At 42.6% G+C, this 144,179-nt stretch overlaps 2 protein-coding genes across 3 annotated transcripts in view; one reads left to right on the forward strand and one right to left on the reverse strand.

Annotated features, from left to right (window-relative positions):
* The first annotated feature begins 423 nt into the window (after window positions 1–423).
* DNAAF9 (dynein axonemal assembly factor 9) lies at window positions 424–109,848 on the forward strand. Of its 2 annotated transcripts, none has more exons than XM_075931016.2 (37): window positions 424–768; window positions 10,330–10,409; window positions 21,140–21,259; window positions 22,778–22,902; window positions 28,095–28,191; window positions 30,948–31,054; window positions 34,151–34,228; window positions 36,104–36,202; window positions 37,150–37,205; window positions 39,113–39,248; window positions 40,911–40,992; window positions 48,459–48,495; window positions 50,708–50,795; window positions 51,281–51,357; window positions 52,396–52,440; window positions 52,960–53,005; window positions 54,840–54,951; window positions 56,556–56,626; window positions 57,362–57,412; window positions 58,520–58,607; window positions 63,243–63,346; window positions 68,042–68,188; window positions 74,629–74,714; window positions 75,173–75,268; window positions 75,561–75,678; window positions 76,296–76,384; window positions 78,868–79,026; window positions 83,040–83,165; window positions 85,262–85,299; window positions 96,311–96,446; window positions 96,881–96,967; window positions 98,131–98,237; window positions 98,966–99,040; window positions 99,250–99,452; window positions 102,167–102,232; window positions 107,066–107,159; window positions 109,592–109,848. In XM_075931016.2, exons 1-37 carry the CDS (start codon window positions 680–682, stop codon window positions 109,702–109,704), a joined length of 3,528 nt encoding a protein of 1,175 aa, XP_075787131.2. In that variant the 5' UTR covers window positions 424–679; the 3' UTR covers window positions 109,705–109,848. The 2 variants fall into 2 exon arrangements, with proteins under 2 accessions (XP_075787131.2, XP_075787132.2); XM_075931017.2 differs by having other exon boundaries at window positions 50,711–50,795.
* A 34,076-nt stretch (window positions 109,849–143,924) lies between these two features.
* LOC149524479 (kyphoscoliosis peptidase-like) overlaps window positions 143,925–144,179 on the reverse strand; it is a 22,362-nt gene continuing 22,107 nt past the window's right edge. The window contains exon 6 of the mRNA XM_089777743.1: window positions 143,925–144,179. This exon is cut by the window's right edge and continues 1,330 nt beyond it. The gene's annotated coding sequence lies outside the window, so the exon portion shown is untranslated.

The following is a 144,179-nucleotide window of genomic DNA, read 5'->3' on the forward strand; positions in this document are numbered from 1 at the left end:
GGGCGGGGCTATGATGAGGGAGACGCGGGGGCGGGGCTGGAGGAGGTTGGGGGGCCAGGCTGGGGAGCTATGAGGGAGACGCGGGGGCGGGGCTGGAGGAGGTTGGGGGCGGGGCTATGATGAGGGAGACGCAGGGGCGGGGCTGGAGGAGGTTGGGGGCGGGGCTATGAGGAGGGAGACGCGGGGGCGGGGCTGGAGGAGGTTGGGGGCGGGGCTATGAGGAGGGAGACGCGGGGGCGGGGCTGGAGGAGGTTGGGGGGGCGGGCTGGGGGAGCTATGAGGGAGACGCGGGAGCGGGGCTGGAGGAGGTTGGGGGGCGGGGCTATGATGAGAGAGACGCGGGGGCGGGGCTGCCAGGCCCGTGTGGGTCCCTACCCCAGCTGATGCCGGGCGGTACCATTGTCAGTGGCAGCGGGAGGGGAGTTGCTGGTTACTCCGCGGGCCGGGGCCGGCGAAGAGGCGCTGAGGGTTATCTGGGGAGGGGACGGGGGTCGTTGCCCCGGCGCCGGGGGTCTCCTCCACCCGGGCGGAGCGCAGGCGACACCCCTCCCCCCCGCCAGCGGGCGGGGTGGTGCGGCCCGGCTCTCGCCCCGCCCCCAGCCCGAGTCCCGGGGCGAAGCGGCCCCAGCCCGGCTCCGCGCGGCGGCCCCTCGCGCTCGCAGCCTGCCCCGCGCGCACAATGGCGCTGTCGGCCCGGCCCGCGCTGCTGCTGCCCCCGCCCGCCTCCGCCCTGCGCAGGGCCCGCGGCCGCGCCGAGCCCTTCGTGAGGTAACGGCCGAGCCGGGGGGCGGGGCGTCCGCAGCTGGGGAGTGGGGCGAGGGGGGCGGGGCAGCGACAATGAGGGGCATTATGGTGGGCGGGGCAGGAACAATGGGGGACGCGAGGGGGCGGGGCGGTGGGAGACATGGGGGGGGTTCTGGGGGGTGTATGCAGCAAGTGGGGTCATTATGGGCTGGGGGGGATTGGGGGTGTGGGGCAGTGCAGAGGGGGTGGAAATGGGGTGGGGAGAGCTGGGGGGGCGTCTGGGGGGTGCTCCCCCCCCCTTTGCATTGCAGGGTTGAGGTCAGGGGGTTGCTGTTGTCGGGTTGCCAGGGCTCTGCCCGGGCTTCCTACCTGGCTCCAGTAGCCTGGCTGAGAAGGGAGCACGTGGGGGAGTTAAAACCCCCCTGTTTTTTGTCAAGCGTCTGACTGTGAAGCACCAGCCGCAGGATGAGGTGCTTGCGGCCCTGAATAATTAACATGCCACATCGGGCAGCAGTTAATTGCATCATGTAGAGAATAGCGTAACCGGGATCTGGCACTGGCAGCGAGATAGGCATATGATCCAAAAGACGCAACGTTGTGCAGCGCTACCCACATTTAAAATGGCTCTGTGTGTGTGTGTGTGTTGTGATAGGTCGACCTCTTTTTTTCAAAATAAATGCTTAAAGCAGCCAAAAATGGGGCTGGTGTTCTTTAAGGGGACAAGACTGAGTTAACTTCCCAAGGACAGCTCCAAGAATGATGGCGTTCCTATGGCGTTCCTATTTGCAGTGTATTATGGAAACTGTTGTGTGAAGGTTAAATTTTTCTTCCTTCTTTAGTGGGGAAACTGAATTGATCACGAGCTATGGGGAGGAAAAAGGGGAATCTTATTCTTTGAAATGGCTTGTCCTTCAACTGTTGGTGTTAAAATCTGATGGCTTGTAAAATAGCATGGCTTCATTTTTGTTTAAAAATGGAAAGTATGTATTGTAAAATCTAAAATAACATGGTGGCCTTTTGGGTCTACATGGTATAAGTTTTATTTTCTAAAAAGAGAAAATGGTTTCCCTTCGAGCCTCACGGCTTCTGGGAACAAGTGACCTTGGAATCTGAGATCCTGTTTCAGAGCTGCCTGGAGAATTTCTCCTTCCTTAGAAACATCTGTGAGTCTTGAGCTCCCTTAGGGTATCCAGCTAGCCTCTGTAACTCCTCCCAGTAACATGCCAAATGTCATCCACTAATTTTTTTCTGCCTTGGCATTTCATTTCACTTAATACACTGTAACTGTTAGGATTCAAATGGGGATTTAAAAAGTCTGTTTCATAGACTGCCAATAAGAATCTGGGTAGGTAACAGAAGTAACTTAAAAATAAAGCAAAACAGTCCCCCTCTCCCAAACACAAATGGTATATGAGTAGCATGGAGACACATCCCAAGATAACTTTTCTTGGATCGCTTCCATGTGCTTCAGAATTTTTGGACTTCTGTAGGGTGCTTGGGAAATTGGCATTTGTAGCTGAAATCCTGGGCACTGTATCAGGAAAAGAGAATAAAGAGTCTTAAATGGTCTTAAATAAAATGTACTGAATCTTTAACTGCTTAAAAAAGTCTTTCAAGAAGCATGCATCTTTTCAAAAAATGATGTTTAAATGGTTCTTAATGTGATTTTTTTTTTGGGAGGGGGTGAAGGATGGAACCAGATTTAATTAAAAATGCATATATTTTTAGGCAAAATTAAAGAAAATATATGGGTTAAAGTATCGGTGAACAATACAAATTAAAATGTATCTGTTGGTATATAGCATCTCACCTTTGTGTGACCTTTATAGAGCTGCCTATTCTACAAACAAGGATAACACTGGTGATTTGTACTTGATAATACTACTTCAGTAAATGGTATTATAAAATATAAAGTCACTGTCAATTAAAGTGCTGCCAGTTTGATCTTCAGTAACCTTATCATGGTATTTATTATATTGAAAGGTGAAATAGTTAGACTAGGGACAGAGGTGCAATAAAAGCAACATTGAAAAGTAGGTCTTGTAGCTTTATTAAATGTGAATCCTAAATAGGCATTCAGTGGAAAATCCTCCGGTTTAGTGTTGTTCACAGTACTTTTAAATATGTGTCCAGATACATTATACTGTGTCTTTGCATTTCACCATAAAGTGTGTTTATATAAATAAATATATAAATAAAACAATTGTCAATCATTCTACAAATTTGGGTAGTATGGCGAGAAATTTTTCTGAGGCTGTGTGTTGTGAATTTTCTAAAAATTTGTTTATATAGGCAGTCCCCGACTTATGCGGATCCGACTTATGTCGGATCCGCACTTACGAACGGGGCTTTCTCGCCCCGGAGGTCGAGGTGGCGGATTGCTACCTGCGAGCTCCGGGGCGAGAGAGCCCCGTTCGTAAGCTGCTCCGGTGCCCCTGGTCTGCTGGAGACCGTCTCCAGCAGACCAGGGGCACCGGGCGGGTTCCCGCGCTTCTGAGACTTTGCCAGAGCAAAGCCTCAGAGGCGTGGCACCCCGCTGCCGCTGCGGCTCTGCTCCCTGTGTCCCTGGTCTGCTGGGGGGGGGGGGGCGCAGCTAGTGTGCCCCCCCCCCCAGCAGACCAGGCTTTTGTTTTGGACCCTGGGGCAGAGCAGCTGGGGTGCTGCTGGGTTGGTCCAATAGCGCTGAGGAGCGGCGCTACTGGAGCAACCCAGCAGCACCCCAGCTGCTCTGCCCCAGACGTCCACAAGTCAGCCGCTGCTGAAACTGACCAGTGCTGACTACAGGAAGCCCGAGGCAGAGTTGCTCTGCCCCAGGCTTCCTGGAATCAGCCACTGATCAGTTTCAGCAGCAGCTGACTTGGGGAAACTTGGGGTTCTTAAGTTGAATCTGTATGTAAGTCAGAACTGGCGGTCAGTTTCAGCAGCGGCTGAATCTGGACGCCAGTTCCGACTTAAATACAGATTCAACTTAAGAACAAACCTACAGTCCCTATCTTGTACGTAACCCGGGGACTGCCTGTACTGAGGGCCTAATCCTGCTGAAGGTTTACAGTGTGAAGGGGTATACTTGTGCTGTTCTTGATATATACTGTATGATGGAGGACTATATCTATGCTCCGTATGAGTTTTGAAACACAGTGAAAGGTGTGTGTTTGACTATGAAGAGTTTTATTTTTTTAAGGAGGTTGTCACTCCAAAATCATTGAAACTACTGCTCAGTGGACTGGAGATGCTTACTATTGGCTAACAAAATTAGTTGAAAAGTCTCAGAGGAGTAGCTGCAAATAGGAGGAGTCCTATGGTGCCTTATAGATGAACAGATTTATTAGGGCATACGCTTTTGTGGGTAACACAAGGAATGTAAAATCCTGTTTAATCAGTTAACCAGTTAAACATTACATTTAACCAGTTAACCACTTATATGCCCCCCCCCATGGGGTTAAACATGATATTTTAACAGTTAACTGATTAAAGGGGAAGCTACTGGGGTCTGCTTAAGCCCAGCTGGGCTGGAGCGGCCACCTGCCACAGGCATGGGCTGCTTCGGATGGATGGAGCAGACCCTGCTTGAGATGTGCCTTGGCCTGTTGCGGACAGGGGCTGCTTTGGATGGGCTGGAGCTGTGGTTCCCAATCTTGTTTGGTATCACCAACTGGCAAACTTTCGATGACTGGTTACATTTTATTTGCATATTCATTATGCAAATAATGAATATGCAAATATGGAAAGAAAATGTTACTGGGTCTGCTAAAAGCCCCAACCCCTAGAGCCTTCTAGTGCCAGCCCTAAGTCCTAGAGCCTCCCTACCCCTTCACTACTCCCCAGCCACTGACCCCAGAGTTCCCTGCACCCAACCCTCCCCCCCATGCCAGCTGCCAGCCCTCAGAGCCTCCTAGTGCCAGCCCCCAGGTGCCAATATTAGCCCCATCCCCAGAGCCCCCCTGTGCCAGCCCTGCCCCCATAACCCTTCCACTACTAGCCTCTCCCCTAAAATCCCCCAGTATTAGCTTTGCCCCCAGAGCCCACCCTGTGCCAGTCCTCCACCTCTTAGAGCCTCTCATCTCCAAAGTCCCCTCTGCTAGCCCCCACCCCCCTCACCTTGCCCTGTGCTGCCTCCCAGCCACCAGCTTAGTGCTGCTACCTCAGTCACAGCTGCTCTAAGGCTGCTGTGCCAGGCTCCGCTTGGCCCTCTCCGCCATGCACCAAGCCACTCCTCCGCATTTGGGAGGAGGCCCCGCCCCACCCTGTGCTGGTTGGCTGAGAGGCAGGGCAGCACACACCTCTCTCAACAGCTGTGGCAGGAATGGAGGCGCTGAGCCGTGTACCTTGGCAGCCAGCAGTTCGGGCCGCACCCAGCAGTTGGGACCAGCTGGGTAGCCCCATATCTGTGATGGGCCCCATGGGGATGAAGCAGCCCCCTGCCCACAGTGTGCAGGGAGCTGGTTTAGCCCCCATGGGTTAACCAGTTACCTTTTCACATCCCTAATTCAGACCACGACTGCTTGCTATTCTGCCTGAAAAGGAGTTCGTTTCTCATGTTTTATTCCCGAGTGAATATTTTGTCAGTAATTGCAGAACTGCCAGAAGAGTCAACATAATTGGCTGTTTATATCTGAGTCAGGCCTATGGCTACAATGGCCTTAACAGCAGGCCAGGATTCGTCTTGTTGGCAACTGCTGAGGAGTGGTGTTTGTTTTAAAAACAATTGGATAGCCTTTTGGATTCAGTTTTTTTTAGTAAGGGGGGTAGTGCAGTGGTGAGTAGGAAACACTTCATGTGACAAACCTCTTATTCCCAGACAGAAAACAAATTGCTTTTCAAGCCACCACGTCTTTTAGTTGCTTGCAGATTTTGCATAATTATGCTTTGGATCTTTGTTTCTTTAGTTCACTGCCATTTATGAAAGATTCACCATTTGTTAGGCAGTCTTAGACATTTCTGTGGGAGTAGTGTAATGTTTGCCATTGTGAAACAAAACATACGCAAAAGAACACTGCAGTACAGCAATGGAGCTATATCCCTTACATCTGTTGAATTATATCGTTTCCTCTGTTACTGCAGCTGTGAGTTATGGCTCAGACATATGGCAGACTAGCCCACAGCCCTCAATAGGGAATCCATTTTTAATGGCACTTTATTTCTGCCCTTTTCATCAGTAATGTCATGCTGGGAAACAACAGGAAAAGGAAGACTGTGTGTAGTGCACTGAATAAATCTGATGTAGAAATACAGGATGCAATCCAGAGTAATGAGGATGGCTGTTTTTTTCCCCACCATCTTGGGTATGTGGGGAAAGTAGGGGGCATTAGGACTTGATTAAAATGAAGCAAAATTCTGTGGCATTAACTTTGTAGGCATACTCAGTCCTTGTACGTAGAACCACACACATTTGTCCAATATTAAAATTTTGCTTTCTGTAAGAAACTGTAAACACAGTACAGGTTTCACCTCTAAAATCCAGGATTCTCTGGTTCTGCAACATCCAGCGTGACCATGGTTGTTCCAGGGTCAGTGTGTCCCAGCGCACTGCAGGATGGAGAGGTCTGGGAACCACTGTATGGCTCAGTTGGGCTGTGAGGAAGGAGCCAGGAACCAGCACAGGGTTCACCTGGGCTGGGGAGGGGCCGTGAGCTAGCATGTGTCTCAGCTGGGCTGTGGGGGCTTCCAGGAAGCGGGCAAGGGGTGGGGCTGAACTGACTTCCCTTGGTCCAGAAAAATCCCTTATCTGGGACCAGTCAGGTCCCAAGGGTGCCGGCCCAGGGAGGTTCAATCCCTTCCTGCACCCAGACCCCCCTCCTGGATCCTGCAGCCAAATCCCCTGCCTCAGGTCACAACCCCCTCCTTCACCCAAACTCCCTCTTAGATCTCACACTGTATCCTGCACCGCAGTCCCTTAACCCACTCTTCTGCACCCAACCTCCATCCTACTGCCCACATCCCCTCCACAGAAAAGTGCGGCCCTTGACCACTTTCCAAAATCTTGGAGTGCCCCTCCCAACAAAAATTGTTGCCCTCCCAACCCCCCCTCCCCGCCCTGCTCTAGTTGGTTCCTGAATAGTTAGGTTGCCATAAACTGCCTTAGGTTGACCTGACTGTGTAGTGTAGACCAGCCTTCAGTCATGATCTCCCTTGTCTGTGCTATTCATTTCAGTGTGGATAAAAATCAATGATAAAAAAAAATCAGATAAAAAAATACAATACTAAATTTCTCATTTAAAAACAACTTACCATTAAATCTCATCACAACTATGCACACAGTTACAGTCTGATACAAATTAATGAATGGTTTTAGCCTGTCCAGCCTAACTGCCACATCTTTCTTCTTGAAAGTTTTGGGCTTTCAGTTTCTGTTTCTCAGCAGACTAAAGTCACATGTGCAAAGGATGCAGGGGATATAAGATTGTTTTTCTGTGCATATGTGGTGGTGTACCTGGGCCAAGCATGACTGACATTGGTCAGTCAGGACAATTGTCTTAGAGCGGGAGACAATATATGGGGAAGAATGGAGAAGAAATAGTAAGGAGCAGTGGAGTGGACTGGAAAGAAAAAGGGAAGATAGGATTCAGTGCACACACAGCTTCCTATATTTCCCTGCACTTTTGTCATAGACAAACTGTCATGGCCCTATCTGGGAATATTTTGAAGAAATCCATTTTCTGGGTGAAAAAGGGAAACAGCGTTAGCGATGAAAGAAGATGATATAGGGCCTAGTTGCAAGAAGCATCATAGCGAAAACTGCATATTGAGAGAAAATGATGTGGATATGAACATGTGTGAAGATCAACTGGTTAGTAACTTGAATAATTCACATTGGCATGCATCATTCTTCAAGATTCTTTGCCTTCCTGTATAAGTGTTGTTTATAAATAAACTTCTCAAGTTGTTTGCTATGATGGATGTCGCTAGAAAAAAAAGTTTAGCTTAGCTAATCCTTATGGCTTGTTAGATTCTAAACCTAGTTAAAGAGTTAATCACCCAAGTATACAGAAAGCTACAGTAAGAGAAATCTAGAGTTGCCACTGTGTCATTTTATTCTTTTATACTATGTAATACAATGCCTCTTATTTTGGAAAATCATGGCCAGACCATAATGGTGATGCCATGAGTTTATTACCTATTTTACTTAAGCATAACTCAGTTTTCCCAAGGGAACCTCATGCTACATTTATTTTCTCAGAAGACACAAGGGCCAGTGAAGTAAAATGAGACTGACTCTACTATTAAGTGTATTCTAAGCACAGTTTATCTTAGCTTCTTTGGTAATTTGGAATCAGATCTGTATCTTTGCTGAAAAATTGTAAATGATTAACTGAAAAATGCAGTGAAAAGAATGACCATTCAAAATCATTTTTTACTTTTGTTTCAGGGTCCAATTTAAACATGAGACTCTATCTGCAGCAGTCCGTTGGTACTTTTAGCAGCAGTACTATAAATAACATACTTCAGACAAGGAAGTATCATTAGCAAGCAAAATACTTCAATCCATGGGGGAAAAAAAACAAAAACAAAATACTGTAACGGAGATGCCTATCTCCTGCCTTAACAGCAGGACCAAGTACCATCCTTGACACATTTTTGCCCCAAATGGTTTCCTCAAGGATTGAACTCACAACCCTGAGTTTAGCAGGCCAATGCGCAAACCACTGAACTATCCCTTCCCCACCACCATGAATGGGTTTGTAGTAAGGAGTAGGAAATACCATAAGTGATAAGATTGCTTGGTTAATTTAAGCCAGCAGTTCCCACTCACCAGTCTGAAAATCCGTCTCTGACAGGCTGTGGCATGTTGCCAAGTCATGCCCCCAGCTTTTATTTAGCCCTTCTGCTGGGGTTCCCCGGGGAACCCCATGCAGCAGCAGGGTGAGTAGGGCAGCGGGCAGCCCAATGTGCTGCAGCTGGAACCGGGACCATGGTAAGGCTGACCCTACTGGGGCAGCCTCACTGTGACCTCAGTTATAGCTCCGGCTGCTACTACATGGCCTGCCAACGAGGCCGTGTGGAGCATGGCTGCCCCGTGACCCTGTTCTCCCTCCCTGCTAAGCAGGCGCCTCCCCCTGGCTTCTAGTTGCTCCCAGCCACCAGGTACACACATGAATATTATGCATTATTAAGAGCATAGGAAAATGTGAATGTGCAGAATGTGTTAGCACTGTTACCTACTGCCTATTAAATTCTGGTGCAATTGAGGCACAAGGTTTGGACTGGACAATACTCTTTAACAAGCATTAGCAACTACTTTATTGTTTTTTAAAAATGAGTGTGCAGCACTTTTTAAAATTCTTGTTAACCATCATGTTCCTCTTCCTTTTGATTTGCCTGATATACCATGGTTAAAATGACTGTAATGATATGCAAATATTTCAGTGCCAGCCCACCAACAGTTTTTGAATCAGTTCGTCGGTCTGCGGTATAAAGAACGTTGGGAACATGGACTAATGCTGCTTAGAGCAGGTCTAGGTGACGTGATTGAAAAATGCTGCTAGCTATGATAACCCCCCTGTGGTTGCCAGTACAGGTGAAACTGCGCTGATTCTAGGTAAACAGGAAGAAAATAAATTGCCTGATGTTGCAGTGTTGCCAAGGCAGGGCAATTCCAGTGTTGCAGACTGCAGTTTTGGGGACAGGGGGGAAGGAAGTAATTGGGATCACTGTTGTTCTTGACGCTTGCTTAGTTATTAGGATAAATATTTTTCTCCACATGCAGCTGTGTAAGCAGATGCTTGCTTGCAGTATACTCTGAACACTTTTTTTTAAATGAAAGGTATGCCTTAGGAGAAAAAGCTTGATTTAATATGATTGTGGCCCGTCCACTTGAGTTACTAAGCATGTGAAATGTACTAATAGTTTTGTATTTTTTGGTTAGTGAAAGCAATCACATTTGTCCTTAAATGTTGTTTTAAACTGATTTGTCAGAATCTGGCTGCTCACCTCAGCTGAGGGAAACCTTTAATGAGTAGCTGCTACCTGAATGATACTGCTATAGAAGTAAATAAGAGGAGGCGGGTATTGCTTTTTGTTTAATACTAAGTTTTTCTTTTACTGAAGGCATTTATTGTCACTTGAACATGGAGAAATGAACTGGTTTTTTGTACATGTGACTGTGTCCTCGACTTCTGATGGTATATTTGTCTATAATCCTTTTGACTCTAAAATTTTATATTGCAGCTCATATTTCATTTCAGTTCATTGTTGTATTGTTGCCAGCTCTCTTTAACAGGAAGATCATACTAAAAGTTAAATGTTAAGGACTGAAATAACTTTTGCATTGAGGATGTAAACTTACAACGATCAGAAGACCTTGTCAGTGATGTCAAGAGCTTTTATATTCTCCTTTTCACATTGCCTTCCTTAGTAATCACCTTGTTAAAGCCTATAACAATACATATATGAACAAAACAGAAATAAAATCATAGGTACTGATGTTCACTTTTTTGTTTTGTTTGATATAATAGAGCTTTAAACTTACTTAAGAGAAGAGAGGGGATCCAGGTAGAATTTCATGTCCGCACCAAATATTCTTTTTGACCTGACCAATCTTATGTCCTTTTAAGTATTGTCTCTGATGACTGGCTTTTTCTTTTGTAGTTGCAGCCGTCTTCGACAAATCCAGAGCATCCTGATGCAGAGCAGCAAATCTCAACCTGATGGAATTCTCTGCATTTTAGGTTAGTTCTCTTAACTGTTCAAGTTTGTCAACAGCATGTTCAAGAAATGCATAGAGTAAACTGTTAAGAGTTATAAAATAATTGCAGATGTAGAAATATGGAAGAATGTAGTATTGTTATGCTTACAAGAAGCACACAGGATCTTTATGGGGGAAAGGCAATATGCTGTATTTATTTAGACTACAATGGCAAAACAGTTAGCATATGCTTATATAGTCAGACAGACAGACATCCTCCTGCCACTGATGGTCTAGTTTGCTCATGTTAGCCTGGTGGCCAAGTAGGCCAAATGAGAGGGAGGAACCAGGTTTGCTTCGGCCCGGACCAAGGTTACATTCTAATAATGGAAGGACAAACCCAGTTCTTAAGGGAAAACAGTCCTCCTTTTATAATGGTCCTTCTCCCTCAGGATCAGTGAGTTTGACATGGTCATTCTGTTTTTTCTGACCGATGTCTGTTACTCTGGTTGTTCTTGTTCCTTATCATCTTTGTTCTGCCATGCTAAGCTGGCTTGGATCATGAATAACTTGTCCCAATTAATAATGCTTGCCCTTTCCCTCAGTGTTCGGGTTCACCAATCTGCCCTCTCTTGTTATGCCTTCTAGATCATTGTTGTCTGGTTCAGTGGTGGCCTTCATCCATATCTTTCGCACATAACAAAAACAAGAATTTAGGTTTGCAAGCGAAATTTCAAGAAAAAGCAAGTCATTACATTCCTCCATTACCTTGCATTACATTATAATATCTACTTTAAAACTAAAAACAAAATAGCCATAAAAATCCACATCTATTTCTACTTCAATGATTAAAAAATATTGAAACTTGGTGCATTACATTTTAAATGCTTGAAAAAGCTCTAAAATAAGAATTTTTCAACTACCGTATTTAGAGCTGTGGCCACCAACCAGTCGAACACAATTGACTGGTTGATTGTGGGGGCTCTGGCAGTCGATCGTGAGGCAGTGCTCCCAGACCGCTTTGGTCCCTCCCACCCCCAACGAAGAGCCTGTGCTGGTGCTACAGCCTCCCGCAAAAATAGAGCTAGCTCCGGCTTCCTAAGGACATAGTATTTTATGTATTTATTTTTTGCCGGACATGGTATTTTATTTAAAAATGAAGCCTGGCCAATAAACCCCCGATTTGGTCCAAACCCCCATCTGGCTGCACCCTCATAACACTCCTGCACCTCGACCACCTCACCTGACCCTGAGCCCATCATACACCTTCTCAGGAAGCAGCCTCAAGACTTTGTCCCCACGCTGCAGGAAGGAAGGGAAGACAAGAAATCACGCATTCCTCCCCTGCCCACAACAGCGCATCTGCTTTCTTGTCTTCCCTTCCTTCACGGTGCTCTGGGAAGGCAGGGGGTGGGGTTTAAGATGGCAGCGCAGAATCCGGAGTGGGTGGATTTCTTGAAGCTGTATGTGCGCTTCTTCCTGCAGATTCTGCCCCAGAGATCCTTGTCCCTGGAGAGCCCCGGTATCGGCCAACCTGCTCCTGCCCCCTCCCTCTGGCCAGACTGCCACCAGCACTCTGCCCCCTCTCCCTTTGCCAGAGACCCACCAGCACACTACCTCCTGGCCAAACAACCACCAGCACCCTGCTCCTGTCGCCTCCTTCCTGGCTAGACATCTACCCCCCAGCTTGCTCCTGTACCCTACTTCTCACCCAGATGCTGTACCCCCATCCCTATCCCACTCACTAGCAGCCCTGTCCCGCACACTGGATCCCTTGTTTTTGGCCTCACCTCAGAGCATAGAGGGGCCCACAAAATCCACTAACCCTGGAATCCCAGAAGAGTTAATCTGGGCCGAGGACTTGAAGACTACTAATGAGATTCATTATAGATGGGAAAATGTGAACTATTATTTCTCTTTTGGTATTTCTTCTAAATTCCTTACTGTGCTGACAGATTTAGACAGAAAAAGATATCTGCTACCTTCCCCAAGTTGGTGCACATTTTTCTGTAGGGGTAAATGGTTTAAACACACATTCAGTGAGAAGCAACCTCTGAGGAACAGGGAAACGATGATTTAGTGGTGGCAGTGGATATGAGTTTGCAATGTCTTGTGGCATCAAAAAAAGTAAATACAAAACAGAGCTGTGTACACAAAGGTATCATTTTACAGAAGGATAGTAGCCCCATTCTATATATCTGGGGCATGATGCTTCTTGTTGCAGTTAGTTGTAAATGCCTAATTATTAGCAAGATACTGACAAATTGGAGGGTGTTCCATCAACAGTGATTACAGTAGCTGGCTGGAGGGTATGACTGAGGTTAAAAGGGGCTTTTAGAAGCCCCTCCCATGGTTTTCCAAATAGGACTGAGGTTAAAAAGATAATGTAAAACTAGAAGATTTACCTGTCGTTGCCTGGGTCCAGCCTGAGGGTGGGGTAGGCCTGGGCCATGCAGGCTTCCTGCTGGTGCTCCCTGGGCCGGAGCTGGAGGGGAGGGTACAGCCTAGGGGTGGAGTGTCATGGCCCCCGGTCAAGGGGGTAGGCCGTGCAGGCATGGCGCTGGTATTCCCTTGGCCTGGCCTGAGGGTGCGGGGGCGTGGGCAGGCTGTAGTTCCTGTGGCATGAGGCACTGCTGCACTGCCTGGCCCCAGCAGTGCCCCTGCTTGGAGGTCCTGTGGCGGTGGGGCTTCTGGGTTAGTACGGAGTCATTAAACTTCATTTGCAGATCATAGTCTGTCAGATGAAGAGATTTTCTTGCTGATTGGCAGCACTGTTACTGCTGCTAACAATTGACAAAATGAATGGGTTTCTTACCCTGTCAAGTTTAGCTGAGTTGTGTTGAATGATGGGGAAATAAGACTTAAAGTCAGATGTCAGGAGGGTCAAATGATCTTCAGGTGCTTTTGCAGAAAAAGTTGAATCTTCTTGAGGTTGAGTTGGCAAGTGTGGAACAAAAAAAAAAATGTTCTTTGGGAAAAAATACTTCTGCTGGCTTACCCACATGTACGGGGGTGGTTGTCTTTAAATGTCATTGCAAGTGTACTGGCTTCATCCTGTTGTTTTGAGTTTCTTAGAAAAACTTGAAATGGACAGCTATTTCTAAACATGACTTCAAATACAATATAATCCTTGTAGAACTGAGGGTTTTTTTTTTTTAGTATTTTTTAATGTATTTCTATTTTTGTTGTGACTGCTGCATCTTGAGCTCATTTTAAAAATCAAGACATTGTTATTGCGCCTATGTGATGTACTAATTTCAACATCGTTAACATTCTTGCCGACATCAATAAATGACACAAAATGCATGTCTAATACAGTGCATCTATGCACTTGAAGTTATTGTTTTATAAGCAGCAGTATAAACAAGTCATTGTATGAAATTTTAGTATGTTTTGACTAGGGATGTTGGTTTAACCAAGAAGATGATGCTGATCTGTTCATGTTAGCAGTTCAACTCTGCCCACTGGGGGGTTGGCTGTGCCCTCCCCTCTGCTGCGGGCTGTACTGTTTGCTGCAGAACCTGCAGCGAAGCCCTACTCTCGGAGTCTAACAGCCCCTGCCAGCTTGGCTTCCAGGGAGGAGGATCTGCCACCCCTTCTCCCCTGGAGGCTTCGCTACATGCGCTGCAGCATAACGCTTATTTAGGATCATACTGCGGAGTCTACAGCATGTGTAACAGCTAAGATTTTTAGCAGTTATACGATTACCTGTTGAACTGACTTGTTACATACCTAGATTTGACTTGGCTAGTGATTTTCCTAGCTTGTTGTAAAATGAGGCAAACGTCTAGATTATACTCTTGGAAGACCTGTTGTGTATCCTTCTGGAGTATGAATACCTCTGGTTGAGAACTGCTGATGGAATTTGTATGAACATTTTTAAAAGTTATTTTCTCAAGTCATCCCAAGGAAAGAGATGACAGTCTTTCATGTTACAATGCCCTGCGCTAGAAGCATTTCTGCTTTATACCTTAAAAACTCATTGAGTATATTGCACAGGGTTCCTATGAAGAGAAACTTGGGATAAAACTTTTAGGCTGTGTCTACATTGGCAAGATTTTGTGCAAATACTCTTTAACGCAAGAGTTTTTGCATTAGAGTATTTGCGCAAGAGAGAGTCTACACTGGCATGTGCTTTTGCGCAAAAGATGTGCATCCGTGCCAGTGTAGACGCTCTCTTGCGCAAAAAAGCTCCAATGGCCATTTTAACTATCAGGCTTTCTTGCGCAAGAAATTCATGTTGCCTGTCTACACTGGCCTCTTGCACAAGAGGGCTTATTCCCAAGCGGGAGCGTCATAGTTCTTGCGCAAGAAGCACTGATTTCTTACATTAGAACATCAATGTTCTTGCGCAAGAACTCGCAGCCAGTGTAGACAGGCAGCAAGTTTTTGCTCAAAAGCAGTAGCTTCTGTGCAAAATCTTGCCAATGTAGACACAGCTTTAATGAAAACGTTTCCCATAAGCTTTTCGGAAATTTCTCTGTCACAAGTAATTCAGCAATACTTAACTCCAAGCTGTTAATATTAGCCAGTGACTCGTGGGGACTTCATGCAGCACCGCACTGATTTAGATGCATAGTTCTTGTTAGCAGTAACAGTCTTATTTTCTGATGGTGCTCTGAAATGAGCCTCACGGGGACCAATTGGAATAACAGCAGTAATAAACAAGATATTATTTATATGTAACAGTAATGTACAGAGGCCCTAGTTAAGACCCTTGGGCTAGGTCATGTATTAAAACTTGATCCTTAGTTCCTCCCTCCCAGGTAACAATTTGAAGCCCCCAGTAGAATCATAGAACACTAGAACAGGAAGGGACTTGAGAGGTCATTGAGTCCAGTCCCCTACCCTCGTGGCAGACAAAGCACAGTCTATATCATCTGTCCAACCTGCTCTTAAATATCTCCAGTGATGGAAATTCCATAGCTTTCCTCTGCAGTTTATTCCAGTGTTTAACCACCCTGACAGTTAGGAAGTTTTTCCTGATGTCCAACCTAAACCTCCCTTGTTGCAGTTTAAGCCTATTGCTTTTTGTCTTGTCCTCAAAGGCCAAGGAGAATAATTCTCCCCTCCCCCGCGCCTTGTGACACACTTTTAGATACCTGAAAATCACTATCATGCCCCCTCTGTCTTCTCTTTTCCAAACTAAACAAGCCCAATTCCTTCAATTCCTTCAACTCACGTTTTCTAGACCTTTCATTGTTTTTGTTGCTCTTCTCTGGACTCTCTCCAATTTTTCCACATGTTTCTTGAAATGTGGTGCCCAGAACTGGACACAATACTCCAGTTGAGGCCTAATCAGTGCAAAGTAGAGCAGAAGAATGACTTCTCGTGTCTTGCTCACAAAACTCGTGGTGTTGTATCCCAGAATCATGTTTGCTATTTTTTGCAGCAGTCATCACACTGCAGACTCATATTTAGCTTGTGGTCCACTATGACCTCTAGTTCCATTTCTGCACTACTCCTTTCTAGACAGTCACTTCCCATTCTGTATGTGTGACGCTGATATTTCCTTCCAAAGTGGAGCACTTTGCATTTGTTCTTATTAAACTTCATCCTCTTTACCTCAGACCATTTCTCTAGTTTGTCCAGTTCATTTTGAATTATGACTGTATTCTCCAAAGCAGTTGCAACCCCTCCCAGCTTGGTATCCTCTGCAAACTTAAGAAGCATCCTCTCTATGCCATCATCTAAATCGTTGATGAAGATATTGAACAGAACTGGTCCCACAACAGACCCCTGTGGAATCCCACTTTTTATGCCCTTCCAGCTTGACTGCGAACCATTAATAACTGCTCTCTGAGAACGGTTATCTGACCAGTTATGCACTCACCTTATAGCCCCATCTAAGTTGTATGTGCCTAGTTTATTGATAAGAAGGTCATGTGAGATCATATTAAATGTCTTATTAAAGACTAGGTATACCATGTCCACTGCTTCTCCCTTATCCACAAGGCTTGTTATCCTTTTGAAGAAAGTGATCAGCCTGGTTTGACATGATTTGTTCTTTACAAATCCATGCTGGATGTTACCTGTCATCTTATTTTCTTCCAGATGTCTGTCGTACAGTGTGTGCATAATCGTATGATTAATGGAATATATGTCTATTTTAGCCCTCAGTTTTGGAAATAAGTGTTTTATGAAGAGTTGTGATAAAGTGATTGCGTGCGGTGCGGATCGTTGCTCTGGTCCTTAACTCAATTTTTGTGTTTTGGTAAATAAAATGAAAATGTATGAGCTTCATTGAAATCATTGCTTTAGGGTGGGGCTGGGGATGTGGGGTTCATTATGCAGGCTGTCCCAGGGAGACAGGACTATCCCAGCCCTCTCTCGCCATAGCAGCTAAGGAGGAGTGTTTTTTTGTTTTGTTTTTTTAAAGAGCTCAAGCATATAGGGATAAAATGAGAGGGTCTATAGTGAAAAATAGGTTAAACTGTAGTGGTTGTGCAGAGCACTTGTGGCTATTGGATCCGTTACATATTTATATTTACTTATTTTTGCTCTCTTCATTCTGCTCACCCGCCACTTGCCTTTTAAAATGAATGTCCTCCGGTCTTGTTTCTTAGATCCCATCCTAGGTCTTGGACTTAATGTGGAGGGTTATATCATAAGGGGATAAAGACCTTTGATAACTTGAAGAATCTAGCATTTCTAATGTAATCTAGCTTTGAGATATTGGAGCAGGATCCTCATGGCCTTTTCTTCCAGCTCTCTGGCATTGGCTGGGGAGAACAGGAGCGAAGTATTGTATGAGAAAAAGGTAACGCAATAAGAGTTTGAGGTTTTAATCTTGGGAAAGTCAGTACATTTGAGAACGCTCTTGCACGTGGGAAGGACAATGTGGCTTGTGTTATGTGACTACACAATGTTATATTGTGTGTAGTGATACAGAATCTTTCAGGCATCTCTGGGTATGAAAAGTGCAGTTGTTTAATATTGCAAGTGTAGAATGATCTAGTATGAGACCTTACTGTGAATGCGTACAAGAACTGTAAAAATTCTCCATGGTCATGTTAACTTTGGAATGACTTTCACATGACTTTACTGTGGTGAAATTGTCACTATAGGTGTTGCCTCCCTAAACTGGGAGATTCTGATCTGGCCAGAAAGCCCAGTTGGCTGGGAGTCATGCAGCAGGAGGGCTGGTTGCAGGGAGCTCCGGGGAGCCTGATGGGGCTTAGAAGCAGCCCAGCAGGGGAGCCGGGGCTGGGGTTGAGTGGCAGCCTGGCATAGGAGATGGGGTCATGTGGCAGCCTGGCAGGGGGGTGGGGCACGTGAACTGGGAAGCCAGGGCCATGCGGCAGCCTGGCAGGGGGCTGGAGCCATGGATGCTGGGGTACTGGGGCCTCGTGGGAACTCAGTAGGAGAGCTGGATCCAGGGCCACAGCGGGCAGGGGAGAATGGGGATGGCAGCCTGGCAGAGAAGCTGGGCCACTGAGCTAGGACCATTGGCAGGCAACCCGGCTGGGGCCATTAGCAGGGTAACCAGCCAGAGCTGAAAGCGGAGCCAGTGGCAGATTAGAAAGCCGGGAACATGAGACCTCCCCAGTCTAGCAAATTCCCCGATTCGGGCTGGGTCTACTGGAACAGGGAGGTCCAGCCTGTACCATCTAAGCGTAGATTTTATTTTTGCTTAAAATTCCGTTAAAAAAATATTAGCTTTCTATCAGAGGTATAGGGGAAACTCACTTTGTTCTTCTCCAGTAACAGAAGGCGGATACTCAGAAGTCATGTAGTACAGGACAGACCCAACAAAGAGAGCAACAGAGCACCACTAGCCATTACCTACAGACCCCAGCTAAAACCTCTCCTACACATCATCAGGATCTTACAACCTGTCCTAGATGACTCTCTGGCCTTTGGAGGCAGGCCACTCCTCGCTTACAGACAGGCCTCCCAATCTGAGACGAATAATCACTATCAAATTCACGCCCTACAACAGAAACACTAATCCAGGAATGGTTGGTTCCCTGCAAGAAACCCCACTGCCAACTCTACCCTAGTGACACCATCGCAGCACCTAACCATCTCACAGGGATAGCCATGTTGGTGTGTAACTAAAAAAACTTAAACAACGAATGGTCCTGTACCACCTTGGAGACTAACCAAAATATATAGATAGTATCATGAGCTTTCGTGGGCACACAGCACAGGCAGGGCAGGTGTGTATTGGCTCGAGGGGAGCTGACCGCTGCCCTGTGTGTAACCACTGAAAATTTCAGCAGATACACGGTTACTTAATTACATCACAAAAAGTAATTTCCCCTTCTTGTACTCGCACCACCATTGGATATGAGCAATATCCACTCAGATGTAATTAGCACTGATGTCACACTCCCATCTCTGTATCCCCTTTTTTCTTTTCCTTTCCTTTTCTTTTTTCTTTCCCTTTCCCTTTCCTTCAAGCATCTGAAAGAGTGAATTGTATCTCACAAGTTTATGCCCTAATAAATTTTAGTCTTTAAAGTGCCACTGGACTCCTTGGTTTTTAACCTTAATTTTGTTAAGGTTTGTCTGGTTTTGGTTGGTTACTTTGAATGTTTTCTTAACTTAAACTTGTGTATATGTTCGTAAATAAATATATGCTACAGGGGCAGGTGTATGAACAGACAAATGATAGGAATAAACCAAGTGTTGCTACTAGTGTTCATGACATAATTTTGAACCATTTAACACTACCTTGACCAAATAAATCCCTCTGAGTTAGTCTGTAAGTTCAAAAATGAGTATTCCCGTGGCACCTTAGAGACTAACAAATATATGTACTATCGTGAGCTTAATAACCAAAGCTCATGATACGATTTATATTTTTGTTAGTCTCTAAGGTGCCACAGGACTACTCGTTTTTCACCAAACCAGGATCCTCCACTGGAGAAGCATATTGCATCATGGAATGGCACACCCTAACACTCAAAGGAAACCTGCTTCAGTATAGGGAAGAAGGTCTGACTACACATCCTTACTTACCACCTGTCCCCCCCTTCCTCCTCGCTGGAACTCATACAGGACAGCATCAAACAATTACAATCCTTACTTGATGGGGACAGCATCCTGAGAGAAATTTTTCCTGAATCGCCTCTTCTGGCCTTGCCTCTCCAAGCTTCTCATCAGAAGCTAGCTCCCCACACACCAACTCGAAGTAGCACCAGGTGCTCCCATGATGCTAGATGCAGATCAGTATCTCTGCTGTTACAGTGATCAGTATTTCCCACAATGCACTTTTCAGGATCCCTGGGTCCTACATGTGCCTCACAACATGTGGTGTACCTCATCCAGTGCATCAAATGCTTCAACGATGTGGGTGAAATAAGGGAATGGCTACGATTCTGAGTAAACGTGCAAAAAATTGATACAAGTCAAAAGCTCCCTAATCGCTGCGGGCAAACACTTTTCTCATTCGCATATGTGACACATTGGTCGTCTTTGTCAGAGGAAGCCTGAACAACACCTGCTGAAAGTGAGCCTGGGAGCTTAATTGCATATCGCTGCCAAACTCTAAAAATGATGGACTCAACAGAGATGCTGGCTTTATGAATTACTACAACAATCTATAATCCACTAACCCACTTTCTTTTTATGACTATAGAGGTATTAATTGCTCCCTTCATTGTCTTCTCACAACATATGTTTACCTCCGCATAGTCAATAGACAGACTGCAGCCCAAATCCAGAGTGCCAGATGCTTTTGAATGGACCCCAAAATCTTTTTTTACTTAGTCATTATTATTTTTTAAATTGTTTTCTCTGGAGCCTGGACTATATCTTGACCAAGAAACTTAGACCTTAACAAAAAAAAAAAAAAAAAATGACTACCTCTGGTTTCTCTGTCTCGCTAAAAATGTGACACTTAGCATTTTTTAAACATGATGCTGAGTTTGATGTAGCTCTCAAACTTGTCTTTCACCAAAGATATAACATCCCTTCCACCTTGTATGTATCATGTGTTTTAAAGTGTCCAATCATACCCTGCTGCATTTGCAACTTTGAGAGTCCCATACTTTATTAATTTCAGAAACTGGTGACATTCTGCCTCTGCTGCTATGTCATTTGATACAGTCCTTTGGCTTTTACATCTAATAAACAGCTGTGCAGCATCTAATTTTAACATTACAGCTTTCACTTACTCTGTTTGTCTGCCCCAGAAGTTTCAAGTTCTGCAAAAGGCATTTGGGCTTCATACAATACTTTATATTTTATAGGTAGCTAGTGCATCCTGATCAAGAGCAGATGCTCAGAAAGATTCGTAATTAATTTCTGAAAAACAGAATAAGATGGTGTTTTAGACATACTACATTTTTCATATGAAATAATATATTAACTACAGTGCCAATAAAAATGTTGTCCAGGCGTGCTGTGGCTATTATAGACTTAAGTTGTAGTCAGGTTTCTTTGATGGTAGCCAGCAAAATTCCTTGACTCCTTCATTATACAGGATTGTTCTTAATTGTATAGTATTTGGCTATGATTCCCAAATGAGAATGTGGTAGAGTGTAAAGTCTGTAATACCTTGGAAATATTCTTTCTTAGTCTGCTGTATGGTTGCAATCTCTTCTCTTTCCCTCACTACATGTTCGATAAGTGTGGTTCTAATGCTAGTTAGTGTCTATGCCTAGCTTTTACTATTTAGACTTAAAACTAACAAGTCACAAAAACAATTGTAGTGCTGTTGACATTTATGGTATCACATGCCCAAGAATATCACCAGTCAAAGTTAGTCATCCAGAGAGCTCTGATTTTCAGAGTGTAGTTGCTTACACATATGTTCTCTTTCAGGAATTGATAGCCGGTACAATGAAGGCTGTAGAGAGCTGGCCAATTACCTTCTCTTTGGTTTGTATAATCAGAATAACAGTGACTTTGAGAGAACTGGATTTCCTGAAGAAGTTCTTGATGGTGAGTAATACAATGTTAAGCATTGAATTTGCACACTTGCTTCTTAATGTCCATTTCCTGGGGCGGGGGGAGGAAGGTACATAGTTACACTTGGAGTGTTATGTACGGTGTAAAAAAATTCCTGGGAAACCATTATAAATTCTCATCATACGAAAATTGTAGTCTTAACAGAATTGAAAGGTTATTGACTGAACTGGGAGTTCTGTTACATCAGCGTATTCAGGGTGCCAAAATTAACATGAAATGTAGGGTGTTGAAAAGTTTTAAAAAATATTCTTTGTACTGCTATGTCATGTTTGGTTGAGAGTGGAAGAGAGAAGTGAATAGAAGTAGGTGGCATTATGTGAAGTATCTAATGTCTACGCTTAGGTGGTAAGATGGCTTTGCATATTGGCATACTGTTTCCATATCGAGGAAAAAAATATTTTATGCTGAAAGGGTACATCTGGTTTCTGCCCTCTCTGCCCTTTGAGTGATCTTGATAATGCAGTATGAGTGAGTAATTTCATACTGGAACAAATACAGCTGTTTGTACAGTGTTATGTAAGTGCTCACCATTATCACAGTTTTTTTTTAAGGGACATGGTGAGGTAAGCTTCAGGATAACAGGTTAGAATGTTCATAACCGTGTTCCTGAGAGAGCAATATGCTTTTTTTTTTTTTTCCCCCCTTCCTGAAATGGGTAGCTGTGTTCAGTGAAAGTGGGATTGATCTAGTAGCAAATGAAAATAACAGACTGGAGATTTAAAACAATCAAAAGGAAGTATTGTTTCGCAAAAACTACAGTCAACCTATGGAACTCCTTAGGATGTTGTGACGGCTAAGGCTAGGTAGGCAAATCAGGCAACCGGAGTTGCAAATGAAGCCTGGGATTTAAATATCCCGGGCTTTATTTGCATGTTCCCGTCTGGCCACCATTTTTAAATCCCCCTTTGTTCGAACAAACTGCCCACAGCTACACACGGCAGTTTACAGTTAATCCGAACTAAGTCCTTAGTTCGGATTGACTGTTACATCTCATTCCACGAGGTTGCCTGATTTGCCTACCTAGCTCGAATTAACGAGCTAGTGTAGACATACCCTAACAGGGTTCAAAAAAGAACTAGATGGGTGCATCAATGGCTTTTAGCCAGGATGGGCCAGGGTGGTGTCCCTAGCCTCTGTTTGTCAGAAACTGGGAATGGGCAACAGGAAGTTATCATCAAGTGATCATTCCCTATTCTATTAGTTCCCTCTGGAGCACCTGGCATTGGCCACTGTTGGAAGACAGTACACTGGCTAGATGGACTTTTGGTCTGACCTGGGATGGTCATTCTTAAGTAGCATTTTCCATCGTGCATTTGAATTACTCTTGCCGATTTTTTTTTTTTTTCTTTAATTGGGTACTTGGTCAGACAACATTTCCGATTCAGTTCCGTAGGTTTCTGTATACATATAATTTAGACTTCTGGTTAACAATTTGTGGCAATGAAGTTAAAGTAGTAATGTGTGATTTGACTCTTGTTTTGATTATTGCAGATGTAATCATATTAATCAAACCTGACAGTGTCCATCTGTATTGTAACCCTGTCAACTACAGTTATCTTTTGCCATATGTGGCATACTGGAGAAACTTGCATTTCCATTGCCTGACTGAAAACGAGGTGAGTGAAGGCAGAAGGAGTACATGAAACTAGTAACTGATACTCAAAGGTTTCCACATGTATTTTTGCAAAGTTGTCTTTTTGATAGACTGCAGACTGTCTTTTTATGTTAATGGGAAGCACTACATTTTATGTTAATTTGCTAAGTTTTGAAGAATTAACCTATTATTGAATGCTGTGTGCTAGCAGAGAAATAGATAAAACAAGGCTGAGGAAAGGGTTCACTTCCTGGTTCTCGTTCCCTGGACAGGGTCATTGATTTGACAGAAATTGATGGTCATGTCACAAGAAAGGATTATTTGTGGCATAAGCAAAATACGGAATCTGAACTAAGTACTGCAGTGAACACAGAAATACCTAACAGTAGCTTTTTTCATTATTAAAGTCTCTTCAATGTCAGTCCAAGTATTTGCAAGTGCAAGTCATTTAGTAAAGTAGGGAAAATATAAATCGGAATCTGCGAAAAGCTTGGATTAGTTTAACCATTTAAAGAAAAATAATCTTTTTCTTTGTTTATTTTAAGAGACTGCTACTGTCCCTACAAAAGTGAATGGGAGATTTTTCCATTAAGTGTAATAGAAACCACTTGGGGCTATGTCTTATGATTGTAGTAAATTAAACGTCCCTTTAAACTGTCCCTTTTAAATTCTGGTACATTGATCAAGAAGTTGATTTTTAGAGCAACTAATCTGGCCCTTTGAATATCACAGGCCACCTGTATGGTACAGGAGCTAGTTTTTGACCAAACACACATTCAGTCTTCATTAAAAGACATCAAGAGATGGAGAATCTACCTTGGGAGCTGCTTATGGGGAATCCTCCTGGCTGGTGACTATTTGTATGTTATTTCTAGTATGAGTTCACTTTCCAGTACCCAGCCAGGGGGATTACCCACAGGAAGAATCTGATCTAGATTCTCAGAGAAGTAAGGGTGTCCCTCACCTCCCCCAAATAAATTAATCAAGAAGGGGAAAAACTTGGCCAACACTGGGTGCAGAGTCTCCTCGCCCCAAAGAATGTTATCCCTCTCTCCTGTATTACTTTGCTGAAATCCACTGGTGGTAAGAGGGTTGACATGGGAAGCTGGGAGTAAGTTGGGGAAGAATGAACGGAAAATGATGGGTATCAGCTTCTGGATGCAGCCCTTGGTAAGATTTCTAGGAGAGAGCTTTGGCTCTTTCCTCTCCTCCCTTTGGTGCCTGTGTGTGTAAAGGGAAGGGAGATGCAGTGAGTGGGTGGATGGATCAATAGAGACTGTGGAAAGGACAAATTGAAGGACATGAACAAGATGATAGAGGGAAAAGGAAGATTTGAAACTGTTGTGGAGGAAGCACTTAAAATTTTGAAAAGTAGTATTTTTATGTTGATAGTCTAATTGCCGTAAATTCAACCTTATTTTTCTCTTCTGTAGATGAGGACATTATGTCCTTCTGTTTGTAACTCCTACTTAATATGTATACAGGTTGGACCTCCCTGGTCCAGCACCCCCAGGGCCTGATTGCTCCTGAATGAGAGAGTTTGCTGGACCAGGAGAGGTCAACGCTGGCCCCCCTGCCACCGGCTTCGCTGGGCTACTGGCCCCAACAGGGCTGTTGGTCCAGCTTCCGCCATACTGCTGGCCAGACTCTCAGTCCCAGCAGGGTTCTTGGCCGCTAGTCCCACTGTGGCTGGCCTGACTGGGCTCCCGGTCCCCCTGTTCCTGAGCTGCTGGTTGCTGGCCCTGCTGCTGGCAGCTTGACTGGGCTCTTGGCTCCAGCGGGGCTCCTGTCTGCCAGCCCTCCTGCCACCAGATTCCTGGTTGCTGGGGTTCTTTGGTCCAGGAAGGGTACCATGGATGTTGCTAGACCAGTGTGTCACCGTTTTGAGAGGGTCAGATTATACTTAGATTTATAACAAAAGAAATACAAAATATACTTCACAACTTTTATATACCTCTCTAGCTGCCTATGACAGAAACTCGAGATTTAAGCATCCAACTAAAATAAGCAGCTTACCCATAATCAGAAAACTTCAGTAACAAATGTAAAGGTAGACTCTCAACAGACTTTTTCCGTAACAGTCCTACTGAGGAGAGAGGCCTTTTGATGTGCTTAGGTCAACATACCCAGGCTACCCCCCAACCAAAGGTAGCAGTAGATTCCAAAGTGAGGGCCCCATGCTAATTAATAATAATAATCATTAATCATGCATAGCATCATAAATGTGCTGTGCAATTAGAAATATTTTAATCTCTTTAAGAAGATAAAGTAGGTTTGAAAAATCTGGTTATGTTGCTGTTCTCTGATTAGCTTCGTTGTGTGTGGTCTGCTCTAGTTAAGTAGGAATGAAATGTCATGCTGCTTCAAATTGCAAATTATGAACAGAAAGATGAGCCAAATACACTATTTGGATAGTAGATAGTGAAATAAACTGACAATTCTGAGGTTCATTGTGCTGTAAATATGCTGATTTCTGGGTTACTGCATATGAACATCCTCATCACAGTGTGATGGACTTTTCTAATGTATATGGGACTGCCAGTTTCCTAGAGAGCTTTTGGCTGTTCATAGCTGTTATGAAATCTTGTCAGCCTTCAGACACCATTTTAGATTTATTCTTTCTGACAAATCATTGCCTCTGGCTTTTTTTTTTTTTTTTTAGTTTTGTTTGTTTTCCGTTATAGTGGCCTACCAAGTGTTGCTTATTTTTAGCTATGCTTTTATAACAATGGCAAAGCTTTAAAATAACAATAACAATAGCAAAGCTTTAAAAAGGAACAAGTCACATGGGTCTTGTGCAGCTCTTATACAACATTGCAAAATTTAGTGTTCTCCTATCTTTCTACTTGGTCACAATGTGTTTTCGGTGACTGTGCTGAAAAGTAATGGGGAAAATGCATTGAAAACATCTCTTATAAATAGCAATGTAGCACAATAAAGAGGTAATTTCAAATTCTTATATATCACATTTCAGAAGTATGCTGTCTGTATACTACATATTGGATGGAATGTATTTACAATTGTACTGAAAAGCCACGAGCCATCTCTGAGTGTCCCCCTGGAAACAAAGAAAGCTAGTTCTGAAGGCATATTCAAATCTAATTGGAGTTACTGACACAGTCAGTTGAGCACAGGTTGAATTAGGGATTGTTAAAGATATAAATGGCTTTGTTTGGCTTGCCTTTTATGAGAAAAGGTAGTTCCATTTCCTGTTTCACATGAATCTGAGTATCACTCACTCTTGGCTCTAAAGCAGGGGTTCTCTTAACACATTTCTTGATGTGAAAAAATTACTTAGAAAACTTAGAAGTGTGCAAGTCACCAGAGCCTGATGAAATGCATCCTGGAATACTCAAGAATCTGATAGAGGAGGTATCTGAGCCTTTAGTTATCATCTCTGAAAAATCATGGAAGTCGTGAGAGATTCCAGAAGACTGGCAAAGGGCAAATATAGTACCCATCTATAAAAAGGGAAATAACAACAACCCAAGAAACTGCAGACCAGGCAGTTGAACTTCTGTGCTAGGGAAAATAATGGAGCATATAATTAAGGAATTTATCTATGAACAGCTGGAAGGTAATAAGGTGATAGGTAACAGCCAGCATGGATTTGTAAAGAACAAGCCATGTCAAACCAATCTGATAGCTTTCTTGGACAGGATAATAAGTCTTGTGGATAAGGGAGAAGCGATGGACATGGTATACCTACACTTGACTAAAGCATTTGATAAGGTCTTATGACCACCTTATCAATAAATTGGGGAATTACAACCTAGATGGAGCTACTTTAAGGTGGGTGCATAACTGGCTGGATAACCTTTCTCAGAGTAGTTATTAATGGCTCAGAGTCATGCTGGAAGGGCATAACAGGTGGGGTTCCACGGGGGTCTGTTTTGGGATTGGTTCTGGTCAGTATCTTCATCAACAATTTAGATATTGGTTTAGAGAGTATGCTGATTAAGTTGGCAGAGGATACCAAGCTGGGAGGGGTTGCAAGTGCTTTGGAGAATAGGGTCATAATTCAAAATGATTGGGGCAAACTGAAGAAATGGTCTGAGGTAAATAGGATGAAGTTTAATAAGGATAAATGCAAAGTACTCCACTTAGGAAGGAACAATCCATTTCACACATACAGAATAGGAAGCTATAGTCTAGAAAGGAGTTGTGCAGAAAGGGCTCTAGGGGTCATAGTTGACCACAAGCTAAATATGAGTCATCAGTGTGATGCTGTTGCAAAAAAAGCAGACGTGATTCTGGGATGCATTAACAGGTGTGTTGTGAGCAAGACATGACAAGTCATTCTTCCGCTCTACTCTGCGCTGGTTAGGTCTCATTTGGAGTATTGTGTCCAGTTTTGGGCACCGCATTTCAAGAAAGATGTGGAGAAATTGGAGAAGGTCCAGAGAAGAGCAACAAGAATAATGAAAGGTCTAGAGAACATGATCTGTGAAGGAAGACTGAAAGAATTGGGCTTGTTTAGTTTAGAAAGGAGAAGACTGAGAGGGGATATGATAGCGATTTTTAGATATCTAAAAGGGTGTCACCAGGAGGGGGGAGAAAAATTGTTCTCCTTGGCCTCTGAGGATAGGACAAGAATCAATGGATTTAAACTGCAGCAAGAGAGGTTTAAAGGTTGGACATTAGGAAAAACTTCGTAACTGTCAGGGTGGTTAAACACTGGAATAAGTTGCCCAGGGAGGTTGTGGAATCTCTGTCTGGAGATATTGAAGAGCAGGTTAGATGTCTAGTACTGGGTCCTGCCACGAGGGCAGGGGACTGGACTTGATGACCTCTCGAGATCTTTTCCAGTTCTAGTGTTTTATAGTTCCAAGCTCTTTCATTATTATGTGCACATTTTCCATGCAAAAATCCCTGTTGGTCCTAACCATGTTGTAGTTGGTGATGGAAAGAGAGAGAGGCTTTCTTGGAAATTGAGGGTCAAGTATTTGTGGTTGTTCACATGTTCACTTTTGTATTTCAGTTTTGAAAACAGTGTCCTTTGGTCTTCATATGTTTATACTATGATGTCTCAAACCTCCAGATTATAGGGGTTAGTTAAATAGCTTTAGAGAGAGCCTTTGTTACTGTGCAGAATAGTGTAATGTATGATCAGCATTGGTTAAAATATATTTATTAAAAATATATTTTAATAATAAAAATCTCCAGTCAGAAAATGTTGTTTAATAAAATGATTTTTAAAATTACTCCTGTCAGTATGAAGATGAAGAAGCTGCAGAGGAGTTTAAAATTGCCAGCTTCGTAGATATGGTTCGAGATTGTAGTCGAATCGGAATTCCTTACAGCTCCCAAGGTGTGTAATACTGTATTACTTCATTGTTTTGGTGAATTGTTGGTTTGTCAGAATAGAAGTATGACACTGTAACAACTATGAATTAAAATACAGGTTGAATCTCTCTCTAGTCTGGTACTCTTGGGACCTGACTGGTGCCGAACCAGAGAATTTGCCAAAATATGGGAGATCAATACTGTATAGCAGTATCACTAACACTTGTGCTTAGTTGGCTCTTACAAGACTTTTTGGGGTAAATTAGAGCTACATAACAGCACAGTACACTGAGAGCCAGGACTGGTGGCTGTAAACAAACTTTATGGGACTGTGGGAAACTTGGCTGCCCCAATGATAAGCGAACATGTGGCTAATGAAAATCATGCCGGACCATGGATGTTGCTGGACCAGAGAAGTTCAGCCTGTATGTCTAGAAGGTTGTCTATATTGTAAGTGAGCCTAGTGATTTTATCCATCTTGTTTTAATGTATTTTTTTTATATCAGGTTTTGAATTTCTTAGCATCTGAAACTTAAGTTATTGAGGTTTTTTTATTGTCTTTTCAGAGAAAATAGTGTACGTGCACTCTAAATAGTGAATGCTTACAGCCTGAGGCAATGAAGTAATTTGCATGCTGGGAAAAGTGTTGGCTAAATACAGAAGTTCTCTGTTCTGATGGGGGCTTCAGATAAATACACTTTTGTATAGAGAAAGAATAAACTTTTTTATTCAAGCTTCCTTTTTTAGAACAGAAAAAACTGGCCTGCATGATTTCCTGTATAATCCGTTGCCAGGCTTCCAAGCTGAGCATTTCAATTTTATATTCCTGCACAAATGTGTTCAGAAATGCTAACCACATAGAGTAGTGGTGCAGAAATACTGCAGCACACTTACTCTGTAATCGTTGACAACTTTTTATTTTTTATTTTTAAAAGAGAACAATATACTATTGCAGAGATTCTTTTTGAGCTATGCATGTACTAGTAAGTCTGGCTCTCTGTTGATGGCTGGTAACCACTGCTGATGATTATGGTTGCATTCCATATTCAGCTCTAACTCTCCTTTATTTTAGTGCTCAGAACTTAAATTTCTTTTGTGTGAACACTTCTTGCTTGGTCTTGACAAAAGGTGACACACATTTACAAATATATGCAAAGACAGTTAGGGCAGTTCTGTGTTACGTGATTATAGAAAATGTACCTCTTTTCTGTAGTTTCTGTAAGAGAATTTGCATTCATAACTGAAATAACAGAAGCTAGTAAGTGTTTTTTAAATTTGTTTTTAAATAATAATCCATCCTTAGAAATGGAAGATGCACTAGTTTTCAAGTAATAAATATATGAAAAACCATTAGAACCTGTTTTTGTCTCAATTAAGGATGCACTTTTTCTTCTGCAGTTCCTAAACTCTGGTGACAATAGTCACACTCTAATTCAAGCAGTTTATATGCTCTGCTAATAAACTTACGCACTCATCAAGTTCAATAGCTTTAATTTTTTTAACTTATGAAAACATAGGGAATTTAGATGAGAAAAATTTGCATGAAGCAGCATTTAGCATAAGTGACTGCTTGAGAGGAAATTCAGAAAGCTAAGTTTACTTCCTCTGGGGTATTCTGGGCATTTTACGATGCATTGTGCATTTGGTTCCTGATTTCCTTTGCTTATTTACAATTGGCATCATAGGCCCAGAACTCTACAAAAAAACATTTCAGTGGTGATAGTCTCATTAGGTTGAACAGGACTGCTCATGAGTGTAGTTACCTGTGTGCTGAAGTGTTTTGTGGGACTTGAACCTCCATCTTCATAAAACACTGTAAAAGACATACAGTGCGATCTAACTAGTGTTGTGAGAAACTATGGAAATTCTGTAACACTGAAATTTGTTTCTCTGCTTTACCAGGTTAACTTTTTCATGCAATTATTTTTAGTTTACCTTCCCTCCAACCTTCTCTCCAAATATATTGGAATATTTTCCAAAAGTAAAATACTGGTGTTTTTTTTGCTTAACAAAAAAGAGAAAAAGCCGTGGCGTTCCTCATTTAAAAAAAAAATAGTTTGATATTCTTCGGTCTTAAAAAGATTAAGAAACACTGACATGTAGGCTATGTCTAGACTGGCATGATTTTCCGGAAATGCTTTTAACGGAAAAGTTTTCCGTTAAAAGCATTTTCGGAACAGAGTGTCTAGATTGGCATGGACGCTTTTCCGCAAAAGCACTTTTTGCGGAAAAGCATCTGTGCCAATCTAGATGCGCTGTTCCGCAAAAAAGCCCCAATCGCCATTTTCGCGATCGGGGCTTTTTTTGCGCAAAACAAATCTGGGCTGTCTACACTGGCCCTTTTGCACAAAAAGTTTTACTCAAAAGGACTTTTGCCCGAATGGGAGCAGCATAGTATTTCCGCAAGAACACTGACAATCTTACATGAGATCGTCAGTGCTTTTGCGGAAATTCAAGCGGCCAGTGTAGACAGCTGGCAAGTTTTTCCGGAAAAACTGGCCAGTCTAGACACAGCCCTAGAATCTATATTTTAAATCTTCCAGCTTGTTCTGTATTCTTTCTTTTGTATTAACAATCAATAAGTTGTTTTCTTTAGATTTCATTTGAACTCTTGTGACAATCAATATGAAATATTTACATTAGAGAGAGTGAAAAGACTATTTAGTGTCCTTTTTAGAACCCTTAGAATAACTTTGGCACATTATAGAAAGGTGAGATATTGTAAAGCTTCATTTTAATATGTCATTTAATATTATTTTATGAAATATTCAATTCCTATAGGTCATCTACAGATATTTGACATGTTCATTGTAGAAAAGTGGCCAGTAGTACAGGCATTTGCACTGGAGGGGATTGGCGGTGATGGCTTCTTTACTATGAAATACGAGGTATGTATGAAGTGTGTACTTTTGGTTATGGTTACCTATGTATAGAATCCACTCCTCCAGCCCCTTCCCCTCTAAAACAAAATTATCCTGACGTGAAGTTGGCAGCACTCGTGGAGTAATGACGTGTTCATAGTCTATCTTATAAACTAAGGGCGTGTCTAAAGTACATGGCTCCGTCGATGGAGCCATGTAGATTAGGCTGTTCAGCAGAGGGAAATGAGCCGCAAATTAAATAATCGCGGCTTCATTTAAATTTAAATGGCTGCCACGCTGAGCCGACAAACAGCTGATCAGCTGTTTGTCGGCTCAGTGTGCTAGTCTGGACACTCCCGTGCCGACCTGAAAGCCCTTTATCGACCTCCCCATTATGCCTCGTAGGATGAGGTTTACCAGGGAGGTTGATAAAGGGCTTTCATGTCGACAGGGGAGTGTCCAGACTGCCCCGATCTGCTGACAAACAGCTGATCGGCAGAGCGGGGCAGCCATTTAAATTTAAATGAAGCTGCGATTATTTAAATCGCGGCATCATTTCCCTTTGCCGAACAAACAAATCTACATGGCTCCGTTGATGGAGCCATGTAGTCTAGACGTACCCTAAGTGTACTAGAAACTGGTGCCTTACTCCGCTGGAGAGCTATCACACTCCCTTTCTGGTGGTGGAGAGCACTTGTTTTGAGCCCTGCTATGTGGTAAGGCATAGATCTGAAAACAATAAAACATTTTAGATGACTGTTATGAGTACTTATGGCCATCACCTGAAGAAAGGAGGAATGACTGTAATCCCTTATTTGGATGATTTGTTGGTTCAGCTGTTCTGACAGTTGTTATTATGGCAGATCCCCTATCTTAAGTCAGGGTTTTGTGGGGCAACCTGAAATCACTGGACTGGGTTATCATTCCCAGTTCTGTCACTGACTTGCTGTTTCACTTTGGGTAAATGTAATGGCCTCAGTTTCCTGGTTTGTAAAATGGAGATGATAAAAGTTACCCATTCTATCTACAGAAGTATATTTTAATTTTAATTTTTTCACCTTCTTGGTCCATCTCCTTGCCTATGAAGATATCTGGAGTTCTCTGTTATCCGGTTCTCTCTAAATATTCTTGCCTCTAGACATGTGTGCTCTTCATCTAGGCTCCGCTTTTGGGCACCCTTGGTACATGTACCTTTTTTTTTTTTTTTTTTTTTGTTACTCATCTGTTTGTCTTTTGACAGCTTAAATAATGCTCACTTTATCGTTAAAACTTTGGCCTAGCTGTGCTGCTGATCTGCCATTCTTTTCCTCTGCTGTGTTCATGTACTTGACTGCTTTGACTCTTCTGCTGAAATCCTTTCATCCATGCTTTCGTTTCCTTGTACCATCTTGAGCAGTGAACCTGTCAGCTCTTCAAAGGTGTGAGCAGGGTATCAATAGATTTGTGCTCTAATGGAGGTTTGACTAGTGCAGTGATACTCAAGACCACGGCTCCTGAATCTCAATTAGCTCTTAAATGTATTTTCTTTGGGTCTTTGTAGTATATGGCTTGAAACACTGTATGATTTTAATTATTAACCAATCAAGATGCTGTTATGTTGTTAACCAGTTGTAGCTGATGATAAAATAATACTTGGCAAGTCAATTTGCTGTGAGAATAATATCTAAAAACTCAAGATTTCCTGTCATTACAGTTTAAATATGAGCATATACTACTTTAATAAAAGAAACCATGAATTCACATGACTGTCTCTTTTGGGTAATTTTGATTGCTAATTTGGCTCATGAACCACTGAGGACTGAGTATCACTGGACCTGATGATGATGATGATGATGATGCTTTTTGGCTTTAAAATCTGTGGGTGAGACCTTGGCTCCATTGATGTCAATGGGAATTTTGCCACTGACTTCTTTGGGACTATAATATTACTTCATGAATTTGAGACCCCTCTAAGGATATGTCTACACTGCAATACAAAACTTCTTGCTGGACTGGGTCAGCTGGTTTGGCCTTGTACTGTAGAACTCTAAGATTGCAGTGTAGAAGCACTTGGCTGAAACCTGGAATCCCAAAGATAAATCAGAACAATAAGTGCTACATACATGTGAAGTTATTGCCTATTCCCTTTCTGTATTTTGTTTGAGTTCTAGCTCTTCCAACTCTAGTGGTATGTTGATGCTTTTAACACTATCATACAGCTATCCATTCCCATTCTTGTGAATTCAAAATTATCCTTGTTAGAATATTTAAAAATGTTTTAAGACTTCTAAGTAGTTCTGTTCTTTTTTTCAAAAGCAGATAAGATTATTTTAATCAATATTTCAGAAAATATTTAAATCTCTTAATATTTTTTACAATATAAATGTGGCACGTGTTCATATTGTGTTATGCAGATAACTCCCTGTTAATGCATTTGGGTGTAAATGACAGATGAATGGAAACCATGTCTTGTAAGGTAGTCAGTTTCCAGATGGAATGAAGAGAGCAGTTGAAATGATGATGTAAAACAGTCATATAAAGAAACTTTCTATCATGGTTGCATCTTTAAAAACTGCTTGAAATATTTAAAAACCTAGAAAGCATTTAAACCATCATTGTCTCTGAATATTTGTGAAAGGTTATAGCTCCGTATGTGTTTACTTACATGGAAAATTGCTTTAAATTAGTATTAGTACTAGTTGTATGTTTCCTTAGCTTAGTACGGTCTGTCTTTCTGACCATTCATTCAGAACAAGGAATTGCCTCTTTTGGAATCCTAGCCATTTGACCTGTTTTCTTGCATTACTCTACAAGATTGATGCTCAGTCTCTTTTTAAATTTTAACTGCAAATTTGTCTTTCCCTTCTGGCTATATTTGCTGATGTCTTTTTTCTCTATTATAGTTTAACTCTGATAAGCCTTTTAAGATACAGTTTGTATAAAAAGAAGCACACGACTTAAATATATGCTACCTTCTATTAATGTGAAGGAGGTGATTCTTACAGGCTGGGATAGCCAAAGTTTTTAAATTTCATCCACTCTTGAATCTATCCAGTACCTAGAAGTTAAGGACTTGAGTTCCAAGAAAATCTGTGCTTAAAGTATTTTCACAGTAAAAAGATATATATTAAAACTTTTTTCCAGTTAATGGATGTCAGTGTGGATCTGTGGAAAACATACAGCAAAATGGATCCAGTTTCCCTGGAGGATTTGATTTTTGAGGTAATTCAATTGTAACTTTTTGAACTAACTCGTGATAAGTCTTAAATGAATTGTCAATTTATGCCACAGTCTAACAAAACACCTGGTTTGATTATCAGCCAAAGTCTGTAGGCTCTCCATATTGTGAATCCTGTAGTGATTTCTTTGGAAGTTTGTATATCTTTTTGTGAAATTAAAGACATAGTATTCCATGCCTTATCAAGTCTATAGTGATAATTCCTACAATTACATGAATTGGCTGTATTTTGTGCTAGTCATAGCACTATGTTTTATGTTTTTTTTCTTGACACCAGTCCTTCCGTGTATATTAAAAGAATAGTTTGGCAGCAGAAACATTCTGATAAAAGAACAATTATTTTACCTTAAACCTAATTGGGCCATATTAATTCATGCTTGCTTAACAGTTCAAAAGCAGATCAACAGTGACACACAGTGGCCACAGACACTTTACTAAAATACATTAGTTTGCATTTCCCAACTTATTTGTTCATTTTTTTTAATTGTATCCTTTGGTATATATGGTTGTGACTACTTTCTTCCACTATTTGATCTGAGGAAGTGGGTCTGGCCCACGAAAGCTCATCATCTAATAAACCATCTTGTTAGTCTTTAAAGTGCTACATTGTCCTGCATTTTGCTTCAACTACCCCAGACTAACAAGGCTACATTTCTATCACATTTCCCAACTGTTTTTTAATGAGGTAGTTTGGTTTTAAATGCCTCAAACAGTTTGAAGGTGGAGAAAAATATGCTGGTAGAAGAGTAGTGTCTTTGGTAGTTAACGTTTAGTTGACATAAACATCCAATTGCAAAGCTGCTTATTGTCTTAGCTAAGTCCACTTGTTTTGTTCATCTAAAACTTCAGTGAGTCTCAGGCAGTTAAAACACTTATTTGCCTTGATGGTTGTATTGTATTGTAGGCTGTATTGTCTTGTGCAGAGCTGCTTGTTGCTAAATTTATCAAGTAAACATAAATATAGTTTTGGCTTTTTATACCATTTTGAAAAGGAGTGCACAGTCTGAAACCCTTTTTTTAATCCTTCCCCATATTTTCTAGGACGTGCTTAGGAAAGCTATAGATGCCATTCCACATATTACATAATTGTGCAGTAATTTTAGATCCCTCACTAAACTTGGTTACAATTCTGATGCACTGTATTCCCGTCCTAAATATTCATCAGCATGATATATTTTGTTTTTCTCTATTCTTTTTCTGATGTTCGAATTTGATTCCGACCTTTCACTGCATTCACTTGTAAAAAGGTCTGCTCCTTTGTGTGGTCGTTCATTTCTGTTACACATCTGACATTCCGCATACTTGGTATACACACTTGCCATCTTTAGATGCATTGTTTAGTGGTAGAGGGGTAAATACACATGTGGCAGACCTCATTCTAATTATTCAAGATAATTTCCAGTAGTAAGTCACTTTTTCTCTCCTCTTAGTAGCTCTTTGCTGTTAAAAGTATAAATCTGTATTGAAACCATGTACAGATTCCTTGCTTGTAAAAAGCATTAGGCAGCACTTCATTTTTTATCTTGTTTATATTTTACACATTTGTCTCCTATATTTTTGAGTGTTTCTGATAGCTTCTACCCAGAAATCTAAAAACTCAATTTGACAGTCTCAAAATAAATGGCTTACTTTTTAGAATTGCTAATAGGGCAGAAGATGATTTTTCTAATCAAGGTTGAATTTTCCAATTTATATTAAACTTTGAGTGACAAAATTAAACTTTAGCGTCATAAAACTAGATTTTACATAACCGACCTGCGAACAAGAGTGTTCTAACACAGTTGATTTAACATCTGTGATATACTGTTCTGCTGACACGACACTAGCTGAACAATGTGTATTGCTCTTTCCCCACTCAGGATTTAATGATTTTCGAACATCAGTGGACCAGCTTTTTTGCTAATTTTGACACTGAAATTCCTTTCATCCTGGAACTGTCAGAATCTCAAGCAGGGGAGGTATGTTTACTTGTGAAACTGTTAGAAATGCCTCAGAGGGACAGTTGTGTAAGTCTGTAATTTGAAGAGTCATGCAACATTGAAATGCAAATGTCATGAATGCTGATTCATTATTACCAATTTGCAATTATATTTTATAGTGTTTTTTTTCCTGTTCTTCTCTTTCTTTTTCATTGTTGTGATTTATAAGCAAACTTCCCAATTCCAGTGTGGAAGCTTATGAATACTTCTCTTTTTCCTAAATTGTACAGTTCACGCTGTGACTCCTCTTTTGTTTAGCATGAGAGTACAGTGTAATAAAAATGTTGCCTCTGTGTAGATAGGCAATTTAACTTTTCAGCTAAACTCTAAGTTCAGCTTAGTACTGATAATGGACCTTCTTTGCATGGCATATCTGTTTGATAGATTCAAATATATGTGTGCATTTCATTTCACTTTGATGGTAAGAATTCAATCTACAAAAGCAATAAAAAAGAAAACAGATGGCAAATTTCAGATCAGTTTTAACATATTATGAGCTATTACTGGTTCCAGTTGCATTTAATATAATTTAATGATGTAATCAAGATCTGCGAGTTCTTTTTTTTTTTTTTTAAATGTACAATCATTTCTTAGTGCCTGTCTACACTGTGGGTGCTATAGGCACAGTAGTATTGACATAGTGCCATAGTACTTTCTACAGATACTTCCTACAGCAACTGAACTGGTTTTTCCATCACTGTATGTAATCCTCCTTCCCAGGAAGTGATAGCTAGACCTGTGGAAGTACTATGTCAACCTGATTTTGCTCACTGGGAAATAGATCATCATAGTTACAGTGCTCAGAGGTGTGAAGTTTTCATACCCTCAGGGATAGCATTAGCACCTCTGATTTACACTATGCAATCTTTTTCCATGTTGCTTTTTACTGTTGGAGTAGCAAAGTTGTGTTTTTGTTCTTTTTGTAGCCATTCAGAAGTTACTTCAGTCATGGAATGATTTCAAGCCATATAACAGACAACAGGTAATGTCATTTATCGTATTCCTGTGAAGATGAGTGTCATGTATCAATCAGTGTACTATATTTATGTTATGTTACTCTCTAGATGCAATAAGACCTATTTTCATGTCATTAGGGATCATGAAAAGGTCTGCATATATCATATCCTATTTAGGATTGAAATGGAGTTATTTTTGTAAGGCCATTTATATACAGCCTCTTCTGAAACATCCCCAAAGCCTTTGTAAATTGCCTTCCATATGGCTGTATTGTGTACAGGGCAAGCATTTAGGCGTCCAATTACCCACTTTGCCTATTCTGTGTCTTGTAGGGTCTTGTCCGTGATTCATTACTGCACTGTCTGAGCATCATGTGTGCATAATGGCAAAGTTAGAACATTTGGCCTACGTTTTCAGAACAGTCTTAAGAAAAAGTGGAGTGATTTTTGCCTGTTGATCATTTACGGAACCCAAATTCTGAAAAGCAAGGAAATAAGTAGATAATACCCAAATCTTACATTAGCCACATTAGAATAATTTAAGGTTAAATAATGCTTATTTCATACCAGTATGGAAGTATTAATTCTGACAGAATTAGGTCACAGCAATCAGTCTGTCTATAACACAAGTCTTGAGAAAAAGCAATATTATGCAAGTAGAAACTTATAAATGTTCAAATTAATGGCACATACTGACCCTTGGTTTAAATGAAAAATCTAGATACATGACTAATAATAGTGTGTGCTCCAGTTACTGAGCTGGTTAAGAACCAAGCACACACAGTATAGATGCTCCCTCAGAGTTGGTTTCTTGCAACAAGTGAACTTGAGCAATTTTCTAGGCTAGGGGTCATTTTGGTGGGATATGCAGGAGGAGATGTCATTTGTTTTAATCAGTTCCCAAATCTGCCTTACCTTTCCAAACTGAAATATTGGCCAACTTGGGTTTGAAGTTGAAAATAGTCTGTCACCTCTTACCCTCTGCTTTCCTGATTACATGTCAAGTTTTCCAATAACATCAATAGCTGATTTTATCATTCCTCCCCTTGAACATTTCTTGCACAAATTTATGCTAAAATTTTGAAAAGTCTTACGTACCATGGTTTGGATGTTAAATTGAGATACAAAGAAACATTATATACCTGAACGTATAAAAGTGCTGTTTCTTTCTTTTTTTTAAATCAAGTGCTCAATTCACATAATTTTTAGAAAATATTTTAGTTAATGAGGTGTAACGTCTAGAATAAAAAAAAAGGAAAGTTTTTTTTTTTTTGTATTGGTGGATGAGTTAAGAGATTTGATTATGTTCATAATGGAACTGTGCTTGCCACGTCACTTACTTAACATGTACTTCCTGATTTGAGGAGACCTCTTGTTATCCTTCTGTTTCAAAAGCAGAGCATTTTACTGCTTGAAACAAGAAAAGATCTCCGTTGTCACCTAAATAACTACGGTTAGTTTCTTCCTTAGCTGCTGCTAACCAATCAAGTTTAGAGTACCTGCTTGCATAGTGTTAGGGCTTTCCATAACTGTAAATCTCCTGGAAAAGTTTGGAGACGGTTGTCAAGATTTTTTGAATTACACGTATCCAAAGAAACATTAGACAGCAGTCAAGATTGCAAATAGGAAATATTTAGACTCCAAGTTGAACATTCTTGAGGTAGTTTTGGAAAGATATTTTCATAAATATTTTGTTACCTAATGTTTTCTTTGGTTAATTCAGGGTCTCTTTTTGTTTAGTTCTTTCTCTCTAACAATAGAGGATTTCCATGGATTATTAATGTAGACTTTGTGCAGCTAATTATAGTTTCATTACTATACTCTTGTTTTAATGGGATAATTTCAATACATAACTGAGAAAAATTCTTGAAATATAATCAAGGGCTGAAGTGTTCTATGAGTGCAGCAATAATAATTGTATTTTTCCTTTTAGTCCTAGCAGACAGCCTTTTGTGCTATTTGGTAACCACTCAAGTAAAGAGAACCTGAACTCGGGTAACTTTAATTTTCCATCTGAGGGACACCTGGTTCGAAACACAGGCCTCGGTGGAAGTACTGCTAAGCACATGGTGAGCTTTTAAGTAACTTATTTGTTTGTTTTCCCAAGCACTGTGCTTTGGCTTTGCTAAATTTTTTCTTTTTTTGTATTACAAAAATGCTTATATTGGTAATCAGTCAAACATCAAATGTGTGAGCAGTACAAATATATATTATGGAAGGTTGAAGTAAAGCAGTTAGACTTTTAATGAAAAAGGAAGAAATAAACCCCTCTTGGAAGCCAAATTTAAACTCGTATTAGATGAAGCCTCTATTTATGCGTTGGGGCCTTATAGGGGCTAATGTGAAAGAAAACAGCTCTCTGAGAACTGTGCATAGTTGAAAATATAGGGTTTAATATTCTGACTGACTCTAGGCTGCAAATATAAATACTTTCTAAAGGTGCATATTTTAACTTCTTTTTCCAGTAATGGAAGTCTGAGTTACAATAGAATCATAAAACTCTTGGTTAATCGTTCTAAAAACATGCAGTATTAAAACTTGTAAGTTTTGAAATAACTTAATTAATTGTGCGCTTGATGTATACAAAATCATTATTTCCAAACTTGATTATTTTTAAAACAACCCGACAGATCAAACAGATCCCTGAAAAACTTTCAACTGTTAAAGATTGTTATTAAGATGAACTTTTAAAAAGTTAATTTGTTTCCATTTTCAAGTAAAAGTTGAGTTAAAAACCTATCATGAGCTCGATGGCTTGTTGCATTACCACGCAAGGGATGCATTTTGGGAAGCGACCTCAGGGATTACAGATCCTCAGGCTGGCTGGGCTGGGTGCATCAAGAAGGTAACTCGAAGCACAAGAGGAGAGGTAGTGTGCGGATTGTATTGTTTAGTTCTCTCTAGTAGCCTGTTAGGAAGATTTTGAGAGGGTCTCTGAGTCAGCTGGGTGTTGTGTTGCACAGATGCTATTGCAAAAGATGTAGAATGTAGTTTATTAAGTACAGGTAATTATGGAGCAATGGCCTGGTAATGATTTTATGACTCCATGTTGGTTAGAGCAATATTTAATGAGCCACTACTTTATGGATAAGAAAAGGATTTTCTTGGCCCGTTACACTGGTTAGGTAAAGAAGGAAAGATCATTTAATGTTTGAATGTAGGTAAACTTTGTTTTCTGTTTTCTACCCTCTCATCCTATTTCCACATGGATCATACTATTTTTCTTTCCATTTACATGGTTGGGATTCTCTTAAGATCATCTCTTGTCTTTGAGCCAGGTGTGATAGACACCACAATCTCCTGTGTCAATGAGTCTGTGGACTAAAGAAGGTGGTACACCTAATATGACATTTACTCTGCCTTGTTAAGTAATAGGATGCACTGAAAAAAGAGGTAAAAGGCATGGCTGCTTGGCAGAACTTGGGGCATATTAATGAAAAAATAATTTATATATAAACCTAAAAACACATTCTTAATTCACATGTGGATTCCAGAGCTCATCTTGTTTAAGGCCTTTATGAACCCCACCTATTAAGTCAAATATTGAAATACATTTTAGAAGGCTAAGATAACTATTTAAATACAGCTGATCCTAGCTCATGCACTTTCCGTAACATTTCAGTAGCTAGACAATTAAGTCAAATTTTAATTGACCATCTATTTATAGTTAATGTTTATACCATTTCTTATTGACTAAGACCCACTTGTATCTTATTAATACTCACAACTAGGCAGTGCAGTGTGTATCTCCAAAGGGACCTCTGGCTTGTTCAAGGACCTATTTTTTTGGAACAACTCACATTCCTTACTTGGGTAAGTCTTTCAACATTATCTCAGAGTATTTAAGGAACATGTCCTTTTGATCATTTGTAATTATTAGCAGCGGGTGTATTGCTTGTGGAGAGATGGAAAGCATATACTTCTTGATTCTCACAGCTGTAGGTACTCTGTAGTGCAGCAGCCCCTACAGGGAATCCTACCTGAGCATGACTGCCTTGACCCTCCCACTTGGACTAAAATAAGTCCAAAGTTTGGAGTTATCCAGAAGTAGGAGTTGGGACACATAGAGAAAAATAGAGTTTAACCTAAATACTTGTGGTTTGAAAATATCTTGGAAAAAGTCACTAAAGGTAGGGGAGAGGAATTCTTTTGAAGACCTGAAGATGCATGATGAAAACAGAACTGAGTGAGTCTGGTGGAGGTGTTCTGTTTCTCAAGTGCGATGCATCCCTTTGAAGTCAGTCTTAATTACTGCATTTCCAAGTCAGTATTAAATTTGGTTCATGTTGAGTGGGAGTTTAAACCCACCAAAGAAAAGCACATTTCAGCTTCAACTTAATATTACTATCTGACTCCCACCACTGCGGGGTCAAAAAATTGCTTGCCATATCCGAGGAACAAGCCATTCCTTGTTTAAATACAGGAGCATAACTGCAGTATCTCAGCGTTTAATCAGCTTATCAACTAGTTGATGGAATTTCTGGCAACTAGTTGATTAGTTCATAAGAGGGGAAACTGCAGAGCCACAGTGGGGTTCGGGTCTGATTGAGCTTCCTTTTGAAGTAGGCAAAACTACCATTGGTTTCAAGGGGCAAGATTCAAGTTCCCCAATGTTACAGTTTTCATGGAGCCTGGATATTTTGGTAATAACGGCCAAATGAATTTTTTAAATATCTTCTGGCAGCTGAAGCGTGATTTATAAAACACAATAAGCATAAAAATGATGCTTTGGGAGAGGACAAATCTTAATAAATTGTGAGTGCAGTTGTCTCAAATAAATGTTGCAAGCTACAGCAAAAGCCCTTTGATTTGGCATTCTGGGTAAATGGAGGGTGCCAGTAAATTAAAAATGCCAGTTAACTAAGAGGGAGGGATTTGGAGTGGAGGGCAGGTTCTAGGAGGACTTGGGGTCCAGGAAGGGCTCCAGATGCTGAATGGTGGCTTCTCAAATCTAGAAGCCCCCACAAGCAGCTCCCTGACCTTGAGGCTTCTGTTGGAGGTGTGGCCAGGTAACTCTGTTGCAAGCAGAGACACTGCCTCCATCTGCAGGTGCTTCCCCCTGCAGCACCCATTGGCCGCAGTTCTGGATCAAAGGGCTAGGAGCAGTGGAATCCACCTGGCCACAGCTCTGCTAGCAACAGCAGGGACAGGAAGCTGCATGCATGCACTTCTGGAGGCGAGTGCCCTCCCCATCTGGCACCGTGACACCTTATAGTACCTCAGCCCCTGCCCAACCCCCTCCTGGACCGAAACTCTCTCCAGAGTGTGCCCCGCAGCCCCTCCCATGCCCCAACCCCCTGCTGGCCCTGCATCATCTGCACTATGAAACAGACTTTCTGTGCAGACCAGAAATGTCAATTAATTGAGCTTGCTGGCTAGTGAAGTGCCAGTTACAGAGACTTTTATTGTGTTAGCAAATATTAGAAACAGTTTCATACCTATTATTATATTTCAAAATATAATGTGACATGCTTGATTTACTTCCTGGAAGAAGTTTATAATATCACTTGGACTGCATTCGTGTGTTACAAGTTAAAAGCAAATATTAAACTTTTTATTATAGACAAGTTGATAGGAAATCAAAAGCCAACAATTCAGGTTGGTAATTACCTAGCAAATTGCATCTGTTTTTTTCTTCAGAAGATGATTTTAGAGGAGAGATGAGAGAAAAGACTTTATACTGTTCTTTTGAGTCCTTTGTCTTGTGTTGTCTGAATAGTCATAACCTTTGATTGGGTAAAGAATATTATTGTAATAAAAGATTGTGTACTTGATTCCTAGCTACAAGATTCTTTTAAATAGATTTCACTAAATGCCAGTTCATTATATACCGTTACGTTTTTATCTAATTTCATCAGTTAAAAATAGCCTAGTAAAATTTTGTGAAAATGCTCTAACACCCCCCCCAACCTTCAACACAGAAATTCTAGTACTTGTGCTTAAAAAGATGATTTTAATCAAACACTTATAGCCACATGATAAATAAGTTTTCTGAGATGTATATATTAAATGTTACACAAGTATGTAACTTTCAACCAGATTAATATACCATATAGCCAGTCTTCCCTACAGAAACTTTGCCTGAAGTAGTCCAAAATCATTCAACCAACGTTATTCCAATGAGAAACAAAAGAATTAGTATTAAAACTAGTAGTCTTCATCATACAAACAATATAATTGTTGCATATACATTGCCTGTAGACTAAAAGTGTTATTAGGTGTGTTTCCTATGCTATCACAATAGAAAGGGGACACTTCACGTATCATAGGTACAGCAGCGTGGGGTGGGAGTTGGGGCTTGGAGCTAGAATGTATGTAATCATGGTAACCGATGACCTCCATACTTATCGGTTAAATGTTTAAATGATTACACTATTACATCCCTACTCTCAACTACAGGCAGTCCCCGACTTACGCGGATCCGACTTATGTCGGATCCGCACATACGAACGGGGCTTTCTCGCCCCGGAGCTCACAGGCAGCGGTCAGCCACCTCGACCTCCGGGGCGAGAAAAGCTGCTCCCGGTGCCCCTGGTCTGCTGGGGACCGTCTCCAGCAAACCAGGGGCACCGGGAGCAAAGCGGTCCCGCGCCAGAGCAAAGCCTCAGAGGCGAGGCACCCCCCTCTGCCGCTTTGCTCCCTGTGTCCCTGGTCTGCTGGGGGGGGGGCGCAGCTAGTGTGCCCCCCCCAGCAGACCAGGCTTTTCTTGTGGACCCTGGGGCAGAGCAGCTGGGGCGCTGCCGGTTGGTCCCGCAGCGCCGCTCTGGGCACTACTGGACCAACCCGGCAGCACCCCAGCTGCTCTGCCCCAGGCTTCCTGATTCAGCCGCTGCTGGTCAGTTTCAGCAGCGGCTGAATCAGGACTCCTGGGGCAGAGCAGCTGGGGTGCTGCTGGGTTGGTCCAGTAGAGCCGAGGAGCGGTGCTACTGGAGCAACCCAGCAGCACCCCAGCTGCTCTGCCCCAGACCTCCCCAAGTCAGCCGTTGCTGAAACTGACCAGCGCTGACTACAGGAAGCCCGAGGCACAGTTGCTCTGCCCCAGGCTTCCTGGAATCAGCTGCTGATCAGTTTCAGCAGCAGCTGACTTGGGGTTCTTAAGTTGAATCTGTATGTAAGTCAGAACTGGCGGTCAGTTTCAGCAGCGGCTGAATCTGGACGCCAGTTCCGACTTACATAGGGTACGTCTACACTACAGCGCTAGTTCGAACTAACTTAGTTCGAATTAGTTAATTCGAACTAAGCTAGTTCGAACTAACGCATCTAGAACTAAAAACTAGTTCGAACTAGCGTTTTGCTAGTTCGAACTAGTAAGTCCACATTGAGTGGACTCTGAACAGGGCTTAAGGATAGCCGGAAGCAGTGCCGGCAGGGCATCAGAGGAGGACTTAGAGCATGGAGATACTGTCTCAGGCTAGCCGAGGGCTGCGCTTAAAGGGTCCCGACCCCCACCCCGAACACACAGTTCTAAGGGGTGCCCCGCTTGCAAAGAAGTTCTGGCTTGGAGTGCCCTGAGTGCCCACACTGGGCACATCACAGCACTCGGCCATCAGCCCGGCTGCACTTGCCGCAGGCTGCCATCTGGGGAGAGGGAGTAATTGGGGGGCTGCAGGAGAGCTTCCACCCCCAGAAGCCCGCAGAGCCAGCCCAGTCCTCCCCATCGGGGGCTCGTACCCCATTCCTCCCTCACCTCCTTCCACTTGCCCTTCCCTATCCCCCCTTCTTATTGATGTACAAAATAAAGATAACGTTTCTTCCAACATTGACTCTGTCTTTATTGAAAAAAACTGGGGGAGACTGGGAAAAGGAGGTGGGAGAGGGGAAGAGAAAGGCTGGGAGAGGGGAGGGCAACTAACATGATCAGGGGTTGGGAACAGGTCCCAGATGAAGAGAGGCTACAGAGACTGGGACTGTTCAGCTTAGAAAAGAGGAGACGGAGGGGGGACAGGATAGAGGTCTCTCAAAGCAGGGGTTGGGTGGAGAGGGTGCATTCAGAAAAGTTCTTCCTGAGTTCCCATAAAGAAGGACTAGAGGACACCAAAGGAAAGGAATGGGTAGCAGGCTTGAAACTAGTAAGAGAAAGTTGTTGTTGACAAAGCAAATAGTTAACCTGTGGAACTCCTTGCTGCAGGAGGCTGTGAAGGCTACAACTAGAACAGAGTTTAAAGAGAAGTGAGATAAAGTGATGGAGGTTGGGTCCATGGAGTCCTATTAGCCAGAGGGTAGGAGTGGTGTCCCTGCCCAAAGTTTGTGGAAGGCTGGAGAGGGATGGCACGAGACAAATGGCTTGGTCATTGTCTTCGGTCCATCCCCTCCAGGGTCCCTAGGGTTGGCCTCTGTCGGCAGACAGGCTACTGGGCTAGATGGACCTTTGGTCTGACCCAGTACAGCCATTGTAAGCTCAGGGCTCAGTGTCGGGGGTCTCAGTGGACCCCCTTGATTTTCATGCACACCTGGTCCTGGGTGGCCAGGCTGGCAGCTCTCCTGCCCTAGACGGCCACTTTCCTGTGCCTAGTGCGGAGATCGTGGACGAGGTCCACGATGTCCGCACTAGCCCAGGAAGGTGCCCGCCTCTTGCGGTCCAGGGCAAGCTCCCGGGAGCCGCCAGCCTGGTCCCGGCAAGAGGGGGTGGGCTGGGGGGCATCGGGTGGGTGGCTCTGTGCCGTGCCAGGTGCAGGGTCTGCTAGCTGGGTGCTGGCAGGCTTGCACCTGGCACGGGCACCGTAGCCAGCCCGTGCCCCTTTAAGGGGTCCGGGGCCGGGAGGGGGGCATAGAGTTTCCCTGGTGTTGGCCAGAGTGGCCACCAGGGAAACCTGGGGAGGGCAGCCTCCCACTAGTTCGAACTAAAGGGCTACACAGCCCTTAGTTCGAACTAGCTAGTTCGAACTAGGCTTAGTCCTCGTAAAATGAGGTTTACCTAGTTCGAACTAAGCGCTCCGCTAGTTCGATTCAAATTCGAACTAGCGGAGCGCTAGTGTAGCGCATAGGAAAGTTAGTTCGAACTAACGTCCGTTAGTTCGAACTAACTTTCTAGTGTAGACATACCCCTACAGATTCAACTTAAGAACAAACCTGTCCCTATCTTGTACGTAACCCGGGGACTGCCTGTATGATTGAGACTGTTTTCATCGTTTCATACCGACTCAACAGACAATCTTAGGTAGATAAGCTTAATAAGACGCGCTATTCCTCAAAAAAGCCCTGATTGCCATTTTTGTGATCGGGTTTTTTTTGGGGAAAACAAATCCAAGCTGTCTACACTGGCCCTTTTGCGCAAAACTTTTGCGCAAAAGGAGTTTTGCCCGAACAAGAGCAGCATAGTATTTCCGCAAGAAGCACTGGTTTCTTACAGTAGGAAGTCAGTGCTTTTGCAGAAATTCAAGCGGCTAGTGTGGACAGCTGGCATGTTTTTCTGGAAAAGTGGCTGATTTAGAGAAATTGGAGAAGATCCAGAGAAGAGGAACAAAAATTATGAAAGGTCTAGAAATGAGTTTGAGGCAAGGCTGAAGGAATTGGGCTTGTTTAGTTGGGAAAAGAGAAGACTGAGAGGGGACATGATAGCGGTTTTCAAGTATCTGAAAGGAAGTTATAGGGAGTAGGGTGAAAAGTTTTTTTCCTTGGCCTCTGAGGATAGGACAAGAATCAACTGGAATAAGTTGCCTAGGGAGGTTGTGGAATCCCCATGTCTGGAGATATTGAAGAGCAGGTTAGATGGGTATCTGTCAGGGACGATCTAAGAGGTGTTTGGTCTTGCCGTTAGGGCAGGGGACTGGACTCCATGGCCTCTTGACATTCCTTCCAATTCTAGTATTCTATGATTCTATGGCGTAAGAGCATTTGTGTAGTTTAACATTTAAATGTGTTAATGATTAGCATGCATCTGTAATTAAAATGACATATATTAAATAATGTTCAAGGATCTCTTAAATCACGCATGCTTGAGACCATTAATGAAATAATGTTTTATGTGTCTTTTTTTTTATAATCCGAAATAACAGTGCTGCCATAAACGTTCGGCTTTGACCTAGTATTGATTTCATTATAGTTCAGACTTAGAAAGTAATTTCAGAGCACTTTTTTCTTGTGCAATGTTCATAGAAAGTGTGAACTGAGGATACTACTACACTGTCCTCCTTTCTTCTCTCTCCTCTAACATCCTATTTTAAAATTAGTGAAGCGCTTCAGTTCCTAACCTTCTTTGTGAGCATCGTCTAGCGCACACTCTTGCACATAGAAATAAAATGAAAGCCATTGATACGTTTGTCATGCTGCCTTTTTGCTTTCAGTACGTGTACATTGCCAGTAAAGTTAAACTTTGTGACTGAAACATTACAACTGACATTCTTGACAAACTTTCTAGTATTTTGCCAAGTCTCAGGTATACAATTGTGTATTTAATACTTTCCATGATTGATAAAAGGAAACGGCATCCCTTGGTCTTTGACCAAAGGAAGTCTTAAAAGTAATCACTGTTCACACGGATTTGGCTCTGCTCCAGTGAAGACCATATGTGTTCTGCTTTTTATTTTAATGGGAGCCAAACTGAACATGTAATCCCCAGTTCCGCAAACACTTAAGAATTAGAATAGTTCCTTTGATGTTAATAGGACTACCTATATGTGAAAAGCCAAGAATGTTTGTGTGCAGAGTTGGTTCCTTCTGACCAAGATTTTCAAACCTTGCTGCCCAATGTTAAACTCCTAATTTGCTACACACAAAGTGTCACATAATTATGTTTAGGGATTGGCCTAATATTTAAAAGTATTGATCACCTGCTGCTCCCACTGACAGCAGCGAGGCTTGTGGATCCTCGGCATGTTTGCAAAATAGGCTTCTTGTATTGAGGTTCTTCAGTATAGTCCTGTTTTTTATTCTAGCAACACCAAACTAACACGGCTACATTTCTATCTCTGTTCAGTATAGTAGTTTCTGGTAAATCAGGAGTTTAACTGTAGGCTCCCAGGTTTGAAACTTTTGCCTTTTACAGTGGTACTGCACGAACTGGTATAAGTTGTAGCTGAACATTTGTCCTGTGTGTGTGCATGTTTTAACAAAACCTGCCTATCAGAGCGAGATTCTGAACAAAATTACCAGCCAAAGTTTGTAGATCAGTTTATATATAGCAAGAGGATGGTTCTGCAAGTAAAATGTAAATACTAATTGTTTAGGGGGTTGAATTCTTTATCCTGCTTTTTAAAGTAGATAATCTTTGTATGAAATACGTTACATAACCTAATATAAGAGGATTTAAAACTAACTTGAAATATTTTATTTTCATGCAGGAAATGACAATGAGATGCATGAGAAAACTAAACAAATGTAAGCTATTGGTTTTTACTTTTCCTGCTTCCTTCCTCCTAATGATAATAGGTTCCAAACACCCATTTAGATGGGGTTTCCTGTTGACAATTACCATGCCGTTCTGTTTTGTTTAACACAGATCTGTGTACATGTAGGAGAGGCTTTGCTAACCAGGTGCTTAAATAATGACAGATCTGGATACTGATTGGTTATGGTCTCTTGCCCTAATTGTGGTTCTTCCTGGATGTGTCTTGTGTCAGTGTCTTCTGTCAGTTCTTCCTTGGTCTTCCTTTCCTTCTGTTTCCCCCTTCAAGTGTCTTAAGTGCTTGTTAATAGTATCTCCTATTCAAGTGTGGGTAAAAAAACAGATGTAGCTAGATCACATGGTAACCGTCTTTCCATTACACGAGCATCTTAACGGGTGAGGCTTACCTGTTCCGGTTAACTGCTAGGGGCTGGGGCAGCTCCCTGCCCACCCAGGGCAGGACAGATAAACAGCTCTTTTGCTTCTTCTCCCACTTGTTAACTGTAAGGCATTCTGAAGGCTGGGAATTCCTGGATAGGCCTGCACATTTTCCCATGTATGATACAGAGCTGTTAAGATACAATTGATTTAAATCTGATCTGTCAGTTATGTCAATGCGACTCTTACTATTCCCCTTCTTGGAAGGAAATTAGATCAAGCCTTTATATGGGCAGAATCTTTTATTGCAGAACCAAAATACTGGGTGGATGATAAATGTGTGCTGTAGTTGATAACTTTTTGTTCATTTTTCTTAGCTAGGCCGGTCCAATATGTTTCCAGAATCTTTGGGCATCTAGAGCTTGCTTGCATGATGGGCTGCCTAACCATGGATATTTTCTTTATTGGAGCTCTCAGGGTGAGATCACTTAAAGTTCCTCCCCCTGATCCAGTGGTAAACATCAGTTGACTCCAGTGACAATAGGGTTAAGCTAGTCTTGTGGGCTTTTAAAAGTATTTCCTTCAGGGTAAATGGGGATGGGTTTCTGTAAATCACCAAGAGGAAAGAAAACTTTGTCATCAATTGTAATCCACCTTTTCATTTCAGCTACAGTTATGTTCTAAAGCAAAGTGCATTCTCATTGGTTGTTAAAACATGCTGATTTACAAGTGTATACAGCCTTTACACACTCCTTTTTGTACAGGAGGTACATGATCGTTATATGCATTTATTTAGGCAGTTGTGTGTGTTAATATTATCAGCAGCAGGGCCAGCAGTTAAAGCGGGCCCTAGGGCAAGGTGTGTGGGCAAGTTTGCTCTGTGCCCCAGAAGGGACAGAGCCTCAGGCAGACGGGGAGGGCTGGGAGCAGCCAGCCCTTGACGCCTTCCGGATCTAGGTGCTGGGGGCCTCCCCACTTCAGAGCTCTCTGGCATGAGAGCGGCAATTCAAAGGGGGCGCGGGGCTCTAGATGCTGCCGCAGTAGCCGCAGCTAGGAGCCCTGGGCCTCTTTGAACTGCTAGGTACTGGGCAACTACCCAATTTGCTTCCCCTACCCACTACTGTTCTCTCCCATCAGTGGTCCTGGTTATCAGGTTGTTCTTCACAGGTTATTATTAGTATATTAGAAAATGGAGAGTGGTCGGTGGAGTCGTAGATGTGTATAATTTTGAGAATTGGGACCATCAGCGTTCAGATAAACTATGAAGGTGCATCCGAGTGGGCTTAGTGGCAATCCCACTGAGATGCATGCTGGTGTCTCTTGGAATCAAGTTCCATCCTGGTGCAGAGCTTTCATGACTTTGCCAGTTTCTTGCACCCAGCAGCATAGTAACTGGGTCCCCTTTATGACGGAGCCCTTACTACAGTACATGTCCCTTTGTGCCATATTTATAATGCTTGACCTCAACAGGGACGTTTATCTTCTGGTGTGTTCTCTATGCAGAAAAGCAGTGTTTAACTCCGTTTTTGATAGAGGCTCATGGATTGACCACATTTATTTTAAGTCTGATTTAAAAATCCACTTTTATAACTTAAAAAAAAATGAATTTTTATATACCTCAGTGCAAATAAAATGTCACAAAAATAAATCATTAGGCACAATATTAGAGGTTTTAAGAGGCACCCACTCTCAACAATCCAGAAATCACTTAGATGGCAAGATGTACACAATGCGTCACTTTAAAGAGAGAAGGAACGCTCTTCCTGATTTCCCATTATTTCAAGTAGAGTTTGGCTGTAGCGAGTCATGTTACATTTTGTTTTTCAGTAGGCTGTTATCGCAAATCTATGGTGCTGTGGTCGAGGCTGTTCTCGCTGGTATAGCAGGCTATACCAAAACTTCAAGTGTTACCAAGGTAATAGAAAATGCCTGTCCTGCATGTTGTAGTGGAAACTAAATTATTGGCATTGCCTTCAGAATGTTACACACATCTGGCTTTAAGGAATGCCTTCTGAATACAATTCCACCACTTCTTGTTTTCTTTTTTGGCTTGCATATAAACATCACAGTAAAGTTTATATAATATTTAATTTTGTCAAAGATGGGTTATTAGACTTCCATAGCATAAATGGTGGCTGATGCAAAGTAAAGTACTTTTAATTGGTCTGGTGGCCTCCAGCAGGATTTTCTGCAATGTCCCTTTTAATCAGTGCTGTTTCAAAGTTTTATACATCCTGAGGCAAGATGTGTGTGTTAGTAATCCTGGGCACTCTGTTGTCTGTCTCCTCTGTGGTATTGTGCCTCTGCTGCCTGGGGTATGCTTTGTGTTCAACATCTGAATACTCCTCTAGTTAATGGAAATTCTGTAAGCATAATATAATTTTCTGGGTTATTTTGTAGGCAAAAGAAACAGCCGAAGAAATTCTTTTGTCTATGCTTGATTCCTTTCATCTAACACAATTTAAAACTGCATTACGGTATGTGATTTCAGATATTAACTTTTCTGCTCATCCTGTCTTAAGTCACTTGTTTTCTTTGGGGAAAAGTCGCACTTAAAACACACTTCTCGTTCTTAGTGTTGACTACTAACTTGCAGATTTAAATCAAATGGGTAGCATAATAATTGCGTTTTTCTTCGTTTCGACATCTGCTAGCTACTGGGAAAGTTACGTTGACCTAAAAACTGAGATGAGTTTCTTTGCATGTAGTTTAGCATGTGTAAATGATGTGATTGACGCATTATCTATATTGACAGCAGCATACAGAGTACAGACACTGCATGCCCAGCTATGATGGGTTTTAAAGCCGTATAACTGGTGAGGCACAGATTAGACAAAGTAGAGCAGAGCACTCTCCCCATCTAAAGCCTAGAGCAGGGATGGGGAACCTAAGGCTCTGGGGCTGGATGCGGCCCCCGGCTTGCTTGGATCTGGCCCCCGAGGCTCAGGGCTCCTTCCCCAGCATTGGGAAGCCTATGCTGGCACTCCAGCCCTCCCCCCCCGCCAAGAGGCTGAAGTGCACAAAATCTACGAGGCTGGCCCCCCACAGGCTCTGGTGTGCGAGAGGAATGCAAGGAGTGCCTTTCTCTTTCTCAGTCGGGGACCACGTCAATAAGGGTTTGGAGTTCTTGGGATTTCCCCCTCCAACTGATTTTTCTGTGTGTCAGCAGCTCCTGACCCAAAAAAGGTTCCCCGTCCCTGGCCTAGGATGTATACAAGGCTCTCTACATGCCCAAACAGTGCCTCTCATGTCTTTGCCATTTTTAACAGCATAATGTCCTGCAATTTCTGCTGTGCTGGAGTCATTCTTCCTGACAGTGGAAAAACTCTGGGAGCAGGGAAAGTCTGACGGAGCTTTTCCCCAGTGCCTTCCCCCTGCCAGAGCCTTTCACTGCCTTGTGTAGCTACAGGTACCCTACACACCACAGCATTTATATACAAGCTTAGTCATTAGCAGATTTCTAAGAAGAAAAACATCATTTTAACTGGATGCTCTTGCTTGATTTTTATACACAGTTCCAAAATAGCTTTTCAGATTCAAGCTGTGAACAGTCATGGAAGGTCAGTATTTGTTTCTGTTCCTTATGGGGAAATAAGTAATTTTAATGCTACTCAGGAGCAAACCATGCATTTTTAGTCTTTACAAAATGCGTTATAGAAGACATTACCATCTTGAAGTTTGTAGCAGATGAGGGCAAGCACTAAATGCCTTAGCTTTTGTATATGGAAGCAACTTAATGGTTTGTTATCCTTCTGTGTGCACTTATAGTTTTATGGCATCTGAGTAGCACTTTAAAAATGAAACAGCTGTGCTGAACATCTTTATTAGCTCTGTTAATATATAGGAGCAGCAGGAGTACATTCAAAGATTTCATTTAAACTACATTTGAAGGAAGTTTTTTTTTTTTCTCAGACTTATGGCATTTTATGTTTTGCCACACTATCTAAAACCAAATTATAACGGCATTTTATACTAAAAATCCCATTGAGGGATAGAACACTTTCAGTAGACATAGTTATTTTGGGTGGGTATTGTAAAATTATCTAGTCTTTAAATATTGAATTATTATTCTGTTCTAGAATTATTCCACTGGATAATGAGGATAGCCTGTACTTAGTTAAAACTGTGAGTAGAGCTGTCCAGTTCTGTGTGATAATTTCCAACAGTGTGCATTTCTAAATGTAATTATAATCTGCCAAGGTGAACGACTATATTTAAATGTAAAGGTCTGTCTAAAAACATCACTTAAGATCTCAAAATGTACAGCAAGGGATTAGATAGACTTGTTTTGTAAGATTTTTGACTTCTAGCAAATTAACAAATCTGTGTTGTCTTGGCTAGATGGATTTTTGATGCAAGAATTGGTAGTGAGATGATTCAATTGCTTTTTGTTAGCTCCTGATGGAGTTTGGGAACCTGACCCAGTCGGGCAGGGAACCTGGGCTTGAGACCAGAGTTCTTGTCCTTGATATATTTGTGAGGTCTTGAATGACACACTTAAATTCCTTGTTGTCCTTTCCCCATATGTAAATAGTAATGACATTTATCTCTTCGAAGAGCTTTAAGGTCTGTGCATGGAACTTGTTTTATTTCGTGCTAAATATTTTAAATACTGAAGGACTCTTTAAAGGCAAGAACCAAAGGCTAGAAATAAAAGACAGACTAATGAAAATTAGAAGTGAGGCATACATTTTTAACAGTGGAAGTGACTGACCATTGAACAAATGACCAATGGAAATTGTGGCTTCTTTATCTTCAGTCTCTTCAAACTACAAAGGAATGCCTCTGGAAGATACACATTGGCTACGTCTAGACTGGCATGATTTTCTGCAAATGCTTTTAACGGAAAAGTTTTTCAGTTAAAAGCATTTTCGGAAAAGAGCGTCTAGATTGGCACGGATGCTTTTGCGCAAAAGCATTTTTTGCGGAAAAGCATCCGTGCCAATCTAGGTGTGGTTTTGCTCAAGAAAGCCCCGATGGCCATTTTCGCCATCGGGGCTTTTTTGCGCAAAACAGTTTTTAGCTGCCTACACTGGCCCTCTTGCGCAAAAGCATTTCCAGAAAAGGGCTTTTGCCCAAACGGGAACATCAAAGCATTTGTGCAAGAAGCACTGATTTCAGATAGTATAACGTCAGTGCTTTTGCGCAAAATCAGCGGCCAGTGTAGACAGCTGGCAAGTTTTTCCGCAAAAGCAGTTGCTTTTGCGGAGAAACTTGCCAGTCTAAATGCAGCCTGTGAGATGAGACTGATACAATGGTAGAAATAAACAGCTTCCTATCATATCAGTCGAAGTATTTCTATCACGTTGCAGCTCTTTAATTGATTTAGTCCTTGCTTATCTCTTGGTCCTGAAGTCTCTTCTCTGTCAGCTCTTATGGCTGTTTTTCCATATCTGCATAAATAGACCTCATGTACTAAGAGATGGGATAATATTTTACTGCATGAAACATTTAATTGTTCCTTTGCAGGTGCTGTATTTGAGAAATTGGTTATTAGAGTTAAAAGTTTGAGCTAAAGCAAGATGTTTTCTCTTGAGCCGTGATCTCATTAATTTGTTCCAGGAGAACTTATGTGAACTCTGTAAATAGAACTGAACAGTTCTTGTTAATTCCCACTGTAAACTAGCCTAGTTTCTATATTAGTGCTGGTTAGTTTATACCTGTGATTACAAATCAAGTGGCATATTTAGAAATAAGGATGGTGGGGTACCAAGACTACATTTTCAGATTAATGCTGAGTGAGAGACAATTGAGTTGTGAGGTTTGAGAGATTTGTGGCAACACTGTAGTTAGGTTTGTTAAAATCCCGGGGCTCTCTGTTCCCATTTGTTTGTGGAAAAGTAATATCTTAAGAAGCTCAAATTTAAACTGTTGTTGCTTTTACACTAACAGCATTTTTAGATAATTTATAAAAGACTCTTCTTCCCCCACCCACCCTATTCCTCTCAATTTGCTACAGGCGAATATGACAATATATGACATTCCAGATTTGCTAGGAGGAAGGGGATGCTTGGGATCTGTAGTCTTCTCGGAATCCTTTCTGACATCACAGATATTTATAAAAGAAAAAGGTAACTCTTTCAGCTGTTTCAAGCTTTTGCATGCACATTATGTGTATCGATGGGAGTTTTTTAATCAATTCATAGTCTGAAATAGGTAAAGAAAATAACTTGTTACCACTGCTATTTTGACGATTTTAGTAAGTAAAGACCTAACTATACAATTTTTGAATTGGCAAATAATCTAAGTAATCCGGTTGTATAAGGGACAAAATAACATTTGTGTCTTCTCTAAACTAATCGGAAGGATTTGTTCGCTTCTACTATAAGCTTAATAGGATTGTTAGACAAAAGAATCTCGTGCAAAATTGCCTTCTCAGTCTTTGTTCTATTGACTATTCATTTGTTTTTGTATTAAAAAATAAGACAAATAGGAGCAGCCGATTTACCTTCCTTATCCCTTTTGTTGTTGCAAATATAGTTTTTTTTTCCTACCCTGTAGTATTTACCTTGAAGTTAGAAACAAGTACATGAAAATTAAAATGAAAAGGATGCAACATTTGTTTGCTTTGTAGACAGACTTGTTTTAAAATAGGGGATAGTAGGTAACCTTCAGCCAACTTGAAACCCCACTAGATATTGTTTACAATGCCAGAGTGGAAAAACCCAAAGGTTTTGGTAATACTGTAGTCATTTGTGTTAAGAATTCCTTTTGCATAAGATAGAAAATTTGGTCAAAACATGGAGTTCTATCCAGGTAGAACTCCTTTTTTGCCGGTTCAGGAGTGTTTTTGTGTGTGTTTTGTTTCATTTTTGTTTTCTGATTCTTGGTGCATTGCTAACTCTTAAACTAATACCAATATATATTTGGAAGTGTTTGGTTTAATTTTGGTCAGGAATGCTTTTTCCTTTCCCAAAGCTGGGCTCCATTTCCTCCTGCTTCCCCCAGCCCACAAGAGGAGAGAGAAAATAAAAGCAGCATTTTTAGACCAGGAAATAATGGGAGTTAGGGAGAAAATTAATAGAAGGGTTGAGGGTGTTTGCAAAAAGGAAAAAGCAAATGAGAATACTAGAGAGAAACCAGGACGGTTAAATGTGCTTTGATGGATGTGTGATGGTACAGGTTGACACTCCCTAATCTGGATTTCCCTAGTCCGGTAACTCTCCTGGTCCGGTATTGTTGGGGTGACCCTGTGGGACCAGGAGCATTGCCCCGATTAGAACAGGTGGAGCGCGGGAGTCCCAGGCGGCAGCGGATGTGCTGGGGAGAGTCCTTCGAGGCAGCAGGGCTGCCGGGCAGAGCGCATAACTCCAGGCACTGAGCTGTTGGGGAGAGCAGCGGCAGCAGAGCTATGGGGGGGAAAAGTGGAGCCCTGGGCAGCAGCGGATGGCCAAGAGGAAATGTGGAGACCCGAGTGCATTGACCTCCCCTGGTCTGGCAAATTCCCTGGTCTGGACCATGCAGGTCTCCAGGATTCTGTACTAAAAAGGGTGGAGATTCTGTCATGTAGGGAACGTGAGTTGTGGGAATTGATATTTTATAGGTAAACTGATAGCAGCTTGAAGTTCTAGTTGTTGGAACTGAAGACCAATAGGGCAGTTCAGGTGGTTTGATGAGCTATTTAAATAGATAGCATAGCACTTATGTTTTATGGTTTATGTTGGCTTTCCTACAGATGGCAGTATTAATACAGAAACCAGCTACATCATTCTGACTGCAGCTATCCCAAGATACGTTTCTTGGCTGGTTAGTATAAAGCAACTCAAATACTTCATACCTTAAAAGTTTTGTAAATGCATTCCACCCAGAAGAAAAAATAGGTAAATGTATAAAGTATATGTGAATACTTCTTAAACTACATCTGAAAATGAGCTTATTCTGAAGGTATCTAGTCCGGCCATCATTCATACACACAAGTAACTGCTGTAAAGTTTATCCAAGCTGAGAGGTCTGTTTTTTGAGATGTGTTCTGTAACTTCCAACAGTGAATTCATTGTGTGGCATTTTATAGCACATGGCTATGTAACATGACTTATCAGTGTAGAACCTCTTCTGAAAATTGAGGGTTTGAGGCCAGATTCTGAGTGTGTGTAGCTCCTCTGAAAAGAGTGGTGCTGTGCTGATTTACATCATCGGAGTATCTGATCCCTTATCTGAGGAAGGATTTTTCTTTTATGCCACTTTGGTCTTGAAAGGCGACTACGACTGGAGCAATCCCTTGAATATCAGAATTTTTCTGAGAGCCCTTTTGTCCCTCACAGCAGCACAGAATTGGAAAGGAGCAAAGGAGGCTTTGCAAAGTACAGAATCTAGTCCTCCCTCCCCCGCCTTTAAATTTCATTAGTCACCCAGTGCTGCCACTAAAGGGAATTTGTTTCCTATGAATGTTGAGCAGCATTTTTATTATTAAAGCAAGTTTAAAATCAGATCATTAATCCACAGTGACTATAAATGGAAAATGCAATTTGGTCTTGCCTGCAGGTTGAAGATAATGAAGTGAAACTGTCTGAAAAGGCGCAGCAAATAGTGAAGGTGTGTAATGATATAGTGTTTAAACTAACTGATAATCCAAGGTAAGCTTATTTAGGCAAAGCGTAAAGGTGATGTTTTGAAGATGTCATAGTCACAGATAATATGTACTAATATAATATTTTTTCCTGTAGATAAGGAAGTTCTTTTTCTCCTATTTCTCCCTCCCCTACCTTCAAACTGCATTATATAAAATAACAGTGAATATGACAAACTCAGTTCTGGGTTTTCTTTATTACAAATAAGCAGCTAAAAACCAACACCAAAAAGAGTTCTGTTACTCAGACTGCTTGGCAATTTAAATAACATTACCCCTTGAGTTCAGTTATCAAAAATATGCACTGAAAAGACCACTACTATTATATGTATTTTTAAAAAATTTATAGCAGGCTAGATGCCTGAAATAAATAAAAATATTTAGAACATATAAAAAGTATGCATCTGGAAGCATCTACAGTACCTCGATTTTGCATCTGCGACTTAATTTGCAGATGCCAGAACCCTTCAATGGAAGTATATTCTTGTAATTTATGTTCCTATTAAACTGTATAACATGTTTTTAGTTCAATAGACTGGCCATATAACAATTAAAAGCTATTCTCTATGAATATGAAAAATAATTGAATAGGTTTCATTTTACAAAACCGTGCTGGGGAGAATTACTTTTTAAAATGATATTCCAGATCTTTGAGGTGCCATTAAATCAGGAGCAAGCAGGATGCAGCCTGCAAGCCGGATCCGACTCTCCAAGTCTTTCAGTCCAGCCTGTAGCTGCTCCGCCAAGACACTGAGGCTGGGAGCAACCTCAGAGCAATTGATCCATATACCTTTCTGCACAAGGGGGAGGGTGAAACTTTGGGCCCTGCCCACGCCTCCAAAACAATCTTGCATCTACCATTGGTGGTTCCTTCTGGCTGCCCCATACCACTTCTCAGACCCTGTAAGCCAATCCTTTCTCTTGTAGGAGGATGGTATATTTTAATGCAAAACCATCCTCTTACTGTGTAACATAAATCTAGCATGTGAAGCAGGATAAAACTTGCTCAGGTTAAGAATGAATAGTCACCATCACATTATAAAATTACTGTAAAACATTCTTTTCCTTTTTAGGAAGATGAATCCTTCCTGGGCGCTTTCCTCACAGGAGGTGATGGAGCATATATTTATTCTAGCAGTTTGCAGGCTATGCCTGAGGAAGGTGAGTGTTTTTGTTGTTTAAATATTCAAGAACTGTTCAGCCTTCTTAGTATTTACACAAAACTAGGAGGTGTGAATCATGTAGTGAACTAGGTCCTTCCTTAGAGGGGCAAGCTACACACAAGACAAATTATTGTTCTTCTACTCCATTCTTGCCTTAAGGAAATGGAGCACTTTGCCACGTGGCTTTGGAGTTTGCAAATAAGGTCTTCATCCTACAAAGTATAAAACTAAATCTAGTGCTTGTTACTCATGAGTCACTGAAGTACTCAGAAGAGCCAAAACTGCATTAGATAACCAAGATCTGGCCTTAATGGTTTTCAGTATTTGTCCCCAAACAAATTCTAGAACATAATGGAAATCGCTTATCTGGTATCCAAGTGATTTCCATTAAATTTTAGAATTCTGGGAGGAAGAGCCATCCCTCCTGGCCAGGACAACTATAGCCCCTGAACTGAGCTCAGACATGATAGATTAAAAATACAAGAGTTTAGATTCCTTTTCAAAAACAAGCCACAGTTATTGGAGTTACTCTCCAGCCAGAAGGTCTCTCTCCTCCCCGTTCCCACAGCCCAGCTGGGGCTCAAAGGGAATCCCACCCCACTCTGCCTTCTGTCCCAAAGCATCTGGAGCTTGGGGAAGTGTTTCCCATCCCCCAGGCAGCGCAGCTGGAGCTAAAACTGAAACAAACTCTCTGTCTGCTCCCCAGTGCAGCTGGAGCTGGGAGTTTGAGTTTCTCCCAGCCCAACTGGAACTGAAACAGAGGTGGAGTCTCTTCTACCTGCTTCCCCTTAAGACACCTGGCAGAGCTGAGACTTTCAGTGTCTCCCAGATCCTCCAGGCAGTTCAGCTTGGGCTAAAATAGCTTTGGATGCTCCTTTGCCTGCTGGTTGCTTCTGTAACAGGGTCTTATCCGGGCTGCCTGTGACAGCCAGGCGGGGAGTAGGATGCCCCAGACTTAGTCCCCAACCCTACCTGATCCTCATCCACTCCTGTATTCTTCCTGTCCCCCACTTTCCCCCTGCTCCCAGCACACTTCAAACATGTTCTTCTGGGTTCCAGAGTCACCTAATTAGTGGAACCACTACCATACCTATGGTTTTGCTAACTAGATGCCTGGATCTTCATTTCCTTCTGCGTGGGCACACCCTACAGAGAACTATGTGGAAAGCTTCTGTAGTACTGGTTACTGTGTGTTTGGCTCATTTCAATGCTATGAGTCTCTTGCTTAAATGAAGACTCAATTCACTCAAACTGAAATCTCAAATACTTTTTTCCAGAATTCTCTCCGTATACGAATGACTTGAATTCCAATATGTTCAGAAGTTTTTCCTACTGTTTCAGGGTTATATTTGTGGTGCTTAAAAATTCTTGGATTTTGAACTAATTGATAGGACCATGCCAATTAAAAAGACATTCTTTGCCATATTAAGAATTGGATAAAAGTGAAATTAGGGTGCTATCAAAATGGTGGTGTGAGGTAATTGGGTGACATGGATGTTTTTCTGACCCACTGAGTTTGGGTAAGGGCTAAGTCCTACTTCTTTCTGGGCTTACTTTTTTTGGTTCTAGAAGCTCTAATAGCAGATTCATAGATTCCAAGGCCAGAAGGCACCATTGTCATTATCTAGTCTGATTCTGTATAACACAGGCTATAGATTTTCCCCAAAACTAATTCCGAGGGCAGACGTTTTAGGAAAAAAAATATCCAATGGCGATTTACAATTTTGACATTGATGGAGAATCCACTGCAATCGTTGATAATTCATTCCCTTCAACCAGTGCCTTATTTTGACTTGCTTGTAGTTTTGTTGCTTGCCTTCTGGGACATGCAAGATCCTTTGAGGTTTCTGTGACTAAGAATATCATAAATGAAATATACCTTGCTTTCTTTTCTCAAACACCCAAGAAAAGACACATGTGCTTGGTTTTGTTAGCCTCAAGAGTAATGAAACTGTTCCTAAATATCCACAGTCAGACATCTGAGTAATTTACGTGCATCCGGCCACTGTATTGAACAGTGAATGCCATTGTCCCAAGGCATGAATAACTAATACTCATTTGAAGGCTAGACTGCGTGTCTCTCTTCATTGTGCTCTGCCTTTTGGCCTTAGACTTGTAATTTTTTTAGTCTCCCTATTGTATTCATCAGAGGTACTCCATATTATTGATCTTTCTGCATTGGAGTCACAAGCATAAGAGGAATGAGAGGGTATTCATAGAAAATATAAATACAAACTTCAAAGCTAGTATGATTACCTATGTAATTTAAAATATTACAAATCAAAAGGCTGTGATGTTCGAGGCAGTTCCAAGAATGTTACTTTAGCTGGCTAGTTCTACTATGAATTTACTACTTGTACTTTGATGCTTTTTTTTTTTTTTAACAATAGAATGTTGTTGATTTTGTGACTGTAAATTTGTGGTTGGTTCTCTTTCAAGATAGAAGGTATTAAGACACTGATTGTTGCATTTTACCATATTTTGGTAAATTATATGGGTCATGTATGTCATAATTAATCCTTCATCTCAATTCTCTTCCTTACCTTTGGCTGAATTTAGTCTTCCCCATACATTTTTCCCTACTCCTCTTAAACATTCTTTTACTTTCTTCCTCATTTGTGCTTTCCTGTCTAGACTGCTCTCTTCTCCCCCAGGATGAAAGGGCTAGCAGAAGTGCTGAGGGGCGCATTAGTACTTCCTGTTGTATGTTGGCTTCTGTTGTGGCTAGCAGGAGCAGTTTTGCTACTGTCAGCTGGTAGTTCTATTCCTTTTCCTTTTATTTAATAGCAGAGCTCCTTTAGGATTGTTTTTATCTAGCTGTTGTGCTTTATAAGCTGTCTCCTCTTTTTCCTTCTGCTTTCACAGGCCATCCAGGTCTTTTCTTAAGACCTTTGGTGCCTGTAGAATCAGTTGGAAAGTAGGAGGTGGAGACAGTATTGGGTGACCCATCGAGTCTTGCTGGAAAACCAGCAAGTTTAAAAAGTGCTGACCAAAATGCTAAGTTTTATGCTGCACATGAAGATGAATGAGTCTGTGAATAAAGCAAAGGAGCTGTATTTTGTAATGTTTGATAATTAATATCTACTAACAGCCAAGGTGGTGTTAAGGTTTGGTGAAAGAAAAAATAGAACCTGTTTCCTGCCTTTTATTATGCTGAAATATTAATTCTATATAGTGACACTGTCATGTCCCAAGAATATTGGGACTATTTTAAAATTTTTCCTTGAGGTATCAGATGTTGGCTCTTTTATGGAAAATAGCATGTTAATACATATTTTATTTATATTTTTCATATATATTGTGACAAACCCAAACTAGCTGGCTGTCACACGCTACTAAAGGGCAAATACACAGGGTGCTGGATAAACCGTTTCTATTCCCTGAATAAACTGTCTGCTGCCACATAACTAAGGCAGGCGGACCCGAGGCTAGTTAATAGCTGGCCTGAAGGAGCAGGCTAATCAGACACCAGCAGCCAATTAAAGCCAGGGGAACTGCTATAAAAGGTTTCCCTCAGGTAAGGCAGGGGCAAGGAGAAGAGGGACAGACTGAGGAGGAAGTGTGTTTGCGGGGAAGCTGAGAAGGAACGATTCAGTCAGATACCAGAGGAAAGGTATTAGGGGAGCATTTGGGGAAGTGGCCCAAGAAGAAGGCTGCTGTTTTAGGTCTAGAGGGAAAAACCCGAGCAGTTTCCACAGCCTAGGGTCCCTGGGCTAGAACCCAGAGCAGTCGGTGGACCCGGGTTCCTCCCCACACGACAGAGAGAACTAATTCAGGGAGGATGTGGTCCAGGAATTATGGAGGCATCTCCTCCTCCTCGTTCATTGACTTGACCAATGGTGAAAATGGCGCAATAAGCTGTACCCTGACCTCTAGAAAAACATAAGAGGCAGCGTAGAGGGTTGCAGCGAGCTCTGAGGCATATAACCACCACCTAAGGAGCGTAGGACCCTTGGGGCACCGCCAGAAATTTGCCACTATATATAATATATAAAAATCTCATGAAATGTGAAACACAGAAATCATGCCCATCTTGGTTTTTCTCTCTCTCCTATTCTTTGTTCACTGTTTTCCCTCAGTTTTGCAGTTAATTATTAATGGATTTTTTTTCTTAAAGCCTCCAAAAATGGTTTTTAAAAATTCCTTTGAGTAGAACTTACACAATATGGCAGCAGTGTTCCTTGTAAGCAGTATGCTTATGCAGGAGAGATTCAGCTGCCACCTAACCAATTAGAAGAACACTTACAGCTAAGTTTTTGTTTATAATGGTGGTGCACATTGACACATGCCTTGGTGCACAGAAAAATGTATTCCATGCATGAATGGAAAAAATATGTACATGGATGAACTAGATTAGCAGAGACATTGTATGGCTGTTTTCTTGAAGGGTTTCCTTCCCTGACCAAATCTAAAATAGCTGGTAAAAATGAATTCTGGGGACAGATTATCTGGAGTATCTTCCTCTATAGTGCGTTATTTCTCCTTTTGTTGCATAAGATAGTATTTTGGACTGAAACACCAATTGCATCATATTGTAAAACCCGAACATGATTTTCTTGAAAAAGAGTCATTAGATACTGCCATGTGGTGGTGTGTTGCATACCTTAATAATCTTTCCTTTTTTCAATTATAGGCAAAGTATACTTCTTTTCAGGTGGCATTCTGTTTTCCCATCCCCATCACGGAAGCATTACTGTGTCAAAGAATCATATGAATTCCATTAAGTTCTACGATGGGGTAAGTGCATAAGTTGTTTGCAGTTATTATCCTAGATAGTCTTTAATCCATTTTACAAAGGTATTTATGAAGGAACTAGCAAAACCATGTTTGAATCTGATGTCGTTTGCAAGACCGTGCAGAACATTATTGACCTTGAGCAGAAAGCTGTCTGGATGCTTTCTGAACAAATTCCTACTCTTTTTGTATTAGTTTTATGGTACTTTCATCATTGTTGAAATGTACGGAGGACAGGATTGTAGCACAGGAACGTCATTCTGGATCTTTGTAGTTGGGACTGCTAGCTTTACTTTATGCACTCCATTTATTAAGACTAGCGAGAAATTATTTAAAGTAACAACAGCAAATGAGAACAAAATTTATTTTACAGCTTTATACTTCTGACCAGCTTATTTCAACAAGATTTTTCGTTTCTGTCATAGCTCCAGTCACATAATTTATTTGTAGCTGAAGTGCTACAAATGTTTTTATACCAAACGTTTTTAATCTTGAGTCAGATGTTCTTAGTAGTGTACCGCTTATCATTTAAAAGGTCATGAGGCATGTCTTTATCTGCTGCTGGAGAGTATCATGTAACTGGCAATGTGAAAGGCGTGATTGGTTCACCTTTCCCGGGCTGTGAAGAGTGAGGAAGAAAGGCATGCTTCATTGTTACGTGTATTTCAGTAAAATACATGAGCCATTATTTTAGCAGACAGTGGCTCCTGCCTCTTTCTGACCGAATTGTTGGTCCATTACATGATGACTGGCCATGTTTAATATATGATGTTTCTGATGTGCTGCTGTGGGGTGACTTCTGGAAATTAAGAATTGGGTTAGTGTGGACAATGCCACTTCAAGTTAGGCAGATCTGTTTTAACTACAGTACTGTCTTGTTTTCATAACTTACCACTGAGAAGGGTAATGGAAGATGACTTTGGATGAGCACAAAGTTTCATATGTGCTCTATAGAGAAAAGCACCTGTTTCTTCAGTCTCAAGTTCTTTAAATAACTGTACAGGAAGCTCTAGAGAGCGTTGTGTAGATAGGATTTTGTGAAGTTTTTAAAAAAAAGTAAAATATAAGAAAGGTGTGTACTTTAAGTTGAAAAGCACTACAGTAAAGAGACCCTTACCTTAGCTGCCTTTTCTTTAATACCATCTTGACTGCCTTTTCTTTAATACCATCTTGACTGACTCTCTGTAGTTATATAAGCAATTTTAACACTGACCTTCCTTCTATTGTGCAATTCAAGATGCTCACTTTTATAGAAGTTGGGCTATTTATGGAGTCTGGCTATCGTTTTTGAACTATGGCCAAGTTTGAGTGCAAAGCAAAACCTTGAAGGAGAATTTTATTGTTTAACTGACTTGGCATGAAGCGAGGGTGGAGAGCTAAAAATATTAAAACGTGACAAGGATGAGGGGATTGTTAGTGCACTGTTTTTAAAAGGTGAAGTGTAACAATAATGTAGATGGAAAGAATAATCTTTTGTGCTTCCATGTGAGACACTATAGTAAACGAGCACATTACCCTCAAAGTAATGCACACCTCTTATAAAATTCTGAATATAGATTTTTTTTATTTGAATTTCTAATTTTAACTAATTCTTAAAAAAATTGTCAACTGAACAGTCACGGGACTGGAAGTAGGGATGTAAGCGACCAGTCGACTACTCGATAACCATATGCTTATTGAGTAGTGACTCGACTAGTCGCTTTCCCCATCCCTTGCTGCCTCTGTCAGAGAGGCAGCAAGGCAGCGGGGAGCAGGAGCTGATGCTGGGGGGAGCTAGCTTAAAAATCGGTTCCCCCCAGCACCATCTCAGGCGGGACAAAGGAAGTGGAGGCGTAGCGGGGGACCTGGCACAAGCTGGGAATCAGCTGAATCCCGGCTCACACCTGGTCCCAGATGCTGCACCTCTGCTTTTTTAAATGTATTAAGAGCTACCTGGCTCTTAATACTATTTAAAAAGCAGAGGCGCATTGCAGAGTTGGGGGGAACTGGGAGTGAGCTGGGACAGTTGATTCCCGGCTTTGCCTGGTTCCCCAGCTGCTCCTCTGCCTTTTATATGTATTAAGAGCTTGACGGCTCTTAATACATTTAAAAAGCAGAAGCGCAGAGTCTGGGACCAGGCGGCTCTTAATACATGTAAAGGCACAGCCGCAGTGAAATTCCATCAACTAGTCGATTCGCTTATTACCCACAATTTAACATCCCTAATTGGAAGTTGATTTGAAACGCCCACTCCTATGACATGTCACTTAATTTCCAGTGAGTGAACATGGTCTTGGCCACCTTCTTTTAAAATGTTGATGGTCTTCTCTGAAGATAGCCATCTGTTTTCCATTCTAGTTAGAGGAGGATTATTGCTATGACTTCAGACTAAAAGTATGGGAAGGTAGTAGTAAACTATAAACTGCAAAAAATGCATGGCAGAAAGGGTAATATAAAAGAAACATGACAGCACACATTAATGTTTGAGCTGTGGCTCTCATAATTGAAACTTCAGGTATGCACTAGAAACATTTCTCAAACTTCATTCACATTTCAAAAAGTGAACAAAAGCAATACATAAATACAGAAACATCATATTGCAGTGCAGGCTTTAGGTATCTCTTGAATCATCTGGCATTTACTTGTAAGATTATTTCTTAAATTTGAGTTCAGAATTGAAGTTCAAATATGGCTAATCTCTAATGGTACTACATCTAGAATTTTTGTCTAGCTTCATTTCATCAACATAAATAATGCATGTGTAGGACTGACCCCTCACCAATTGTGAGAATTCATTGCTTTAGTAGTTTTTGAAGGAACTGTGAAGGTAAACTTGAAGGCTTTTTGTCATTATTAACCTTTTGAATAGCACTTAGCGGGGCTATCAAGCTTTATTCTCTTTATTTCAGAAAAGACATCTTCCTGGTATACTGCTATATGTTTTGGAAGCTTCTGTAAACCTTGATTAAGTTTATCACATTTTAAAGCAAAGATAGTCACATGACACACAACTGGCTTCGGAAATTTGTCATGGTCAATAAACATGAAACTTCAATCTTCTCTGGTTAAAATAATTTGCCTCTTGATATGGTGTTCCAAACTGTTGCTGCTGACTTGTCACTCTCTTAAGCCATGTGTATGGTCCCATTTCCACAATTGGATTGTTCCACATTCACTGATGTGGTGGTGCTGCTATCGGTAGTGGTGCAGCTCAACAGAAGCAATGGACACCACAACTCAGTTGAGATGGGGACGTGACCCACAAATTCACTTCTAGGTCATACTTCATGGGTTGTGAAGCTCCGGTCTTACATAAGAGAGGTGGGGAGAATGGAGTACTTCTGAGCCTTGTTGCACTATACTATGTGAAATAATTGCATCTTGAAAGAAAAAAAGTAATGTGGTAGTTTTTGACATCCAGGAAGATTATGTAAAAATCATCACAAACTTTCTCTCTTGAGTAATCTGTGTTCAGCAGCTCAGGTAGAAATTCTTCTTGCTGACAGCTATGAAGACTTCCCCAGACTGAAGGAGTTCATATTTAAATATTGGACAGTCTAAAACTTGTTTCCTTCTCAGTTATCATTAGTAGGATACTGCAAAATAAAACTGGGATTTTTTTTTTTTTTTTTTTTTGTCTACTAGCTGTCAGAGGCGAGACCTACAGTACTAGACTTCCATCTCTAGGCTGAACACCAGCAATTCTCCTGGGATGCAGTGTTTTTGATGATGAATACACAGACACAAAACTTCATTAGGCTGTACCTATTTTATTGTGTTGAGCAAGGTGGCTGGGTGCCACATTATTTGAAAAGGACCATCACTAATATCCTGCATGACGAGTGAATTAACCTTACTTTCTACTTCTGTAAAGTAGAGCTAAAATTATCTTCATTGCAGGATTCTGAGGCCTAATGAATGTTTGTAGAAGCATTTTGAGATTTGTTGGATGCAAATACAACATAAATCTTATTAAAACAAAATGAGATGGAAAATTGACAAGAATCCTGTTTTAATGAGCCCTAGGGAACAGGAATCTCATTAGCTACAATTTCCTGTTCGCATACCGGAATAGAATTTTGGCAGTAGTGATGCTAGACTTTATTTATTTGAACTTCAGGTCTGTAGGGGGCTTTATGAGATAAACATGGCTCTTGGAATACACTTAGATGCTGCATGTCTGCTGGCAAACCTTGTAGCCTTGTAGTACTTCACTGCTGGCATAGTTCCTCTCATAGTAATAATTGTGAAATCTGTTGTGTAAGGGAAGCTTGCCTGACTTAGCACCATGGTAGTCATTTAACCTTCAGTAGTACACATTTTGCCATTGATACTATCAAAGGAGCTGTGCCGGCAGAGAACTATGGGGAACCACTAGTGAAGGGCAAAACAGGAAAAGGATGATGGTGGGTTGCCTGAACCTCAAAGCCACAGCTGAATGCTTCAAAATGGAGATTTAACTCTTAGACAGTGCTTACGCCTCACCTGTGATTGAGCCTCTAAAAGTCCAACTGCTGATTATGGTGGGTCTTTCTGCTATGTATCTATACTGAAACTCTTTTGGCATAGCTTTTGCAGACTTGAAAGGACGCACAGTAAATGCGACTATAAAATACTATAGCTTGGCAAGGCAATACTGGGTATGCTTAAAAATGATGCAATTTTTCAGTTTGAATGATCAATGATTTATTGTAAAACTTCCTTTTATTTCCTTTCCAGGACTCTACTACTGTTGTGGCTGCTCTTTTTATAGATTTCAAAAGTTCTTTGCTTCCTCATCTGCCAGTTCAGTTCCATACCCCAAGCAACTGCCTGATGATTGGACTTTTCCCAAAATCAAGGATCTATAAAGCTTTCTATTCCCAGGTAAAGTAATTAAACACCATCCTGCTCTAAGTGTAGCACATAATGTTCTATGTGATGAAGAGTAAAGGAAGATGTTTTAGGAAGCTAGGCAGTCAGATGGCTACAGCCAAGCTTCTAATGTGGGATGAGCCACTGAGATTCACCCTGGGATCTTAGAAGGCCCAGTTGACTTTCTTATTCATCAGTCAGTATAGACATTAAGTAAAATCAGCGCCTCACTAAAAGAAAATCAGATTCTGGATTTAAGATAAGCTCTCAAAGCTCAACTTCTCATAGTCTCAATATGAAAAGTTAGAAGGCAGCAGTTTTCTGAAGGTAAGCATCTACTGTAATTATCTCATTCTATTGAAGACGGTGACCTAGAGCAACTTGTCCACCCTTCCCCCTCATCTCAAGCTTCTGGAATTTAATTTGTAGGTATGAGAGCTGAAGAGACTCCTGAAGTCATCTAGTCCAGGTTTCCAGGGCGTGGGCCATGGGGTGTTTATTGAGCTCAGGGGTGGGCAAGATACAGCCTGGGGCTTGGATCTGGCCCCCCAACCCATTCAGTCTGGCCCAGGGCCCACCCAACTGGACCTAGGGGTAGGGAGCAGCTCCAGGGCTCGGAGTAGCTGGCTGCTCCATCTGTGTCTCTGCACTGCAAGTTGGAGGAAGCTTTGTGCACTGTGAACCTCATCCTTAACCCAAACTCCCTCTCAGACCCAACACCCTCTCTTGTACCCCTATCCCCTACTCCCAGCTCCTTTCTGCAACCTCCATCCCAGACCCTGCATCTCCTCCATAGAAAAGTGCAGCCCTTAGCCACTGAGCAAAATTTGAGTAGCCCCCCACAAAAAATTATTGCCCACCCCTGATCTTAGCTGCAAATCACCAGTGCCTTTGCTCCCAACAGTATATGAGATGTGATTTTTTTAAGAGCCTGTGATTCCTCAAAATGTGGGTGTGAGAAAATCTTCACTTTTGTAAATGTTACTAATGTTAACATCATAATTACTGTTGCTACTAGTGTATTACTCCATAGTCTCTCTTAGTGTATTCTCATCTAGGCAATGAATTTGAGTTGTAAAATATAAAAGCTGTAATAGCCTCATTTCATGTGTGGCACTTGGTGTATATTTGGCTATGTTAATTATACCTAGCTTTTGCACTGTCTAAATCAGTCAGGATGTCAAATCTGTCTACTGAATTAGAGATCGTTTTAAGGGCGCACACAAGATATTTTTATGAATATTTGAGACCAGTGGACTGTTGTCTTTGTAGATGTAATATTTGGCTTTTTGACAGTGTTCTGTCTTCCTAATGTCCCCTCTCACTGCCTCCTGTCTCTTACACTGGAACACTGTTTAATTTCTGATAGTCCCAATCCCTGGCAAGCCAGAAATTAAGTCCTCTTGTTGTAGATTAGAACTTTACCTAATTATTAGACAAATCATAGCCAGCTTTATTCTTAAAGTAATCATGAGCAAATAGTGAAACAGAGAAATCACAAGTCCTGGGAGAAGTTTTGAAGATCATTTTAAATCTGATCATAAGAATTTTTAGAAAAGTGTAACTTCCTAGATAATCCTGGTTGGGCGAAATGTACATGTTTGAATGGCTTGTCCTTATCATGCTCTGATAGCATCCTCTGGAAGTATATTGTACCCAGTGAGTTCTTCCACTGTTATCATTTACATTAAGAGGACCTGATGCTTGAAATTGGAGTGTTTTGTTGCATATTTCTAGTTATACACCTTGGGATCATGATCCTAGAAGATATTAGTAAATCAGATAAAGGTATCTCACTTGATTAGATTGAGTACTGTCAAGTACCCTTTAATTGATAGCGTCACTCACAGAGTAGATAGTACTGGCAAGTGTGGATTAGGCTGCATTTCATAAGGGACATTGTATAATCTTTACGTATGGAGGTGCTGAGTCTGGCAGAACAGTCTGAATATATTAAGTAGGCCATTCAAATTCTCCAGGAGGACATTCATCTTGATGGATCATAATAGATGGGAAGATGTGTGGTGATCAATGTATTCTTGTCATATCTTCTTCCTTCTTCTAGTGCGGCCATGCCTTTTCATGATAAAATCCTCCCATCTCTTTGGAGCTCAGCCAAGTGGTGGTTTCAGTTCCGTTGATTGTCAGTGGATCTCGCTGTAAGCCCAGCCTGTTGCATTTCACTGTACCTGCTTTCAGCAACTTCTTGAATTTCATTCTTGCTGTTGGTTTACTTCATTGCGAACTCGGTCACGAGTAGAATATGAACACTACCAAAACAGTGAATATAGTTTATATATAGAATATAGTGAATATTTTGACTGTAGGTGTTGCCTTTACTTACGAAGAGGAAGGAAAGATCTTAAAATCATCAACAACATCTATTCTTGATTGCTCTGAATCAGAGTTGTGGGCTTGTAGTGCCCTTCATAGGAATATGGCTTCGATGAATAGGATTTAAGCCATTGTCTCAAAGTTAAATCAGCTCCTCGCTAAAAATAAAATAAGGACAACGTCACAAAACACTTCACTTTGAAGGCAGTTGTATATAAATTGAATTGATTTTTTACATTCGCCTTGGGATTGAAGAAACTTGTGCAAAGTGTTGAAAAAAATTGAAGTCTCTTGTGTCCTCTCATCATCTGCTGTGACTTAAAGATGAAAGTTGTTATTCCTTTTTGCACTCTTGTCCGTTTGAACCAAACCTGCCCGAAGTGTTGGGTACTATATTTTTGATGTTATGGGACATGGAGGAAATGTGGAGTTTCCTCCTCCTGTTTCAGGAGGTTAATCTGCTTCTTCTGTCGTAGCATATGTGTCAGCCAACGGTCAGGGCTCCCTATATCGGTACCTTAAGACCGGCTGAAGTTCTTTTAAATTGTGCTTGGTTCTATTACAGCAACTGAAGGCGTCAGGTTAAAACTTAAACAGTTACAGGTTTATTAAAGAAGCTTATAAATCATATGGTTGCAATGGCTATTGTTCTATTTCTTAACTACTAGCAAAATATAGATCTTAAAATGGTTACAAAGAAGATAAAGATAGAAAAATAGAAATAATGGTACCAAGTAACAGCTTACTCTTTCTATGTGTACACTTAAGACAGAGGACCACATCCAGGTACAATTTTTACCCCCTTCTGTGCCTCTCGACTCCAGCATGTCAGGCCAGGGCCGGTCCCTCAATTCCTAGGAAAGACAAAAATATGAGGTGGGCGTCCCCATAGAACCTCGGGAGGTCAAACACCTAACCCGACCAGCAGGTAGAGAGGGTAGAATGACACTCCAAGTGAGTGTGTGCTGGACCTATCTTTTATACTCATGGGGTCACGTATTTCTCTTTCTTATCTGTAATGCCAATTGATGCTGGTCTGTCTGCTGTGAGACCAGTTCTTACAAGGGAGTTGTGAACTTAATTTACACTTGTAAGAGAGAATTGAGATGATTAAATTGGAAGTACGGGACATTGTTTTCTCAGTGGGAAATTCCTCTCCCAGGGACTGTGTGTGTTCGAATCAACATAGGTGCCAGCCTGACACTTCTTGCAGCCTTGAGCTTAGCTTATTTCCTTAATCGTTACTCAGAGTCAGAAACTTGCATATCCTGGTCAAAGCAGATCAAAGCTTAATGGCTATGCTGATCTTCTTATTGTTCCTTCTCTGCTCTGTATACAGACATCTCAGAGGGCAAGCAAGATTGTTTGAGATGGGGGGGGGCTGCCTGGCTACAATATGTTTGGAGGATTTGCATTGATCCAAAACAAGCTAAGAGTTCTGCAACTGTTTGAGTATCCCCTTTCATAGAATCATAGAATACTAGGACTGGAAGGGACCAGATACTGTCTAGACCATCCCTGATAGACATTTATCTAACCTGCTCTTAAATATCTTCACAGATGGGGATTCCACAACCTCCTTGGGCAATTTATTTCAGTGTTTAACTACCGTGACAATTAGGAACTTTTTCCTAATGTCCAACCTAAACCTCCCTTGCTGCAGTTTAAGCCCATTGCTTCTTGTTCTATCTCCAGAGGCCAAGATGAACAAGTTTTCTCCCTCCTCCTTATGACACCCTTTTAGATACCTGAAAACGGCTATCATGTCCCCCCCCCCCCCCACTCTTCTCTTTTCTAAACTAAATAAACCCAATTCTTTCAGCCTTCCTTCATAGCTCATCTTCTCTAGACCTTTAATCATTCTTGTTGCTCTTCTCTGGACCCTCTCCAATTTCTCCACATCTTTCTTGAAATGTGGTGCCCGGAACTGGACACAATACTCCAACTGAGGCCTAACTAGCGCAGAGTAGAACTGAAGAATGACTTCTCTTGTCTTGCTCGCAATACACCTGTTAATGCAGCCCAGAATCATGTTTGGTTTTTTTTTTTTTTTTTTGCAACAGCATCACACCGCTGACTCATATTGAGCTTGTGGTCCACTATAGCCCCTAGATGCCTTTCAGCTGTACTCCTTCCTAGACAGTCGCTTCCCATTCTGTATGTGTGAAACTGATTGTTCTTTCCTAAGTGGAGCACTTTACATTTGTCTTCATTAAACTTCATCCTGTTTACCTCAGACCATTTCTCCAATTTGTCCAGAACATTTTGGATTATGACCCTATCCTCCAGAGCAGTCGCAACCCCTCCCAGCTTGGTATCATCTGCTTTTGCTCATTGCAATTCAGTGGTATTCAGGCAATAGGCCATTGAGTCCTTTGTCTTTATCAGTGCAAAAGCCATTAAAGTGAGCTCTTCTGGCTTCTCATCGTCCATTTTAGTTTCCTTGTCCCTTCTAGTTAAAGGAAGCAGGAGAAACCTATATTCTCCAAGAGGTACTTGATAGAATGGTATGGATGCCTTACAGCTGCACATATCGCGCAGTGCTGTAGATTCATAGGGTTCCCTTCTTTTGTGTTAAGAACTGAGTTCTTAGAATACTTGGGCACTTGTATTCTTAAGGAAGGTGCAAGATTTCTGCATTCGTGAAGGAATCATGTACATATCCAATTGCAGTCTTGCTACAAGAAGTTGGATTGTAAATATGTGGCACTTGTTAGTGGTGAAAGTAGAATTATGGCATGACTTGCATGATTACATTATGTTGCAAGTGAGAATGGTGCTGCAGTAGATAAGAGTTGAAAAGGAGTTTGCAGCTGATACTTCATTATGCCTTTTCATCTTAAGAACGGCCATACTGGGTCAGACCAAATGTCCATCTAGCCCAGTAACCTGTCTGCCAACAGTGGCCAATACCCCAGAGGGAGGGGACTCAACAGGTAATCCTCACGTGATCCCTCCCCTATTACCCACCTCCAGAGAAACACAGGCTAGGAACACCATTCCTCCCCATCATGGCTAATAGCCATAGATGGACCTAACCACCATGAATGTATCTAGCTCTTTTTTGAACCCTGTATAAGTCCTGTCTTCACAACATCCTTTGGCAAGGAGTTCCACAGGTTGACTCTGCTCTGTGTGAAGAAAAATTTCCTTTTGTTTGTTTTAAATCTGCTGCCTGTTAATTTCATTTGTTGATCCCTCGTTCTTACATTATGGGAGCAAGTAAATAACTTTACCTTATTCACTTTTTCCACACCAGTCATGACTTTATCGACCTCTATCATATCTCCCCCTCTCCCTCCGCCCCCCCTGCAACTGGCTTAAAAACTTGAAATTGGGGGTTGCAGGTCATATTCATTCCTCTTAGTAATTTGAATAATTGAAGATGTAACACTCAGAATTTCTGTTTCAGATGCACTTTTTTGGTTTGTCCATTTTATATTTCACATCCACAAGCAATGTCGCAGCCCAGTTTGCTGTTGAGTACGCACTTGATCCTTTCTTTTTGTCTTGTCTCAGCCCCACAGTAGTAGTCAGTGCTTTTTGTGGGGGGGGGAGGAGGGGAGAGAAAGGAGGTCCTGGTACTCCAGGGGAAAAGTTGAGCCAAAAAAAAAGGGGGGTGGGGTGGGGCCAGCATTACCCTTTTAAAAGACGCGGCCCAGCTAACTGTCAGACATTTGCGTACAGAGGTGCCGGTAGGCTCCATTTTCTCCAGGTAAGCTCTGACTGAAGTTGCCAGTACTGCATCTGGAGGGGCCAGTACTGCGTACCAGGCAGTACCGTCACAAAAAAGTACTGGTAGTAGTAATGGGATACTTCTTGGAAATATCAACTCTGCATCAAGAAGCTACCTGAAATCTATATTTGTCGAACATGTATGGTTGTGACTTCCTTTCCACTCAGCTTTTCCAGGCATGGAATGGATGGTGGTGGTTGCTGCTCTAGGAGGCTTTCCTGTTTGAAACAAAAAAAGCCTTGTGAGTTGGTGTTGTGAATAAAAGACTTAATTTGCTCTACAAAATAAAAAATACCTTTAAAACTCTGTACACTAACATTTCAGATGTGTGAAATCTAAACGAGTCCAGTGTTGTGAGGCTTGCTTTTTTGTTTTGTTTCAGGTTTTCTCTTCATGGCAACAGACAAACTCAGGAATATCTTTAAAGGTGCTCCAGGCAGATTTCCTGTCTGCAGAACAAAATAGATTGTAAGTTGATGTTGCTCATCTTCATGCATTTACATGTCATTACAGATCGAAAGCAGTCGTTCACAACCTTTTTGAGTGTATGGACCTCTTTTCAATCTATTAAAAATTTTACATAGCCCGTTCCCTGAGGGAGGCAAAGAGAAGAAAAGGATCAGACCACTGTTGTGGGCCTGATCCTTATTTTTAAACTTCCCACTGACCCCTGCAATACTGTTGCGGACCACAGGTTGGAAACCACTGATTTAGAGTAATGTTTTCTGTTTAACACACAGCCAAGATCTTGTGACCTCTCAAACACTGTAGAAAGTTTTACAGCCGATTCACTTGAAAAATCAGAATGATGAAATTGTTCTTATAACTTCCACCATTTTATCAGAATTTATCAGCTTTGTGGATTAAAAGCGAAGGAAGTTGGTCATGTTCGTTTTGAGCTAAACAAATGGGTGTGCTTATTTCAGACACTCCAACATACAGAAGCTGTGTAATGCCTTGTCCTATCCTGCAGAAAGATGGAGCCACCTAAAAATATCTGCTAGCCTCCCTGAATTAGAGAGGTGAGGAGTTGGTGGTGGTTTTTTTTGTAACTTCAAAAGATTACGTACTTCCAAGATGGTGCCCCATTTTAAGATCTATTGCTTCTCTAACTTCGTACTAAATTCTTATAGTGGGATGCAAATACTAATACAAAGTTGGAATATTTTCCTTCACTGGGAGGTCTCTATTAAAGTTTACATCCAGTAACATGTTTTACTGTAGTCAAGTTACAGCTGTTCAGGGGGGAGCGGGAATGGCCGCAGGAGAAATCCACATGTTGCTTAAAAGATAATGCAACTTAACTTTTCAAAGGTTTCTGCAACACTTTGCGGTCAGCAGCATGAGTCGTGAGCCAGTAATGAGAGCACACCTTCCTGTTTTGTTACAACAGTCGGAAAGCATTCCTGTTAGTAAACCAGAAAACGATAAGGTAAGAGAGTGCAAAAACAAGCAAACAAAAAACACTATCCTCAAAACGACTTTTAAAAAATGGATAGGAAGAAAGTTTATAAAATGCTTACACCTTCACTCTTCTTCTATGCAAAATTAAATACTTGTTTATGCTCTGCAAATCTATTTTGCCCTGCATTTAGTGAACTCCAGTCATCTGAAGAAGTGGGCTGTGCCCACAAAAGCTCATGATACACGTCTACATGTTTTGTTAGTCTATAAAGTGCTATCAGACGATTTTTTTTCCTGTACAGATTAACTAGGTCGGCTACCCCAGAAACTGCATTTATTCAGTTAGCTTTGCAGCTCTTTAAAGTTTGGTTGTAGTCACATTAGTTAAACTGTAAAAATATTGAAAAGACGTCTGTGATGTTTCTCAATAACTACATAAATAAAGTTAAATTTATAGCTGTTATGCTCCTTTCTCTCTGTCTTCCCACTTTTTCTTGCTCTCTCTGGTATTGTTTTGTATTGAGAGCTTTCTAGGAGCAGAGACATTGTTACATTGGTTTGTGAGGTCTCTAGCATACTTCTGAGCACTCCCAAGAAAAATAATTACAGTAATAGTACTAAATATAACTTTTCCTTTTCTTTTAGGTGGTTATCACTATTATAACAGGGCTTCCAGGCTGTCACGCCAGTGATCTGTGCACTTTTCTGGTCACCTTTAACAAGGAGTATGGAAGGTTAGTTGTGTTGTTTTGGTTCTACTTTGTGCAGCAGTCATGCAAAACCGTTTTGCAGTCAGCAGCATAAGTCATGAGCCAGTAATGAGAGCACATCTTAATGAGAGCACATCTTCCTATATTTGCATATAGACTGTCTCTATGCAACAGAGTAAACGGACACTAATCAGCCATTGAGAATGGTAAACTACATAAAACAGTGGGAGAACATTTTAACCTCCCTGGACACATGGTTACAGACTTGAAAGTTGCCATCCTCAAACTTAAAAAACAGTGGCAACATGAAACTGCTGAGCTGGAATTCATATGCAAATTTGACACCATCAGAATGGGTCTGAATAGGGACTGGGAATAGCTCTTGTTACAGTAAGTAGTTTTCCATCTTAGATATTCTGATCGTATCCACATCCACCATGATGGAATTAGCTCTGATGTAACATCTCTGTATCCCTACTATGTTTCTTCTTCTCTTACTTCATACGTCTGATGAAGTGAGCGGCAACTCACGAAAGCTTATGCCATAAAAACTAGCAATTTTATTAAGATGCCACCAGACTCCTTGTTGTTTTTGCTGAAACAGACTACACTTAAACCTTCACTTCTCCTGCAATTTGCATCAACTATTCAGTTGATAAGGGTGCCTCCGCCCCATGGCTGTTGCTACACTTTAAAGGTGAAAGTGCTGTGGGGAGCATGGGGCCAGTAGGGGACTCAAGCAGTTCCCAAAGCCCATGCAGCGTTTCAAAGCGCTGGATCTGTTGCTACACTTCAAAGGCGGAGGCGCCCTTATCGACTAGTTGAATAGTCAATGCAAATTACATCGGCTATTCGATTAGCCAGTTAATCTAAATTTAACATTCCTAGGTGTGAGGACTTGTGCAGTAAACATCGTGAGGCACTTGGATTTCCTAGTGATGGCAGGTGGGAACAGGAGAATATCACATAAGTATCTTAGGTAGGGAGATGATATTCTGCCTTTAAGAATGGGAATAGCACAAATATCAAAAAGTTAATTCAGATGGCCATTGTCACTGCTGTATGTCCATTTGTTTATTCTCTGAGACAGTTCAATGCATCTGTAGGATTAGCAGGATCTCCAGAAGGGTCAGATGAAACATTAGAAGTTGGGCTAAAGTGACAGGTTACCGTGTGATTTTCTCCATAAGCGCTTTACAAGATCAAACAGACCAATCCTTTTTTCTTACCCCAAAAAGCTTATGCTCCAAATATCTGGAATGTAATCTCTGTAGTAAGGCAGTTCTAATTCATATTATAAAAACCTGGCTGAATGGGAACTTAGCATTTGTAAATATTTAAGTAATTCTCTGTTCTGGGCTAAATGTAAATCGAATGGTGGCAGTTTTGTGTGTGGCTTGTTCCAAACCTTTTTATTTAAAATTTGCAAACTGAGGGTTTGTGTGTGTTTTATTATAAACATATAAAATTCATTTGAAATGATTGGTGCATAAAACCATATTTCATTTCTTAAGTGCCAAAATTGGCAAAAAGATCATCTTATCAATAGAACTGAAATGTATCCTGTCCAAGGTAGCTCATGCACTGTCTCTTGATCAGGGATCCTCATTTGCTGTGCTTAAAAAAAAAAAAAATCTTGAATAAACCACAAAAATCTGTTTGTGATTAAAATGCAACACTGAACTTTAGTTTCCCTAGCTACTTTATAATATGGTAAAATATAGGTATCAGTTGAACACAAGATTTTATTGATATATGTATAATTTTAAGCCATTAATCATTATAACAACATTTATAGAAATGTTTTGCATTTCGTATTCATATCAAATGCTTTTATCTCTGTATTGCATATTTTCAGAAAATGTATAGTTTTTTTTTTTTTTTTTTTAAATGCACAAAAAATGAAGTGCCCACTATCAGTCTTGGGTGGTTGGACTCTTGCTGTCAATTGAAAACTTATTTAAAAAAACTGTTCAGTCTGCTCAAGGTACTACTTAGATTTATGTGTACTTACTCAAATGATGCCCAACACATTTATGCAGGAAGTGACACTGGTACTTTCTGTGAGATTTAGTTAGAAATTAATGCGTGTATTGATTTTTAACAAAATGTAAAAACTGATGGTTCTCTGTAAAAGTGCAAATGCTGCATTTTTTCATGGCAGACAGATTTCTAGGATCCCTGAGCTCATGATTGTTCAGCTTTATTACCAACACACAAATCAAAATTACTCTGGCACATTGCTTTGAAGAAGCTATTTGACCTTGTTCCATGTCAAAGAAGCCATTAGCAGCAATTTAAAAACAGTAGGCTGATGCTTAAAAGACATCATCCTAAGCGAGTTCCTCCTTTGTTTCTGTATGGGACCAGAAATGGGGAATGTCTTTGTACTGGTGAGAAATGTATTTTGGATGGTCAAAGGTCAAAAATGAAAAGAACAATTAATAAGATATAAAGAGAAAACAGAACTGAATTGCTATCTCACTCACTTAATTGGATTATTTCAGGTGGGTTGTTTATCGGCAAACTATGGATAGCCCTGAATGCTTCAGTGCAGCTCACTTCCAGCGTTACCTTTCAAGTGTTCTTGAGTCCCAACAGAACCGCAGTGCTCGTCAGTCCACTTACACCAGAAAGAAAATGAGGCTGTTGGTGGTCTTGCAAGGGTAAGTCTTTCAAATGTTAGACAAACAGTTTGTACAATAGAGTTCTCTCAACTATTCTCATTTATAAATATTTCATGGTTCCCCATCATTATTTAGTAGTGTCAAACTCAACAAGATTGATCTTCAAGAAGGTATGCCGTTCTCAGTTCTGCTCTCATATCTCCTACGGTAAACTGTTTTGTAATTTATTGTAATCTTTGCCTATCTTCATTGGAAGAAGGTTTCGGTGAGTGTTAGTTCATGTGCTGAAAACAGTCAAGCTTAGCTCTGGTTTTACCCCCTCCATTGATATGTTCAAGTGTCAGTGGTCCTCAGGAGAGAATAGTTTACGTATGGCTCTCTGTGTGCATCTACACTGCACCATAACTTGAAATAAGTTACACAATTTGAGCCGCGCAAATTGCGTATCTTATTTCGATGCTATTTTGCAATAGCTTATTTAGTTATTTTGGTGCTGTCTACATAGCACCGGACATCGGAATAGCGAGCCTGAAATAATGGGCTTGCTATGAAGACTCAGGATAGCTATTTTGAGATACTCCGGTATCCTGAAATAGTGTTGCAGTATAGACGTAGCCTCAGAAATCATCCTGAGTACAGATGATAGTATAGTTCTAGTACAGCACCACACTTTTAGTGCGGCATGATAGTGGGGCACTCATCCTCCAGAAACTGATGAGACCACGTTATAGTGATATCCAACACCTTCCCCTTCATGTGTGGTGGCCAACTAAAGATACTGATCTAAATTTTGAAATCCTTTTTTTGTTTGTTTGTTTCTTTGGTGGTTTTTTTGGAAGACCTGAGGTAAATAGTGTGATGTACTTTAAGAGCTGCGGGTAGAATTTACTTCAACCACTAAAGCATTGTTTAATTTCTGGAGACACAACTGTCTGTTGTGCTCCATGAATGCATGCAAGTGCCACAAAATACTTCTCTGTGTTTCCCAGTAGATATAATTTATTGTAGAGAAGAAAACAATACAGTTCAGCAAAAATGTACAACAGCTTGCTACACTATGCAGAAAAGCTTGTTAGCTGAGCTCACATCCTACTTTTCACTATTTTATATTTGAAGGTTGAGATACTGGACTTGTTTTGAAAAATACCAATAGGGTGGAGTACCATCCCATTTCTCTCCAAGGGAAAACCTATTGTGTTGAAAATTACTGAAATATCCTTACAGGTTTTTGCTACACTTGAATGTGGAGTATCTTGAAAATATTATTTCAGGAAGTAAGAATTGATGTAATTAATTCTTTGAATACCACAATTAGGCCTTTCTTTGGAAAAGCATTGTATAGCTATTCTGAACAAGCAGTGCAGAAGGATTTTTAATAATTTCAGGGTTTTCAGATGTAAAGGAGCCATTGATTCTTTTTTCTCAATGTAAACATGAAGCCTAAATTTGTTATGGAGATTTTAAAAACAAAAATATTAACTGCAAGAACTGTAAATTCTCTCCTTTGTACATGTAGAAGCTGATATTACTGCATATACTTTGTTACTTGTTATACAGCCAGTCCCCGATGTACAAACGCATCGACGTACGACCAGCTGCACTTACAACCAGCCTCGCATTACGCACAGCCCCGACTTACGTATGGCGATCCGCGCTTACGAATAGTGTGGTCCCATTGAAATGAATGGGGTCCGATTTACGAACACATCGAGTTACGACCAAGTGCTTGGAATTTAACTCGTTCCTAAGTCGGGGGAACGGCTGTAGTATCTTAATATACCAAAAGAAGCTAAGGGCTTGTCTACACAAACATTTTGTTCTCTGCAAGCAGATGTGTGAATCAACCCTATAGTATCTGCTACATAGTAATTGTCCACGTGCACCATGCTGAAGCACACCGACTGTGCTTTGATCTATCCTGCTTTGAAACACAAGTAGATTAAAGTATGCTAATGAGCACACCAACGGGGTCTATAGTGGAACAGATTCACACGGTAGCTTGCAGCAAACTGAATGTTCATGTAGGGCAAGGTCTGAGTTGAATTTCCGATGAGAACCATAGTTTAGGATTTCATGTCTCTTGCATTTAAAAAAAAATCTCAACCTCAAAGTTAATTTTGTATAGATCAAGCAGAAGGTCTATGCATGTTTGCTTTTTATGTCATGAATCCTTATTCAGGTAAGTTCACATTTGAACATGCAACAGGTTTTTTTGTTGAATGTTCTGATATTCTTTCTGATTGAGAGGATTGTGCCCATCAGAGCACGTGAACTCTGGTTTAAGACTGGCAGAGAGGACCAAACCACATTCAGTTAAAAGTACGGGGGGATTTTAAGTAGGTCTTAATTAAACTCTGTTTCAGGTAAACATGCTTACTTATGAAGGAGGAAGCTATTAGGTCTTTAATGGACATGAGTGGATAGGATGTCTGTCTTTTTTTAAAATATATGCATATATATTCTATATCTAGTAAAATAAAACCTAAAAGATGACTGCTTCAGCAGCACATACTAGCACCATGGTGGGAGTTGGTCTGTCTTGAATGAGAAGGAAGGGCTGCTGTTTGCACTGTCATTAGCACCGCACTTGGCAGTGTACTCAGGTATTTGCTCCCAGCGTAACACAGCCTTGACCTCCTTCTGTGTGCCAGGAGTGAAAGTTTCAGCTAGCGAAACACACAGATGGTCCTCTCTAACAAATGTTCTCACCCTTTAAAGATATGTGCACTTGATTTTGATTTAATATCTATTAGCATTTACATCAGATAACTTAAAAGTAAGATTACATTGAAACAATTTTTTCCATCTTGGTTTAGAAATAAATACTCATTTCTGTCAGGCAGTACAGTACTGTAGTGGGTACTAGTTAAAGAGTCTAGGTCATAACATTTTGGCTTTTGAAGTGTACAGTATTCGAAAAGGATATTATTAGCTAAACTCATATACAATGGTCAACTCTCTTTACTATTTTGTTTTGTCTAGTTTCCATTATTGGGAATATTAGAATAATGTTAATTGTAAAGACATTCACGCCGCTTGTTTTGTCGTTTAAAAAAAAAACTATTTTTTTCTTAATATATTTCCATAGATAGCCCTGGTAGCTTGGTTCCAGAGTCTTAACTATTGCTAATATATTTAAAACTGTTTTGGCTAGTCAGTTTTCTTTTCATACCAGACAGTAAAAATAGAGTAGTTAAATGAATGTTGATAGTTCAGTAAAATCTTTGATTTTAGGTTTAAGTTTCTAAAACCTCACATCTCAGCAAAAGTCTGAAGCTGAATCTATGCTGGAGAATTCTTCTAGCTCCCTCCACAACCTTTCTTAATTTTTCCACATTTTGTGGGGAGCTGAACTCTCTAGGTGTTGATTGTTACAGAAAAGCCCAGTTATTAATATAATTTCAGGACTTTTTTAATGCCAGTGCAAAAAGGATAAGATAATCCTTTGCCTCAAAGTAAATATGAGATGTGGAACAGAGCTGATTTTAAGTCGTGGCTATCAAGTAAATACAATTCAGTCAATTTCATATTAATGTTCTCATCCACTAGTATTATGTGACAGAGTTTTGAGTTACAAACACAGGAGAAGAATACTTCAATTCAAGCAGAATGTTTAAACTAGAATTCTTCTTAAAGCAACACCAAGTTTGATTGAAGTCCAAATTATAAGGTCTTGTAAAGAAAGGAAGTATAAAACCCAAGGCCAACAGAAATGTTTCTATAGCATTTTCTTTAGGTCTTCAGTTAACCTGCATGTGCTACATCACTTGCAGAACCATAATGTGAATTTCTTCCTACCTTATTTCTGTGCCTCTTGAAAGCATACTTATTCAGTGTTGAGTTTATAATAGCGCAAGGTTTAGCTGTCAGTAATTTCTGTTGTCACTTCTGTTTTCTTTGTGTAAGTAAATGTCTGAATTCTTAAATCTCTTGCATGCTGAATCGTGGAACAAGCATTTTTCTTAGAACACTAGTAATTTCTTTTTATTAGTTGTTGACATGGTTCTTGTATTTCTGTCACTTCACACATCTTCACTTTGTTCTCTTGGTAGATATACAGATGTTATTGATGTTGTACAGGCACTGCAAACTCACCCTGACCCTGCTGTGAAGTCCTCTTTCATCATTGGAACAATTTCTACTTGCGTAGAACCTCTTAGCTGCTATATGGAACATAGGTACACTTGAAAATCTGAATTGTTTTGTGTATTCGTGTGTGTGTGTATATGTAGTTTGTGGTTTCCTTTGTCATCTTGTGGGAATTATGCAACCATGTGTGAGCTGGGTTATCATGTTGGAGCTTCACTAAATGGTCTCATCTTTGATTTTATATCTTTTTAACAGAGCTTTTAAATGCAGTTTGACTTATACATTTAATGTGGGATTGTTATCCACTGGAAACTAAGTTTTGCTTTCAAAAAGTTTAACTTAGAAAAAGAAATTAATGTTCACATCTGTAGATTATGTAGGAACAAACAAAAAAATGTGTTTTTTGAATTTTACAAAGCAATGAATTATTGCAATGATTCTTCAGTGAATCTTCCTTATTCTTTCATATTGCCAGACATTATGAAACTTTTATTTTAGTTTGGGTACCTGATTAAAAAACATGAATTCTGTCTCTTTCAGTAAATACCAAGTGTCTTTAAAGTGCTGCATAGTCCTGTCTTTTGTTTCAGCAAGACCAGACTAACACTGGCTACATCTCTGTTACTATTCTAAGTGTCTCCACTGTAATCTTTCAATTTGATGTAGATAATGTTAACTACAAATGAAGGTTATTTCTATAAATATTTCATTGGGACTATGATGAAAGAATTGCAGGTTATCTCCTGAAGTGAAGTAGCTGTTGATGGCAAAGACATAGTCCATGTAGTGTCTATTTCTGTCTCACTTTGAAGCTTCCTTCTGTAAGAGCTTGTAAAAGTACAGATCTGGCAGACTTAAAATGGCTTTATACTGCAGTCGGCCATTCTGAGTATTCCATTCTTGATGGAATGCCAGAGGTTACTATGGGTACTGTGCAAAGAGTGAAATGCACTAAATATTAATCCTGCCCTAAAACGCTTTTCATGTATTCTAAAGGTACGACCCAGTTGTGTAACAATAGCTCATGTTTAACAATACCTTGATATTCCAGTCTTTTACTAATTAACTCGGTGTAATACCAGACAGAGTAGAAAATAGTCCTTGACACAAGAAAAGCTTCATAAAATAGATTAGTTTTCCAAAAGTGCTTTTTGGCAGGGAAAACACATAGTAAACATGACTTGGAAAGCTGTTCAGGCCATATGATAGCATAAAAAAAGGCTTGAAGATTGGACAGGGTGGTGATGCCGGGTTAAGGCAAATACACTGTAACTTCTGTATTCCAGGTGTCCCTAATCCGGGAACACCCATGGTATGGAACCTGGCAGGGAGAGGAGGAAGCCGCTCTGCATGCTGCCGCTTCCCCGGGCCCCAAGCTGCGGGAATGGCAGTACAGCAATGGGCTTTTCCAGAGGCACTTTTCCAGAGGCTTTTCCCTGCCACTCGCATAGCGGTGGGCAGTGCCTGGGTGCAGTGGGGGATGCAGACCACCAGATGAGCGCTCCACCTCCCTCTCCCTGATGCCCTCTCTGTCCCAGCAAAATCTTGAATCTATTTCCCAGAGTTGCCAGATGAAAGAAGTTCAGTCTTCAAACTTAAACTCAAGGATTATGCTTGTGTTAGGGCTTGATTTAGATCTCAGGTAACCAGGCGCAATCAGTTTATTAATGAAAGATAGATCAGTCCTGTGCTGAAAAGGTTAATGCTTCATTCAATCCTCAGAGCAGGTTTGCAATTTACACTTGTTGTTCCAAAGTGATTAGAAAACTATGTGCTTTTATATAATAGCTATTTGTCACACATGGAAGGAAGCCCCTGATTATTACACCTTTCTTATCTAACCTCATTTCTTCTTCCTGCTTTTCAGGTAACAGAAAGCAGCCCCAGTTACTTTTAGGTCCTTACCTAAAGACACCTGTATTGATTTATCCCACTTATCCTAGCACATTTTTTGTATTTCTGAAGGGGTCTGCATGCCAAACAAGACTTGAATGCGGTTCAGTTGCTAATAAGCTTCCACTGCGAAGCTTCTGGTAAATGAAAAGCATGCTGGAATTCGGTTCATAGATAGTATACGTGGAAACAATAGAAAGCCATCTAGAAGCTTGTAGTATTGGCTAAGTGTTTGTATAGAGCATCCATTTTTAACATTATTTTTAACATGAAAGTTTATTTTGTTTTCTAGATTGCTTTTTCCTAAATTCCTGGATCAGTGTTCACAAGGTAAATAAACTTTCCTGTTTCTTAGGAAAACCATACAGAATAAAACCTGTCATACTTCGACTTTAAACATTGCCTAGATCAGTGACTTCTGACCAAACGTGTATTGTACTATATTTAAGAGGCCAAAATCTATACTTGGAGGGACGTTCTTTGTACTGCATAGCTGCCTTCAATGGCCCTTTATCCACAACATGTGGTTTGAGAGGAATGGCTGGAACACAATGCATTTCAGCTATCCACAGATGGGGTGTGGTCATAGGGGATTGTTAGTTGGTTAGCTGGCACACTGTTGAGCAGCCCCTTGGCTGCTGTAACCTGGGCTGTGAGAGAGAATCTGCAAGCTAAACTAATTAGTTCTCAGTTTCGTTTAATGTCTTTCTCTCTTGGACATCTGTGTAGGAGAGGGGAGCCATCCTTTCGTGGGCACCTATTAGGCTCAGGCAGAGCCAATCATGTTCTTATAGCCTGGTGCAACTGAGAACTAGTCTCTTTCTCCTCCTTTTGTGGTACAGTACGTGGGATGGGGCAGGATGCAGGCAGATCAGAGCTCTCATGTGAGCTATGCAGGGGAATTTATCCTCCCCTCATCTGCCTTCTTCTCACCCTGAGCCCCTTCTCTACTTCTCCGGCAACTTCCTGTAGCAGAGAGGAATAGTTGCTTTGGTTTAAAAAAGCAGAGCATGGCTGAAGAATCACCATTTTATTAATAATCAAATACATATTTTCTCCCTGATACCCATGGGAGCAACTGGTTGGGGGGAACTGCTACTCCAGACATCACAGAAAATCTATAATAATTTTCAGTCAGTCCTTGTGCATTGGACTCAAAGATCTGATTAAAAATATGTGCGATATGAATATTGCCTTGTGAAAGTTGCCTGTGCATAAAGCTAAGTATTGAAATTTCATTGAAACCTCCAACAGTTTTTCTTAAACTTGCATAGGTATCTTTATGCTTTCTCCCTTGTGGCCTCTTGTGCTTGAGCCATTCTCTGTAAACATCTCCAGAGCTACTCCAGAATTTACTTTCACGTCCCTCCCCAAAGCTCTCTCTTGCCATGATGCCTTTATAAATTTGACAGTGGTTAGGCTGTGACTAATGCCTATCGGCCATATCGTCTTACTATTTTCTTGTACTCCACAGTCTCTACCAAGTGCAGGCAAGTGACATTAAGCAGTAAAACATTATATGTTCTGCACATTCTTAGGGTGTGTAGGTGACACCTGTGTGTCAGAAAGTTGAGGAAACAACTAGGACAGGGCTACTCAACGTGCGGCCTGTTGGTTTGCAGCCCACGATGCGGTTTGGGTTTACGCGGGGCTCAGCACATGGTCCGCGGGTGGGATCCTTTGAACATGGCCTCCACTGGGAGCATGCTCCACAACGGCGAGGCAGGGTGAGCACTGAAAGACATAAGCTGAAAGGCTGGCTGGAACGGACTGGTACAGGGTGTCAGCATTTCTAGCCCCAAGGGAGGAGGCACCAGGGCATTGTGGGAAGTGTTGGCTGCTTAGCCTTGTGAGCAGAGCCTAAGAGGTACTGACTGGCTCACAGTGGCCACATTTGGGTCCAGCGCCGTGGCTTAGGCATGAATACGAAGTTTAAGCCTTATCTGTGTGAAACAAGCTATTGGCATGTATATGCAACCACACTTAAGTTGCAGCCCTCGACACGTGCTGTGAGTATAATTGTGGCCCCCGGGGCTTCCAAGATTGAGTAGCCCTCTCTTTTGCATCTGTTTTTGAGTAACAGGGATGAATTAGTTGTCAAAGTAAAGGTGTTCCGGAATTGGGAGGAAGTGATCATGCTCTGATAGGATTTAAAATTCTATGCAAAATGAGGACAGCAGAAACAAGAATACTAGACTTCAGAAAGGCAGATTTCAGCCAACTCAGAGAAATAATAGGCAAGGTCCTATGGAAAGGCCAATTCGGAAGAAAAGAAGCTGAAGGGAGCTGGGATTACACAAAATGTCTAATACTAGAGGTTCAATATCAAACTGCTCTGATGCAGAGGAAGGATAAGAGCCACAGGCAGCCCATATGGCAGCAGAAGTTGCATTTCCGCTATCTAAAAACCAAAAGGGTTATGTACAGGAAATGGAAGGAGGGGCATGTCACCAAGGAAGCATGCATAGGAGTAACATGAGCATGTAGGGATCCATCAGGAAAGGCAAGACAAAGAATGAGTTATAGCTGGAAAGAGGTGTTAGAGACAACAGGAAAATGTTCTTCAAATGTCAGACAAAAAAAAAGATAAGGACATGGGGTAGGTTCACTGCTCAGTGGAGAAGGTCAACTGATCGCTGAAGTCTTCAGATACATGAAAGGCTCTCTTAAAAAGGATGGAGAAAAACTTGTTCTCTGGTCATTGAAGGCAGGATGAGAGGCAATGGATTTGGACTATAACAGCAAATTTAGGTTAAACCTTCAAAAAAACTTCTAACTGTAGAGCAGTAGGAGGATGAAACAGACTGCCTCAGGAGGTTGTGGAAGTTTCTTCACTGGAGATTTTCAAAAGGAGGCTGGAGAGCCGTCTGTCTTGGATGGATTAAACAACAAATCCTACATCTTGATGGGCAGCGGGTTAGACCAGGTGACCTTTGCGGTTTCTTTTAACCTTATGATCCACAACATCCCCTGGGTGGACTACATGTTGTGTGCAGAAGTACTTAAATTTATTTAAACCTGCTGTTTGTTAGCCTCATGAATGACCCCTGGTTCTTAGGTTTATGTGAAGAAGTAAATAATACTTCCATATTCAGTTTTTCCATTACGTTCATGATTTTATACACCTGTATCATATCCCCCCTTTTAGTTGTCTCTCTTCCAAGCTGAAGGGTCCCCATCTTTTTTCTCTCTCCTTACATGAAAGCTGTTTCATACACTGTATTTGTTTTTGTTGCCCTTTTGTCTATCTTTTCAAATTCTATTTTTTTTAGATGAGGTGATGAGAACTGCATGCACTATTCATGGTGTGGGTGTACCATGGATTTATATGGTGGCATTATATTTTCTGTCTTACCTGTCACTTTCTTAGTGGTTCATCACATTGTTGACTTCCTTTGAACATTGAATGGAAGTTTTCAGAGAACTATCCATGGTGACTCCAAGATCTTTCTTCAGTGGTAACACTAATTTCAATAATTTTGTATGTATAGCTGGGATTGTATTTTCCAATGTGTGTATTACTTTGCATCTATCAGTATTGAAATTCATTTGCCATTTTTTTTTCCATTTTGTGAGATTCCTTTGTAATTCTTCACTGTCAGCTTCAGACTTAACTATTTTAAGTAATTCTGTATCCTCTATACATTTTGCCACCTCATTGTTGACCACTTTTCCCAGACCCTTTATGAATATTTTTGAACAGCACTGGTCCTAATATGGATCCCTGCAAACACCACTATTTTCCTCTCTCCATTCTGCAAACAGACTACTCATTTGCACCATCTGTTTCCTGTCATTTAACCATGAACGGGCTTTCCCTCTTCTCCCATGACTTCTTAGTTTGCTTCAAAGCCTTGGGTGAGGAGCCTCGTCAAAGGCTTTCTGAAAGTGCAAGTACACCGTATCCACTGGGTCGTCCTTGTCAGCATGCTTGTCCCCCCCCTTACTCCCTCTCCCACAATGATTTCTAATGTATTGGGGGTATGACTTCCATTTACAAAAGCTATGTTGACTCTCCTTCCAACAAATCATTCATCTATGTCGGCATTTCTCAAAGGGGTCTATGAAGGTACTCCAGGGAGTGTCCCGGCTCTGGTGATCAGTTCCTTTCCCTGAACTCTTCCACTCCTTCCCAGTGCCTCCTGCATGCTGCAGAACAGCTGTTAGCAGTGTGCAGGGGGGCAGCGAGGAGGAGTGGGGACAGAATGCACTTGGAGAAGTGGCATGAAGAGATGAGACAGGCATGGAGTGGGGAGCAGGAAGAGCTGGCATGGGGGTGAGGCCTTGGGAGAATGAGTAGAGTAGGGTACAGGGCCAGTGTCTGAGCGAGTGAATTGAAGTCCGTGAAAAATTTTAAATCAAAATGGGAGCCCACAGTTTGCTATCATTTGAGAACCGCTGATCTATATGTCCAACAATTCTGTCCTTCACTATAGTTTAAACCAATTTGCCTGGTACTGAAATTAGGCTTACTGGCTTGTAATGGCCAGGATTACCTCGAGAGCTTTTTTAAAAACATAGCGTTATGTTAGCTGTTCTCCAGTCATCTGGTACAAAAAGTGATTTAAGGGATAGGTTATATACCACAGTTCTTCAGTTTCACATTTGAGTTCTTTCAGGATATCATCTGCTCCTGGTGACATTTTGCTGTTTAATTTATCAGTTTGTTCCAAAACCATCTCTAATGACACCTCATTCTGAGACAGTTTCTCAAATGTATTACCTAAAAAGAAGGGCTCAAGTATGGGAATCTTCCCTAATATCCCGTGTGGTGAAGACTTCTGCCTCCCCTGTGGCCATATTTTCCCTGAGTGGTTCTTTAGTGCCTTCATCGTCCAGTGGCCCCTGGATTGTTTGGCAGGCTTTCTGCTTCTGATATACTTAAACTTTTTTACTGTTAATTTGAGTCTTTTGCTGTCCTTCATCCATTCCTTCCATACACTTCCACAGTGCCTTTGCTTCCAATTTGCTCTCTGCAGCTGTTCAGTCTCTTATCTCACTTCTGCATGGACAAGGAGTGCACCAGTATGTGTTCTGATACCCTAGATATCAGTTTTGTTTCAAGTTTGCCATTTTTTTTGCCAAGGACCAACAAGGAATTATTGTGAAGCATCCCTTTCTCCTGCAGTTTTTGAACTTAATTATCTAATTCCCAGATAATTAATGCTGTTCCCAGAACTGTGCCTATTGCTGCTCAACCTTACCCTTTAGGCTGATGTGTAAATAAAGGTAGTAAACAAACCCAAGCCCTTTTGGAGTGGGAGGGGACGATTAAAATACTAAAATGTCAAAATCATTGTTAGAAATTGTGTATTTAAGCATCTTCTAGTTTTCATTTCATATCCCCCCGCACCCCTCCCTGACCCTTTTTAACCTGATTCCTGGCTCTCTCTCTGATCTCAAACTTGTGGTATGGCTGTTTAATATGTGAGTAATTGTGCAAATACCTACTGAAGATACTGGTGTATATGTCTGGGTGATTACACCTTCAGTTGTAAGCTCCATGGAGCAGAAACAATTTTTTTGCAGCTTCCTAGGTTGGCAGGGAACTCTATAGACAAATGCAAGACAGTCACCGCCATAAAAATAATTCTAAATAGGTAAATGTGAGGAGGTTGGAAAAAACCTGGAGACTTCTTTTCTCATCTTCTGTGTTGTAGCATAATGTCTTTACTTTCTGTTTCTCATTTAGCTGATTCCATTATAATCTTTGCCTCCTTGCTATTGCTTTTTCATGTTTTGTTTTTTAAACCTTGCCTATTTTATCAATCTCTTCAATCCTGAGGGTAGTTTTGTCTGATGCGGGTTTAATGTGCACACCTACTGTTTGCGATATAGCAAAATAGTAAGTTAAACATATATGGTTGATTTTTCTTTTCCTCAGAATTAGGAACTATCAGTGTAAAGCAGGAATATGCAAGCTATCCATTTGGTGGCGCCAAATAAATGGAGATTTTTTTTTTAAAAATCCAACCCGGGCCCTTACAAACAAAGCTGTTGCATTTGGTGGGCCTGCTGTTAACTTTATCAGGTCATTTTTGTGATCCTCATATTAACTTGTATGTGTATCTCGGAATTGGTTTCAAGTTCTCTGTGCTTGCTGTTCTATCCCTTACCCTATCCAAACTTTATTATCCGTCAATGTAGCTGCTTCTAAAGTTAGTCTTAGAACTTCTTAAGATAAAGCTATTTTAGAAGGTCCCAACTCAGACTTTTACAAATACCTCTTACCATAAAACTTTCCCTCTTAAATGGTTTGATTTTGCTAGAACCCTCTATTTTGTCTCATGTTAGTGTCCAGAAATTAGGGGAAATGCCTGAAATAGATTATAAATTGGCTCAGGACATGAGGAAATTTTTAAGTTCAATTACTAACAGCCTGGATCTTGCCCTCTGTGCTTCGCTGTTCCTTGGGTGAAGTATTAGAAATTCCTTCAGGTGTAATTCCTTATCAGTGTAATTCTGTTTGGAAATTAATGGCTCCCATGGTACTTTCAGAAAACAATAAGGGGATAACTCCAGTATGCCAACCAGCATTCTTTGGCTTAATAAAATTAGTTCTGGTGCCCAAGGATATTGGCAGTAGAAACTAGTATTTTATTTCTGGTGCTCTTCAGAAGGCATTTGCATCAGCCGCAGCTGGTTCCCATTTAAAGTGTAAATTTGTCTCCCATTTTGTATTTTTTTTTAGTCAGGTGTAAAAGGGCATCTTCTGTGTTCAAATCCAGGAAGGTTCCTCAGTTGAAAATAGTAACTGTTGTTTAGGCCTAAGTGTGGGTGAACAGCGAGCCACTTGATTTTAAAGAGGGAATATCTATTTTTGGAAGCACTCGCTGAAGTCTGTTATTTTTCTCTGAGATTCAATTCAAGGTATTTTTCTAGTTATTCAGCTGTTTACCTCTTTTATGGCACTCTGTGGAATTCTCGGGGAGTGGAATGCAAACTTGGTGTCTAAAAGAACCATTTGGAAATAAAAAGGAAAGATCATTTTTATTGTTCTGTAAAAGTGACTCTTATGTGTTTGCCTGAAGTCTCAGCTCTAAAATGGTATGGCCCAACATATATGCATACAGCTTGCCACAAGGCTTGCATATTTGTTTTTCTTTTAAGTCCAGTTTTATTAAATTGGCTTTTTCCTTCCCTTTTATTTTTCTTTTAAATCCGTTCTTGTGCTAATTGATCAAACTTGGTGTCTATATAGTGATACCACCTGAACTTAAAAAAATATGAAGGAATCTTTTGCCAGGGGAGGAGGAGTGTAGTAAAATCTCCCCCTGCAACTGCAAAGAACTGCACCACACCAGTAACTTGTCTGTTTTAAGAGTTGCTAAGTTACCAGAGTCTAAAGATTCAGATTCCTACCCTTAGATCATCTTCCCCACACCCACCCACCCACCCACACATTGTCTGAGGCCCTAGGTAGTCTGGCAGTAAAGATGTAGTAATTTTTAACTATTGTTTTAAAAAATCATACCTAGGAACTACAATGTAATGGGTCTTTGAAAGAAGCAAGTGGGTTAATTCCACTGGACAAAACCTTGTCCAGCTGAATTCTGGATTACATAAAAAGCTACATTTTTACACTCAGGTAGAATATGATTAAGTGAACTCTGTTTTCTATTGTCATAGTGCCTATTAGGACCATCAGGTGTTAGGTGCTGCACAGACATGGAACAAAAAGCCTACTTCAAGAAGTTTACAGTTAAAGTATGGTCATGCAATAACAGATGGATACTAATATACAGATGGGAGAATACAATGAGACAATTTTGGTCAGCATGAGAAGCTGCTGGGTCTTAGCACACCAGCAGCCTAATGATTGCCAAGTTTATGTTTACAGTGGAAATGAAGATTTAGGATCTAAAGATCCTTTTATTTTTCCTACTTTAATCTCCTCCTGAAATTAAGTCGCACTATGAGTATTTTATCTGAAGATGACTTACTGCAGAGTAGGAATGAAAGCTTGTAGTTGAGTACGTGATTAACCGATAAGCCTGGGCTTCTCAGTTAATATTATTGACTACATGCACTCCCCCGCCCTCTTTCTCCTTCCCTCCCCGGCGCTGTCTGTGTATGGGAGGCAGCATGGGGTGGGTGGACTGGGAGCCGGTGCTGGGGGCTCCCAATGAGCCACGGATCCACAGAGCCACCTCCCCCTGCCACTCCACCATCCCTGACTGCCACGCCACTGTCTTACTAAATTTAAAATGCAGAGGCGCAGCAGGGTAGGTCATGCTGGGTCTGGGACCTACACCTGTTGTGGCTCTGCAGTTTAAATGTAGTATGTTTTAAACTCCTACTACGTATAAATTACAGAACCTCAGCAGGGCTCCTTATCGACTAATCATGTACTCGATACAAATTGTATTGAGTACACAATCAGTCAATTACCTGCTTCTTAACAATCTTAGTTCATCATATTTTAATATGTCAATTGGAGTATAAATGTTGTCGTTACATTTCAATTTAAAGTATACAGAATGGTATAAAGAAGTCAGCGTATAAAATTTTAGTTTGTACTGACTACCCTAGTGCATTTTATGTAACCTGCTGTAAAACTAGGCAAAGCTCAGCCCCTTCCCCTTCCCGGACAGGAGCTGCTTCCACCCCGCACTGTTGCCTCTGCAGAGGCAACAGCGCGGGGTGACAGACAGCCGGTCTGTGATGGGAGCTGGTTTTTAAACTGGCTCCCCTCACGGACCAGCTCCCGCCTGGCACCCCACACTGCTGCCTCTTATACATAGGCAGCAGCACAGAGTGACAGAGGGCTCCTTGGGAGTGGGTTTGGAGCACATTGGCTTCCGGCCCCACCCCCAGGACTATAGAATTGTCAGATAACCAATAAGAATTCATGAGGTTAATCGACTTTTCAGTTAACCGATATTTAACATCCCTAGTGACTAGACTACAATATCTTTTGTCCCTGCCTCTGTTTGTCAGAGGGTGGAGATGGATGGCAGAGAGATGGCTTGATCATTGTCTGTTTGGTTTGCTCCCTCTGGGGCATCTGGCATCAGTCACTATCAGCAGTTCAGATACTGGGCTGGATGGACCTTTGGTCTGACCCTGTCTGGCCATTCTTATGTTATGTTCTTTCACAGAGTAACGTTCTAAGGTTCTCCATATGGTGACACTCCATCTAAGGACAGAGTAACATTTTTTTCTTCTAAACTTTTTGTCTGTTGAACAACTGCATTCTGTTTGGACTGTACATAAAATACGCACAAACAAATGTTTTACTTATGTGCGTAACTTTACACCGATAAGTTAAGGGTATGCTGAAGTGTTTCTGGGGTGGGGACCAAAATTGGAATACTTGTACTTCCTAAATACGGTAAAACCTGTGTTATCTGGCATGTTCAGGGCCTTCTGGTTATCTTTAAAAGACAGACGGAATTATACCGATCTCATAGAGCTAGAAGGGACCTTGAGAGGTCATCAAGTCCAGTCCCCTGCCCTCAGAGCAGGACCAAAGACCCTGACAAATTTGCCCCAGATCCCTAAATGGCTCCCTCGAGGATTGAGCTCTCAACCCTGGGTTTAGCAGGCCAATGCTCAAACCACCTTCTTCCTTAAAAACTCTGGTTATCTGAGAGTCCCATCAACCTAGGAAAAACCAATGGACAGTAATAGTAAAGTTCAAGTTTTTAATATTGGTAGTTTTGTAGTGTGAGGCAATTGGTCTCATATTTCTATTTTGAGTTAAAGATTATTAGTAGTACTTAAATAAAAAATTGTTAAACCAATCATGGTAAACCAAGCCAGGCTTGTGCGCCTGAAGATGTGACAGTATTGTGGCTGGGGGTAATGCCGGTTAACAGAGTACCCCATAACAAAGGTTTCACTAAAGTGTTTCATCTTTCTAACTGCCACCTGGTCTGTTTTGCCTGACTTGTCTCTTTTGAACTGTAAGATTGTTGGGGTGCGTGCAGGGTCTTGTTTTCCATATATTTGTATAATGCCTGACACAATTGGCACTGCCCCGCCCCCAACTTCCTTAGAAGATACTGCAATATAAAAGTTTAAGAATGTAGAATAATTACATCTGTTGCACATAATTTGCTCAAAAAGCTATCCGCTTTAGAGTTTCTCATTTTTAATGTGCTTTCCTAATTGGAGTGAGTTGTAAACAAAAATAAATTGCCAATGAACTCTGTAATCCTGCGGTTGTCAAACGGGATTGCAATCCCCTTTGAATAGGGTCGCTAGTGCTGGTGTGGACTTGCTGGAGGCCTGGGCTAAAGACCCCCTGTCCAGGGTTTCAGCCTTGGCGGGGGGAGGGGAGGACTGAAGTTGCAGACCCCCTCTGCCCCACCCTCTGCCTAGGACTGAATTTTAGCTTTGGCCTCCATGCGTAGAGTGGTGAGGTTCAGGCTTTGTGGGATTCCAGGCTTTGGTTTCCCCTCTTGAGGTCATGCGAGGCAGTGATGTTTGAGAACTCCTGGTGTAGTCAGTTGCTTCACCATGCTTTAGTTGGTTATGGAATATATTCAAGAAGCAAAATAACCCGTGTCAATCCATGTGATTGCTTTAAACGTATAATAATGTAGCATGGGGAAAAAGTTCTTTGAGGTTCACAAATTTGTATGTTGGTGATCCCTTTCACCTAGGAAGCCCCTCTTACAAATTACAGACACATGTTTTTATATTGAGTGCTATTCTAAATGCTGGAGAATAGAGCAGGGTTTGGTGCTGGAGGCTGACAGCTCACAAACCCCAGTTTGGGAACCCCTGTTCTGTATGACACCAGTCTCCCAGAAACTCTCTCATGCAGCAACATTATATTCACTTCATACAGAGGATGTGTTCCCAAAGTTACGTATTTCAGGTGTTGTTTGACAAAATGTTTACAGATTACAATTCTCTTCATCTGTCACTAAATTTCAACCCATTAGTTCATCCCAGTTCCCTAACTAGTTGTTCTATTCCTTCTTTATCTTTGTTTAGAATGCTAGCATTCCAGATACTGCTCCATGCAGGTACTTCCTTAGCTTGTACATAAGAAACTTGTCAAAATCCAGATGAATTACTTCTGTCTCCTTATGCAGTTACTTACTTGAGGAAATGAAAGGTGTTATGGGATCCTTAGCGATCAAGAGAACAGGATTATGGAATAGACCAGATTAGGCTGTATCTCTCTTAAAATATTTGTGCTTAGTAGTTGTTAGTGCATTCTTATATTCCCGGAGCAGTATATTTATGTATATGATAGCCAGAATATACTGGTCAATAGTTGTGACCTGGAAAAATGTTTTTGCTATATCACTTACCTGGCATATGTTTATTATTGTTCTCCATCATTGTAGAGATAGAGTAAACTGTTCCCAATTTCCTCATGCAGGTCTGGTGAGCAATGTTATCTTCACAAGCCATACTACAGAGCAGAGACACCCACTCCTTGTACAGCTTCAGAGCCTCATACGAGCAGCAAACCCTGCTGTTTCATTTATCTTGGCAGAGAATGGACTTGTAACTAGGTAATACTAGTTGAAGCTTTCATTTTTTTGTCATTTTCAGGGTTTATATTAATATTTGTTCAGTTAGAGCCCAGTTGTGAAACCTTTGCGCGCATTGGATAGCATGGATAAGTAAACGCACTCAACTTAAATGGAACCAAACTCAATGAGTAAGTCCTACACAATTTCAGTAAAAGTTGAATTGAGGAGCCTATTAAGTTCTTTTAAGGGCTTTTTTGCTACTACATACTGTATTTAGTAGATTGACTTGTATCCTTGTTGTGTATAGAAAACAAGTTGAGTAGAGAACTCTTTTTTTTTTTATATAATTAGTAAACATATAATTATTATACCGCAATCGGACTAACACATCCTAACCTATGTAAGAAGCTTACAAATAGTGACCATTTATATGTTCTGTATATTAAAAATATCAATCTTTATCTTTTTAATAGGAATGAGGATATGGAGCTAATACTCTCTGAAAGCAGTTTTTCAAATCCTCAGATGATGAGAGCTCGTTATTTAATGTATCCTGGCTGGCAAGTATCTTTATTGAGAAATAATAAAAAGCAATTTTTAATTAACATGAAGATTTTACAAGTCCCACAGCGTATGTTTTCAGGACAGTTCATACATGTAGCCCAATCACTTTGTAAATGTCTTTTTTAAGAGACAGAGTAGTTTTTACTACTACAGAGTAGCCAACTAATGCCATCTTCTGCCTACCTGGTATCTTCATCTGTTACTATTTAAATGGGTGGCAAAATTTCTGTTGGTTTCAATGAGAGCAAGAGTTAGCCCTTGAGAATAAAATGAATAGGCCTGACAGCTGTTCTGTCTAAATGAAATGATCTAGTGGTACCATTGCAGTTCCTAGCAATCAGCTATACACAATGAAGTATCGGCATTCTTTGTTGGTAATCTCGGCAGAAGCCAAGGACAGAAAATAAATGAAAACAAAACTCCCTTCTAACAGCTAATGGTATTTTCTACAGTTCAGGGTTGCAACAAATTGCTGAGGGTGGCATGTTGTGGCTGCTGTCTGTGTTGTATGAGTGGGACACATAGAGGGCTCTGTTCTCCAGAACTGCCAACCTGGCACCAGTCCCATATCCTGATGGATGGTTGTTGTTCTAGTTACATTTGGAGCATTAGAGGCGTACTGTGCAGCATTTCAACCACCATATGCTGTCAATCGGAACAGCTTCTATATCTGTTTCTTGTTCAGAATTAATCCCTTGACTCTAAATAAGTTGTGTCAAGGTAAAGCTTCCTGTAGATCACGTGTCACTCCAAAGGGGAAAGGATTGGCTTGGAGAAAAAACTGTTGCAAACCTCTTGACGCTGGGTTTCTGTCTCTTAATATAGTGTGCATGGGGGGGGGGGGGGGGGAGAAGTGTTAACAGCAGGAACTTTCATTGGAGTGATTCCTGATATCATTCATGATACAAAATTATCTACGTAATTCTTACCTTGTTTACAGTTTGCATTTCTCTTCTTACGTGCAATTAATTCTGTATTTCTCATAAAAGCTCTTCAGTTGTTAAAATAACAAATATTCTTCATTTGTAGAAGCCTGATAGATAAAAAGCATATTGATTACTCACATGAAGTCTGGCCAAAAATATTTTTGATTTTGTTTCATCAAAGCTGATATTCCATTTTACCTTGTGGTTTTTTGTTTTGTGTTTTTCTTTTTAAGGTTTGATGGTAAGTTTGGAGCTGGCTCTGTCTTCCCACCAATGGTTCAGATCTGTGTGTGGTTTAGCCGTCCTCTGGAAAAAACACGGTTTGTGACCAAATGTAAAGGTAAAAATGGATTTTGATTACTTACTTTAAGGTTTAAAATATTATGGGTGTTTAGTTAGTGTAGAGAACCCCTCTGGTATGCTAATCATGAATAATGTGAATTTGTATCTAGAATGTAATTACTCCTTTTTTAAAGTGCTTCATATGCTTTATATATTGACTTCTTTTGCCTCTTTGGGGAACTTAAGAGACTTGTAATATTGTTTAAATAAGTGTAAGCTTTTTATATTAAATCTAACATTTTAATGCACAGACAAGAGTAATGTCAATACTTCAATTTATAAAAAAGTTTTAAACACTTTTCTGTTTTACGTTTTTAAAGGATCGCTACCTTATAACTTCGTATATGAACGGTTCTTTACGATGATTATGTAATGAGACCATTGGTAGAGTTACTGTGCTTTTGAAAGTGAAGTAATGTCTTTCCTGCTGCCATTGAAAAACAATTTTAAAGAGAACCTACTTTCTGCCCATACTGAGTAAAGGGTTAGTTATGTGGGAGGGATACATTTTTTATTATAATATCATTAGAGCATATAGTTTTATAGGGAAGAGAGGTTACAAATAGAATCGGTTTCCAGGGATAGCGGATAGCAAACAGCATGAAGTTATGTAGAGATCTGTACTCTAACCTTCCACTGCTAGCCAAAGTGAACTATGCTGAATGAGCTGCACCAGGGAAGAGAAAAATAAGTAGAATAACTTGTTTTTATTTTTATTTCACACAGCAATTAAGTCATCAATTAAGCCAAGTCCATTTTCTGGAAACATCTACCACATTTTGGGCAAAGTTAAGTTTTCAGGTAACCAGAGAGTACTATTTATGCATTGTCTTGAGATTACACTTACTTTGTTTACCTACTCCCGAATACTAACATAAATAATCGATAATGGTGTATGGTTTTAAAGGAACCATACGCATCTATGAACATATTCTACTTGTTAAGATAATTGAGATAAAGGCAGCTGTATCTGCCCTGCGTTTAAAGAAAACATCTTCTCTTTTTGATAGATTCTGAGAAGATGATAGAAGTCTCTCATAATACACCAGCAAATTCATTAAGTCTTGTGCCTGTTCAGGGGGGGCCTACCCCTCCTGATTCAAGAAATGATAACCGAGATCGCAGTGGTCAACAGGAGTGCTTCCTTGTCTTCATTGGCTGCTCTCTTAAGGAAGAGGATATAAAAGATTGGCTCAGACAAACTGCAAAGCAGGTTTGTGGAGTTTTTTCAGCTGTTGGGATTTTTTCCCCCCATGTTGCTTGGTTTAACAATCCAAAGAGAATGTAAGTATTTTAATATTCTTGCTGTCCTAGCAGCCTGGAAACTGGTTAACTACGTTCGGCATGACGTGCCCAGGACTCCCCTCCATTTGCAATGATCTTTTCAATAAGATGATTGAAAAGGCTCACGGTTGCCACCTGTATATCAAATCTTTTTTGAAACACCTCTCACAGCATGTACATAGTGAGAGCTCTTAGCTGCAGAACACTCCATAGCAAGCTGAGCATGGGTGTGTACCCAAATAAACTCAAGGAGACTTGGACTGAGACATGATTGTCCAGCGTGTGGGTAGGGTACATGGCAGTGTAAGCTCGGACAGGCAGTTGAGTGAGTGGAACTTGCACTGAGGTGTAATTATAACTGGAGCAGCAGTGACCACTATGGTTAGCGTATAACTATTTCCTTTCCCTCCTAGTCTCAGTTGCTTGTAACTTCATATTTTGGGCTTACATTTTCCAGGCTTGGTCTATGCTTTCCAGGTGAATATTTTTTTTTAAATGTTCTGAGAAAATATCATTCAGCTATATTTCAACATGAGACTTTTTTGCGCAAACAGTTGTGTAAAGAAAGCTGAAATATAGTATGGAAATAACCTGTATTCAAATGAAAACTGATTCTGGTTTGCCAAATTGTACTTGAAAATCATACGTTCACTTTGGCAGACTTTTTGTGAATGTGTGTATGAGTGTGGCTAACATGGCCATTGTAAAGGGTTGGGGGCATGCACTTTGTAAGATGGACAAGAGTGATTTGTCTCTGAGGTAACATAGTGGCTTCAATCAGTGCTCCTGTAGGCTAAGATATTTTGGCCTTGGAAAAGGTTCAGAAAAGGGCAACTAAAATGATCAGGGGTTTAGAACAGGTCCCATATGAGGAAAGGTTAAAGCGACTGGGACGTTTCAGTTTGGAAAAGAGGAGACGGAGGGGGGATGTGATAGAGGTATATAAAATCATGAGTGGTGTGGAGAGGGTGAATAAAGAAAAGTTCTTCATTAGTTCCCATAGTATAAGGACTAGAGGACACCAAATGAAATTAATGGGTAGCAGGTTTAAAACTAATAAGCTAAAGTTCTTCACACAGCGCATAGTCACCCTGTGGAACTCCTTGCCAGAGGAGGCTGTGAAGGCTAGAACTATAACAGAGTTTAAAGAGAAGCTAGATACATTCATGGAGGTTAGGTCCATAAAAGGCTATTAGCAAGGGGGTAGGAATGGTGTCCCTGGCCATTGTTTGTCAGAGGCTGGAGAAGGATGGCAGGAGACAAATCGCTTGATCATTGTCTTCGGTCCACCCCCTCCGGGGCACCTGGCATTCGCCACTGTCGGCAGACAGGCTACTGGGCTTGATGGACCTTTGTGTCTGACCCAGTACAGCCATTCTTATGTTGTATTCAGATGCTATAACCCGTCTGAGCTCCTGAGGAGAATGGGACAAGATGTTATGTGACTTTCTAGTCATATAGTTACAGCATTTTTTTGGCAAGTCAGTAGAAAGTCAAAGTACGGGAGTGCCGATTTCTTTGCGTTCTTTTCTTAAAAAACACTCCATTCAAAAAACTGTTTAACGTTGAGTTTCTGCAATTCATCACTTGAGCCAGGAACTATTAGTGTTATACAGCCTCTTTCCGACTTACGAACCGGTTACGGACCAAGCAATTGGTCATAACTCGGTTCGTTTGTAAGTTGGACCCCATTGAGTTACACGCGACCGCGCTGTTCATAAGCGCGGATCGCGTTCGTAACTCGGCATCCGCCATTTACGACAGATTTGGTCGTAACTGTGAACGGTCATAAGTCGATCATTTGCAACAAGGGGACCCGGCTGTAGTTGCACACACTGCATTAACTTTACCTTCTTGTCCATGCACATGTTGATACAGGCCTTAATTAGATGGTCGTGATTTCTCTCCTACAATAAATAACCGTTTTTTCGACAATTATGTATTCACTTGTGTTGCATGTTGGAATGCAGCATAAGCTGAGAAGTTGAGACTCCCCCAAAATCAGGGAAGTTATTAGCAAATCTGTTAGAACTGAAAAGGTTCCTACCCCCAGCCCTGCTCTCATGCCACACTGCACTTATTGTAGGTGTATTTTAAATTGAAAATGTACCTGCTGTTATGTATTCAGATATTATTTCTAAATCATGCAGCTTCTTACATGGCATTTGTCCATTCTGAAGACTAAGTCTGTCAAAAATTGAACATTTAAAAAAATAAATAATACAGTTGGATTGCCATGCTGCTTATGTCCGGGTTTTTTTGTTTTGTTTTGCTTTATTTTTACAATAGCGATTGAAATTGTCTAGTTAAAACACCTTCAGAATTATTTGTTCTGTTAACTAAAATACATTATAAAATATTTGTTAGTTTTTTTCATTTCTTTTTGTAAATATTGAATCTAAAATGTCTTAGCTAAACAATGCAATTCAATAATCATGTCCACTTATTTAGCATTCATGCACTTTTTAAAAAATACCTCTTATTAGGGGTAAGTACAATTATGTATTGTTACATATTGCTGCCTTTTTCCAATTTGGTAGTTGTACCTTTCAGTTGCTCTTTTTTTCCCTTGTACTTCAATTATACTATAGTGTGGTGTTGCCCTGAGCATTAATTGTATTACTGGTATCTGAATCTGTCTAGAAACCTCAGAGGAAAGCGTTGAAAACCAGAGGAATGCTAACTCAACAGGAGATCAAAAACATTCATGTAAGTACACGCTGTTGGCATCAAGGCTTTATTTTGACCCTCACTTCCAGAAGTTCCCATTTACATGATGGAACGCCGTAGTATAACTCGTGTTCTAAGTTTCTGACTTGATGAATGCAAAACTATTACTCCTGATGCTGTTAAGCTTCCAGATAAGTGGTGGGAGTGCTGTATAATATCATTAGTTTTCCAGTAACCCAATTCTGTAATAGAGTTCTGGAAGTGGGAACATGGGGCTGTCGCATCATAGCAATAATCACATTTTCGTAATAGTGATGGATCTATTTCCATTAATTCTTGAAAGCTTATGATACCTACTGTTCATCTGTGCTCTCCTTTGCATGTGAGAGGCAAAAATAAACTCATGTAAAATGCTTCTGCTTTCTGTAGCTGCTGTGTTAGTCTGCCCTTGCAGCGGCTACTGTTAGTTTGTTGGAAATGTAGTGAAGTCTAGGCAACAGGCTGCCTTAGGAAACCTGTCGTAACAGAACATCCAAAAGCAACCCTCAAACTACCTTTCATCTCTGTGATGCAGCCTGTTTCTTAGTTGTTAAGTAGTTAAGTCCTATTTTAATGTATTATTAAAGAGTTCTCTGTTGTGCATGCAATACAGGACAGATTTATTGTGTAAGGAAATAGTGTGCATGCCAGTGTTCTCCTGTATGGAATGAAGACTGATGCACAGAGTATTTATAGTTACATGTGCATTGAGTGTTCCCTCATTTCCTAGGCAATCAAAGAGATAAAGTCTGAGATGTTCAGATACTATAGGGACAGGAGTGATGTAAGCACCTAGGCTTTTAGATCTACAGTCTCAATAAAGAATTAGAGGGTGATGTTGATTTGCATTAATTACATGGGCTTCTAGAAATTAGGTTCTGTCAAACTAACTTGTAATCTCAAACAAGATACCAAGTTTGGTTAGCTGATAACACTCATAATATTGACATAATATACTGAGATATCTGTAAAGCTTTGACAGATGTGACATCTTGATTTAAAAAACCTACTGTGACCTAGAACTAACAATGCACATATTAAATGCATTAAAAGCTGACTAACTGATAGGTCTCAATGCAATTGTAAATAGGGAAAAGTCAACAAGGAGTGTGTTTCCAGGGAGGTGCCCGCAGAGATTAGTTCTTGGCTCTGTTTTATTAGTAACTTAGGAGAAAACATAGCAACACTGGTAAAGTTTTCAGATGGTACAGATTTGGGGGAATGATGAACAATGAAGAGGAGAGGTCGCTGTGTAAGAGCTATTGGGATTGTTTGATAAACCGGGCACAAGGACACAATGTGTATTTTAATATGATTAAACATGTATATCTAAGAACAAGGAATGCTGGCCATTCGTTGCATGATGGAGGAATCTATCCTGGGAAACAGTGGCTCTCAAACAGATGTAGGAGTCATGGGGAATAATCATCTGAACTCGCGCTCCCAATGTGATGCAGTGGCCAAAAGGAACTGGCACATGAACTTGCAAGTCCCTTAGCAAAAATTTTTAATAAATCTCTAAACTCAGGGGTTGTACCATTTGACTGGAGAATTGCTAATATAGTTCCGATTTTTAAGAAAGGGAAAAAAAGCGACCTGGGTAACTATAGGCCTGTTAGTTTGACATCTGTAGTATGTAAGATCCTGGAAAAAATTTTGAAGGAGAAAGTAGTTAGAGACATTGAGGCTAATGGCAATTGGGATAAATTACAACATGGTTTTACAAAAGGTAGATCGTGCCAAACCAACCTGATCTCCTTTTTTGAGAAAGTAACAGATTTTTTAGATAAAGGAAATGCAATGGATCTAATCTACCTCGACTTTAGTAAAGCATTTGATACAGTACCACATGGGGAATTATTGGTTAAATTGGAAAAGATAGGGATTAATATGAAAGTTGAGAGGTGGATAAGCAACTGGTTAAAGGGGAGACTACAGCGGGTCATATTGAAAGGTGAACTGTCAGGTTGGAGGAAGGTTACTAGCGGAGTTCCTCAGGGATCAGTTTTGGGGCCAATTTTATTTAATCTTTTTATTGCTGATCTTGGCACCAAAAGTGGAAGTGTTCTAATAACATTTGCGGATGACACAAAGTTGGGAGCTATTGCCAATTCAGAAAAGGATCGGGATATCATACAGGAAGATCTGGATGATCTTGTAAATTGGAGTGATAGCAATAGGATGAAATTTAATAGTGAGAAGTGTAAGGTTATGCATTTAGGGATTAATAACAAGAATTTTAGTTATAAGCTGGGGACACATCAGTTGGAAGTAACGGAGGAGGAGAAGGACCTCGGAGTCCTGGTTGATTATAGAATGACTATGAGCCGCCATTGTGACATGGCCGTGAAAAAGGCTAATACGATCTTGGGATGTATTAGGCGAGGTATTTCCAGTAGGGATAAGGAGGTATTAGTGCCATTATACAAGGCATTGGTGAGACCCCATTTGGAATACTGTGTGCAGTTCTGGTCTCCCATGTTTAAGAAGGATGAATTCAAACTGGAACAGGTACAAAGAAGGGCCACTAGGATGATCCGAGGAATGGAAAACCTGTCTTATGAAAGGAGACTCAAGGTGCTTGGCTTGTTTACTTTAACCAAAAGAAGGCTGAGGGGGGGACATGATTGCACTTTTTAAATACATTAGAGGGATAAATACCAGGGAGGGAGAGGAATTATTTAAGTTTAATACCAATGTGGACACAAGAACAAATGGATATAAGCTGGCTAGTAGGAAGTTTACACTTGAGATTAGACGAAGGTTTCTAACCATTAGAGGAGTGAAGTTCTGGAACGGCCTTCCAAGGGAAGTAGTGGGGGCAAAAGATCTATCTGGTTTCAAGATTAAACTAGATGGGTTTATGAAGGGGATGGTTTGATGAGATAACATGATCTTGGTAACTAATTGACCATTCATTATCAGTGGGAAATAGGTCAATGGAGGGATGATAGGAGTTACTATAGAGAACTTTCTGGGTGTCTGGCTGGTGAGTCTTGCCCACATGCTCAGGGTTTAGCTGATCGCCATACTTGGGGTCAGGAAGGAATTTTCCTCCAGGGTAGATTGGCAGAGGCCCTGGAGGTTTTTCGCCTTCCTCTGTAGCATGGGGTACAGATCACAGCTGGAGGATTCTCTGCATCTTGGGGCCTTCAAAGTATTTGAAGGCTTCAATATCTGAGATATAGGTGAGAGGATTATTCTAGGAGGGGTGGGTGAGATTTTGTGGCCTGCACTGTGCAGGGGGTCAGACTAGATGATCATAATGGTCCCTTCTGACCTTAAAGTCTATGAGTCTATGAAAGCAGATGACATCCTGGGATATATAAACAGGGGAATCTTGATTGGGAGCAAAGAGGGGTTTTTTTCTCAGTTGCAGGAGGGGCGTTTGCCATTGTGGTGTCCCCAGTAGGTAGGGCCCTACCAAATTCATGGTCCATTCTGGTCAATTTCATGGCTACAGGGTTTTTTTTAAATTGGTCGGGCAGAAATGTGGATCCCTGGCTGCCCCAGCTGCAGCTGGAACACAACCCCCCCGCCTCAGGAGGAGCTGCTGCGGGGAAGAAGCCCCAAACTCAGTGCCCAGAGCTGGCCCAGAGACTAGGCTGCATCAGCTGCAGCTGCCAGAAGTGAAAGTTGCCAGCTTATCAGAAGCTGCTGCAGAAGGAAGCCCCAAACTCCATGTCTAATGCTGGATCAGGAGTCATTGCGGAGCGGGGAGGGAAGGGAAGTCTGGAGCCCAGTTCCTGCAGTGCAGGCGTGTGTGCGTGCACCACCCTCATTTTTGTGCTGCCTCTGGAGGTATACTTGGGGACGCCTGGGGAAGAGCAGCTGGGGTGCTGCCCGGTTGGTCCAGTAACGCCGAGGAGCGGCGCTACAGGACCAACCCAGCAGCCCCAGCTGCTCTAACCCAGGCGAGAAAAGCCTGGTCTGCTGGGGGGCGCACTAGCTGCGCCCCCCAGCAGACCAGGGAAACCCGGACGGCGGGACCGCGGAGATGCGCCACGGTCCCGCCCGCATCTTCCCCAGCTTTGCTCCGTGTCTCCCTGGTCTGCTGGGGGGTCTCCAGGAAGACGAGGAACAAAGCCGCGGAGGGGCTCGGGCAGCCCAGGCACTTCTGGGCTGTCCCACTGCCGGCTTCCGTCAAGGCTTTGCAAAGCCGCGGAGGGGCTCGGGCAGCCGGGCAGCCCAGGCGCGCCTGGGCTGTCCTGCTGCCGTCTTCCCCCGAGGCTTTGCAAAGCCGCGGAGGGGCTGGGGCTTTGCAAAGCCTCGAGCGAAGCCGGCAGCGGGACAGTCCAGGCGCACCTGGGCTGCCCCACAGCCCCAGCCCCTCCGCGGCTTTGCAAAGCCTCGGAGGAAGCCGGAAAGCGGGACAGCCCAGGCGCGCCTGGGCTGCCCCGCTGCCCGAGCCCCTCTGCGGCTTTGCTCCGCGTCTTCCTGGTCTGCAGACCAGGGAGACGCGGAGCAGCTTTTCTTGCCCCAGAGTACACGGGCGGCGGGACCGCGAGGTCCCGCAGTCCGTGTCCTCCGGGGCGAGAAAAGCCCCGTTCGTAACTGCGGATCTGACATAAGTCGGATCCGCGTAAGTCGGGGACTGCCTGTATAAGGAAATTGCTAAAGATACTGCAATCGCATTACTTTGTAAACCAGTTCTGCAAATTGTCTATCTCCTTCAAAGAAAAGGTTAAGCACTTTTGTACTGGGTTTGTAAGTGTCCCGAAAGAGGCACCTATCTCTGCCCCTTCTGTTTGACTGCATAGACTTACACACTCATAATTTAGACTGTCGGTAACTCTGAATGTCTAATGGTACAATGTTTGCCTTTAAATGCAGATGAAGCGCCACTTGGATCCACTTCCAGCGGGTTACTTTTACAATGGAACTCAGTTTGTGAATTTCTTTGGGGACAAGATGGATTACCATCCATGTATCCTTGAACATGTGTTTAAACTCATGGGTATTTTTGAAGAAAGGATCCTGCAGTTTTAGACCAACCTGACACATGGACTATGGGGGCAGATCATTATCCATAACAGAGCCAACTGACTAGCTGGTGATTGTGGGAAGTGGAAAGTTTTGGAGTTTAAATAAGTGTGTGACCATTTGCCTTACCAGGCTGTAACATTTAATAGAGCGCTCCCGCAGTCACAGTGTAAGAAGATGCATCGATCAAAGCAAGGGTCAGTACACAACATAAGATCATCTAGAAAATCAAGTGCAGTATAATACTGACGTTTTCCAAAACCCTGTTAGCCAAAACGCTGCATTATCTGACTCCCTTCCTTGTCCCCATGGTCTGTTTTAGGGTAATATCTGGTTACGGTGAAGACCACCATGCTGCTGTGTGTTTCAGATAATCAGGAGCCTACTATGCAAATAAATAGAATGCAAAGAATCCCTTATCTGCCATTCAATAGAGAGTGGCGTGCTTGTGTGCGTGCGGCTTCCAGAAACCAAAAAGAGCAGGATCTCTGACTACAAAAAGACCTCCTTTTTCTGTGCATGGTGAAGTCTTATTAATGTAAAAAGCCTTTCTGTCCTGATTGATGAGGAAAAACCTCAAACATACCCACTTAACACTATCTTCTGCTTGCGCACCAAATAAATCAGAAGCATGCGCAGGATTACCTTGCCGGATGACTTGTGAATTAAAAAATGGCTGCGCTTCATTTATTTACAAACTGTTGCTTGAGTTCCGTGCCCTTTACTTGCTATGAGCAACCGGCTATGGCAAGCATACATTGAACTCTGAAATTAGCTGTTTTTTCTTAGGTCAGCAGAATTTGTTCCTGGTCAGGACAAAGGAAAGTATACAAAGATGAAAAGGGCTTTAATGAGTTTCTTTCCTGAATCACACTGATTCCATTTACACCTGAATTAGTGCGCTGGATTTTGTCTTAATATTTGGCAATAAATCCAGAGTCAGATTAACAGAGCCCCTCCCCCCCGCCTCACTGTACAATTCCTCAAGTGTCCATCACAGTTTCTAATATTTTTGTTCTAAGATTCTCTCTAAGCCATTTATTTTTTTATTGTCGTGCCTAGGAGCCTAAACCATGGACCAGGATTTCATTGCGCCAGGTGCCAAATAAACACCAAACAAAAAATTGATGTCTCTGCCCCCAAAGAATTTACCTTGAGTCTGCTTTTGCGTTCTCAATTTAATGTTCAGCCTTTCAATCAGTTACAGTCAGTGACTGATTGTATTTTTTTAGGAAAGCTTCTGGTAGAAACTTCAATTCATCTTTGAGCAAGAACAGCCACTTGTCCTTCCATAACCTATATATTGAAGATTGCCTATCCTAGAACTGGAAGGGACCTTGAAAGGTCATAGAGTCGAGTCCAGTCCCCTGCCTTCACAGCAGGACCAAGTACCATCCCTGAATTTTTGCCCCAGATCCCTAAATGGCCTCCGCAAGGATTGAACTCACAACCCTGGGTTTAGCAGGCTAATGCACAAACCACTGAGCTATCCCTCCCCCTGTAACCTAAGTGACACTTAATTTAAATACCTAAATCATCAGACCTCTCCTCTCCTCTTGCATAAACTCCCCAATCCTGGTCATTTCGTAGAAAAATTAGGGGAAAACCAAAAAAGAGCAAGATCTGACTACAAAAATACTCCACGTATGTTGACCTTGGATCCTGAATATTAATATAGCTATTTCTGCTGTTGGGATTTTGGCTTTTTTCTCTTATTGAAACCTGCTAAATCAAATTCATGTAATTGTGGTATGTTACACCAACTGATAGATGAGATTATCCAAATAATTTAACATAGCATCAGCCACGCTTTCACAGCCATTAATACAGCGTAATGGGAATAATACCTTTTTCTCATTTACCAAACTGTCCCAGATTAAATCCAATACTTTATAAAAATGACACAGACTTCCAAGGTCTAGATGCTACTGGAAGTAGTCAGGGCTACTTTTTTTTAGTAAATTGAAAAGTCAGATTGAATCAGTAGCTGGTGACTGGAATCTCATCTTTTCAAAGAATTCTCTCCACTAACATCATATTGAACCTTGGAATGATTTTAGGGAGGCAGAGACAGGTCATTATTATCATTATTGTCCCTTATCTAACCTGCTGGTGTTTTAAACAGCCCTTATTATTTTTTCCTGTTGAGATTAAAAACATTACCACATAACTTGTCTCTTCCTGTGGAGGAAGAATGTTTGTTGTCAGTTCAGACTCCAAGATATGCTAATGCACTGCATTATTGCACAAGGAGAAACATTGTGCTCTTAATATGCAGATCTAACTAGTTCAGTTGCTCAGTTAGTCCATCCTGTTCTCAGTCTAATGCACACTTTTTATTTGGGTGAATGCTTTTCCTTAGTATTTCAACATCAGTAATGGACCAGTTCATGAATGACTACTTAGAAGAAGCTAACAGAGAAATTGAAAAATACAACAGAGAACTAGAAGAACAAGAATATCATGACCTCTTTGAGCAGAAGACATAAGCATGCATGTTTGTGGTATTCAGTGCATATAAACATTGTGGGTTTCTAAACTATCATCTGACTATCTGTAACTGAAAAATGCTGTCAGCCTTGCTGGTTAACAAGAAAATGAAAAGTAAATGTGTTAGTTTTCAGCAGTTTTAAAATGAAAGGCTGGCATTTCAATCTGATAGCTACTTTAGTTGTTTGTGCAGTCTGGTTCACATCCACTTCAGAGAAATTCCAGATTGTAAAAAGCATCACCTAGAATTTATCTGACTAGCAGTGGAAATACTACATTAGAACTGTGTGTTCTAATAGCCCTGTGTATGAGCATGACACTGGTTTCTGATACAGATAATCAAAAGCGTGGAGCTCATTTCTCTGTATGGCCTGCACAGAATGTGCACAGGTGTCCATACATGAAAAAAGGGCCAACAGGTTTTGCACCATGACGTATTTCAGTATGAGTTTGAGCGTGTTCCTAAAGCGAGAAATGGGGGAACATTTGAAAAGCTCTGAAAAGAGCACCTGAGCTTGCTGCTGCTCTCCACAGCTCATTTTCTCATGCAACACTGTTAGTGTCATGCAGAATGCATTATAGGCAGAGTCGTATAAGCTATGCCCTGCCGTCCCTTGGGAGTAAAAGGGTTATCCTGTAAACTTTCCTGAAGCCCCAACATCTGAGCAAATCTGGCTATGAGCCAGGGATCTTTTGGCTCAAGAGATGAATTATTTGTCGTCTCTAATTTGTTTCCAAAGGTAAAAGATAACTTAAAGTACTTTATCTGTCAAGCTTTCAGGAAAGTCCATGTGCCCATGCCTTCCACAGAACTAAACACTGAGTTGGATTGTTGCTTTTCTTGTTTGCTTTTTCAAACTGATGTCACAGGGAGAATTATGGCACCTTGTCCCGTAAATTAAACACGAACTATTTTGAATGTGACTACACAGAACACTGTCCAAGACGCTGCAGGCTACTGACTAACATCATTGTAAGGCTTCCTACCTTGAAAAACAGATTACTGTAACTCACTGTGTATTTGGAAATCAGTTTTGTGGAAACCAGCCATCGCTGAACATTTTAACTTGCATTCTCCTTTGCCTCAGGACCAGATAAGGACCATCTTTTAGTGTATCTACGACCTTTGCTGATCAGAAGTATTTGATGCAATAAGGATTTATTGAAGGAATAATTCTGTGTAGTACGCTTATAATAATGAAGCTTAATTGATGTGTTCAGACAAGAAAGCTACAATTAACTCCTGCAGTCTGGTGAAAGTCTACATAGAAATGTGGATGCCTTCTTTAGGGAATAAGTTCTTTACATTTGGAATCAAAAACGGCTAAAATTTGTTAGATTATGAACATGAAACAATTTAGATGAAATATTAGCATGTATCACTGCTAGCTTATCTCTATGAGCTGCCTCTGCTCTGATCATTAAAATATACAGATGTGATAGGAATGTTCAGACTTTGAATTCCAGCTGGGGCAGATCAGGATTTAAATGTTTGTAAGTCTGCTTCTTAGATAGTTTTCATACTAGACATTAAAAGCTTTCAGAATGTAGGCATTATATTTCACACCATAGGACTTGAATTAGATAGAAGTGGTTTCCTTATAAAGTACAGTAAAAGCCAGCAGTTAGTTCCAAGTTTTGTATACTTTCTGGGGCAAACCATAATACAGGTATAAAGCATCATCGTAAAGCTCGAGAAATATCTATGCATGGCCACACTTTAGTCTTTTAATATACTTAGTGCCTGGTAGGGTAAACGTAGCTAACAGTTGATTTTTTTGGGAGTTGTCAGTGTTTAGAAACTAAGTAAAATTGGCTGTGGAAACTACATATTAAGCCAGGATTGATTAAAAACACAAAATTCTGAAGGTAAATATTGCAACAAAGGGGGCATTTGGAAAATAAAATAATTCTTTGCCAATATAACTTAGCATAAACATTGTGTGCTCCTTTTTAGCATAAATTTGTCTAATCTGCAAAAGCCATATATCTAGAATAGCTGTATGACTATGTAATGTCAGATATCAAATACCAGGAGCTGAGACAGCAGGCACTTTGTTGACACTTTGTCTCAACTCGGAAATCCGTAACAGATTATGTTTTAAGTGCAATTGATAGATGATACTGTAGTTTACACTCTGCTGAACTCTTTAAGAATTCTAATTTGTGCGGCTCTTGAAAATAAATATTGATGGGCTGATTCCTCAAGGTTTCCTATAATGAGCTAATTAAAATAGATGCCCTTTGACCAAAACAGGAAATAATAAACAGATTAAATTGGGTTTATTGCTGCACAGATTAAGCTGTTTTTAAAGCCTGAATCAGCAGAGTTCACCACAGCACAGGCATAGTATAGATACTATATTCTGTACTGCATGCTGAGTGGTAACAGTAGCTGTGTAATATGAAGAAAGACCTTTCACCATACTGGTACTATTTCAATTAATATCTTTTGGTATTGACATAATTTGATTACCTCAGCTTTTAATGTTTAACTGTGATTTTTTTTTAATAAAAATTACCGAACTAGTGAAACTGTGACAATGACATCCTTTAAACATAGCAGTGCCTTGCATATGGCGCCATCGATGCACTAAGCGAATTACGGGAGTGGTCGTCATGGGTTGTATTGCTTGCACCCCTTTTTTAAAGGAGAAACGGTGTTGGTGAAAGGACTTACAATTAACCTAGTGAAAACTATTAGCACATATGGTTAAATCGTTTTTTATTAAAAAAAAAAACTCTTTGAGGACTAAAATGTATAAATACTTGATGCCGCTAATGTTTTATAGCAGTTGCTGATTAATTTTGGAGTTGCTTCCAACAGTTGCCAGCCCCCTTTTTTTAAGGGGGAAGGAATATAATTTTTGTACTCTGTCAGAGATGTATATACCCTACTGAACCCTAAACTACAGGGTAATCTGGTTTTTATTTTTTGAAGTGGAAATAAAAATTGGGTTAATAATAAATATCTAGTTTTGAAACTTTTTAGCTACTGTAAAACAAAAAAGCACCATCTCTCGATAAGCTGTAAATGTTCAAATAAGTAAAAAGTGCCATTATACTTTCTTTTTACTGTATAATGAAAATTGATAACAGTAACTTTGTGTCCAGGCATTTCTGGAATTGTGATGAAGTGCTTAAGAGTCCTCAAAGGGTTTATATGCTTCGCTGACCTTAACGTTAGCAGCTTGTGTTGTTTCTCACAGAGAATGAGTGTGGTCAGAAGTTGCTGAAGTTATAGGGATTAAAAAATGTGACGAATTTAGGAAGGGAACGCTTGCAACTTGAACTGACCTGTGAACTAGGATAATTTCTTTTGTAAAACTGTGGAGTTTGGTATTCCCATTTTTACACCTTCGTACTTAGCAAAAATGATTGCAGGAAGGGTTTACGTTGCAATTAAAAGTTCCCTATTACGTTTTATATTGAGGTTTTTCTGAATTTGCACAGATATAAGCTCTGGAATGCCTTGTTTGGTATTCTTAAAAGGGAAAATTGTCACTAGTATAGTAAATCGTAAACTGTGAGTTGTTAGAACAACATTGTTAATCTAATTTTAGATTGTTAAAGATGTACCTCAAAAGGCTAGTGAGAAATTGCTTCATTGTTACACGGTTGTCAAATACTAATGGAAGAAATCTCACTTTACAATGTGCCAAAATTCACTTTTATACTAGTTTTCAATGCTTTAATATTTGCAACTTGTTAAGTTAAAACTTGTATTTACAAACACTACTGTAACTTCAGTGAAACTGAATTGTGTGATTGAAGCTTTTTTGCTTATTATTGTATTTATTATACAACTTGATTCAGTAAATATATAAAATTACCTTTCCATTTATTTTTGTATTGTTTTACATGTTTATACCTGCAGTTTGTGTGATTTTTACAGTTGTAATTCCAATGTCATGCTAAGAAACAATAAACTATATTCATTGTCTCTCATTTGATTCTTTGACAAATTGAACAAGGTTAAGGTTATTTAAGCTACATTTACTTTTTAAATTAAGTCTGTATTTCGGGGTGGAGAACCTAAGGTCCGGGAGCTGCATGTGGCCCCTAGCTTGCCTGAATCCAGCTCCCGAGGCTCAGGGCTCTCCCCCAGCATTGGGGAGCCCAAGCTGGCACCACCCCCACCACCACCGCCGCCTCCCCGCGGGACTGGAGTGCACAATCTACTAGCCTGAGCCCCCATCCTCCTAAGCTTTGGGGTGCAAGGGGAAGGTAGGGAATGTCTTTCTGCCTCTGTCAGGGGCCACATAAGCTTCTTGCTTGTTCCCCAAATGGTTTTTCTCTGTCAATGGCCCCCTACCCAAAAAAGGTTCCTCACTCTTCCCATATATGATTGTACAGGAGAGGTAACTAAAAAGGAAAACATTACAACAAGATCACTTGTAGCTAAAGCTCCCTATGGACATTTTAAAACGTTTACAGTGAGTGATCTCTGCCAACAAACCCATAAGAGAAAGGTGCTGTGTTAATGTCTGACCATATGGAAAGCCACTTAACTATGGGTAAAGTTCAAGCCTGTGATTTGTTATTGGTTGTGCCTACACAAGGTTTGATTTTTAACCAGTTGCCCACTTGTAAAAACAATTATGATCATTTAATCCTTGAAGAAATTCACTTAGGGTATGTCTACACTACCACCCTAGTTTGAACTAGGGTGGTTAATGTAGGCAACCGGAGTTGCAAATGAAGCCCAGGATTTGAATTTGTCGGGCTTCATTTGCATATTGCCAGGCGCCGCCATTTTTAAATGTCCGCTAGTTCGGACTCCGTGCCCGCGACTACACGCGGCACGAACTAGTTAGTTCGGATTAGGCTTCCTATTCCGAACTACCGTTACTCCTCGTGGAACATGAAACGAGGTGTACCGGTAGTTCGGAATAGGAAGCCTAATCCGAACTACCTAGTTCGTGCTGCGTGTAGACGCGGGCACGGAGTACGAACTAGCGGACATTTAAAAATGGCAGTGCCCAGCAATATGCAAATGAAGCCCAGGAAATTCAAATCCCGGGCTTCATTTGCAATTCTGGTTGCCTACATTAACCACCCTAGTTCAAACTAGGGTGGTAGTGTAGACATACCCTTACTGACTCAAGTTAATATCAGAATATTTTAATAGTAGAGTCCCGATTATCCAACCTAAACAGGACCGACAGGTGGTCGGGTTACCAAAAATGTCGGATAATAGGGAGTGGAGGGAGGGAGGGATAGCTGCCGGCACCGCTTGGTCCCCGTCCCTGCCTGGCCCCTTCCCTCCCTGCAGCTCCCGGCCATTCTCCCGGGGCCAGGCAGAGATGGGGACCAAGCGGCGCCGGCAGGTGCAGCATCAGCAGCGCCAGGAGAGGAACGGGGCAGCAAGCGGGGCCATTCTCCCAGCCTGCGCCCAGGAGCTGCAGGGAGAGATGGGGACCAAGCGGTGAGCAGGAGGCTCTGACCTGCAGGAGGCTGCTGAAGCCTCTTTAGCCAGGGAGGCTGCATGCAGCATAGCAGCGCAGGGAGGCTGGCCTTGAGGGCCGCATACTCGTGCTGCGCTCGGCTGACAATTGTCCCGCGGCTATGTCGGATAAAGCGGAATGTCGGATTACCGAAGGTCGGATAATCCGGACTCTACTGTAATGGACTTTTATGCACACACTGGATAAGGGCTAAATCTCATTCCTTTTATTCTTGCAAGAGGAAGGACCGCCGTTCGAGCATTAGGTTTAAGGCTCTTCTCACCATAATGTAAGCATAGTCTCGGTAGAACTTGGTTTTTGATCATTTTGATGGTTATTGCTGGTTTAGAGTTAGATTTGTTTTCCTGTTTGTAGCAATTTCAAATTTCGCAGTTGTGGGAAACTGCGAGAGGGGGAAGGGATGGGTGTTACATGATTATTTTATGACCGAAGCTATTGAGATTTGGTAGCTCTTAACTTCAAATACAAATTGTCCACATCACATGTCAAAATACACAAATTAAATCTCTTTAAATCAAGCTCTAATAACTTCTCCAGCAGCATTTTTCTTTGTCTAGCTGTGCGTTTTAAATATCCATGTGAAATTTTTTCATCTGTGTAGAAAAATCAACGTTTATCAATGTCTTCTGATTAAAAATTGAATCCTTCCAAGTGTATGTAAAAGTAATTGAATTTGACATTTCCTTTTAAATTCAAGCCTTGTCTTTATTCCATATGCTCGGTATTTCTTCCAGCAAGTTCTTAATATTTTATATAAATCAGCATTTCTCAAACTGGGATCTGCCAACCCACTGATTAACTCCTCCCCCTCCCATGCAAGGGGCACTGTGAGGGAAGGTGAGGGGCAGGAATGGGGCGCACTCGGGGGAGGGAAAGGAATCCTGTGCAGGGCTGTTGGTCAAAGCTCCCACTGATCAATTCTTCCCTCCCTCCACCCAGTGCCTCCTGCATGCGGAACAGCTCCTTCCTGGTGTGTTGGGAGGGAGGAGGCAGAGCGAGGATGGAGGGTGCTCAGGGGAGAGGATAGAAAGAGGAGGGTCAGGGGTAGGGTTTTTGGGGAGAGGGTGGAGTGGAGGCACTTCTGGGACACAGCACGGTTCATGGGGATTTGTGAAAAAAATGAATTAAGTGGGGGTGCTTGGAGAACTGCTGATACAAGTCGTTAACATGCAGTATTTTTTTCAAATTGCATTAATTTGGTATTTGTGATGCATTATGCTCTAGGAATTGCAGGGAGAAGTTCTGGTCTGTTATACAGAAGGTCTAACATGATCGTAGTGGCCCATTCTGGCTTTGGAACCTACAAGGTATCGATAGCATGAGCCAAGTCTAGTCCAAGAACTGAAACCCCACTCGGTGCTTGGTTCCTCCCTCTTGAGAGTCTCTGATCCTCCCTCCCGCTGGGCTGTATTTAAAAGTTGTATATCTTTTTCTTCTCCCCTTGTTATACATCATGCTGAACGGCTACATAAGGAAGTTGAGCCGGAATGTCTGATCACTGCTAGCCCTTTTAGGAGGAATTCTGAGCCATATGTGAAAAAGCTTTCACCAAAGAAGTATTTTTGGGATATGCCTTTTTGTAAACAATGGAAAAAACCATGAGATGTCAAACGGTATGAGATTGAAAACAGAGCTTTGTCACCTATGCTCTGGACACCTAATCTCTGTCCTGTCTATAGCTAGGGTTACAGGCCTGCTAAACTTACACACAAATTGCAGAGAGCAAGCTGTCAGTAACACACTGTAAAAATACAAGTGAAAGACACATGTCAAATCTATTAGCCCAGAAAAGCCAGCATTGTTAAATGAAAACTAGCTGCTCGATTGTGCAAAATAATAATCCCATTAGCCATTGATTGGCTGAATTACAGTATTGCTTCCTTACCAAATGGAACTCTGCTTATCAGAACTTATTAACTTCGTTCTTTAAAATGAACACTGATCCCTGCTCTATTCAAATCCGCTCACTGACGGTAATTCCAAGTCCCTGTCCCCAGGGGCGGATATAGGGTAGGGCGAACGGGGCAGCTGTCCCGGGCCCCGTGCTTCAGAAAACCCCGTGCATCACTGCGCATGCGCCGTGACAAAGGGGGGTCCCTACGGAATTATGCTGCCCGGGGCCCTGCAAAACGGTCCTCTGCCCCTGCCTGTCCCAGATAACTGACAAAACAAGTGAATGAAATAGGAGGGGGGGGGGGGGAGGTGGGCCGGAGTTAGGGAAAAAAGAAAATAACAGTGAAAGGCGCATGTTTTGCATAACAGGCACTCAGCTCCCTCACCTGCTTCAAGTAGAATTTAACTTGATTTTTAAAGCAAGATGGATTTGTTTTCCCCTTGAGCAATCTTCCCTGAACTGATGTAACCATCTGTCCTCATCCCTTCATTTCAGATCAAAGGTAAGTTTCTGGTGCCGAATGTGAAATGCCTCCTCAATACCACTCAAAATACAGCATTAAATTGGAGGTCATCAGCATTTTTCCCCAGTTCTGGAAGTCACATTTGAAAGTCCAGAAGTAATTTCTCTTTTGAAATGTCTCCTTTCAGAGCCTGCTTTTCTGTGCTGCTGGGTATGTGCACTTGCTGTACTGAAACCAGGAGGTGAAAAACATTTGCATTACATTAAAAAGAATATGAAGAATAATTAAAGGTCTAGAGAACATGACCTACAAAGGAAGACTGAAAGAATTGGGCTTTAGTTTGGAAAGGAGAAGACTGAGAGGGACATGATAGCAGTTTTCAGCTATCTAAAAGGTTGTGTCAAGGAGAAAAATTGTTCTTCGCCTCTGAGGATAGAACAAGAAGCAATGAGCTTAAACTGCAGCAAGGGAGGTTTAGGTTGGACATTAGGAAAAATGTCCTAACTGTCAGGGTGGTTAAACACTGGAATAAGTTGCCTAGGAAGCTGTTTAAGAGCAGGTTGGTTAGACATCTATCAGGGATGGTCTAGATGGTACTGGGTCCAGCCATGAGGGCAGAGGACTGCACTTGATGACCTCTCTAGGTCCCTTCGACACTACTGTTCTATGGTTACCTTTTCTTGTATAATGGACATTTTTTGTCCTTTAGTTTCTCGCAGCCAGACGGAAAGGTTGGCTAGGATCCACCCAACAGTCTGCCGTACCTTGTCGATCTTAGACCTCAGTCTCCAGAAACAGAGCTGTTTTCAGAATTACCATCAGTAAAGTCGTTCCTGATCTGACACATGCTTCAGGATGTGTTTTAAAGCTGGGAACTCCTTTGTAAGTTGAGTCAAAAGGAAGCTTTCCACCAGTGACTGTACGTTAACACTCTCTATGATTTTTATCTTGCAGTGGATTTCAGTTGCCAAGTGAAGCCATTCGTAAAGGAGGAGAAAGTAAAGGTGATTGCTTTCATTGTTTTTTAGGCCTCACAGACCCATCGCTGGATTGTCTGTTCAGACAGTGTTTTGACACTATGCTTAAATAATTCAATTACATTTTAATCCTCCAATAACAGGCTGTGTTGCTTCCCTTGCCTCCTTTCCACTCCGTTAAGTTTTTGCTGTTTGGATTTCCCCAACGTTGCTATTTAGCTTGTACGCAGAGGTTTAAGCGGAGGTAAAACTGTAGGTAGCAGGAGATGAAATGTGGAATTGTGTTAACTGGATTGCAAGGAAGGTCCTAGGCAAGGAGCGATGCTTTGAGAAACTAGAAAAAATGGTTTTAATCCAGAATGTGATGGTGTAACTCACGCACCTGCTGGGTGTGGTTCACTGCCCCATGGAGTGGCACTGACACTCCTTCCAGAGAGAAGGAGGAGTTTGCTCTACAGCAGTGTTTCTTAAACTTTTTAAGACTGAGGAACACCACGGATTTTTTGTTGAGCCAAAAAAAAAAAGGGTCGGGGGAAAGTTGAGCGCCCCCCCCCCCAAAAAAAAGGTCGCCTGCCCCTTTAAAGGTGGCCATTTTGAACTTTTGTTCTCTGCGGTACACCTCCAACTGCCTAGCCTCGGAACACAGTTTAAGAAACTCTGCTCTACGGCCTTAGCTGAGCAGACGCTGGCTTTTAGCTCACGGTAGAGGCTCATGCGCTAAACTCCAGTGCTCCCTGTTGGCATTACCCTGGCATTTGGGGTCGCTGGCATCAAGGGGTTAACAGTTGAAAAAATAATCACAGTACAAGTTTAATTTTTTAAGTTTTGGAAGCCTGCATGTATAAAGGGTATAAACTCTGTCAACTGTCAAGCCACCTGTGAATCAAAGATTTCTAGAAAGGCTGCAACCAAACATTTGTGTGCCATTTTCCTGTCAGAGGGAATGCATTCTCTTTTTAAACATAGTTTTATTTCAGGTGCCCCCAAGGAAAAAAGACTTGTCTGCTACCGGAGTAGTAAGCAGCGGCTTGGCAAGTAATCTAGTACACTGGAGTCCTTTTTGCTGCCCACAATAACGCCAGTTTCTCTGGCTCTTTGTGTAAATGCCAAGCAATACCCAGGTACTTTGGCCTACCTCCGATTTTTTTGTGTGACTTGTTTTTCTTGGTAGCAGACCTATTGATATTATTTTTCCTTTCAAATAGAGGTATATGATGTTTCAACCAATCGGTTCAGGAGTTAATACGCTGAAATGTCATCCTTGTTGCCTTTAAGGAGCTATATTGATTCCCACAAAAGGCAAGTGGCTGTTTTGTGGCTGTGCCTTGGTTTCAGCACACTGTTGATATGGGTATGTCTGCTTCCATTCCACTCTGGCAGCTGGTGAGTTGAGGTCCCTTTCTGGCCCAGGGTATGAATCCGAGAACAGAGGCATCTCCTGTATATTGGGGGGGGGGTGTCTCTACTGGAAAACCCCTCCTTTCTCCTTCACAGTAGACCTAGGCCAGAAGAATGGATGAAGGTTGAGTCATGTATCTACATGTGGCCTATTGACACTCAATTGAACATGAGTTCCCAGAGTGGTTCTCTGCCAGAAGAGCAAGTCTAGCACGTCCTCGAATGCATTAACAGGTGGAAGGAGGCGGTATCACCTCTGTTTTCAGCATTGTCCAGAGCTGTATTGGCCCAATCCCATGTCTAGTGATGCTGTCCACACTCTGAAAAAGAGGATGAATAATTGGAGAGGATAAAGGAAGAAACTAGAAAGTGGTGAGGGGTAGCTGTGTTAGTCTGTAATTAGAAAAACTTAAGCACTGGTCAGTGTCCCGGGCTACATAAGGCTAATAGAGTGGATTGTAAGCACCCAATACTTAGCTTTTGCGGTCATATGGGTTTGAATATAATGGCCCATCTGAGAGGGATGGACACTTTCATTGACAGTTTTTTCTCTTCCCCCTCTGCCCTCTTTTTCTGCTTTATACTTGAACCTCTGCACCTCTTGCTCCATATTTGTCATCTGAGGAAGTGGGTTGTGCCCACGGAAGCTCATGGTACCATCTATAGATTTTGTTAGTTTCTAAGGTGCTACAGGACCACACTTTCTTTTTAAGTTTTTCTCTCTAAAAGATGCTTTAGTTCAACAACTGCAAGAGCTAGATAGAATTCACCTGCTAGTTCTTCTATGGCCTGTGTCATGTAGGAGGTCCCACTACTTGATCATGAGCATCTCGTCTAGCCTGGCCATCTATTCATATACACTACAGGACAAAGATTTTGGTATTTCATATGGTGAATGGTGAGCGCTTCCGTACTTTGGGTAGTTAGTGTAAAAACCTTAATGGCGAATTCACTTAGAATCTTCTTCATAACCTTGACCGGACATTGGGAAATGAAATTGCTAGGAATGTACTGATCTTTAATTATCTCTCCCTATCCCTGGGTAATATTTTCAGAGGTTCCCAACACTGTAAACCAGGAAGCCTGCCAAAGAGCGTTGATTTGGAATTTCCTAACTCTCACATCTACATGCAAATGGTGCTGGATTAGCATCTTGAACTACTAGTGGAATTGAAGTGACACGTTCACAACAGGAACAGTATGAAAATGGAGCCTTTGTTTAAACGAATCGTCCTGTGCTTCCATTGTGTGTATTCTAAGAGGTGCTCAATAAGATCGCCCTATTGAATTGCTTAAAATAAACCTGCATGCTAGTTTGATGTCTAGGTAGGAAAGAAAACTCCCAGCAGTAAGGCCCAGTGGATTTGAATAGCTTTATTTCTCTGGCATAGACAAAAAGGCATGGAATGTGAGCGAGTTACTCATTCATGGCTAGGAAATCATTAGGCACACAATGTATTGTATAGATCACCGCAAAACCCCCCAGCACAAGTAAAACAGGAAACTTATAATAGTTAAATTTGAGCCTTCAGTTAACCCCTCCACAAATCTTCCATTTTTCTGTGTTATCAAAGTTAGTTCAATATTTGTTTTATATACATCCTGTTCCGGACTTTGACTCCTTCTATATAGTGCACCTTCCTGCCTTCTATTCTCTGATTGATTACAGAATCATTTTTCTTTGTAAGATTTTGCTCCGCCCTTTTTAACTCTATCTTGTCAACTTGAAAGCTGGGCCTTTCAATGGTTGGGAGTCAGTGTGTCCAGTTTTTTTCCCCCCCTTTGGACTCCTGGAACTCCTGGAACTTTAGATAGCAGCCTTCAACTTCCTGAAGGGAGGTTCCAAAGAGGATGGAGAGAGGCTGTACTCAGTAGTGATGGATGACAGAACGAGGAGCAATGGTCTCAAGTTGCAGTGGGGGAGGTCTAGGTTGGATATTAAGCAGAACTATTTCACTAGGAGAGTGGGGAAGCACAGGGATGGGTTCCCTGTGGAGGGGGTGGAATCTCCATCGCTAGAGGTGTTTAAGTCCCGGCTCAACTAAGTCATGGCTCTACAAAGCCCTGGCTGGGATGATTTAGTTGGGGTTGATTGGACTCGATGACTCCTGCATTCTTTTCCAGCCCTAGGATTCTAAGATGTTATGAACTCCTCTGCCTGCCCTGCATCCTGGCACTGAACTGATGTCACATGGATCTAGTTATAGCAGGTTTGGTTTTCTTTTAATTCAAGAGACTGACAAAGGGATATTTGAAAAGCAAAGATGGCTGCACTTTCAGTAGCTTCCATTGTGTCTTGTGACGGTGCCACTGCACATAACTTAGCCTTGCCGAATGGTCATCAAAAAGTGCCAGGCAGAGGAGGTAAAGCTAATGACTTGCACATCCGAGAGAAAAAGAACCAAATCCCTTTCCCTGCGTAAGTAGAGTTTTGTGTAAGGTGGCCCAGTCCTCAATACTTTGCATGTTCATTGCACAATATTGTTCTTCAGGGCTGTTGTGTTGTGTTGTGTTGTGCCTAGGAGCAGTCCCCATCATAGCCCAGGAAAGCCATTTTGCTAGGCACGGTGCAAACCTGGAACAGAAAGACGGTCTCCAGGCCAACGGGCTTGTAGCCTACGGGAAAGTCTGCGCAATGTGTTGAGCTTTTCATTGCATCGTCCTCTGTCTGCATATCACACGGTCCAGTCCACACAGTCTGGAGAGACGGCTGTCAGACACTGCTGACTCCAGCATTGCCATCACTACAACTTCCCTGGCAACGGCCCTGCAAAGTCCTTCCACACGATTCCCATTGTACCGCAGGGGAAACAGTCAGAGGTGAAGTAACTTCCCCAAGGCCCGTCGGGGAGTGAGTGGCAGAGTTTGGGTCCGAACGAAGGGCAGGTGCAATCATGAGTGTGTAGCATGACCGCTCTGTTTGGTAGCACGCCACGTTGAATTGTACACGGGTATAAAAATCTGCACAAAGGGGCAGGGCGATGGACATCAGGCTTCTGTGTATACAACCAGTTTTCTTGATCTAGATTCGCTCGTCAGGCTCTGCTGTGATCAAGGATTGAACTAGGAGCCGCTTCCCTTATCCAGCCTTCTCAAGCGAGGACAAGCAGCCCTGGATTTCTCTATGCCTGGCATCCATGCTGGTCCCCCAAATGTGGTGCATGGAGATAGGGAGTGATAGGATGGCAGACCTCCCCAGGCTTGGGGATGGAGGGTCAGGGTTCCCCAACAGGCAATTCTGAGCACCCTACTGAAGGCTCAGGAGAGAGAGAAGGGAGCTCCATATACAACTGGAGACCTGTCAGCACTAAAATATTTAACAATTCCCTTTGGTTTCCCAGATGCTGCTCCTGCTACTGGATTTACTCAGGCAATGCTTTGGTTAGACCTATTGACCTCAGAGGCTCTGCCACTGACTTCCTGTGGGGCCTTGGGTATGTTACTTCACCTCTAAGTGTTTCCCCTGCTGTAAAATGGGAACAGGATGAAAGGACTCCCCCCAAGGCTGTTGCACACGTGGGCATGAGGGTTTTCCCAGAGGGGTCCGCCCTGGCGTCTGTTTACAAAGCAAGCCAGTTGGGAATCGAGATCTCTCCCAAACTGTTGTCATGGCCAGTAGCTGGTGGGGGAAGAACAGGGAGTAGAACATGCGTCCCCAACACCTGAAGTGGCGGAGTAAGATTTTATTTCATGAAGAGTTTTTGAAAGATCTTGGGTGTGTCCTCCTACTGAACCAGAAATAGTTTTGGAAATCTTTTTTTTGCAGGCCAAGCCGACCTGCCCATGTCGTCTTAATCTGCAATCCAACCTTTTGCTTATGTATGTCCTTGGCTAGCCAGTTTTTCCATCATCTTCAAATTCGCACCTCACCAGGAGCTCTTTGTGAAGGCTCCCTGGGAATTATTTCACAATGTTCCCCAAGGGCAAAGAGAAAAATGTCTCTGCAGCAAAACACATGGAGGTATTTGTTTGGATCCCAGCCTTGTACAGCGTTTAGCACGACTGCTCTCGTGGGCAGATCCTGTGTGCCGGTACAGGGTGTAGCCAGACAGCCCCCCCCAATCTCATCCATCTTATTTTGCCTCTCTGAGGTTCCTGAAGCATACAGGACAGAGAAGGAGCAATAAAATCAGCATAGTCTATGCTGGCTCATCTGATCGTGAGAAGCTGAAAACATAGATATGAGGAGAGAACGATTAAGGCAATAAGCTGGCCTCGAGGCTGCGAGAAGTACCCGACTGGCACCCATGTTGATACGAACACACAGTCCCTTTGATCTGAGGAAGTGGGTCTGGCCCACGAAAGCTCATCATCTAATAAACCATCTTGTTAGTCTTTAAAGTGCTACATTGTCCTGCATTTTGCTTCAACTACCCCAGACTAACACGGCTACATTTCTATCACTATTCCACTGAGAAAAAGAATGCCTAGTACTTCCAATTTAATCCTCTCAACTCTCTCTTACAAGTATAAATTAAGTTCACAACTCCCTTGTAAGAACTGGTCTCACAAAAGACAGACCAGCACCATTTGGCATCACAGATAAGAAAGAGAAATACGTGACCCAATGGGTTTAAAGGTGGGTACAGCAGCGCACGCACTTTTGAGTGTCATTCTACCCTCTACCTGCTGGTCGGGTTAGGTGTTTGACCTCCCGAGGTTCTATGGGGGCGCCCACCTCATATTTTCATCTTTCCTAGGAATTGAGGGACTGGCCCTGGCCTGACACACTGGAGTCGAGAGGCACAGAAGGGGGTAAAAATTGTACCTGGATGTGGTCCTGTGTCTTAAGTGTACACAGACTTAGAGCTCTTTTAAGGTTAAGCTGTTACTTGGTACCGTTATTTCTATTTTTCTATCTTTTATCTTCTTTGTAACCATTTTTAAGATCTATATTTTGCTAGCAGTTAAGAAATAGAACAATAGCCATTGCAACCATATGATTTATAAGCTTCCTCAATAAACCTGTAACTTTTTAAGCTTTAACCTGACTCCTTCAGTTGCTGTAACAGAACCAGGCACAATTTAAAAGAACTTCAGCTGGTCTTAAGGGACAGATATAGGGAGAGCTTGGGCGTTTGGATTTGTGTCACTCCCAGGTGGCAGATCCGTTGGGGCACTTCTCAGCCTCCCCCAGGCTGCCCGCTGCGAAGGAATCACAGATTCTAGCAGCTGAAATCTAAGGTGTTATAAGCTCTCTCTGTAAACTCATTGGGCGCCCGTCAACCTCCTCCAGGTTGCCCGCTGCAAGGGACCCCGGTCCCAGCAGTTGAAGTCTCGGGGGTATAGCACATACACACTGCCCTGACCGTCGGCTGACACAGGGTCGTGGGCAGGTCCTGTGTGCCGGTACAGAGTCGTGAGCTTGGGGCTCTGTTGATTCCTTTTCCCCATTGACCTTCTTGGGAGAGGCGATTAAATTGCCTTATTCTGAACAGACACGCTCCTCCCTAGGTCTCTCTTCTCAGCATGTGTTGCCATGCAACAAAAGACGAATGGAGATTTAGTCACTATTATTTCTATTTACGGCACTTCTCCTGCACGCTAAGGCTCCCCGAATGCGTAAGGTTATCTGTTCCTTGAGTGGTTGTACCCAGGCGGGGTTTCTCCACAGCATGCAAAGGACTTGCTGTATTGCCCACAGTCTCTTTTCAGCAGTTTTATGGCCCCAAACCGAAGCAAAACCAACCAACTTGGTTCCTCAGCTCAGCCTGGGCTGTCACTATTATGAATCAGGGCGTGTTGATACTTACCTGCGGATCAGCGCTTTGGAGATCAATCTTCCAGGGTTCGATTTAGCAGGTCTAGTAAGGACCTGCTAAGTCAAATGCTGATGGCACCGCCTTCGACCTCAGTACTCCAGCTGTTGGTGTTGACTTCTGTACTCCACAGGGTCGTGAGTAGTAAGGGAAGTAAACAGGGGAGTTTCTCCGTCAACCTCCCACAGTGGGGCTGCTGGAGAAATTCAGTTTCAGAGACGTCAAGTCCACCTACGCTATTTTCATAGCTGGAGCTGTGTATTTTAAATCGAATTTCTCCCCCAGGGTAGACCTGGCCTTAGGGTCTCACGGCCTCCCAACTCTGGCATTTGGGCTGTTCCTGCTTCCTATATCACTAAATCTCTTCTCCCTCCCCCAGGCCCTACTGCCCTGCTGTAAACGTGAGTCCAGGTCTGCAGATGGGCACAGGGGCGCTGGCCCTGCTCCCTCAGTCCCACCCAGTGCCAACGCATCGATTGGAGCCTCCCTGAAAGCGGGGACTTGCACGGCACTGCTGGCTGTCTTTACAGTTGCTCCCCAGTGTGCGATTGGGGCCCGTTGCGCTGTGCATTGTTCAGAGTAAGAGTCTCCGTGCACAGAGCTCCCTGTTGACGTGTACAAGGGAGGGTTTAAAGACCGACAGATATCCAGGTTGCTTTTGAAACCCTCAGTTGAAAAAGCTTCCCCCGCCTCCCTCGGTTCATCCACGTTTTGCAGGGCGGGAACTGGCTTGCAGGGAGATGAAGTGAGTTGCCCAGGGGCGTGTGGGAAGCTTGTGGCAGAGCCAGGAATCAAATACAATCCTCTTGAGTGCCCGCTCGCTGCCCGAAGCGCACAGCCACCGATTCACAAGCTTAGATGGCACCACAAGAGTCATCTCCTCTCCCTATTGGGGCTTGCTGGTAAGAGAAGAGGCTGTATTGCAGAAGCCCGTTGGACTGGCTGTATTTTTGTGGTGGAAGCTGGTGGCAGGAAGGGGCTGTCGCTGCGTTGGCCTTTACAGCAGTGGATGCGTCCAGATTTGGTCCGTATGACTCACCCCAAATGTTCAAAAATCAGGAGCAGTCCTGTGGCGCTTCTAACAGATTTATTAGGGCATCAGCTTTCATGGGTAAAGCTCACTTCATCAGATGAATGGGAGTGGAAATTAGAGGCAGAAGGACAACAAAAGAAAAAGGGTCTCTGTAAACTCCACTCCCATTCATCTGACTTCCCCTTTCCTACCTGAGAGTCCCCTGTTTTCCTTCTGCTTCTTTTTTCTGCCCTTTTGAGGCAAATTTTGCCCTCCGTTAGCCGGGTTTATCTTTCCAAAGATGCGGGGAGATGCTCAGCCAGGCCAGGTTTTGTCGGGACACGCAGGAGCTGCCGGCTGGGCCCCCTCAGGCACCCCTACGGACTGGGCCCCGTTGGTGAAGTGGCACCGCATGAGCAGGGCGTTGGCTTTGATGAGTGCCCTGCAGGAGTGGGTTAGTGGTTGCAGGCCCAGCATTGCTGTTTTGGGGATCCACGACAGCTGTGAGGGGACGAGCTCCAGGGGCCGCGCCCGGCGCAGCAATAGCTGACCGTAGCCATTGCTGGGGCCTGCCCAGTGTCTCTGAGGGGGCTCTTTCCAGAGCTGAGAACCTGCCGGGCTCTGATCCGCCTTTCCCAGAGCGTGTGATTTTTGTGTGGGTGTGAGACCGGGACAACGGGAGGGGAAGGATCAGGGAGGTACGGGTGTGACCCTGCTCCCACAGGGCGGGGCATAGGACTGGGTGTTGGGAAAGCTGATCCCATGCCCACCTCTGGCACGGACCGGGAGTCTGATGTTTGGCACGCCAGGGAGCGTGTCTCCCTCGTTTGGGCGAGCCGAGCCTTGGCACATGCCACCAGAGCCACGTAATGCTGCTCTTGGGTTACACAAAGAGGCTCCCTTGAGTCCAGGCGAGTGCAGTCTGCAGTGTTGCATTAAAAGAAAAAGAAGATTTTGGGGTGTGTGGTGTGTGGTGTGTGTGTGTTTTGTTTTGTTTTTTCTTAATCTCTCTAAACTGGCCCAGGGCTTCCCTCGCCAGGGAACTGTGGTTGAGGCGGCCAACCTGGGGCTGATTGAGTTTTTAGTTCTTGAGTTGGAAAACAAACCAAACCTAAAATGTTACCTCGGTGAAAGCACTCGGTGACCAACAACAGAGCGGAGGATTTTCCCCCTTCTCTGGCACCTTCCACTGTGAGATCTCAGCCCCTCTTACAATTAGCCCTCCGCCAAGGCCGGTCAGAATTAACCCCCGTAATTTAAAGAGACCGAGAGAGGCACCGAGCGAGTCCACAATTGCTTGGGGCCACACAGGCTGTGAACGGCAGAGCCCAGGAATAGACCACACACTGGTCAAATCTTGCCTCCTGGAGATTGGCCAGGATTTCACCCCTTAGAGTCATGCCTTGAAACTCCAGGCTTTCCTACGCTAACTCTTCTACTGCGCCAGTTGCTGTGGTATGTGCGTGTCCGTCTCTGGACTATTGTGCACTGCCCCTGCCTGATTTCCTTTCTCGTGCGAGACGGCCCTTCCCTTGCGGGGTGTGAGCAGCTTGCTCCAGACGCTGGTTGTGAAAAGTGGGTCAGCACGGGAGATTCGCTAGGCCCACTGTATTCTTACAGCACAGTGATCAGATCCACTGATAGATCCTGGAGCCTCTGACAGGTCTGAGTGGAGTTTAAGTGCTGGCACTTCAGTTGTCCCTCCCTGCACTGTCTTGGGGCAGCCCCGAGAGACTCCCCATGGCTGTGCAGGGTGGGGGAGGCAGAAAAGGGGGGTGCTGACCTCAGGGTCTTCCCCTCCCCATCATAATCGATCTCCGCAGAGGAGGCAGGGCAGAGAGAAGGGGTAGGAAGGAGGCGGAGCCTCAGAGAAGGGGCGGGGAGGAAGGCGGGGCCAGGGTATTTCAATGTGAGGTAGCTACTGGCTTGACTTAAGTAACACAAGATCTTGTGCTTAGGAAGGCTAGAGACACTGTGGTAGCCCTGCCCATGTGCGTATGGAAATTGCTGCACCATGGCGCTGTTCCGCCACCACGTGACGCTGTGTGCAAAAAGCCTTTAGCTACCTCAGCCAGCTATGTGGGAGCATTCAAGGGTGTGACAGTGGCACATCGGGTGTATCCCCGCCCAAGGCCACGGCCAGCCTGTATCACGTACAGCAGCGTGGCACTGGGTCGTGCGGCACTTCCTGTGCCAGACAGGAGCTGCTCCGCCCCGCCCTGGACATGGGGTGGGCCCTGTTAGCCCCGCTGCGAGACTGTGGACACTGCTGCTGCAGAAGGTGACGTGCTGCCCTTTTGCACGGGAATAGGACAATCCGGCCACTCAGCTACCACAGCAGAGGTGGTTCTGTCCACGGGTCTTACCTCAAATTCTCTTCAGCTTCTCTGGCTGCCTGAGAGCTGCTCCCCGGTGTGCCTTAAAGGCAGACATTTGGGTTCTGTCCTGTCTGTTACTAAAGAGTCAGCTGAATCTGTGCTTTAACCTCCTTCTCCACCACTAGCAGCCAGGGGAAGAAACTTGATCCTGCATTTCCTCCCCGTGTCCGTCCTATTCCCCAGCAGGCCAAGGCCTCACAATCCCAATCCACGTACGGCGGTTGACGAGCCAGTGCTAGGGTTCTCTGGCTTGAGCATGGTGCTGCAGGGCAAAAGCAGCGTGGCCTTCTCCCTCCGTGGGGTGGGTCAGGATGGAAACCCAGATCAGGGCTGTGGCGCTCTGAACTGAAAGGCACAACTGCTACGGCAGGAGGGAGGCCAGGGTATTGGCATCTGGGAAGCGCTTGAGGCTTTTGCTGATGGAAAACGGAACAAAACTCGTTTCCTTCCTCCATGGAGGTAGAATGACTAGATTCCCCCAGCCTCTCTGCTAGTCCCTACCCCTGCAAACCCTGACAGCATGCAGGAAATCGCTGCCACTATCGAAGGAGTCTTCACCCTGGCATCATTAAGCTCCACAGTTGCCAGCCCTATTAAGATGAATCCGTTCCCGCCTCTGCCAGCTTTTGTCCATCAGCCTGCAGACAATATCCCTGCATCCATCCGCTGGGTCCTTTCTGCTCATCACGGCGAGAGCTACAGTTGTGTTCAATGAAAGTTTCACTTGTGCAGAAATAAGTTGATTTGCTGGCAAAACATGGCACCGCTGATGACAGCCCCCCAGCCCTGTGCATGCTTGAAAGTCGTTCCCCCTTCTCTCAGGATGTTGCAATTATCTGCAGCCAATCAACATAAGAACACAAGAATGGCCACACTGAATCAGACCAAAAATCCATCTCGCCCGGCATCCTGTCTTCCAAGAGTGGCCAATGCCAGGTGCCCCAGAGGGAGTGAACAGAACAGGGACTCGTCATCAGCCTGACACCCATTCCCAGCTTCTGAGAAACAGAGGCTAGGAATACCATTCCTTCCCAGCCTGGCTAATGGCCATTGATGAACGTGTCCTCATGGAATGTATCTAGTTCTTTTCTGAACCCTGTTAAGGTCCTGGCCTTCACAATATCCTCTGGCAAGGAGTTCCACAGGTTGACTGTGCATTGCATGAAGAAAAACTTCCTTTTGTTTTTTTAACAAACAATGTTACCTATTAACTGGCCATGGTTAAGCTTAGTGAGACAAGAGTGGGGGGTGTAGTGTAGCGGGGGCAGGGGTGTGTGGAATATCTTTTTTTGAGTCAACATCTGTGGAAGAGACAAGTTTATGAGCCATACGGAGCTCTTCTTTGTCTTCTCCCTCCAGAAGAGTTCTGTGTGGCTCAAAAGCTTTTCTCTCACCAACAGACCGTGGTCCCATAAAAGAGAGGACCTCCCTCACTTTGTTGCTCTAATATCCTGGGACCAACACTACCACAACACTGTGTGAACTGTGTCCTGACATTGGAGCACAATGCTAAGGCTGTTCAAATCGTTTTTGGTTTCCCCCCAGAGCTGCCTAAGGGCTTAGTCATGGGACTGGGAACTGTGCACCGAAATCCCCAGACAGCTTTTTGAAACCACTGCAGCCTGGGTCTTTCCGGTCGACTTTAAATCATTAGCCAGGCTGTTAATCTGTACTAGCGCTTTGCATGCAGAGCAGTGCAGAGAAATCAATCCTTGATTTACAAGCAAGCGTGTTTTCCAGCCCAGTGGAACCTCTCCCCTCTCTGCGGCGCGAGCGATTGTGTCCTATGGGCCTGGGCCTCGCACCAACATCATGAGATCATTTCTGAGCAGGGTTTTGGCGTTCTTCAGAAAACCACGCGCATGCCTTGGCACCGGGACTTCGCCGTAGCTGTAATGCTGAATTTATTAGGCGAGGCCTTTGATGGTTTTCAACGGATTGTGCCTGTTTTGCCTCTCCAGACTGGCACAAATGGCTTCTTTTTGCCTTTAAATCAATCAATCTACATTTCTGAATTTTTTAAAGGATTCAAAAAGAAGGTCACGGAGTAGGACGGGGTGGGGAACCTAAAGCCGGGGGGCCAGATTCGGCCCCTAGCTTGCCTCTATCTGGCTCCCGAGGCTCAGAGCTCCCCCTCAGCATTGGGGACCCATGCTGGTGTTCTAGCCCCCCCACTGCCCTATCGCACACACAATCTACTAGCCTGGTGTGCGAAGGGAATGTGAGGCGTCTTTCTCCTCAGTCGGGGGCTGCCTTAATGAGGGGTTTTTGTTTGGGAGTTTTTACTTTTTTGCGTCTCACTTGTAGGTGGCCCCTGAATGATTTTTCTGTAGGTCAGTGGTCCCTGATGGAAGAAAGGCTCCCCACCGCTGGATTAGGAAGTTGGGTGTGTGTGAGAGAGAAATGTAACTTAGGGCTTGTCCTGTCTGCTGGAGAGAGCCACTGGTTTTCAGTGGAGGTTATTCAGATTTTTTTTCTTTTTAATGAAATTGGGTAAACATAGGGTGACCACACCACAAGTATGCAACCTCAGGACACGTTTTTTGGGGGAGAGTGGTGTAAGAGAGGTAATTGCATATATAACACACAGCCCCTAATATTGTGACCGTTGTAGGGTTGCCAGATACCTTCCTGAACAGGCAGGGAAAAATTGGTTGAGCAAGAAAAAAAGGGTAACCAAACTTGTGCAGCCAAAAAAAAAAAAAAAAAAGAGGTTGCTGTGCCTTTAAATTACCGCACTCCTCGCTCCTCCTGCCCTCGCAGATGCCACTGGCCATCTGTCTGAGGAAAACAGAAAATACCAGACATTTTACATGTCCAGTATTCCCTGGGTTTTTTTTTTAATCAGACGGAAGGCCAAAATACCGAACTGTCTGGGTGAAAACGAGACATCTGGCAACCCTAGACAGTTGCAATATCAAGATGCCTGGTCTTCCTAGCAACACTGGACAGTTGTTTGGTTTTGTATCTCTCTGACCATTTATAAAAGTAGGTTTCCTTAGCGCGGAGACAAGAGAGATGGGAGGAGCCCAATTTGAGACTGAGAAGGACATGAATGCTCATGAAAATGAGGTGATGTCAAAGGCTAAAATAGGAAAAGAACAAGTTAAAAACTTGACGAGTTAGATGTCTTCGAGACAGCGGGGCCTGGTGAAATACATTTCTAAAATACTCAAGGAGAGGACTGGGCAGATATTGGCATCATTAGTGTTTATCTTCTGAAAGTCGTGCAAGATGGGAGAAGAAATCTGGAAAAGAGCAAATAAAGCGCCCATCTATGAGGCGAAAAATAAGGAAAATCCAGGGAATTAGAACTCTGTTAACTTCAGTATCCAGAAAGATAATGGAGCAATAAGAATTAAGCAAGCAATTTGCAAACACGTACAGGGTAATAAGGTGTTAAGTGACGGCCTGGATTTCTCAAAAGCTAATAGTTTCAAGCCAACTTGATAGCTTTCCTCAACAGGGTAAGGAGCCTTGTGGCTGAGGGAGGAGGAAGAGGTAGAGGTGGTGTGTTTTGGCTTTAATAAGGCTTTTGTTATAGTCTTCTCATATACAGTAGAACTCCAGTGGTCCGGCATCCAATGGTCCGGCACTCCTGATGGTCCGGCATCATCTGGAACCCAGAAGAGCTCTGGGCAGCCAGACAATTGGCGCTTGTTCTGACCCCGGCTTCCGCAAGTCAGCCGCTGGTCAGTTTCAGCAGCAGCTGACTTGGGGACACCTGGGGCACCCCAGCTGCTCTGCCCCAGACTTCCCCAAGTCTGCCGCTGCTGAAACTGACAAGCAGCTGACTCTGGGAAGCCCGGGCAGAGCTCTCCAGCTGCTCTGGGGTTGGTCCCCTAGCGCCGCCCCTCGGCGGTTTAATCTGGAAAAGAGAAGACTGAGAGGGGACATAATAGCAGTTTTCAAGTACCTAAAAGGGTGTTCAAAGGAGGAGAAAGGAAAAATTGTTCTCCTTGACCTCTGAGGACAGGACCAGAAGCAATGGGCTTAAATTAAAGCAAAGGAGGCTTAGGTTGGACATTAGGAAAAAGTTCCTAACTGTCAGGGTGGTCAAACACTGGAATCAATTGCCCAGGGAGGTTGTGGAATCTCCATCTCTGGAGATATTCGAGAGCACGTTAAACAAATACCTGTCAGGAGTGATCTAGATAAGAGGTGTGCAACCTTTTTTCAACCATGACCCCCATGTACTTATTTCTTCTGGGGGGGGGAGGGGGGGCTGCCAAAGGCCGGATCTAAGCACCGAACCGTGCTGCTCAAATTATCTTGGGGGTCATGGTTGAAAAAAGGTTGTACTTAGATCCAGCCGGCCGGGGGCTGGGTCTGGCTGTTGGTAGCCCCCAAGAAGACATCCGTGACTCCCTTGGGGGTCGCGCCCCGCGGTTGCACACCACTGATCTAGATAATACACAGTCCTGCAATGAGGGCAGGGGCTGGACAAGAGGATCTCTTGAGGTCCTTCCCAGTCCTACTATTCTAGGATTCTGTGAAAAGGGACCGAGCTGGAGTGTGGGCATGTGGGGTCGGCACCTGACGGGAGAGATTTATGCACATAACCTAAATTATGACCTTCCTCTTCTCAATGACCTGTTGAACCCAGTATGAGGTGGAAAAGGACTTTGGATTCTCTTCTGTTGTTAGCCCACACAAATCACTGTAGTACCCTCTTTGCCGAATGGCATTGATTGAGCATTGCGGCTAGCGTGGTCAAGAGCTCTTTGCGGTGTTGTTTGTATCCGTGTTGGTCCCAGGGCATTGGAGAAACAAGGCAGCGGAGGTCATGTATTTTGTCAGACCAATGTGTGTTAGTGGAAGAGGCCAACTTTCAAGCTGCAAAGAGCTCCTCTTAGCTCTGGACAAGGTACTCCAAGGCTCAGCTGAATGGGAGGTGGAACGGCTTGTTTAGCATAAGTAGCTAACAAACATTGTGAGAGACTTTTCAATGTGAAGTGGCCATTACCTCCTCTTCACTCGTAGGACAAAAAAGGGAGGGAGGGATGAGTGGGTTACAAAGTGTGGTAAATAAACCATAAATCTAGTGTCTTTATTAAAGCCAGGATTTTAGAGCCCAGCGAAGTGATGAATTGAAGCTCCCATACTAAGTTCCTCTGAGGATGAGGCCTGAGAGGTCAGATGGGGCGATGGCTTTGTGAGAAATGACAAGGAGTCCTGTGGCACCTAACGGCTAACGGGTTTATTTGGACACCAGCTTTTGTGGGCAAAGACCCATATCATCGGAGGCACGGAGTGGAAGTTACAGCAGCAGGCGTAAATATATCAGCACATTAAAAGAAGGGAGCTACCTTCTCAAGTGGAGAACTAGTATTAACTAGGCCAAATTCAGTCAGGGTGTATGAGGCCTACTTCCAACAGCTGAAGAGGAGGCATAAACGCCCAAGGAGGGGAAATTGCCTTTGTAGTGGAATGGCTGGCTCACTACCAAAGAAAGTTCCTCTCCCTTGGTATTCATGCCGCTTCAGCTGTGGTGGTGCAAGTTGTGGGGACTTGAGGGAAGGAGTGGGACAGGGTGGGGGAGGGGAAGGGGTGAAGAGCGGTGGGGCACGGGGCAGAGTGGAGCAGTAAGATGTGGGACAGGTATGGAGGCTTGGGGTAGGAGTAGAGTGGGAGATTGGGCAGCTCCTAGACATGAAGGAAGCCCGCAACCTATGGCCTGCACTCAAATGACTTAGCCATACATCCACACAGTTGACTGGTCGTGTTAGGCCTGGTCTAGGCTACAGACCTATCTAGGTATAATCGTGTCACTCCGGGCTGTGGGTTTTTCCTATGCAAGAGTAATGTATTTACACCAACTTAAACCCAAATATAGATGGCGCGTGTTGTCAGGAGGGCTTCTCCTGTCGCCGTAGCTACCACCTCTCAGAGAGGTGGATTCAGTGCACCGGTGGGAGAAGCTCTCCTGTCGGCATGGCGGTGTCTTCGCTGCCTGATACAGCAGCCCAGAGGCACTGGGGCATGTGCAAACAAGCCCTGAGCAGCTCAAACGTAAGTGTGTCCGGCTTTGGCCTACCACCCAGGACAAGCCAACAGGCTTCGGTTCAAAGCCCCACCACACCTGTGGGAGAGGTTTTCGGGTGACGATGGGGGTGGGGCTAACACCCAAGTTAGAACTGGAGTTAACGCAACAGTCAAGACAAGCTCTCCATGCCCAGGCCTGCAGGTGGGGGTAGGGAAAAGTGCTTGGGGCAGCAGCAGCTGGACCCCCATGCTGGAGTCCTACGCTGCACGCTCTGTGCAGCTTTTAGGGCTGGGGAGAAGGGCATGTATTGTATTGTGGTTTGGGTGGTTCTGAGGGCTGCCTTGGCCCTGTCTCTTCCATCCAAGGCCCTGCCCCTTACGGAAGCGTGGGGCTGCCCCACCCATCTTGCCCCGGGGCCCGCGGAGGCTGCCGGCTCCCCTGTCCATGCCGGGGTAGGGGGGTACCCATGTGGAGCCTATGTGATCCTTAAAGTTCAGGCTGACTGACCTCACTGTTGCATCCGGCCCTTCATTTAAGGAGTCCCAGCTAGACTTAAGCTAAGGCAGGTTGTGTCCAGGTTCGAGTATATCTCCAATTTATAACCCTCTCCACTCATACATCGCTGCCTCGGAGCATTGGCTTTGCAGCAAATTTGTCATATTTACCCTGAAGCTTTTGGTAAATATGAACTGCCCCTTCTCCCCTTTGTGTTGGTTCCCCTGTCAACCCAGGTAGGGCGTCACTTACTTCACAGAAGCACAAAACGATCTTAATTGTTACGTTTCGCTTTTAAGGGTTGAGGTTGCCGCAGCAACTTCAGCTTGGTACTGGTCTTGGTTCTGGCCAGCACCTAAAGGGTTAAGTAACAAGCGCAACAGATGTCAACTGATGGAATCTGGGGGATACGTGTTCCAGCCGACAATCCAACTTGACCCTCCGGCCTGAGGCTAACACTGTTGTGCTAGAGAACCGGGCCCTCGTTCTGCCTTTTTTAAATTTTAATTAAATTTACTTTGCTTTTGTCTTTTAATTCAGAGCCTTCCCATTAATTAAACATTGTAATTAGTCCCAATTGCCTTTGGTTTCCTCTTGGCTTGTATAAAAGGAAAGAGTTGAAGCAGTCTCCTTTTAAAGAAACAGAAAAAAAAAAAACTCAGGGCACTTCTGTGCACGTCAGCTGATGCATTTCTGGCCCATCGAAGGCACCTGTCAGCCTGCTACCTGTCCACTCACCTGTAAGGCACCCACCCCAGTAGTAACTAAGCACCATTGCTGCAGTGTAAACCCAGCATTGAAGGTGGATTTCTACTGTCCCCTGTTGTTACCTTTTGTCAGCTGTATAGCTAAGGGCTGTGGAACAAGACTGTGCAAGTTCCTTTGACGTCCGTGTTCGTCTTTCTCGAGGCTGTGCGAGCACATGTGTCTGCCAATGCTACCAAAATGCCCAAACCCTGAGGCCAGTCCCTAGCCTTGGATTTCAATGCATTTTGGGCATTTTGGTAGCTGGGAGCACCAAATGTCCTAGCCAGGATGGGTAGGAATGGTGTCCTTGGCCTTTGTTTGCCAGAGGCTGGGAATGGGTGACAGGAAAAGGATCACTTGATAATCTGAGGAAGTGGGTCTGGCCCACGAAAGCTCATCATCTAATAAACCATCTTGTTAGTCTTTAAAGTGCTACATTGTCCTGCATTTTGATAATTCCCTGTTCTGTTCATTCCCTCTGGAGCACCTGGCACTGGCCACTGTTGGCAGACAGGACAGTGAGCTAGAAGGACCTTTGGTCTGACCCAGTGTGGCTGTTCTTATCTCGACTCCTAACTCCTTAAAAGTCACCGCTCTTAGTGTAAACCCGCATCTCTCTCTCTCTGTGCCGATGGGGGGTTTTCCAGGTTGTACAGCAGCCTGGTGGCACTGTGATATCTGCAAAGAAACAAGCCAACGCCTGCACTTTGCTTTCTCTTTCAAGGCTCTGAACAGCTGTAATTGCCAGCAGTTCCCACACAGGTCTTTTTTAAAGTCAGTGCATTTATTTTTAAGGTGAAAACAGTACAGAAAAAAACAATCAAATAAAACCTAATCACATCCTGAGAAACTTACCAGAGTTCACCCTCTATGTCCAAGATGAGCTCTGGCAGGTAATAGTCCATCCAATCCCACCAAGAGATTTTACCTAGCTGGGAACAAGCATCTGGACTGGGCAGATCAGCCTGTTTATTTGCTCTTCAGCCTTCAGAAACAGGTGATCGACAGACAATCGTGCTCCTCAGGTTGTAGCTTCACAGGCGGAGGCCTTGCATAACCAGAGGTGGGAATTTGCATTTGCCTCCCTGAGAGATTCCCCAGACAAGCACTTGATACTCTGTCTCAGAGGGGCAGCTGTGTTAGTCTTTAACTTAAAAACCACAAGTAGTCCTGTGGCACCTGAGAGATGAACATAAACATATAGGATCGTGAGCTTCTGTGGGTAAAGCCCACTTCATCAGATGGTTTAACCTACAAAAGTTCACAATATATATATATCTTTGCCCCAAAAATATGTTCCCGTCCACATGGTGTTCAGTACAGTCCTTGGGACGTATTACACGCTTCCCAAAATTCACCTCTCATCTTCCCACTGTGTGATTGGATATAGTCCTGGCAATTTCATCATGTGACATCATCTTTAATTCCTGGAGACTCCAGGACAATTGTGGAGGATTGTCAATCCTACTTGTCCCTCTGGAGGAGTTACATGCAAACCCGACTCATGACAATACATCACCTTTGTATTGGTCACAATGAACTCCAAAGATACTTCAACTTAACTTAGTACGCCTCTCCCATTACTCCACCCACTAAGGACATTGCAGGAAAATTCCATCTCTGTTGCACTCACCTCATGCTCCTAGAAGTGGTTCCTCCTATCAGCAGGCAGGCACATGTCCTAAGTCATTGCAAAGCAGGTCATTTTTTGCGGGATAACATTTTCAGGAATGCTTTTGATGTGTAGAAGAGGTTTTAGCTGTGGGCAGTAGGTAATGGCTATTGGTGTTCTGTTTCTTTGTTGGCTCTGTACTGTAGCAGCAGGTGACTTTTGGGTATCCGCCTGCCTTTATCAGTCTGTTTCTTCACTTCCTCCGGTGGATATTGTAGTTTTAAGAATGCTTGATAGAGATCCTGTAGGTGTTTGTCTCTGAGGGATTGGGTAACCGTGGTTGTGTCTAAGGGCTTGGCTGTAGATAATGGATCGTGTGACGTGTTTTGGATGAAAGCGTTTAAGCATGTATAGCGGAGGTTAGGTTAGTTTAAGGCTGTGTCTACACTAGGACGGGTCTGCAAAAGTTTTGTCAGACAGGGCTGTGAAAAAAACACGGCACGGACTGACATAAGTTTCACCTACCAAAGTGCTGGTATGGATAGCGCCACGTCAGGTGGGAGACGCTTTCCCACCGACATAGTTACCGCCACTCGCTGGGAGTGGTTTTAATTGTGTCAACAAGAGTGCTGTCCCCTGTTGCATAGAGAAGCTCTATGGAAGATCTCAAGGCTATGCCTACACTGGCTAGTAAGCAACACAACTTTTGTCGTTCACAGATGCTACCCCCACCCCTCTTCTGAAAGACATATGTTTTTGCATGAAAAGTGTCAGTATGAATGGTGCTTTGTGCGCAGAAGCGCTCTCCAATTCACAGCATGAACGCTGCTTATGGAGAATGGAGGTATTTTGTCAGTCAAAGAGCCAATGAACGGTGCCTACGCTGCCCACTTTTAATGACAGGGCTGTGTTGACATCACCTTGTAAGCTGGGTAGTGTAGACACAGCCTAAAGTGGAGCAGCTGCAGCGGTACACCTGTGCCACTCCCCGTATTGTGGGTAGTGTCGACACAGCCAAACTGTGTCGCTGAAAAGTGGATTTTTCACACCCCTGAGTGAGTGTGTGTGTGTGTGTGTGGCTGAGGCCTCACTCTTGGTCTTGCGTGTTAATTGTCCAGTCCATTTAGAATGGCTTTTTTGCCGCAGGATTTGCCTTTCCCAGATCTAAAGAAGCGCTCTCGGTTGCTCAAAAGTTTCTCTCAGAAGTTGGTCCAATAAAAGAAATTACCTCCTCCGCCTTTTCTCTTACTTCACGCCTACGCAGTAAACTTCATCAGCCAAGCTTGTAATTTCATCAAAGAATAAAATCAGGGTTGTTTTGACAAGGCCTAGTTTCCATAAAACCATTGTGATTGATTAATCAATGGTGCTGATTAATTAATTAGGCAATGAACAATTGTTGCTAATACATGAGGCTACTGCAAGGCTGAATCCGTTCTTAGGGTCTGGAGCACTAGTGAATCACTCATTAGGAGCTCATTTAGACTGCCCTGTCGCCACAACCAACGTACCCCTGGCTGGGACCATCGGTGGGGGGAATGGTAGGCACAGGAAGGGTCTGCCTTCCCAAACCCTGACGTGTCCCCGCTCATGCTCCAACTCCAGGCCCCCTGCTTGTTCCCATGCCGGAGGCTAGGACGGACAGGCTGAGGGCCACAGTGCAGCCTTGGAGCTACACCATGCTGCTCCAACCACACTGCCTGCCCAGTGCAGAGATTGGTGGCTCAATGGGCTGTTGGGGGGGGGACCTTCAAGGATGGGGGAGCATCTTCATGGGGGGGTCAGTCAGCTGGGTAATGTGGGCTCTAGAGGGGAGGCTGAGGCCGTGCTGTCTGGCTCTCTGGTGCTCCAGGACTGGGTGGGGAGGCTGGGACGGTGCCACACAGCAGCCCGGGGCCGGGAGTTGCTGGGGGTGCTAGCCTGGGGCAGGGGCCAGCAGCTGCAGCGGGGGCTGCGTTCCAGGACATGCGGAAAAGGCAGGGCATTAGGCAGAAGAGCTGCGGGGTGAGAGGCTACCAAGCCAGTTCACCCACCGCTCCGGCCCGAGGGCTTTGCTGCTAGGGGTGTGCTTGCGATCGGCTCGCACCTGCCCGCGTCCTTTGGAGAGGGCTGTGTCAGGGAGCTGCTGCATCGGCCTTCCCAGCGCGGTCACCTAGGGCAGCCCTACGCCTCAAACCCCGCGTGGGTGCCACTGGAACGCTCCCGCGACAATGCTCCTGCGCTGAGGGGCGGAGCTCCCCCGTCAGTATAGTTAACTCCCCTCCCCGGGAGGCGGTAACGATGCCAGAGGGAGAAGCTGTCCCGTGGACACAGCGCTGTCTACGCAGGGGATTAGGTCCACGTAGCTAAGCTGCTCAGGGGTGTGGAAACATCCACACCTCCGACCGGGGGGCTGGAATGGAGGGCTCGTAAGAGTGAGTGATGGTGTTGGGCTGGAGAGGTGTCAGAAGGGGATGGGGCCTCAGGGGAAGCGGAAGTGTGGGGGCAGGGCCTGGGGGGGACGGGTGGCAGAGGGGGAAGGGCCACAGTTGGGTCACTAGTGCCCCACCCCTCACTTTCATGGCGTTTCTGCTACTCCTGGCCTGACCCCAACGGACATAGTTATACCAAAATACGTCTGTAGTGCAGGCCAGATCCTGTTTCCTAGACACTCAATCACTTTTCCTTCAGGACTTCAGGGAATGTCACAGTCTGGCTGCAACACTCAGGGGCAAATGTGAGTAAGGTTCGTGCCCACTGTCCCATACATAACGAAGATATGGTCTCACTGGGTCACAGTCCTCTCACTGTTAACTTAGGCTCCTCCTGTCAATTGCATCCATCTTGTGTGTCTCATGGTACCGCAGGGTCTTTGAGGCAGGGTCCCTTTCCATTATGAACCGTGTTCAGCACACTGTGACCCGTAGCTTTATGGGGCGTCTAGGCACTATTGCAATATTAATACTATATTGTACTTTCAAGGAGGGTGGGATGGAGGAAGATTGTCCCTTCCTAGTGCAATGCAAAATCCGACTGCCCCTACTTTCTAAGCTATTACTGAAGAGAAAGAAAATGGCGGATTAGTGCAAGCAACTTTCCTATGGAAATCTTGTGAGGTCAACAGCCATGCATAAGGGAACAGAGCAAAGCCGGCATATCTAGGGACGTGATGATTCCCCTTTATTTGGCACATCTGGAATATTGCATCCAGTTCTCGGGCCCCCATTACAGAAAGGATGTGGACGCATTGAAGAAAGTCCAGCGGAAGGCACCAAAAATGATTAGGGAGCTGGAGTACATAACTTCCGAAGAGGCTGAGGGATTTGGGGTTATTTAAAGAGTGAGGGGGGATTTGATAGCAGCCTTCAACTTCCTGAAGGGAGGTTCCAAAGAGGATGGAGAGAGGCTGTTCAGATGGCAGAATGAGGAGCGATGGTCTCAAGTTACAGTGGGGGAGGTCTATGTTGGCTATTAAGAAAAAGCATTTCCTTAGGAGGGTGGGGAAGCCCTGGGATGGGTTCCCTAAGGAGGGGGTGGAATCTCCATCCCTAGAAGTTTTAAAGTCCTGGCTTGACAGAGCCCTGGCTGGGATAATTGAGTTGGGGTTGGTCCTGCTTGTAGTAGGGGGGTTGAACTCAATAACTCTTTAGGACTCTTCCAGCCCTAGGATTCTATGAAGGCCAGCAGTGTAGGCCAAGTCACAATAAATAAAGAGACTGTTGCTCTGAATGAAGGCTGTGTCAAGGTTCAGTTATCAGTCTGGGCCAGTCCTCAGCCTCAGCTCCTGGGCTGGGCTTTTATACTCCCTGTCCCACCCCTTGGCCACTGTGAAGTTAAAGGGGCAGGACGTGACTCAGTCCACCAGGGCTCAGAGAGGGGTTCTTCATCCTTGGGGTCAGTGAGTGGCCACCCCTGCTCCCTACAGGCAGTTTGTATTCGTACCTAAACAAGTATTGCCCAATGACCCAGTAAAAGGACCCAGAATCTCATAAGAACATAAGAACAGCCGTACTGGGTCAGACCAAAGGTCCATCTAGCCCAGTATCCTGTCTGCCAACAGTGGCCAGCACCAGGTACCCCAGAGAGGGTGGACCGAAGACAATGATCAAGTGATTTGTCTCCTGCCATCTCTCTCCAGCCTCTGACAAACAGAGGCCAAGGACACCATTTTATCCCCTGGCTAATAGCCTTTTATGGACCTAGCCTCCATGAAATTATCTAGCTTCTCTTTAAACTCTATTATAGTCCTAGCCTTCACAGCCTCCTCTGGCAAGGAGTTCCACAGGTTGACTACATGCTGTGTGAAGAAGAACTTTCTTTTATTAGTTTTACATCTGCTACCCATTAATTTCATCTGGTGTCCTCTAGACCTCATAGACATCTCCTTAGTACCACCTCGCTCTGCACCTAGGATACTGGGGAGATCAAGGGGGTGAGGGGATGGATATATATATATATATATATATATATATATAATATATATATATATATATATATATATATATATATATTATTTTTTATGGAACCGGCTTTTGTTGGTCAGAGACAAGGTTTCGAGTTACATGGTGCTTTTCTTTGCATTTGGGAAAGGCAATCTGTGTGTGTCAGTTAAATACAAGGTCGAACAGATTGTTTAGCCTAACGACTTGATGCATTGTAAGAAACGGTTTGAAGAGAAGTGGGCAGTTAACATAGGACAAAACAAGGGGATTTTAACAGACTGTTAAAATAAGCCATAAATTCAGTGTCTATTAAGCCCCATGATATCTAGTGTCTAGCACAGTTACCAATTAAGCTCCTAGGCTCATCTTTTGAAGGTTTGTGAAGGTTTGCTTTGAGCATGTGGACTGAGGGGTTAGATGATGAAAGGCCTCAGTTGTCCACCTATGTAATGGGATAATAGCAAATCACTGGAGTGGCTTACGACTGTGACTGCCAATCTTAGGGCAGACTGTTACAAACCAGGGCACAGCCCCCAAAGTGGATGTGGGTTCCGTACTTAGTCTTCACCAATTAAGTATCAAACATGAACCTTTGAAGCTCTCTAACAGCCTTAACAAGGAGTCCTAGACAGTCATGTAATATTGCTGTGTGACATGAACTGGCTAGCACCACTCCAGAGGTGGCTGCATTTTGTGGGGTGGTGATGTAATAAATCTTTATGTCCATGTATTTATAAATGATCTGCCTGTTCTAGAAGGATGGATTATCGGTGGAATCCGTTCTGTTACGTGTAGCAAGCTGACAGTGCAATATTTGTATCTCTGCTACCAGGCTGTCTTTTAGCCTCTCAAATTATAATTGCTTCTATGGTCATGCTTTATTATTATATATTTGATGTTTCTCCCCCAGAGCAGATCTGGCTCCCCAGGGATAGCCCCTAGCAGGCTGTCACAGCTATATTTATCTGCGCCTCCTCTGGTCTGGGCGATAGCAGCTCCCATTGGTCGGGGATTGCTGTTCGTGGCCAATGGGAGTTGAAGGAAGTGGTGTTCCAGTTCTCACTGCTTCCTGCCATTCCCATTGGCTAGGAACGGCGATCCACAGCCTATGGGAGCTGCAATCACCCATACCTCCAGCCATGCAGGTAAATATAACAGCAGTGACCTACCAAGGACTAGCCCTGGCTAATCACCACCGTTTTATTACCCACCCCTGATCTAGGGCCAGGAACTGCTTTCCTGATTGCTCTGCTCATTACCAGCTCCCATTGCAAACCCCCAGCGCGCACACGCACAGGACACTTGCACATCACGCTGGCTAGCAAAGGACTGGCAGGCTCCATTCTTAATATCCTGGAAGAAATTTTAAAGCAGCCGTTAAAAATGACACACATTCTCTCCCGATCGTATGGACTCTATCAGGAAATTATGAACTTCCTTTATACATATTTATGGTTTTTTTAAAAAAAATAAGGCTACCACCGGATGCTTCTGGCTCCAGTTCTTCTGCTCTGCCGAGGAGAAAGCTCTGTGAATTCCCAAGCTCTTGACAAAATGTCAAATAAAACACACTGACCGACTGTTCACTCGGGTAATAAGCAGTCAAACACTCTGCACTGAAAAGTGTGGAACAATGGTTCCTCCTGAGTCTATCAGGAGTCTTCAGTATTCTGGTTCTGATTTAAGTTGCTGCATCATCTCTAAGCAACAGGAGGGTCGCTGTAGCTTGCAGGACATGATGGGTGATGTGTAATTCTGTAACCCCACCTGGTGGGCAGGCACTTGAGGCTTGTTTCTGTGACTTATCAGAGCCCCTCAATTCTGAGAGCTGCTTGCTTGCTTCCCTCTCTTCCTTGCTAGTTTC

Source organism: Pelodiscus sinensis, chromosome 4, assembly GCF_052426305.1.
Source record: "Pelodiscus sinensis isolate ZL-2025 chromosome 4, ASM5242630v1, whole genome shotgun sequence".
NCBI classification, from domain to species: domain Eukaryota; kingdom Metazoa; phylum Chordata; order Testudines; family Trionychidae; genus Pelodiscus; species Pelodiscus sinensis.

Coding starts and splice junctions, on each gene's coding strand:
- DNAAF9 (XM_075931016.2), top strand. CDS start 680: ATGGCGCTGTCGGCCCGGCCCGCGCTGCTGCTGCCCCCGCCCGCCTCC. Junction 22,903..28,094: donor ATTGCCTGACTGAAAACGAG/GTGAGTGAAGGC, acceptor TACTCCTGTCAG/TATGAAGATGAAGAAGCTGC. Junction 85,300..96,310: donor CCTGGATCAGTGTTCACAAG/GTAAATAAACTT, acceptor TTCCTCATGCAG/GTCTGGTGAGCAATGTTATC.